We start from the raw sequence: 144,179 nt of genomic DNA, 5'->3' as shown, positions 1-144,179 counted from the left end.
CCGGAAGTGGCGCTGTAGCTCAAGTGGTAGAGCGCTCGCCTTGAGCTGAAGAGCTGAGGGACAGCGCCCAGGCCCAGAGTTCAAGCCCCACGACCGACAAAAAAAAAAAAAAAAAAAAAAATAAGGTGAGTCCTTACGACAATATACATAACACACAGGCATTTGTTTAACAAGCAAATGCTTTTTACCTACTGTGTGTGTCCATACACACTAACAGATCCTGCTCTCATTGAGCCAACAGACTAGTGAGACATCCTGAACACAACCAGTTGCGTTCAAAGTATGTTTGATGAGGAAAATGACAAAGTTGGGGACTTGGTGCAGGCTCTCTGGAAGAGAGGCTGGAGTCATGGCTGAGAGCAGAAGTGACACTGGGGAAGCCTTGGGCATCTCCATCATGGACAGGAATGTATTCACTTGAAGATGTTGAGATCCTGAGCTCTAGGCAGGAACACTTCACATGGATCTCTCCCCTCCCCCACCTCTCTCTCTCTCTCTCTCTCTCTCTCTCTCTCTCACACACACACACACACACACACACACACACACACAGGCATGCACCCACCTCCCTTTCTCCCACACCTCCAGGCAACAAGGCTAAGAAGCCAGAAGAAACACCTAGAGGCCAAATTCTAGCTCTCTGGCTGAGGATTCCCTGTCCCCTCACTTGACTCATCATTTCTAACTTCTTTCTAACCTGTTAGGCACTAAACCCTTAGCTTCTCTCCTTTCAGTCCTCATTTGCCAGCTCTGGCAGGTGTTACTATGCTTATTTCACAGAGAGATTTCAAATTATACCCTGGTCAGTACAAGTTGTCATGTCCAAAACGAGCTTTACAACGTCGGTGCGGAGGGGGGGGGTTAAGGGGGGGGTAAGGAGAAGGATTGGGATTGGGGGGGAGGGGAGAGGCTGGGAAGGGATGTGAAGGGTAAACCAAAGGAGGAGGCTGCAATGCTTGGTAAGAAATGTACGCATTATCCTGCCCATGTAATTGTAACCCCTCTGTACAGTATGTTCACAAATAAAATAAAATTAGATCAAATTATACCCTGGTCATCTCCCAGGAAGTGGCAAACTCAGTCCTGGCTCAAGGCTCTCCAAGGACACTGTCTTTGCCACTGACAGCAATGTCACTGCGGGCCATGGCCCAGGTCATGGAATACACCCCTCCTTCTTTCCCCAGTTGATTGTTGTCCCACTTCCTTCAACACCCATTTAGGGGAGATGGAGACAGACAGAAGGCCAGCAGAGATCTTTGAGGCTTGGAGAGAGACAGTCCAGCACAGCATCCTTCCCAAAGCCAGCTCTTTGCTCTCAGTGAGTCAAGTCCCTGCTTCCCTAAGGGTGGCTCACAAACCTTCCTACCTTCCACAGGTGTTCATCTTCTCTGACAGACTACCAGTTTCTCAAGGACGAGAACCTGCCCTCTATTTCTTTCATGTACCCCAACACACAGAGATCACAGCCTTTCCCCTTGATCCAAACTGACTGATTGCATTCCTCTTGCCTTTCTGAACAAGTGACATGACATCAGTCAACAGGATCAAATTTGTGGGTGTTAACAGCTCTGATCATGAAAGAAGCCTTTTCCCAGCTTAGTCTTCACTAAGACGAAGCCGAATTCAAATGTATGATGTTGCTAACAGCTCTCACTCTGTACCCAGACCTGAACACCAGCCAACCCTTGAAAGTTTGCCTCTAAATTTTGTAAGTGTAATGCTAAGTGAGAAAAGGCAAGCTAAAGACTGGCCGGGTGCCAGTGGCTCACACCTATAATACCAGCTATTCAGGAGACTGAGATCTGGGGATCACAGTTCAAGACCAGATCAGGCAGACAAATCTATGAGCTCTTATCTACAATTGACTAGCAAAAAGCTGGAAGTGGAGGTAACGTGTCACTCTTGAGCAAAAAGGTTAAAGGACAACCTTAACTGTTCTGTGGCCCTGAAGTAAAAGAATATGGACTAAAACTGCTGTTCATGTAAAACTTTTAAATATACTTATGGCAGATTGCTACTTTCCATCTCATATATTCTCTTACAATATGACTTGAACATTAAAAGACAAGTTCTAGCTTCCTGTCCCTTGAAATCGGGTGGATTTTGGTAGAAGGGATGAGATGTGACTAGGCCATGAAAATGAGATGTTCCAGTTGTTCCCTTGGGACACTTAATCTTGGGGCCCAGCCACCATGAAATAAGGAAGCTCAAGAACCCACTGGGAGGCCCACATGAAGAGGACTAGAGAGTCCCAAGCCAGTTCCTGACCCACAGCCAGCACCAGCTCACTAGCCATGAGAATTAGCAACCTTAAAGTGGATTCCCCCAGGTCTCAGTGCAGCCAACACCACCACCACAAGGCCAGCCATGTGGAGCACAAATGAACGGCCTGCTAAGGACTCTCAAATTGCAGACTTCTGAGCAAAGCTAATGACTGGTATTGTTTTGAGCCACTCATTTGAGGCGGTTTGTTATCAAGTACTTATATCAAACTACTTATATCAAAGCCAATTATATCTGGCTTATGAACTACAAATAGTCAAATCAAGGTGGGGTGTGTGTGTGTGTGTGTGTGTGTGTGTGTGTGTGTGTGTGTGTGTGTGTGTGTGTGTGTGTGTGTGTGTGTGTGTGTGTGTGTGTGTGTGTGTGTGTGTGTGTGTGTGTGTGTGTGTGTGTGCGCGCTGGTCCTAGGGCTTGAACTCAGGGCCTGGGCGCTGTCCCTGAGCTTTTCTGCTCAAGGCTAGCACTCTACCACTTGAGTCACAACTCCACATTCAGCTTTTAGGTAGTTTATTGGAGATAAGATAAGAATCTTATGTGCTTTTTCTGCCAAGGCTGGGTTCAAACTAAAATCCTAAGATCTCAGCCTCCTGAGTAGCCAGGATTATAGGCAAGATCCATTGGAAACTGGCCTTCTCTTTTTCTCTTTATTCTAAGGCTCACTCCAATGCTCCCACCACCTCTGAGACCCTACCTCCTTCCAGCAACCCTGATGATATTCTCTGGATGAATTCTGATGAATTCTCTGGAATTGTTACTCAGTCTCTTTTTCCAAGGCTCCTGCCCTTGCCCAAAGCCTTGTGCTACCTGGCCTTTCTCCACTCCTCTAGGACTCTGTTCCCAGCTATCCTTTAACCTCTCCTATCTGCTCAATCTTCTTCTATCCACAGATAAGCTCAAGTTTATTCCATTCATAATGAAAATATACACACAGGATCGCCAGCTACCCTCAATATCTCTTCCTGTAGACATAAACCCTTCACTGCTCCCTGTTGCCATACTCAGGGTCCACTACTGACCTGTGGCTCTGCCATCTGACAGTCTGTCTCTGGCCCTCATCAGCCAATAAGACAGTGCTTTCTGGGGTCCTCAGTGGTCTCTGGAGTGTCAAGGACACTTTCTGACTTGGCCTACTGGGCCATACAGGCACTTGACAAGGGTCGCACCTCTTCTGGCCTCTCCTGTCTCCTGCTGTTGCTCCCCTTCCTCCAGCTCAGCCTCCTTCTTGCTGTCCTTTTATTGCCAGCCCTGCTGCCTGTTAGCCCTCAGGACTCCACGCCTTCTCTCCCTTCCCTCTTCCCACAACTCCCCAGTCGGGCAGACTCATCTTCTCCCTGAGCATCTGTCCCACACCTGCAGATGCTTCCTAGTTAATTTCCATACAGACACTGCAAAGGTTTTATCCTCCAACATGTCTGGGTTGGAAGCAATCCCCACTGCAGAAGGGATTAGCTCCCAAGGACTCTGCCTTCACGAGTGGACTGACGTGGCTGCCGTGGGGTTGGGTCAGCCATGGTGGGCGTGGGTTGTTCACCCCCTTGGGCTCTCTTGCACTCACCCCTCCTCCCATCTTCCACCACAGGAAACTGCAGCGCAAAGGCCCTCACCAGATGCTAGCCCCACAACTGTGCGCCAAATTAATTTCCATCCATTATAAATAACCCAGTCTCAGGTATTCTGTTATAGGAGCAGAAGCCGTCTGAAACAGCTGTCCCAGAGGCCCCTGGCCCTCACCACACCCAGACTATACTCCTTCTCATTACTCAGACTTACCCCCTCCTCCTCTTCCCTCTCTCACTGACTGTGTCTGGCTCAGAGGCTTCCTGCTCCCCAGCCTCCCACTCATAATTGGTTACCAAGTTTGGTGTGTGGTTCTTCCTAATTATCTCTCAAATGCAGACTCCATCCCCCCAGGGGTCCAGGCCCTCATCATTTCTCACCTAGATTCCACAATTATCTCCTGACTGTTTCCCCACTGTCTGCAGCACTGCCTTCTCCTCCACCTCCCAACCAGGAGTGGCATCGCAGCTGGAGAAACTTCTAAAATGCACATCTGGTCAGATCACAGCCCTGCTTCATAACCTGGATCCCCTAGCCCAACATTTGAGGTATAGCCTCCAATGGCTTCCCTTTCCTGATCTAGACCAGCCCAGCTCCTCCCAGAGGAGCCACGCACACCCACGCTCTGTAGACGCAATGCTGCATCATGCCATTTATCCCTGGAGTTTCCCAGGTCTCAAGTAACCGCCAGTCCCCCGCAGGTCATCACACCAGCTGCCTCCTCCCGAGCCCAGCAGCTCTGGCTCTGCCCCTCAGCTTCCTCTCACTGTGTAGAATTAACTTTCCCCAGCACGCCCACTTTGAGAGCAGGGGCCATGGCTATTTGACTCTGCATTCCAGGCCCCAGCACCTGGCCTGCACTGGGTTTGGGTTCCACACATGGAGTGGCTAATACACTTCCTCAAACCAAACCTGGATGTGCAGAGGATCCATATTCATCCAGGCCATTATGTAATTGCCCGTCGGAGCAGGCATGTCCATGAGACTCATTTCTAGTGAACTAGCAAAAAGTCAGAAGTGACTCAGGTGGTAGGGCACCAGCCTTAAGCAAAAAAAAAAAAAAAAAAAGCTAAGAAACAGCACCCAGACCCTGGGTGCAAGCCCTATGACTAGCTACAAAGACAGAAAATAGCTATCAGAGTTGAAGCCTCAGCCTTACTCAGACACAGGTATCTAGCAGCAGTCCTGAGAGTGCACGAGGGCTGGCCGTGTAGCAGAGGGGAGCCCAGGTCCCAGCTTGCCTGAGCCTGGGGATAATGCCCACACCCCCTACTGCCTGCTTTGGGCACTGCACTAAGCTGGAAGATGTCCTTAACAAAAAACAGTGGTCTCACTGCCACTCCTGGTACCTGAGACCCAGGGGCTGCCTGCCTCCAGCAGGGGGAACCGAAGTCCTTGCTCACCTAGCCTCCATCTCAGGGAACTGCTAGACCCTGATCATTCAGCCTGCCTTCCATCCACACACCCCTCTCTCCTGTTGCAGCCAAGACCACCTTCCACACACCACACCACTCAACCCTGCTCTAAGACAGCCCAGGGATCCCCCCTCAGCCCCATGTAAGGGGAGACTGAGTGGAGAGGTAAGGAAGGAGTCCCCAGAGTGAAGGCCTGGGAAGTGGCAGTGTGGAACATCCCCAAGACCCGCTGGTGTCTCGTCTTATTTAACTGGAGAATCCCCAGGGTCGGGTCCTTAACTCCTCCAGCCACGGCCAGCAGACAGCGAGCACTCAGGAAATGCTAAATGGAATCTCTAAGAGGCTCCCACAGAAAGCCCTTCATTCCCATGGCTGAGAAAAGGCTTTAAACCAAGCTCTAGATCTGCAGCCAGGAGGGGCAGAGGCTTGGGTTAGGCCCGGGCTTGAACGGGAGGAGGAGACGCACAGGAAGGGGATGCCTCCAGGGTACTGGGTGAAACCGAGTGTGGCTAAGAGTATGGGACACCAAAGGGATGTCCAAGTACATTCACAGCAGCACAATTCATAATAGTGTCAGTGTCACAGAATGGACAGATAGAGTATGGTACACTGACTTCCATGAGAATAATTAATACGACTACAAGAAATGGCGAGGTGTAGGCTGGAAATGTGGCTTAGCAGTAGGGTGCTTGCCTAGCATGCATGAAGCCCTGGCTTCAGTTCCTCAGTACCACATAAACAGAAAAGGCCGAAAGTGGCGCTGTGGCTCAAGCGGTAGAGTGCTAGCCTTCGCGCAGAGAGGCTTAAGGACAGTGCCCAGGCCCTGAGTTCAAGCTCCAGGACCAGCAGAAAAAAAAAAGAAAGAAAGAAATGGCAAGGTGAATGTTGCAAACACACTCCTCAGCTGGACAAGAAGTCAGACACAGAAGGGTATACATTGCATGACTCCGGTTCACAAACAGGCAAAAGCAATGGCCAGAGCTATCTGCCTGGCTGGAGGGAGTTGAACCATTGTCCCTTCTTCACCCAAGATCACTCTCTCCTTGTGGGGTGCTGGCAATCACACTCTAGTTCCTGATCTGGCTGCAGGTGACACAAGTGTGTTCAGTTCGTGACCATCCATTCATCCATTGCTTAGGGTTTGTGTGCTTTTCTCTGTATATTTTGTCGACTTTTAAAAACCCATCCTCACTGTATATATTTAGGATGTACAACATGGTGGTTTGATAAACACTACGAACTAGTTACTCCAGTAAAACAAACTACTGTATTCATCACCCTCGACAGTTAGTGCCTTAGGTGTGCAGTGGGAACCCAAACTACCCTCCTCACAAAACATCAGTCTACAACAGGATGTCCTGAATGATAGTCGTCATGCTGGGCATTCAACATCTAGACTTACTCCTTTCCACACCACCATTTTGGAGCTGTGACCTATACCGCCCATTCCCTTCCTCCTTCATTCCTCATAACCACTGGCCTGCTGTCTGTTTCTAAGCCTTCAGCTTGTTTTCTGGGGGGATAGGGGGATGAGATCACAGAATTGTTCCCTCTGTATTTGGATCATCTCACTTAGCATAATGGCCTCCACACTTAACACAGTTGCAAATGGCAGTGTCCCCTTATTTTATAAGGCTGAATAATATCCCACTGCATATATAGATATGTATATGTATATCACATATATATCTATCACAGTTTCTAAATCAATTCACTAGTGAGCACTTAGGTTGATTCCACATCTTTATTATTGTAAATAGTGCTTCAATTTATATGGAAGAGTAGACATCTCTATTCATCAAAGATGGAATGTTGCCAGGCATTAGTGGCTCATGCTTGTAATCCTAGCTACTCAGGAGGTCTAGATCTAAGGATCACAGTTTGAAGCCAGTCTAGGCAGAAAAGTCTGTGAGTTTTTTTTCTTCAACTAACCACCAAAAAAAAAACAGCCAGAAGTCTTGAGCAAAAAAAAAAAAAAAAAAAAAAAAGCTAAGGGACAGTGCCCAGACCCTGAGTTCAAGCCCCAGAACCAGCAAACAAACAAAAGAAGACAATACAACTTTACCCACAGAAATGTGTGCCCTGCTCCATCTGCCTTTCTCCCTGACACTTCATCTCAGCTAGTGAGTGACTGCCTTTGGCCCCTCTGTTCCAACTTTGACTTCAAGTTTCTGCCATGTTGCTAAGGTTTACCTTCTGCCCCTAAGCCACAATGGCCTAAAAACTTCCCATCTTAATATGCTACGTCTAATTTATGCTCTGGCTCCTCTTTGGGAGTTTTAAATTTTTGTTTGCCTGTTTTTATGCAGGTTCTAGGGTTTTAATTCAAGGCCTGGGTTTTGTGTTCAAGGCTAGCACACTACCAGTTGAACCACAGCTCCACTTTTGGCTTTTTGCTGGTTAACTGGAGATAAGAGTCTCAAGGACTTTCCTGTCTGGGTTGGCTTTGAACTGTGATCCTCAGATCTCAGCTTCTTGAGTAGCTAGGATTGTAGGTATGAGATACCAATGCCCAGTGGCTTGTCTGTTTTTGTCCCCCAAATCCTCTCTCTGACACCTCTAAGACATGGTATTGGGTGAGGGAAGATGTGTTGCTCAGAAAAATCTGTGTAGGAATACTAACAGAGCCATGGGCTGTGGTGGATGGGGAAAGCCAGTGCTCACTAGAACAAGAGCTGCTAGGAAGGGAGAGGAGAGAGCCCAGAGCCACCCTACAAGAGGTGAGCCCCTCGGGACAGGTACAGAGCCTTTGTCAGAGTCAGGCTCTGGGAATTCAGTCCCATCTTGGCAAATCAGCCTGGTGAGGAACTGCTGCCTAAACAACGGTGCTTTTCCCAACGAAAAAGGAAAATAAATGAAAACAGAGTCATTTCCCATTCACCTGGCTAGCACTAAGCATTCTCTGGGGCAAAGTCTGTAGACAGATAATAGAACTCAACAGGGGACGGGCTGGAGAAACCAGATCAGCTCCTTTCACTCCAGGTTCCCATCCTAATGCCAGCCCTGCGCGCCTCACCTGAATTCCATTAGCAGGATAGAGAATCAATGGGGTTTAATGATTCAAGTCAAGCATCAGGGGCTTTCAATACACCCACACTTCCCTCCACATTCCTAAACTCTCCCTTGTTCTACAAACAGAAGGTCTGGGTCTCCCGGGGTCTCCGGTCAGTGCCACACTGGCTCCATGGCTCCCTTGAACACCCCCCAGCCCACTTCTTACCCAGTATTTCCCTGCATTTTTTTCATCTCAGCCCAGGAAGGGGCACTTGGGTGGGGGAGGGAAGAAAGTTTTGGGGGTTAGCATGCTCCCTGGAAAGCTGGGGTCTGGGTGAGAGGTTCACACTATTTCTCTTTGCTGTTCCGTTGCAAAATACACCGCATGTTTTATTTCGATCCATACTGAAGCATATTTCAGAGCAAATTTCCTATTGCCTGTCACAGCTCAGGGGAGAAATGAACGCACACTTCCCCGGCTCCATTAACTAGGGAAACAGGCTCACATTGCTAGCAGGCATGTTCCCTGCAAGCAAGATGAGGGATGAGGTCATCAGCAAATACCACATAGGGTCCTGGGCACACGGCCAGCAGGAGCAGAGAGATCCCACCTGCTCCCCTCCTGCGGGTGAGTGCAGGGGGCCGGGCTCACATCAGAGCGCATGGGCTCAGGACCCAGCGCTGCTGCCCTTGGTGCTTTGGTCCCCAGGTCCTCCCCAACTTCCTGCTTCATCCTGCCTTCTTCCTGTCACCCCACACTCCCATCCTAACCTTGGACAGACGGGAAGCTCTCAGACAAACATTGAGCCCTCAGCTGCCCTCCATTGGTGAGTTCCTGAGTTGGTGTCCTGACTCCCAGTGACTCCACTTACCTGGCAAACAATGTCTGTGTTAGGGCGGTGGCTCCCCACCCCAGGTCTCCCAAAGGGCAAAGACAAGTCATCTCCAAACTCATGCCCTACCCTCAGCTTGGTGTGGACAGAGAACTAACTCCGTCCTGACCAGTTCCATCTCCCATCATCCCCCTTCCAGATCCTTCCATCCTTCAAGCCATTCTCTGTGCCCTGAAAATACATCTCCTCCCACTCCTTTTCCTCTGCTCCTTTCCAGTGAGGAAGATACTCACGGGGCCTGTTCCTGCCCCCTCCCTGCCCCTCTGCCGCCCTCCAGCCCTTCCCAGAAAAGCCCACCTGGCACCACATACCTCAGTCTTCCTTCTCATGAATGCCTCTGCCAGACACAGTTCTCTTCTCCTGGTCCATCTGGTAGGCACCTGCTCCTTCTCTGAGCAGCAGTGTGTGTGTGTGTGTGTGTGTGTGTGTGTGTGTGTGTGTGTGTGTGTGTGTGTGTGTGTGTGTGTGTGTGTGTGTGTGTGTGTGCGTGTGCACACAGGCGCACGTGCACTGGCCCTGGGGCTTAAACTCAGAGCCTGAGCACTGTTCATTTGCTCAGGGCTGGCACCCTACCACTTGAGCCACAACTCCACTTCTGGCCTTTTGTTGGCCAACTAGAGATGAGTCTAATGGACTTTCCTGCTTGAAACTGCAATCCTCAGATCTCAGCCTCCTGAGTAGCTAGGATTGCAGGTGTGAGCCATCAGAGCCCAGCTTCGTGCATCTGTCTTGGTAAGTACTCTACACTGAAATCACCTGCTGGTGCTTGCCAGTGAGCTGACGGAAGGAGGAGCAAGTGCTGCTCCTCCTCCCTCACCGCTCCCTGCTGTGCACTTGATACAATGCTTGCTATAATTAGAAGATGGAGGACTCTCAAAGAGCCAGGGAGGACAGTGCTCAGGATCAATGTGCTCCCCTCTGAAGCTCCCTCAGTCCAGTCCTTGGTTTCCTTGCTCTTCCCTGTGGCAGGATTGTGGCCATCTCCTATCACTTCCCCTTCTCCATGTGAATTACTCCAAATCACACTCACTGTCCAGGGACAGAGAGGAGCCTTGTGCTCATGGCGCAGTCTCCTTCCCCCAGCGCCCAACACGGGCTGGGTGTGCACCTGTCTCTCTGATGAGCTTAGTGGCCGAGTGGCTGATAGACAGACAAGAGAGCTCTGTGGGAGAGGAGCTTTTGACCAGATGCACAGCCTTGTGTCTGGCTGGCTCTAAGAAGGATCTGAGCTCACACCTATAATCCTAGCTACTCAGGTGGCTGAAATCTGAGGATTGCAGTTTGAAGCCAGCCCAGGCAGAAAAGTTCATGAGACTCTTATCTGCAATTAATTATCAAAAAGCCAGAAATGGAGCTGTGGCTCAAGTGGTAGAGCGTTGAACACAAAAGCTCAGAGACAGTGCCCAGGCCATGTGTTCAAACCCCAGGAGAGGCACCAAAAAAGAAAGAAAGAAAGAAAAAAAGAACGGGTCTGGGCAGATATGTGTAGTTTGGCATGGACTGTCCTCCAGAGTCTGGTGACACAGCCTGGTTCTTAGATGATGGCCCTATCAGGAAGTGGCATGGAGCGTTAGGCAGTGAGTCCTCGTTGGATGAAGGAAATCGCTGGGAATGCACCCTAACAAGGTATGTCAGGACCCCAGCCCCTTCCTCTGCCACGTGCTCCCACCATGACGACGCTGCCTCACTAAGCAGCCATGGATGGAAATGTCTGAAACTGTGAGCAAAACAAACCTTTCCTCCTTAGGAGTTGATCGCTTCAGGTATTTTGCCACAGCAACAGAAAGCTAACACACAAGCCATTTTTTTCCCTTTCTTGAGACATAAAAAGCCACCTTGACTAACCTGTGTCTTCCTGCCTGTACCTAACTGAACTACCACTGAAATGAGTAAGAAATAATTCAGAGGATGGGCTGAGGGCAGCGCTGGTCTCGGATGGCAGCATGGGCCCGGTGGACCCTGCAGCCTACCTCAGCCAGAGCGCCTCCGGATGAAAAGCCTGAACCCATCAGACCCCCATTGGGCCAAAGCCTGGTTTTCTGACCACAGCCGGTCCTCAGGCAGAACCCGAATAAGCATTCACACACCATCCTGCAATGTGAATGTGACTCAAAGTCTTAGCTTCCCCATCTATCCAATGGGCTGATAGGATGTCAGAGCTCCCTTACAAGTGGAAGGCTAGAAGCAGAGGATGTGGGGAAAGTTCCCTATGGTTTTACACACTGCTCAGCAAGGAGAACCCATCACTGAAGGCCCAGTCTGCCCCCGTGGGCAGGCGCAGTCCAGAGCGTGGCACGGGTTGGGCTGTCCGTGGCCAGCAGGTCCTTCTTGTTTGTCCCGCCGGCTGTCCTGATTCAGCACTCTGGACAGGGCCTGGGTATGGGATGGAGGAATGTGTCAAGTTGGAGATGAGAGATAGCTACAGAGGGATTTGGCTCTAAACCCAAAATCCTGAATTGCATTTTCCTCTCCGTTAAGCTAGCATTACTCATCTGTCTCCCACACCCGCCACGTTACATGAGACCATGGAGGGAGAGATCTGTGGCTCAAGAAACAAAATGAAAGAATATATTCGACTGCAGCAGAAGAGCCTCCTACTAGACACCAAGGAGGACTTCCTGACAGTGGAAGGAACTTGAGAAGCTCAGAAACTAGTTGGACGAGGAGTGGAAGAATCGGGCCTTCCTGGTGCCTTTCAGAACTGGTGAGAGTCGGCTGGGTGACAGTGTTCGTCCCTCCAGGAGGGCTGTCCGCAGGTGGTGCCCTCGTCCACCCCCAGCCTTGGTGGAGTACTGCAGAGGGGAGAGAGCCTGGACTCACAGGTTCTCCCTGTGGCCTGGAGCTCAGGCGAGCAGCCGCCCAGGCCACGCCCAGCTGGGGTCATCCCTCTCCTCCCTGATCCCCACCAGGGAGCCAGTCCCCCCCCCCCCCCCCGTGGGATCCAGCCAGGTCCCCTTGCCAACAAGGCTGGCTCTAATCTCTTGCTGCCCCACGATCAGCAGGAACAAGTGTGCTGGCACACTAGGAGTCTAGCTTTCACCCCCAGGCACACCCAGGTGCAAGGTGCACGCATTCCTGCTCCCCAACACATGTGCACACACGTGCCCATTTCCCCCTCACCCCATCCCCCACCCCAGGCCCACCAACCCTCCCAAGCACAAGTCTGCTATAGCTGTAATTCTATCCTGGGATCCCAGTGACATCATCTCCATGGAGGAGGAGAGATGGGGGGGGAGGAGAGGGAGGAGACGAGACGAAGGGACTGTCCTCACACACACCACACACAGAGGGTAGAGGGACACCGCGGGAGGAGCTCAATTCAATGCCAAGGCTCACTAGCTGTGTGGCCTCTCCGGGAACCCCTTCCTCGAGTGCATAGGCTGATCCACAGGGTCTCACATGCCCAAGGGGCAGTTCAGCCTCCTCTGAGACTTGGGGGAAAGTGCCACCCCCTGTTACCAGCAGCTCCTGCTGGCCGTTCCTCAGCTCCTCAATCCTCTGGACGTTGAGCAGTATACACACACCCCGGAAAGTAGGCAAGTCCAGTGCCCAGAAGCCTGGGACTGGAGCCTGTGCCCTTCCCACTCCCGTGCACACTGAGAAAGCTGCCACACACGCCCAGCCCCGCTCACATCTAGAGACATGCCCCCCTCCACCTCGTGGTCCTGAGAGTCAGGGAAATCCAAGAGCCCGTGCCTGCCAGGAGGGCAGTGTGAAACATCTGATTACACAGACCCGCCACGGTCCCTGCTGAATATTTCATACAGGAGCAACCTCCATTAGTCACTATCAATTATTCATCCCTGCCAGGGACAGAGCCAGGACGCGGGAGGAGGGTAGCAGGAGCTGGGACCCAGCTCCACTCTGCCCCACAGCAACCCACCGGGGTCCTCCCACGGGCCCACCACTGGAAAGGACACACAGAACCACACAGCTATAGCCCTGATGAACAGATGGCCAGCCAGGCACAGGCCAGGAGGAGACTGGGACACAGAGCCTCATGACAAGGATTTCCAAGAAAGGAGAAAGACACAAGTGTGACAAGCATCAGCCTTGGTGATAGATTGACACAGCAGAGGGACCAGCACAGGAGTAGCTAGAATATTCTTGCCCCTCTGCTCCCTAGAGAAGAAGATATGTCCAACCAAAAAAGGTCCAGGGTTGTGTGGTCCTTCAGAAAGAAGCCTCTGGGGCGATTAACCACCATAAAGCCAGAAGTGGAGCTGTGGCTCAAGTGGTAGGGTCCTAGCCTTGAGCACAGAGGCTCAAGAACAGAGCCCAGGCCCTGATCAAGCCCCCGAATTAACAAAAAGAAAAAGAAAGAAAGCACAATGAAACCTGTTGAGACGGTTTAGAGAAGTCAGGGAGTGGGAGGGGGACTCGAGAGGGGCGGATTGACATACAGGGTTTGCAGGCATGGAGGCACCACAGGGAAATCCCCCTTGTAAAACTAACATGTGCTCATAACAAAATAGAAACTAGAAAAGCAAAAGACAAGTTCGTGCTCTGTCAGAATGTCTCCGCAAGAAGACTGTCACCATCTCCTGGTAGTTTGTGCTTCTCGGGTCTGGTAGAGGATCAGCTCTCCCATGCACGCACTAACCAGGCCTGGCCCTGCTTCACTGCTGAGACTGGGCATGCTCAGGGCTGCATGGCTGTAGATGCGTTGAGAAATCAATCCTCTTCATGACCCCAAACCTTGGGCCCACTGTAGTGAGACTGTGGATCCTGGCTTGATCCTCTCAGATGGGCCTTGCCCCCTTGAATGACGTCCAGAGCTGGACGTGAGCAGTGGGTCACCCTGGCTTAAGTAGTCTGTTCTCCTTTTCAAGGACACTGTACCCTCGCTGTCCACTGTAGCCATGCTGCCAGGCGTGGGTCTGCCTCCGCCTCTCAGCCCCCACTCTGCCCCCAACACTTTGGAATGAGGTTGGCAATGCGCTACCTGGTGCTGTGGGTGACTGGGGGAAACCCTGATGGCCCCTACGGCTTCCCCTCCCCCACACACATCGGGCCCTTTGGAGGTGGCCTTACTGTCAGCTCCTTGTAGGACATCTTTTCCTTAGGAGGGGCAGAGGGGCAGCCTGAATCCGTGCCAGGAGCTGCAGAATGAGACACACCAGACTATTTTCAGGCCTGGCAGAGGAAGATGAGGGGCGAGGTGCAGCAATAGCAGGTGTATTCACATCTCTGAGGGGAGCTCCAGGGCAGGAGTGGCGAAAGGGAAGGTGAGAGGGGCCCTGAGAGAGGCTGGGATTTCTTTCTGAGGGGCTGCCTTGCTCAGGCTAACAAGAACAGGGGGCTTAGACACTCAGCCTGGTGAGTTGTGGATGGAGGAGGGGATGAGAAAGTCCTAGAGGATGGAAGAGAACCCCCCACCATGGCATCCTGGGAGCAGAGTGAATCAAGAGCCCAGAAACCTGCAGCCCTGCTCCAGGTGCACGAAAGCTACCTATCTGGCGCTTGATCCTCTCCATCCCCCACCTCCAAGGCCTAGAGCTCGGTAGCACTGCCCGTCTCTGCCCAGCCCAGCCCTCACATCTGGCCCCATGCTACCATGTCAGCCGCCGCCGCCTCCTCTTCCTCCTCCTCCTCCTCCCCCTCCTCCTCCTCCTCCTCTTCTTCCTCCTCCTCCCCCTCCTCCTCCTCCCCCTCCTCCTCCTCCCCCTCCTCCTCCTCCTCCTCCTCCTCTTCCTCCTCCTCCTCCTCTTCCTCCTCTTCCTCCTCCTCTTCCTTCTCTTCCTCCTCTTCCCCCTTCTCTTCCTCCTCTTCCTCCTCCTCCTCCTTCTCCTCTTCCTCCTCCTCCTTCTCCCTTCCTCCTCTTCCCCCTTCTCTTCCTCCTCTTCCTCCTCCTCCTTCTCTTCCTCCTCTTCCTCCTTCTCTTCCTCCTCTTCCTCCTCCTCCTCCTTCTCCTCTTCCTCCTCCTCCTTCTCCCTTCCTCCTCTTCCCCCTTCTCTTCCTCCTCTTCCTCCTCCTCCTTCTCTTCCTCCTCTTCCTCCTTCTCTTCCTCCCCCTCCTCCTCCTCCTCCTTCTCTTCCTCCTCTTCCTCCTCTTCCTCCTCCTCCTCTTCCTCCTGCTCCTCTTCCTCCTCCTCCTCCTTCTCCTCCTCCTCCTCTTCCTCCTCCTCCTCCTCCTCCTCTTCCTCATCCTCCTCCTACTCCTCTTCCTCATCCTCCTCCTACTCCACTTCCTCTTCCTCTTCTTCCTCCTCCTCCTCCTTCTCCTCCTCCTCCTCTTCCTCCTCCTCCTCCTACTTCTCCTCCTCCTCTTCCTCCTCCTCCTCTTTCTCCTCCTCCTCCTTTTTCTCCTCCTCCTCCTCCTCTTTCTCCTCCTCTTCCTCCATCTCCTCCTCCTCCTCCTCCTCTTCCTCCTCCTCCTCTTCCTCCTCCTCCTCTTCCTCCTCCTCCTCTTCCTCCTCCTCTTCCTCCTCCTCCTCCTCCATCTCCTCCTCCTCCTCCTCCTCCTCCTCCTCCTCCTCCTCCTCCTCCTCCTCCTCTTCCTCCTCCTCCCTCCACAGCAGGTGGCCCCTCTGCATTCAGCTCTTGCCAGGCCAGCAAGGTGGGAAGGGCCCCTCTCTGCCAGCATTAAGCCCCGGGTTCTCCCTTCTAATGCCCATGCCTCCCCCTCCCCTCAGGGTGCCCACTCAGAGCCCATCTCATTTAAAGCTCACCACACAACTCACCCCCTCACACAAACCAAAGCTAGGTTTTGTCTAGTGATAAAGTAGGTGACAAAGTATCTAGTGTATTTTCACAGGGGAAATGCCCTGCTCCAAAAACAGGAAAGAAGCACATCACTGGCTTTGGGGAAACACGGGCCTGAGGTCCTGTCATGTCTAGATCACCTCCAAAATTGGAAGTAAGGACTTGTCTTTGTGTGAGAAGGGTGGAGCCAAACCTCCCACCTGCAGCATAGCAGAGGCACTGGGCAAAAACTGATGACACAACTGAAGGGCCATTTCTAAGAGCGCCATCAGGGAGGTGGCAAAATGGCAAGGAAGGGCAGAGTGCGGCCACACACCACCTGTCGGCTGGATGATCTCTGTCCATGGTGCTGAACCTCCAGGACCCAGCTACTTCAAAGAAAGGCACAGCACCCACCCCTCACTTCCACATGGCCCTGAACAGGGGCATGCATGGCCATGTGGCCCTGAGATACTGAGACCCAGGCCCTGCGTAGCCAAAGGGGACACTTTCTTCAAAGGAAGCCACTAAGAGGGAAGACCAAGAGAAGTTTAGAGAATATGTATGTGACAGGATGTGAGCTGGAGGTTTGGTATTAGGATGGTTCAAGCTCTCACCTCCAAAGTCCAGGATCTAACTGAGGCCCTTCTGTGGGTACTTGGTGTCAAGTTGGAAAGATCACCAAAAGAAATTTTTAAATGAAAACTGAAAATGTACCATCCACCCTCCTCTGTTGGAGGCAAGTGAACCTCAGATGAGATTTTTTTTTGGGGGGGTCCTGTTGTGGGGCCTGAACTCTGGGCCTGGGCGCTGTCCCTCAGCTCTTCAGCTCAAGGCTAGCCCTCTACCACTTGAGCCACAGCGCCACTTCCGGCTTTTTTCTTTTTGCTTTTGTGGTGCTGAAGAATCGAACCCAGGGCCTCATGCATGCAAGGCAAGCGCTCTACCACTGAGCCACCTTCCCAGCCTACAGATGAGACTTTTATGCCTCTTCTCCCATCAACCCCGAGAGTGCCCTGGAAACAGCTGGAATGACAGCAGAGTTGTGTTAGAAAGGTGAAGATGCTGAGTCTGTCCTGAGCCCCAGACGAGTTGCAGCTGAATAAATTCAGGAGTTCTATTCTTCAGCCAGCCTGGGCTCTGCACTCTCCCAACTGGGGCATGTTTGTCCAGCCCATGCAGAGGAGTGGAGGATGTGGTGTGCTGAATTTAGATGGACACCCTGCCCACAGGGGTAGGGGACCCCTGCATGTCTTGTTGTGGACTTATTCTCACAGCTGAAGTCTCCTGATGCCTAATGCACATGCTCACCGCACACCAGCCTGACCCCAGAGATGACATCATGACACAGACACAAAGCCCTGTTAGGGCCAGAATCTTCCTCTCCCCTCTCTCCTGTCTCCCTTTCCCCTTTGCACTCCTCCTCCCCATTTTTCCCCTCTTCCTCTTCTCTCCCTTCCCCCATATTCTCCAGTCGCTGGATACCAGCACAGACATTCAATGCTCCCTCCTATAAACTCTTGTGTGGGAGAAATCTAAGGTCAGTTTACCCTCCCCCAGTGCAGACACCCTTCCACCTGCTTCACCTTGATACAGTGTCTAGGTTTCTGTGTGTCAATTCCTCGACATCTACCTGGTAACCTTCATGCTATAGGCTGACCCCATTGCCTTTCAGACAAGATGAATTTCTTTTTTTGGATGAAGGGTCTCACTATATAGTCCAAGCTTGAATTCCTGATGCTCCTGCCTTACCCTCTCCAGGGCTGAGATTATACATGTACCACCCTAAACAGCTATTATGATTTACTCTTAAAGATTCACAGAGCACTGATCAATGGAAATAGGGATCCTTCATCACAAAAAAAGACACGCACAGTCCACGGCGCCACCTGCACACGCACAAAGGCCTGGAACCACAAGTAACAATAATAGTCCAAGCCTGGCACCAGTGGCTAGATTACATCCCAGTTAATGAGGAGGCTGAGGTCTGAGGATCATGGTTCGAAGCCAGTCCAGGCAGGAAAGATCCATGAGACTTTTATCACCAATCAATTACCAAAAAGCCAGATGTAGAGGTGTGGTTCAAGTGGTAAAGCCTTAGCCTTGAGCAAAAATTGCTCAGGGACAAGTACCCAAGCACTAAATCCAAGCCCCAGGACAAGTACACACTCACACACACACACACACACACACACACACACACACACACACACACACACACACACACACACACACACACACACAGGACCCTCAGGAGAGCATCTGCTCCTCCCTGGTGCAGAGATGTAACAGACCCTGGGGCAGAAGCCTGCATATGTCTCCCAAAGAGCCCAGCGGCTACTTTGTTTCTGGGTCTAAAACATGAAGCCCACTGTTACAGTGTCACCCCAAACCTAGCCTCCCTAGGCCCCATGTTGCCAGCAACTAATACACATCTCCAAAGCCATATTTATATTCCAGCAGAACAAGGGAGCAAAGGAGTAACCAGACTCGCTTTGATTGAGTGGGCCACGTGTCACCGCGAGATGTGAACTTGACATGGTTTATGCTCAAAAGGCTCATTTCCAGGAGGACCTGACATCTTCCTCTCACAGGCCCAGACTGCACTGACATCAGCAGCAACGCCAGGAGAGATTCATGGCCTGGTGTGAGGAAGGGACCTTGTGGGGTCATTCGTCACCCTGTCTCCATGCAATCGTCTCCCTCAGAAAACCTTTCCCTGCTTTTCTGGAACGTCTCTATAGATATGACACCCACCCTCACACCCTTTGATACCTGCCAGATGTCTGAGTGCTATGAGAAAGTACTGCCTCATATCTAACCTCAACTCGGCTTGCTTTCAGTCATTGCTCTAGTGCCCCCCCCATCCGAGTTGCTCTGGGGAGCACTTGCCCTGGCCACTCCCTGTGCTGTCAAAGGACGAGGAGCCTTGCTCTGCTCTCTCCTCCCTCTCCCCTGCTCCCTGGGTGTGTGTGGTCGGGGACACTGTTCCAGAACCCTTTCTCAGGCCCTGGGAACCCTTTGATGTTTATCTGGAGCTCTGAAAAGCTCTGTCAGGGGTTTTCCAGCCAGGCCTCTTCATCTTACAGAGGAAGGAACAGACCCAAAGACAAGCGACAACTCAAGGTCACCTGGGGAACTGGCAGCCGAGCCAGAAATCCCAGCTCTCCCTCCAACCCATGTCCTGTTGCCAAGCTTGGAACTCCTCTCTCTCTCTCTCTCTCTCTCTCTCTCTCTCTCTCTCTCTCTCTCTCTCTCTCTCTCTCTCTCTCTCTCTCTCTCCTCTCTTCTCCTCTCCTCTCCCCCCTCTCTCCCTCTCTCTCTCTTTCCCTCTCTCCCTCTCCCCCCCCTCTCTCTCACACACACACCAGGCGAGAGTTTTACCTGTGTGTTGTCTTATGTGTGGTGTGTCTCAGGTCACACACCCTGGCTGTCAGGAAGAGGACTGGGTCCCACACGAAGCCTTGGGGATGCCAGTGTCGCCCCCTCCTCCTGATAAGGGAGAGGAGTGGGTGCCCCTCACTCTTAGTTCCAGCTGCAATTCTAGCTCTGCCCTGAATTATTGTCTCTAGAGAACTTTGGGTAAAAGAATCAGAGCAGGGCTGGGCAGGTAGCTCAGTGGTAGAGCGCTTGCCTTGCATGCCTGAGGCCTGGGTTCGACTCCTCAGCACCACATAAGCAAAAAGAAAAAAGCAGGAAGTGGCGCTGTGGCTCAAGTGGTAGAGCGCTAGCTTTGAGCTGAAGAGCTGAGGGACTGCGCCCAGGCCCAGAGTTCAGGCCCCACAACCGGACCCCCCCAAAAAAGAAAAGAATCAGAGCACTATGGATGGAGCAGAGGTTGGATGAGTCCTGGACATTGGAGACAGAATTCAGAGGCTATGCACATTCTCATATGCGTTCTGCCCATCTTCTCCACCTGACCGCCACGCTCTCATGATGGGACACTGGCCAGGGCTGCCCTCCAGAGGCCCCACTCACTCACTGATTCATTCACTCATTCACTGATTCACTCATTGCCCTACTCCTTCACTCACTCCTTTCAACACTCGGTGCAAGCTCCAGTGCTGATGAGGACACACAGATGGCCCCTGTCCTCCGAGGACAGCGTGGCCTCAGCCACTGCGGGCTCACTCAGGAGCTGAAATCTTAGGATAGAGGTTTGAAACCTGTCTGGACAGAAAAGTCTGCAAAACTCTATCTCCAGTGACCCAGCAAAAAAGCTTGGCTGGAGGTGCGGCTCGGTGATAGAGTGCCAGCCATGTACGGAGAGAGTCTAGACATTGAGCCAAGCTCTGGTGAAAGAAAGAAGAGAGGGGGAAAAGAGAGAAAGAGACAGAGACAGACAGAGACAAAGAGGGAGAAAGGGAAGGAGGGGAGAGGAAGAGAGAAATGGAGGGAAGAAAAGGAAGGAAGGAGGGAGAGAAGAAAAGAAGGAAGGAGGGAGGGAAGAAAGGAAGGAAGGAGGGAGGGAGGGAAGGAAGGTAGGAGGGAGGGAGGGAGGAAAGGAAGGAAGGAAGGAAGAAGGGAAGGAGGAAGAAGGGAGGGAGGAATGGAAGGACGGAGGGAGGGAGGGAGAGAGGGAGGGAGAGAGGGAGGGAGGGAAGGAAACACTAGAGCCCAGGCTTGGTTCCCAAATGCAGTCTTTCACCTCCCCCTCCAGCCCCCCGCTTCTGAGACCACAGCTCAGATCAATTCTGCATCCAGAAAATGCAGCTAAGCAAGCGTCACTGAAAGACTCAGGTCCCGATGGCTGGGAGGTGGGGGGAGGGGTTGTCGGGACAACAATGATATGTGGGGAATCACAAGTCCAAAGTCTATCACACAACTGTCACATACACAAACCCAAGCTGGACCCCAGCCTAGGACCCCATGGGAGCTGTGCTGAGCAGAGGTGGAGTGGACAAGGACAGAGGCCTGTATCATCATAAGAGGCTCCTGGCCACTGAAGAGAAGGCTTCAGGCCCAACTCATCCTGCCTATGCACCCCGTGTGTGTGTGTGTGTGTGTGTGTGTGTGTGTGTGTGTGTGTGTGTGTGTGTGTGTATGTGTGTGTGTGTGTGTGTGAAGTTGTGAATCTTTTCCACTCTGAGCCAAACACTCCCACATCCACATGCCATGGAAACCCAAACAAGCAGGAAATGCTTTCTGAGAGCCAAGCATGGCTACGGTGGTTCGCTGGTCATTTGGACCATGGTGAGCACTATACAATGTGTACTCTACCTATGCCAAGTCCTATGCAGCTTGATACATATGGTTTTTATTTCTCAATTATACCTGACACAGATGGAAACTTTCTGGACATGGTAACACATACCTATCACCTCAGTGTTTGGGAAGAGGCAAGAGGATCCTGAGTCAAACACACAATGCATCAAACAGAGAAGTTTATCAGTTCACTTATTTTGTGCCAGTATTGGGGCTTGAACTCAAGAGCTCACTCATGTTCTTAATTAGCTTTTTTGCTCAAGGCTGGTTCTCCACCACTTGATACACAATTCCACTTACTGCTTTTGGAGGGTTAAGTAGAAATGAGAGCCTCACAGACTTTCCTGCCTGGGCTGGTTTCAATCCTCAATCCTCAGTCCTCTGCTCTCAGCCTCTGAGTGGCCAGGCCTCCCGGTGTGAGCCACTGGAGCCTGGCACCAGATCTCACTTTACGCCTGGGTTGACCTGGACTGCCATTCTCCTATTTGTACTTCCCTGTGCTGCTGTACCCAGCCATTGGTTGAGATTGAGTGGTGAATTTTATGCCCCAACTGGCCTTGAACCTCAATCTTCTGCTCTGCCACCCAAGTAGCCAAGATTATAGGCATTAGCCACCATACCCAATTTAGGAGGCTCAAAGGCAGACATCCACATAGACATAGCCCTTAATTTTTCATCCAGCTCTTGGCATTTCTCACTGCTAGGTACACTGACCCTTATATTCTCTGGGTAGGATAGGAAGGGTATACAGGAAGAGGAAATGAGCACTTAGTTATGCAGAAGACTAGACACAAGGAAGAACTTCCTCAGCATACTGAGTGACCAGCATTAAGGACTGATTTTGCTTCTATGCAGCTTTAGGCCTCCCATAAGACAGGCTGAAGGAAGTGTGTGTCCCCCATTTGTGAAGGCTTCCTCCTGAGAGGGGCTGGCATTCTCATGTTTCCTCAGCACCCACAGAGCTGTGTCCCCAACAGAACCAGTCCCCAAACTGGGCCAACACGACCAGCGCCAGAGGGGGTCCGGTGGCCCCCCGCAGGGGGGTGGTCTGCCCAATCTCCCCGCCCCGCAGTGTGTAGCTGAGCGGGAGAGTGGGGGGTGAACTCGCTTCTGAATGTCATTCTGCCACCTGCTAGCAGGATGACCTTGAGCTGGCAGCATGACCTTGAGGACATCTACTTTGTCTGCCTGCATCCCTCTATTTCCCTCCACCAGAGGGGGTGACATATCATGTGCTTTAAAACTGCACTGGAGTAATGGCTGTTCCATGCTGTAAATTTCCTAACCACCACTGAATTGGACACTTTGAGTAGGTGATCTTACCACCTATAAATCCACCTCGCTAGAGCTCAGGAGAAGTCAGAAGAAGTGAGGAGAAAGTCAGGGGAGCAGTTGCGTCCCAGCCTAGGTTCTGTGGGCTGAGCCTTCTCACCACACCCACATCGCCTGGGTGCTTTGTCTCCATCTCTGTTAAGCTCGCTGCTTAACAGGGACTCTCTGAGAGATCATCTTCTCCATCTGGGGTTTGCTCTTCTTTATTGTTTGTTTGATTGGTTGCTTGGTTTGTAGGGACTGAGGTTTGAACTCAGGACCTCTTGCTTTCCAGGCAAATGTTCTATGCCTGGCACCATGCAGCCAGCCTTCAAGCTGTTATTTTATTTTATTTTTTCAGATAGAGACACCTGTTATTGGTCCAGGCCAGAAGTGATTCTCTTATCTTTGCCTCCTAAATAGCTCAGATTACAGGTGTGAGCCCTACACCCACACTTTGGCTTTGTCTAGAAAAAACAAAGGCTTGAACAACAAAGTTTTTAAATTTTTCGAAAACTTCAAACTTTATTCTTCCAATAGAAGATTAAGTAAACCCCAATATTTAGAATTTCAATTTGCTAGACAGATAAAATCAACTCTGATGAAAGCAGAGTTGCTTACCCACTAGCAGATTAAAGTTGGGGTGGCTAAGAGAGTATTCCCTTGGATACCCTTCCCTCCCAGCCCCACGAAAAGCCTAGTGTGATGGCTTATGCCTGTAATCTTAGCTACTCAGGAGGCTGAGGATGAGAGGATCACAACTGGAGGCGAGCCAGCCAGCCAGGGCATATATTGGAGAGACTGCATCTCAGACACTAAAATGCTGAGCACAACAGTACATCCCTACCGACCTGGATACATGAGAAGCGTGCATAAGCGGATCACAGTCCAGGCTAGCCCAAGCAAAAAACAAAACCTTATTTGAAAAATAATTAAAACTAAAGGGACTACAGGTGTGGCTCAAGTAGTAGAGCACCCGTTTAGTGAGTACAAGGCCCTGAGTACAAACCCGAGTCCTGTGAAGAAAAAAATAGCATTTCTGGAAAGAGCCTCAGGCTCAGAGGCCACGTGAAGCCAGTGGGTGAGGCACCACGGCACGTTTGGCCCTGGCTCCCATCCCTGAGACCAGGCTCTACCCAGACTGCCCAGCATGCAGCCAGGTGACCGTGGGCATGCGCAACACAGAGAATGCCCGCAGGTTCTGCCCTGGGGTACACAAATGCTGGGGTTCTGAGACAACACTGCCCCCAGAACAGTCTTAGTATGCTCCCAGGTGAGCTGGATCTCAGCCAGGATGGTGGATCTCAAATCTCCTGCCCTGATAGCTGGTTATTCAGGAAACTTCCAGACGCATGTGCTTACTATGTAGATTATAGTTACCATATTTACCATATTAGAAAATGAAGCTGAAAAAAGCCAAATTATTAGTTTAAAATTGATTCATTATATATTAACATAGTTCAATATTTCAAAGGAACCATGTGCCCCAAGAAGATAGAGAAAACTAGCAGGCGCATTTGCAGTGAGAAATAAGGCTGGCCATGCACCCATGGCTCACACCTGTAATCCTGGCTAGACAGGAGACTGAGATCTGAGGATCACCATTCAAGCCAGCTCAGGCAACAACAACAACAACAAAGTCTATGAAATTCTTATCTCCAATTAACTACCAAAAAAGCTGGAAGTAGAGCTGTGACTCAAGTGGTAGAGCACTAGCCTTGAGTGAAAAAAGCTCAGGGACAGCACCTAAGCCCTGAGTTCAAGTCCCAGAACCATTACCAAAAAGAAATAAAGGAAAAAGAAAAGAATTTTTTTTTTTTTTTTTGTCGGTCGTGGGGCTTGAACTCTGGGCCTGGGCGCTGTCCCTCAGCTCTTCAGCTCAAGGCGAGCGCTCTACCACTTGAGCCACAGAGCCACTTCCAGTTTTCTGGTGGTTTATTGGAGATAGGAGTCTCATGGTCTTTCTTGCCCGGGCTGGCTTTGAACAGCGATCCTCAGATCTCAGCCTCCTGAGTAGCTAGGATTACAGGCGTGAGCCACCAGCGCCCGGCTAAGAAAAGAAATTTTTTAAAAGCCCTTATTTCCTTTTCTGTCGTTACTGGTCATGGTGGTGGTGGTCATGGGGCTTGAACTTGGGGCCTGGCTCTGTCACTGAGCAATTTTTCTCAAGGCTAGCACTTTACCACTTTAAGCCACAGCGCCACTTCTGGTTTTCTGGTGGTTGGTTGGAGATAAGAGTCTCATGGACTTTTCTGCCCAGGCTGGATTCAAGCTGCAATCCTCAGATCTCAGCCTCCTGCATAGCTAGGATTACAGGCATGCGCCATCAGCACCCAGGTTTTATTTCTTTCATCTTATCTTTGCAAATCTCCCTGGGGTCTGGCTTACTAGACAGGAGCTACAGCCGCAGATGGCAGCTTCCATGTTCAGTCTGTAACAGTAAGTTACTCCATGTGAAGAAATATAATTGGAAAAATAAAGAATATTTAATAAAAAAACTTCTCAGATCACTGAATATTCTTCGATATGACAACCTGTGTTCGTTTATTTTCTTTCTTTTTTCTATTACCATGGCTTGCACATGGGGCCTCATGCTTGCTCGGCCTATTTCTTCATGGTTAGTGCTCTATCACTTGACTCATGCCTCCAATCCAGCATTTTGCAGGGTTACTGGAGACTGAGTCTCTTATACTTTCCTGCCTAGGCTGGCTTTGAACTACAGTCCTCCAGGTCTCAGCCTTCTGAATAGCTAGAATTGCAGGTGTGAGTCACTGGTACCCAGCTACATTTCTTAAAGACTAACAACAGTATTGAATCTGGAATGCTGAGCTTGGAATGAATCTTTAAGTCTGAGCATGATTTTATAATATCACACATTTATCATTTTGAAAACATTGCTTTGCTCAGTTGTGCAGATCTTTCATAAATATTGACAAATTTCACGAATATTAACAAGTCTGCATCCATTCATATTCCCACTGATAGGATCAGAAAATAAAAATTCTAAGTTTTGCTTACAAACTTAGATGTTACCATTGGCAACAAATAATAGTTGTTTGTCTTTTCTCCAGGTGACAGCTGAGTTGGTTCATTCATTCTGGCAGCAAGCTCTGCCCGACATCCAAGTCCTACTAACAGTGCTCGGTCAGCCGTCCTCTCAGGTGGACACGGCTTTGCATGGGAATGTGGTCAGTTCAGCTGGTAACTCAGAGAGGTGCAAGAGGCCTGTGCTGCTGGTGTTTAGATAACTTTTAGTTTTGACAGATGCCATTTTAGAATACAACAGAAGCGCTTTGTGTGTGCTTCTGGCTTCATCCAAGTAAACATTAAAGGCATGTGTCCTCCATAATCGTCTGTTTTTGTTTAGCTGAGACAGCTTGGCCTGGAGCTCACTTTGAATCTCTGTAGCCTCAGTCAGCCTCGAACTCATGATCCTCCTGCCTCCACCTGCCAGGTGCTGGGATTCCGGGAGTGCACCACTATGCTCAGCATATAGTGGGTGTGGGGGTGGGGGGGTGTTCATGCCAATACTGGGGCTTGAACTCAGGGCCTCTCACTCTTGCTTAGTTTCTTAATTTTTTTACACTCACAGCTAGCACTCTACCACTTGAGTCACAGCTCCATGTCCAGCTTTTGGTAGTTAGTTGGAGATAAGAGTTTCACAGATTTCCCCGCTCTGACTGGCTTTGAACCAGGATCCTCAGCTTCCTGCATAGCTAGGATTACAGATGTGAGCCTCCAGCATCCAGCTCAAAGATACTCTTTTTTGGGGGGGGGCTGAACTCTGGGCCTGGGCGCTGTCCCTCAACTCTTCAGCTCAAGGCTAGCGCTCTACCACTTGAGCCACAGCGCCACTTCTGGCTTTTTTTCTTTTTGCTTATGTGGTGCTGAGGGATTGAACCCAGGGCCTCAGGCATGCAAGACAAGTGCTCTACCACTGAGCCATCTCCGCAGCCCTCAAAGATACTCCTTAAAAAGTTGGCATATTGCCAGGCGCTGGTGGCTCACGCCTGTAATCCTAGCTACTCAGGAGGCTGAGATCTGAGGATCGTGGTTCAAAGCCAGCCCGGGCAGGAGAGACCTTGAGACTCCTATCTCCAATAAGCCACCAGAAAACCGGAAGTGGCACTGTAGCTCAAGTGGTAGAGTGTTCGCCTTGAGCTGAAGAGCTGAGGGACAGTAGCCAGGCCCAGAGTTCAAGCCCCACGACCGACAAAAAAAAAAAAAAAAAAGTTGGCATATCACATGCAGAAGACTAAAAGTGGACCCTAGCCTATCACCATGCACCAACATCAACTCAAAATGGATTAAAGACCTTAACATTAAACCTGAATCTCTGAAACTACTGCAGGACAGAGTAGGAGAGATACTTGAACTTATAGGCACAAGAAGGAACTTCCTGAACAGAGTCCCAGGGTCACAACAAATTAGAGAGAGACTCGACAAATGGGACTACCTTAAAATAAAAAGCTTCTGCACAACTAAAGCTATAGCAACCAAGCTAGAAAGACAACCAACTAATTGGGAAAAAATATTTACCAGCAATATATCAGACAAGGGGTTAATATCCAGTATATACAGGGAACTCAAGAAACTAATCCCTCCCAAACCTAACAAACCAATTACTAAATGGGCAAGGGAACTAAAGAGAGACTTCTCAGATGAAGAGATAAAAATGGCAAAAAAAAAAAAAAACACATGAGGAAATGTTCACCATCCCTGGTTGTTAAGGAAATGCAAATAAAGACAACCCTGAGATACCACCTTACCCCAGTCAGAATGTCCCACATCCACAAATCAGCCAATGACAAATTGCTGGAGGGGATGCGGAGAAAGAGGAACCCTATTACACTGCTGGTGGGAATGTACACTTACACAACCACTTTGGAAAGCAGTCTGGAGGGTCCTCAGAAAGCTAAAGATTGACCTCCCTTATGACCCAGTCATACCACTTCTAGGCATCTATCCTGGACAACAGGAACCAGTATACAAGGACACGTGCACCTCCATGTTTATTGCAGCACTGTTCACAATAGCCAGGATATGGAAACAACCCAGATGTCCCACCACAGATGAATGGATCCAAAAATTGTGGTATCTATACACAATGGAATATTATGCAGCCATTAGAAATAACAAAATAATGGCATTTTCAGGGAAATGGATGGAGCTAGAAGAAATCATGTTGAGCGAGGTAAGCCAAGAGCAAAGAGACAAATGGTACATGGTCTTCCTAATAAGTAGATGTTAAGTCCAAAATGTTAGGTGATACAACAAAATTAATAGGACTTAAGAAACAAAGGACTTCCACTCATCTGGTCCAATCACTACTAAACAACCCCGTGCTGCTGATCACATGTATGGTATATATGTGTACACTGGAGGGGAACCAAGAAGACGACACAGAACTAGAGGGAATCAGGGAAAAACATGTAACAGCGGGACCCATCAGCTGCACTGGACATTGACCAAAATGAACTAAGCAACTTAATGGCAGCGATGGAAGGGAGGGAACAAGTGGGAAAGAGGGAACAGCTGATGCTATGCAAAACAAAAGAAATGTACATACCACCCAATGTGGAAGAAATAACTGTATCGCAAAGCTCATAGAACTCATAAATGTTATAGACCGTGATAGACAATTTGCTCCAGGAAAGATAGAATGTGTTTGACTTTAACTGAGCATCATTATCCCACAATACTGTGAAATTTGGGGAATTATGTAACCACTTAATCACAATAAAAAATTTGAAAAACAAAATAAAATAAATTAGAAAACAAAAAAAAAGTTGGCATATCGGGTTTGGCAGGTGTGACCGGGGAAGGGTACAATGACAGTTCAGTGCCACGGGCTCGGCTTGCACTGAGGGACCAGCACTCTCATCCAGATCAGCCAAGTGTAGAAATGGCAATGACCACTCTGTTATGAAATCAGTTTTGACCTTAGGGTCCCACTGAAAAGGTCTTGGGGGCTCCCAGGGTCCAGTGAACATACCATACAAACTGCTATTAAAAGACATCTCTAATCTTCATGGAGGCTCCCGTTTCCTGCCGGTTACAGGTCTGTCTTCAGAGGAGGACCCAATGCTCAGAAAGTTTAAGTCACTTGCTCCCTAACACACAGAAAGTGGTGGCCTTGGTTTATACCCAGGCCACCTGACTCCCAGCTTCACACGCCCCTCAAGACTTGCCACTGTGTGGTGCAGACCCTGTGACAGGTATCTCTCCCCTTCCCCACTGCCTTACCTCCTGGGGCCTCTGGGGGTCACTGTCTTCACCAGAAGGCCTGGGGCCACCTGCCCACCTCGCACTGATAAGGGGCCTCCAGCACCAGGAGACCAGATGGGGAGGGGGCCTCCCAGTCTCCCTAAAGTCAGATCGGTTCCCAGCACCAAAGAGCTAATGGGATTTCTCCGCTGTGCTTCCCCCTTGTCTCCTGCAATGCCAGGATTGATTTGGATCCAGGGTCCGCTCATTAGTCTTATTAATGCAATGCTTTGTCCTCCTCTGGGAGACTCAAACGGGGAGAGAGGACTACCCCCTCCCCTGCCACCAATTAACTCCTTCAGAGCCAGTGGCAGGCTGTCCTTGAGCTCCTTGGGATTTACCTCTAACTTTTCTTGGCTCCCAACAGAAATGCTAGCTTTCTGTCCCAGATCTGCTTCCCTGAAGGGCCAGAACACATAACCATAGGTTCTCATTTTTTTAATGTGTGTGTGTGTGTGTGTGCGCGCACACACACACATACGTGCATGTGTGCATGCATGCATGCATGTGTGTGTTGGTACTGGGACTTGAACTCAGGGCCTGGGCGCTGTCCTTGAGCCTTTTCATTCAAGACTGACCCCCTACCAATTGAGCCACACCTCTACTTCCAGCTTTTGTTTTTCTGGTTAACTGAAGATAAGCGTCCCATGGATTTGTCTGCCCTGGCTGGCTTTGAGTCTCAATCCTCAGGTCTCAGCCTCTCAAGTAGATAGGATTACAGTTGTGAGCTGCCAGCATCCAGAATTTTTTTTTTTAAACTGGTCTATGTGCTTCAGATTCACCTTGAACTCAAGATCTTCCTGTTTCTAGGATTCTCGGTAGGTGCACCATTCCTGGCTTACCAACACATTCTTTTTTTTCTTTTTTCTTTTCTTTTTTTTTTTTTTTTTTTTTTTTTGTTGGCTCTGGGGCCTGAACTCTGGGCCTGGGTGCTGTCCCTCAGCTCTTCAGCTCAAGGCTAGTGCTCTATCACTTGAGCCACAGCACCACTTCCGGCTTTTTCTGCTTATGTGGTGCTGAGGAATTGAACCCAGGGCCTCATGCATGCAAGGTAAGCGCTCTACCACTGAGCTACCTTCCCAGCCCCACCAATACATTCTTGTTTCCCTCCCTGCCTCCATCCCTTCTAGCATCGTCTCAGCCCTTATCACCGGACTGTGACTTTTGCCCACTGTGGTTGGCTCCCTGAGGGGCCCATGGTTGGCCGTGGGCCCCCAGGAGGATAGAGGGAGGCAGGTGCTGGTGGCTCACGCCTGTAATCTTAGCTACCCAGGAGGCTGAAGATCATGGTTCAAAGCCAGCCCAGGCATAACAGTCCATGAGAATCTTATCTCCAATTAATCACCAGAAAACCAGAAATGGAGCTATGGCTCAAAGTGGTAGAGCACTAGCCTTGAGCAGAAAAGTTCAGAGACAGCTTCCAGGCCCTGAGTTCAAGCCCCATGACTGACACACACAAAAAGGAGGATGGAAGGAAAGAGCAGTGTGCTGGTGGCCACGTGTAGTGGCTTATAGCTATAATCCTAGGCTCTTAGGAAGTGGGGATTGGGAGAGTCAAGGCCTCATCTCAACTAATAAGCTGGATGTAGTAGCATGTACCTGTCTTCCTAATAGGAAGACTGAGACCTAGGCCAGCCAGGGTAAAAGCTTGAGACCCTATCTAAAAAAAAAATAAAGCAAAAGAAAAGATGGCTCAAATGGTAGAGTGCCTGTCTAGCAAGCATGAAGCCCTGCATTCAAGCCTCATGTCACCCACCTCAAAAGCTCTCTCCATCTCTAGGAAGCTAAGGTGTGTCCGGAGGAGGTCAGACCACAATCAGAAAGGACAGCCTCATGCCTGTAAGCCTAGCTACTCAGGAGGCTAACACTTGAGGACTGCATTTCAAAGCCAGCACAGGCAGGAAAGGCCAGTGAGATTCTTATCTCCAATTAACCAACACACACACACACACACACACACACACACACACACACACACACACACACAGCCAAAAGTGGAGCTGTGGCTCAAGTGATAAGAACACTAGCCTTGAGCAAAAAGCTCAAGGACAATGCCAAGGCCCTAAGTTCAAGCCCTAGATTGGCACCCCCCCCCCAAAAAAAAGAACATGCATAAAAGCTCTTTCCCCAGTCACCCTTCAAAGTACAGGAAATACAGGCCCAAGACATCCGGCCCCTCACTCCAGACTAGAGTGGATGATGAAGAAAAGACACAGCTCCGCCCATCCAGTCCTCAGTGGCAGGGATGCTCTAGGGAGCCTTCCGTGCCCAGGCCTCGCTGCCTGGGAGCCTGCATCTGCTCTGACCAGGGACAGACTGGCCCCATCCCTGGACTCTGACTTCACCCGTGTCCCTCATGGGCTTGATCTTGTACTGCCCCATCCTGCCTCCATTTACTTCAGAAGAAATCAGACTTGGATTGGGAGTGAGATGGGAGAAGGAAAAGATGGGAGAGAAAGGAACAGAGGAAGGGGAGAGATGAGGCACAGAAAGGTATGCATTCTCTCACACTTACACACTCACAAGAGCGTGCACACACACACACACCTGCACATTCATACATGCACTACAGTGGGTTATAACCCTTGTCTCTGTCGCAGGCAGCCTTTCTTCCCACAGCCTCTCTCTCTTGACCATCACTCCCACTCTCTTAATCTCTGACAAGCAATTTTGCTGAGGAAGGGGTAGAAGGCCTGGGGTAAAGAGAGGTAAATAACTGATAGGCCCATTCCCACAATCTGATCACTACATACTCTCTCTCTCCATACACACATACACACACACACACCACGTCCATACACACATACACACACACACCACGTCCATACACACACACACACACACACACACACACACACACACACACACCACGTCAGCCCATAAATATATGCAGCTGTTCTCTTTCAATTTTTTTTTTTGTGCCAGCCCTGGGGATTAAACTCAGGGCCTGGGTGCTGTCCTTGAGCGTTTGTACTCAAGACTCTAGCCCTTAAGTCACAACTCCACTTCTGGCTTTTTAGTGGTTAATTGGACATAGGAGTCTCATGGATTCTCCTGCCTGGGCTGGCAATCCTCAGATCTCAGCCTCCTGAGTCACCAGCACCCAGATTCCATTCCAATTTTAAAATATATAAGGCCCATAGCTTGGCATGATGACACATGCCTGTAATCCCAGCACTCAGGAGGCCAAAGGAGCAGGATCTCACATGCAAACCAGCCTTGACTACATAGTAAGACCCTGTCTCAACATACACAGACACACACACACACACACACACACACACACACACACACACACACAGAGAGAAGAGAAGAGGAAGAGGAGGCAGCACAGGGTGAGTATGGCCTCACTGCAGCTTCAGATCATTCCTCAGACTGGGTGTGGAAGGGGTTAAGCTTGTCTCCCTCATCTGGGGCTGGAACCCCTCATTTCACTCTGTTCCTTCCTTCATTCCTGCGCTGCCATCTCCCCAGTGCCGAGCTCAAAGCTATAACCACTTACCCTGGATATTAAGATGCGTGCAGCAGTAATGGGTACGTTCCACCACTAATTGCAATATTCCCTAATTGCTAAATCCTACAGCCACCACATCAGCCCAATTATGGGAAGCCCTGCTGGCTCTCCATGGCCCGGGACTCCCTGCCCACACGGGGGCACCTGTCTTCATCCCTGCCCACGGAGAGCACTGTCCTGTGAATGCTGCACAGGAGACTCCCACACTCCGCCCAGACCATCCGCAGAGGCCCTCGGGCGCTCAGCCTCTGCACAGTGCAAAGGGAAGAAAGCAAGCAGCCCCACGGACGACAGAAAGCAGGTCCTGGATGGCTCGGGGAAACGCTGGGAGCCCGGCCACCTCACACTGGCCGTAACAAATGTTTCCTTGAGCCCTGAGGATCCCCAGGGGAGGACACCCCCATGCCCTGCCCTAGGGGGACCCCCACATGTTTGAGGAACCAGGGTGATTTTTGAGCCCCCTCCCACAGCCCTGTGCCTTTCAGTGAGCATGTCTTGGCCATCTGAATGGAAAGCAGAGGAAAAAGAGAAGGGCAGGGGAGTCAGGAAGGGCCAGGCCACTGCCCGTGGCTCTGGCTGTCCCTCAGGGTGAGGGCCAGCTTTGGGGCTGAGCTCTCTGTGGATCAGACTTCTCTGGCTGGATGGTAGAGAAGCAGAGCCTACGAACTCCCATTCTCCCTGCCTTCGCACTCTCTGGTCCCTCACATGTACATGCATACACGCATGTGCACACACACACACAGTTACAAACTCAGCACACACACACACACACACACACACACACACACACACACACACACACACACACACACACACACACACATTCTGCGATGGGGCTGTCCAGGAATCATTTCATCACCTACTTGGGAACTTACACACATATTCTGGGCACTGATGGTGTCCATTACAGATAAGGCTGTTAACAGCAGGGGGGGGGGAGGGCTCAGATGCCCAGATACGCCTCGTTTCTCTAGTCTTCTCACCGTACCCCCCACTCCTCCTTCAGGGCTGATGCCCCTGAAGAAGATGATGCCAGAAACCTTATGGAAAAGCCTGAGGAAACCTGATACCCCAGAGGGGAGCTCAACCAATTTCTCCAAGGAATCCGTACCTGATATACTTAAAAAAAAATCTGCTGCTTGATTTTAATTACCCAGTCTCCTTTCCATGCTCAAAGCATTAGTGACCTCGTCCTCAAGAGTACCCCAGAACCCCCAATTAGATTCTCTATGTCTATGACACGGACAAAGCTGGGGGAGGAATAGGGAGAGAGGGGAGGGGAGGAAAAGTTCACATACACACACACATACACACACACACACACACACACATACACACACACATACACATACACACACACACACACACACACACACACACACACACACGTGCATCTGATCTGGAGATCTGGAACATGTCCTGTCCCTCCTCTGGTCTTCCCTCTGTTTTTTCTTTCAGTGCTGTGCTTTGAACTCCAAGTCTCATGCGCACTGGGCAGCATGCTACCACCTGAGCCATACTTCTGGCCCTTTTTGCCTTGGTTCTTTTGGGGCTAGGTCTTTCATTTATACCCAGACTCGGGGAGACTGTGGATTTTCTATCTCATATTTATGCTTCCCACGTAGCTGGGGTGGCAGGCGTGAACCTAGCTAGCTATGGGTCGGGATGAGGTCTCTCTAGCTTTTTGCCCAGGCTAACCTCAAACTGTGATTTTTTTCCCCTCCCTCACTCTCTACTTCCAAGTAGCTGGGATGGCAGGCATTACCCACCATGTGGCCTTGGCTTTATTGTAAAGATGGGGCCAGGACTGGTTGCTCTGAGGTCCCGTGGGTACAGAGGGCTGTGGCGGCTGAGGTGAGTGTCTCATGGAGGGTCGAGGGGTCTAGCTGCTGCCTGCATCATAACCTACCCTGGCTGCGCCTTCCTAGGCCTCCCTCCCTCCCTCCTTCCCTCCTTCTCCCTCCCTCCCTCCCTCCCTCCCTCTCTCCCTCTTCCCTTCCTCCCTTCCTCCCTCCTTTCCTTCCTTCCTTCCTTCCTTCCTTCCTTCTCTCCTTCCCTCCTTCTCTCATTCTTGGCTCTGACCTCCCCAGATCTGGGGGCTGCATGGAGGATCAAATGTCCTGGGGTTCCAAGCTCCATTTTAATGGGGTCTGCAATCCACATCCTACTTTCCTAAGTATAAGGTCAGGAAGGGCTCCAGCTTCCAGACACCAGATTCGGGTGGGAAGGACTCTGCCCTCCCTAGGAAATCAGCCAGAGAGGAAACTTCAACCGCAGCAGCTCTGGCTCACCCTGGATTTTGGGGAGCGCACCTCAGTGTTTAACCTTAGGACCTGCCTCTAAGGCAGGTAATCGGGTGCCTTTGCAGTCCCCACTGGAGAGACTGCTCAGGTCTGTCTGGGCCAGGATCCAGACTTCCCCCATCACTCTGGCTACTTCTTTGAACTGTCTGTTCTTGGGCTGAAGATGAAAGATTGCTGGGACAAAGCCTTCCCAGAAATTAAGCCTTGGCAGGAAATGGCTCATTAGGCATCAAGAAGCACCTGAAAGTTGGAGGAATGAAACACTGAAATGGTGGCCACCAGTGGTTAGGAAAGCTCCTTCCTTTGGATTTTTAAGACTCACAGAGGCGGAACACATTCCTTCCAGCTGGAGCCCCAGCAGGAGCTCTGCCTGCGGGCAGGCAGGGTGTGCGAGGGGCCCGCAGACAGCACAAAGATGGAGCTTCCGCCGCTAAGTCAGGCACCAGTATGACTTTACAGAAATCCATTCACTCAGTGAATGTCACCGACCAGAATTATAGCTCCACTCTACATAGGGGAAGACCAAGAATCAAGAGTCTGATTAAGTTGCCAAAAGTCATACCAAGTGGTAGAACCAGGAGGAACTCAACCTCTTAGGACAAGTGTGTGTGTGTGTGTGTGTGTGTGTGTGTGTGTGTGTGTGTGTGTGTGTGTGTGTGTGTGTGTGTTTGTGTGTGTGTGTACGGTATTTCTCCCAGTGGAACAATGGAATTATGTCACTGGCCTAGCATCTGAGCAACCAGGACCAGTCAGCTGCGTGCCTGTATACAAGGTTCTTCACAAGGAGAATTTAGAGTTGCACCTTTACAGTGAGCTGTGGGCTATTTTAATGAGCACATTAGTAGTTGTTAGTATATTACCTTATGAGGTAAGAATTGTTGCTTCTTTTTGATAGAAGAAACTCTTCAGGTCTGGTCAGGGCAGGAACCCAACCAGATTTGTTCTTCCCAGAATCTCTATCACCTCGTGTGGCTTTGGCACAGAGTACACTGTCAAAATGGTTGAATAATAGTTGAACCAGGCACTGGTGGCTCACACCTGTTATCCTAGCTACTCAGGAGGCTGAGATCTAAGGATTGCAGTTTGAAGGCAGCCCAGGCAGGAAAGTCGGGGAGACTCTTTTCACAATTACACACACACGTGCACACACACACACACACACACTTGCACAGATGCCAAAAATGGAACTGAGCTATGGCTTACGTGGTAGAGCAATAACTAACCTTGAGCAAAAAGCTAAGGTACAGCACGCAGGCCCTGACTTCAAAGCCCAGCACAGGCACTCATACAAAAAGGAGATGAATAATTATGAAGGTGAGAGAGGGCAAGATGGTGTGTGATGGCAGGACCTCATTCATACACATGCATAAAAACAGAACGACGAGACCCATTACAAGGGGAGTAAGAAACAGAGGGGATGAGAATACATTATATGCATATTAGGAAACATCACAATGAAGCCCTTTTGTACAATTAGTATACGTATTCTAATAAAAATGGGAAGAAAGCATAATTGGGGAAGCCAACAGTCAGTCAAAGTGGTTAAGCAAGGAACCCTGGCCCCTTGGGCAGGTAAATGCAGATCATCAGAGGCTGCGTTTGTGGGGTTCTCCTCAGCATCCACAGAGCCTACAACAGTGGTACCCAGGAAGTGCTTGATAATAATTAATAGTAATTAATAGTGTCATTCTTGGTAATTAGCAGCCCTGGGATTAGAACCCATGCTTGGCTGCCCTGGGCCTTTATGACTTGCTGTTTCTTGTCCTGACCCCTGGCTGTGCAAAGGCCCTGCCCTTCCTGTCCCTAAAGAGGATCCTCCAGACCCTGGGCCATCTGTGGTGTCTGGCTCAAGACAAGCAAAACTGGCTCTGGCCAGAGCCTGCCCAGATCAAATCCCAGACAGCAAATCCCAGAGCCACGTGAGGCTCGGCTTTCCACCATCCATGAAGAGGGAGATCTCGGTGCAGGGAAGGGAATGTCTCACTATCCTCCCACCGGCCTTCCTCATGCCCCCACTGCCAGCCCACCTGCTGCCTCTCCCGTCCACCCTCCCCAAAAAGGTTGCATGGGCTTTGCAAGGAAGAAAAAGGAGACCCAGGTAGGAGAGGACACGAATCAAGCAGAGGCCACTCAAGGTCAGGCATGCCCAGGTCTAGGGGGAAGGACTGGGAAGGTCTGATGGGGAAAAGGCTCCTCCAGACAGCTCAGAGCCCTCCCACCCCAGCTCTGCAGTCCAGGGCAGCCCTGACCTCACCTGCTGAAGCTGCCTGAGGGTGAAGGCCCAGCTGCCCTGTGGCTGGGAGGCCCAGGCACCGCTCTAGCTCTGGAAAGGGCCTGTGGCCCTGCTGATCTTGAACAAGTGCATGCTTTGCCCAGGGATGAGAGCAACGCCAGTCACAGACGCCTGTGCAGGCAAGAACCACATCCGCAACGGCCAGCACCTTTCTCTCACGCTAATGCCTGGTTATCAGGCTCCAAACGCTAAAAGAAATGTGTTTGCATAACCCCCACCTCAGAAAAATGGTTTAAAGGACCCCAGTCTGTTTGTGGATGGCTGGACAGAGCTGTCTCACCACAGAGCAGTCTGGTCTCTGGCTCCTCCTGGGGAGAGACAACCAGGTCTGCAATTGGACTGCTTACCGCTGCCTCCCCTCCCACCCTCCACCCAATGCCCCTGGCTCCCCTGTAGGCCAGGTGCAGAGGGGACAGCCTAAGGGGTCCCCAGAGAACTGTCAGGCTCCTGGGGAATCCTAGAAGAGGCCAGGAGCTGAGCAGGACAGACGAGACCACACTACACAAGGAGAAGTCTGGAGTTCATGGGACCCAGGCCGTGGCTCAGGGGCACAGTGACAGAGGCCAGCACCTTGGCCCCTGGGATGACTCACGCGGGGCTCTGACACAGCTGCAGCTGCAGCTGCGGGGCTGCTGGCCACTGTTTACCAACCGGGAGGCTGGGCACGTCCTGCTGCATCAGAGCCTCCTGCGCCCCCCCAACCCTGCCCCCGTGGCTCAGCCTTCGGGGCATCAGGCATGGCTCTGTTTTCCAGCACCTCTCATGACCAGCAGTCTGGACTTAGACGAAACAGAGGCGATGCTAAACTGGGGGAGATGGTTGTCAGGATCAAGGGTCACCCTGCTTCTCATTGTCACCCCCTCCCCCCCCAAAGAAGAGCTGGGGTTACCAAGATCTAGAGGGGCTGGACTGCACGCAGGAGGCCCGCAGCAGGGGAGCTGGAGGGCCCCCACATCAGACCCCAGCCACCTCCCTGGGGCCCCCACATGCTAGGGATTTCCTCCTCTTCACAGTGCACCCCATTCCCACCCGGGCCTCCCACCCCAGCCGGCCGCTGCCCTCTCCGCGCTGCAGTGGCTCCCCTGCCCTTGGGCTGGCTGCCTCCTCTCCTCTCCCTCCACAGGGAAGGGGAGAGACCCCCCACGCGGTGTGTGGGGGTCCGGGCACCTGTGGTGGAAGGAAGGGATGGAAAACCTGCGCGGCCCCTACCCCGCCCCAGAGTTGGGTAGGAAAGCGGAATGGAAGAGTCCAGAGACTTCCAGGGGACGGGGTGGGGGGTGGGGGTGTAGGGCTGAGGAGGGACGAGGCGTCCTCGCTTGTGCTGAGTCATGAGATTTGGAGGGAGGCGAGGGGCGGCCCACCCCCGTCCCCATCGCGGGGACCCCCCCCCCCCGTCCAGGCAGTCCCTGAGGTCTGCGCCCCACCCTCTCCCCTGGGAGGGGTCTGGGAATCCCAGCGCCGAAGGACCCTCCCCTCTGCTCCCACGACGGCGGCCCTGGGGTCCCCCAGCTTGGACGGGAAGGGGGACGAGACGCGAGAGGAGGGGCCCGGGAACCAGAAAGCGGGGCGCGGGGCAGGGGCGCCGGGCCGCAGCGGCCTCTGCGCCGAGCCCTCCGCGGAGACGGGGAGGGGGCGCCCGCCCGAGGCCCCCGAAAGAACCTTCCTCGGCGCGCGGCAAACTCCGCCCGAGGAACCCCGCGCCCCAAACTTCCCGGACCCCACGCGCGTCTCGAGCCCGAGGCCCCGCGGACCCGGGCCGGGAAGGAGAAACTTTGGAGGGGGCGATGCGTGCGCCCGCCCGGGCGGGGGTGCGGACTCACCCGGAGCGAGCCGGCGCGGCGGGCGGGAGAGCCGGGGTCCCGGGAGACGGGGCGCCGCGCTGCAGGGGTGCGGCACCGGCCACGGATCCGGGGGCGCGGAGTCCCCGCTCCGCCCCGGCCCCAACTCGGCTCCGAAGTGCGGTGCCGCAAGACTTGCTGAGCTTAGCAGTCTGCGGCGCGGCGGAGGGAGGGGAGGAGGGAGGGGAGGAGGGAGGGGAGCGAGTGGGAGGGACGGGAGGAGGGTGGGGAGGAGGGAGACGACGGGGAGGGGAGAGGGAGAGGGAGGGGGAGGAGGAGGGGAGCAGGGCAGGGGGGAGGGGCGGGGGGGAGGGGCAGGGCAGGGGGGAGGGACGGGCTGATGGATGGGCGGGCGCCGGGCGCTGCAGTGAGGGGCGGAGACCGCGCGCGGAGGGCGGGGGCCGCCCGGGACGAAGCCCGCAGAGGCGCGGGCGGGGACGGGGCGGCCGGCGGGGCCCCGCAGCCCCCCAAGGTCACCGCGGAGGCGGCCCGGGCAGGCGGGGGGGGGCGGGAGGGGCCGTCCTCCCCACCGGGCCCGCCCGCCCCTCTCCAGCCGGCGTCTCCCCCGCCGCTGCCGCAGCCGGGGAGGCGCCGTTGGGCCCGGAGCCCCGCGGTGGCGCTGGGCGCGCTCCCCCGCCGCGGTGCGGCTGGGGGTCCGGGGTGGGGGCCTCTGGGGGGAGATACTGCGCCCGGGCCTGTGGAATGGGATGCCTTAGGGTAGTTTGCTGGGTGTGCAGACGTCAGTTTTAGGGTGGGGTGGTGGTCGGTTTGCAGATGTGGGGACAGTCCCTAGCCTGGGGGGGGGGCAGAGCCACGCACAGCAGTTGCGGGGTGAAGAGGATGGGGAGGGGGGTCTGGGCCAGGCCGGCGGGGCGCCCCCTCCGCCCCCGGGTACCGGGCACCGAACTCTCATCCCAAGACGGAAGCCTCCTGCCTCTCCCAGCAGGGGAAAGTGGAGAAAGGAAGAAGATAAAGCGAGCGGCTGCAAAACACGAGTGGGATCCCAGGGCAGAGGGGGAGGGGGGTCTGGGGGGAGGGAGAGAGGCCTGGGGAGAGGGAGGGGGGCTTTCAGATCCCTTTGCCAGTGAAACCAGCAGACTGAAGACCATCCTCAGCGGGCTTGCTTCGCAGCAAGGGCAGTGGCTTCCATGAAAGTGGCCATGAACCCTCTGTGTATGCACATGTGCACACACACACACAAGTGTACACACACGTGTGCCTGGGGTTTGAACTCAGGGCCTGGGCACTGTGCCTGAGCTTTTGGCACAAGACTAGCATTTTGCCTGGAGAGCTCCACTACTGGCTTTTTTATGGTTAAGAGTCTTGTAGGCTGGCTTTGAACCTCAATCTTCAGATTTCAGTCTCCTGAGAAGCTGGGGTTACAGGTGTGAGCCACCAGCGCCCAATCCCCTTGGGGGTCTTAAAGTATACTGAATTACAATCTCCCCCCCCAACCTCCAACCCCAGTTCTCCCTCCCGCCCCACACCTCCCCAGCAGCGACCACAGAGGAGCCAGACACCTAGCTAGGAGGAGGTGGGAGTCAAGTTTGATAGTCACCCCACTGCCCCACACCCCCAAAGGGGCCACCCAGCCCCACCCTCAGCCCAAGAGGTGTTTGAGGACTTGGTGTCTCACCCAAGGGGCAGATCTCCACCCTCCGCTCCTTCCCTCCACATGCAGACAGCTGGACCTACAGGACACAGTGAAGTCCTGTAGGAACGGCCTGGCCCAATGGCCTCCACCGCGCCTGCAGGAGCCCGCCCGGCCAGCTGCCCACCGGCAATCTCAGCCTGTGTCAGTGTGACACAGTGCGCTTCTCAGCGCATCCGGGAACCTAAGGTTAGAAGACCTCCCAGACTGTCAGGACAGTCAACGCTGCCATCAATTTGGTTAAATGAGAAATGTGGTGTCTGAGTTGTAAACCTAATCAGGAGTTCAGCATCCCTCTTGCTTATTGTCCCAGCCTTCAGGACCTGAAATAGACATCCACCTCTCCACTCAGCCTAGTCTGTGTGTGCGCACGCATGCACATGCCCACACCCATGTACACCAGTGTTGGGGCTTGAACTCAGGGCCTGGGCTATATCCCTGAGCCTTGGCTACACTTTCAGCTTTTTTGGGGTGGTTAATTGGAGATGAATCTCACAGACTTTCCTACCCAGGCTGGCTTTGAATCTCAGTCCTCAGATCTCAGCCTCCTGAGTAATAAGGATTATCGGTGTGATCCACCAACATCTGGCTGGTTAGCCAGTCTTGGAAGGTGAGTGCCTTGCTGCTCATAGCCCATCCCATGAAATGCCATGCGTGGCTAGGGACCCTCAGGGTGCCCTCTGCCTCCCTGTAAGATTACTTGGAATCCAGGAAGCCTGCTTCACACTGGGATCCAGGGAGAGTCTCTCAATCCCACAATGACTTAGCCCTCATCACCACTTTCTTCTGGCGGCTGCCCTCTGGGTTTTCCTAGGTAGGGGAGAGAAGACAGCACGGAACCTCAGGGCTTTCCCCTCTGCATAGCTCGCCCTGAGGATCCAAGAGCCCTGTGCCGCTCTCCTGTGGGCTACATAAAGCAAGCTTCCTTGCTCACACACACACACACTTGGACCGCTTTCCCCTCCATGCTGCTTTTCAAAGCCCAAAGAAGTTGGCTCCCCCAGCCCCCCATGCAGGCCAGGCCAGCTCAAGTTTCCTGCCTTCTCTCCTTACCTTCAGGAACACAAACACTTAACAAGAAAACTGCAGCCCGGCCCTCCCGCACCTGCACACACCCGGCTTCCTCTTGTGCAGTGGTTTGCGTTGTTCCTGACAAATCAGCTCCAGCGAGGTGTCCTCTGAAACACACCTGCCTGGCCCCCTACAATGGCCGTCTACAGCTGACACGCAAATCCTAATTGTGCTGATGTTCTCCTTCTGATCTGACATTTTTTTTTTAGACATTCCAAGTTTAGATGTATTTTATGTTTTCTTTAATACATTCATCTGATAAACTCACCAGATGCAGGAGGGCAGTCATGGAAAAGATTATGTTTAACATTATGCAATCCACATGGAAGCTTAAGTTTTATTAGTTATTTATTCTTGGTCGGTTGTGAGGCTTGAACTCAGGGCCTGGGTGCTGTCCCTGAATTTTTTTTTTTTGCTAGTGCTCTACCACTTTGAGCTACAGCACCACTTCTGGTTTTCTGGTGGCTAATTGGAGATAAGAGTCTCACAGACTTTTTTTCCTGCCCGGTCTGGCTTTGAATCACGATCCTCAGATCTTAGCCTCCTGAGTAGCTAGAATTATAAGCATGAGCCACAAGCATCGGCTTTATTTTTTCTTTAGATTTTAATTTAAAAATAAAAATTCTGGTCTCCTAACAGGTGGTAAGGGCTCTTCCAGGAGGCTGATTAAGTAGACTATAATTATTTATTTTCTGTAATGAATAAACAAGGAAATCAACAACACCAAGCTCAAATAAAACTTAAATGCAACCAGATGGGGAGTCTTAAGGTGTTCAGAGCTAAGCCAGGTGCTGGTGGCTCATACTATAATCCTAGCTGTACTGGAGGCAGACTGAGGATTAAGGCTTGAAACCAGCCAAGGTAAGAAAGGCCACGAGATTCTTATCTCCATCTAGCCTCCAAAAAGCTAGAAATGGAGCTGTGGCTCAAGTGGTAGAGTACCAGCCTTGACCAAAAAAGGTAAAGTACAGGAGCCAGGCCCAAAGCTTAAACCCCAGGGCCAGCACACATAACATGGGCACGCGGGCACGCGGGCACATGGGCACACCCCCACATGCACACACACAGCCTTCAGAACTATGTCTTGCACATAAAAGAGAATTCACTAAGTACAAATAATAGTGAAAATGTTCATCCAATCCCAGGAAATAGAGATTATCACAAGGTTTTGGCATTCCATATTTTTCAGCCCCCGACAGCTTGTATCATAGTAAAAATGATTTGTTTCCCTTCTCAGAGTCAAGAGAAATATTGTAGAATGCCAGAGCACACCCCTTCCTCCATGAAGCGCTGTCTCCGACCCTGAGGCCCCCAGTGTATCCACGCCATGATGATTCCACCCCATGTCAAACATGCCTCCTTATCAGGTGCTGGTGGCTCATGCCTGTAATCCTAGTTACTCAGGAAACTGAGATCTGAGACTTGAGGCTCAATGCCAGCCTGTGCAAACAAATCCATGAGAGTCTAATCTCCAATTAACCAGCAAAAAGCCAGAAGTGGAGCTGTGGCTCAAGCAGGAGAGCACTAGCTTTGAACAAAAAAAGCTCAGGAATGGCGTCCAGGCCTGAGTTCAATCCCCAACACACACACACACACACACACACACACACACACACACACACACACACACACACACACACACACACACACACACACACACACACACACACACACACACACACCGCCTCCTTGCCCAGACTCTCTTCTTAGCACTCATGAAGGAAGAGGAAGAGATACCACACACAGGGAGATGCGCATCTTCTGGAACATGAAGAACAGCAGCTCAGGACTCGCCATCGTGGATGGATGTCTTTCGTTTGCAGAGGGAAACGTGGGCTTTGAAGCTACCCATGGCAGAGAGGTGAAAAGCCAATCAGCTGAGACGTGGTATAATTAACCCTGGCTTTTTAATAGCAGAGTGTCCATCAACCCTCTCCTCACAGAGCTGCCCTTGGGATGAGTCTCAGAGAAGGCAGCACCAGAAGCCACAGCAGTCAGTCCTGGGGTCCCCCAACCCAGTGGTCGATCCTGAGGTCTCCCAAGCCCAGGCACCACCCTTCGGTGCTCCTTGGGAGCACACATGGGGTGAGTCTCTGGTCACATTCATCTGCGTGCCCATTGTCGGTGAGACACAGCTCCCCTCCCAGGATATTGTCTGACAGGGCCCTTGCAAGGGCTGCCGCCATGAAGGGACTCATGCACCCCTTACATTCCCAGCCTCCGGGGCCCAGAAGAGAGAGAGAGAAGCCACTGTGGGACCTCACCTTGTCTGATGGTTTTGTAGGGCTGTAACAAAAGGTAGCTATGGCCGTGTGCTGGTGGTCACACCTGTCATCCTGGCTACTCAGGAGGCTGAGATCTGAGGATCATGCTTCAAAACTAGCCCAGGCAGGCAAGTTCATGAGACTCTTATCTCCAATGAACCACCAACAAACCAGAAGTGGCACTGTGGCTCAAAGTAGTAGAGTGTTAGCCTTGAGCAAAAAAACTCAGAGACAGCGCCCAGGCACTGAGTTCAAACCCCATGATTGACCGAAATAAATAAATTACACACACACACACACACACGTCCATGATTATTCCACTCAGGGAGGGGCTGCAGTGAAAAGACGGAGAAGCAAAGGCAAGATCACACCAGAGTCTGTCAGCGAGAGGTCTGGACTGCTTCCAGAAGCCAGTGGAAAACCTTGAAGGAATTAAGTGCAGAAGAGACTTGATTAACTTCATGTTTTAGAAAAGCCACTCAGATCATACAAAATAATATTGAGGGGCTGGGAAGGTGGCTCAGTGGTAGAGTGCTTGCCTTGCATGCATGAGGCCCTGGGTTTGATTCCTCAGCACCACATGAACAAAAAGAAAAAACCCAGAAGTGATGTTGTGGCTCAAATGGTAGAGCACTAGCCTTGAGCTGAAGAGCTGAGGGAGAGTGCCCAGGCCCAGGGTTCAGGCCCCACGACCGGACCCAAAAGAAAAGAAAAAAAGAAATGGAGGGACAAAGGGTGAAGAGAGGCAGCAGTGGCATTCACTAGACACTCTGTTGAAAATGAACTATACAACGTGTGGATGGGGATGGAAGGGAAAAGCTAGAAGAGAACGAGGGAAGGGCTGGCATTGTCCAAAAGGAAATGTGCTGTTTATCTGACTTATGAACCTGTACCTCTTTGTATATCACCTTTACAATAACGATTAGGAAAAAATAAAAAGCTGGGAGGGCCAGGAAGGTCTGTCCCCCGCTGGCCTCTCAAAGAGACCATACTGCAGGCCTCGCCAGGGTGGGCCGGGCCCGGGGCTCCATCGCCAGAAGTAGAGGGAAGACAAAAAGCAGCAGCAGGCATGTGGCAGAGTGATCCCTGGTTTGAATTCCAGAGCCAGACGACCTTGCTTTGAATCTCATTGGCTGAGCCCTGGCTCAGGCTGGTTGAGCCCCTGAGATCATCAGCACATGCTCAGGAGGTACTGTGGGCCTCACTGGTGGTCACGGTCCCATCATGTCTCAGAGAAGTCAAGTGACTTTCTCAAAGAAACCCAGCAAGTCTAGAGCCAGGGATGGATGGCTGCCTTCCCTTCCTCCTACTGATGGCCTGGCTGGTGGGAGGTTTGAATAGGACTGAACTAGATTCACTCTAACACACACACACACACACACACACACACACACACACACACACAGAGGCAGATGCCAGTGGCTCATACTATAATCCAGAGGCTATATAATCTTATACCCAGGAGACAGATCTGAAGATCATGGTTCAAGGCCAGAGCAGGCAGAAAAGTTTACTAGACTCCCTCTCCCAAATAACCAGCAAAAAACTCTTGAGTTCAAACCCAGTACCATTTCAAAAAATTCTCAGTTCTCTAAACTAAGGTTGGAAATAAAGCTATTGGGGGGGGGGGGGGTAGAGGGAGACCAACATGGGCATCAGCAGCTACAACTTTCCATTATCGTTGGGGAGGAGGAGGACAAATCTCAGATGCTAGCCTCAAGCATAATCAGGGGCATTCCATCAGACTCGGGGCTTCGTTCTCTCTGGGTGTATGTCTTGCTTGTTCTAGCCATTTCCACAGGTTCTGAGCACCAGCTCCTAGGGCCACTTCTCTGGTTCTTATCTACCCTCAGATGCAGAGTTTACCCTCAGTCTCCATATTCAAAGGTTCTACAGAACCAAGACCTGCCCCTAGGCAGCTTACTGCAGCCAGTGGCTCTGACAGACTGTAGGTAATGTCTACAGAGGACGCACCCAGAGTACAGGGGAAGGGGAAAGAGGCCAACATGCCCCTAGGGATGGTGCACACCAGTCTGTCTTTATAAGTGTGCCAGGCCCCCGTTCTCTGCAAGGCCACACAGTCTGGCAATGACCTAGTTCAAGTAGCAATTCAATTCACCCTTCCTTCCAGTTCCCTCATAGCTATGCTTGCCCGGTGGAGCAGGAAGCAGGCGAGATCTATTTGCATAGTCCCTCCTACGCTACATCTTGTTCTCCCAGGATACAGGGTCTGTGCTCTGAAGGTCTGTGGAGCGATAAATCTGGGGCACGATGAGAACAGGAGACAGACGTGCCCCATGTGCTGGGGGCAAAAGCAGGACCACCAGTAGTTTAGGAATTGGCTTCTATCAGCCAATAGAGAATCAAGTCCTGAGCTTTTGTTTTAAGCTTACACCCCAATATCCTCCCAAATGGACGTTTCAGGATGAACTGGCATCTGGTTTAGGGCAAAGGAATCGAGAACTAAGGAGGCAAGGATTGAATCCTGGCTCTCTGCTGCCCTCTTCTGTTACTTACTAGAAGTACCCAGGCCAGAATAACCACTCCTCTGGCTTATCCCACCCTGTCTACCCCATCCCATGATTCCAGTGCATGAGATTATAATTAGAAGGGGAAAAAGACACACACACACACACACTCTCTCTCCCGATGATTGTGATTGCCACTAATACAGACTTGGAAACACATCCCTGAGCAAACACATTCCTGAGCAAAAAGTAGGAGCCTTGGGCATAGCCTTCTTTATTGGTGAAGGCAGGGACCGGGATGGAGAGATGGGTAGGCTCACGGACCTCAGGGATAACAGCCTTGATTTGAATTTATTTAAAACTCTAAACCAAAAAAGGTGGCTCATGCTGAAATCCTACTTAGGGGGTTGGGATCTGAGGATTACAATTCCAAGCCAGCCAGGGCACACAGATATTCAACACTCCTATCTTCAATCAACCACAGAAGTCAGAAGTGGAAGTATGGCTCCAGTGGTAAAGCAACAGACTGGGGCAAAACTTGAGAAAGAATGGGAAGCTCCGAGTTCAAGCCCCAATACTGGGACATGCACCCCATCCTTGCCCACAAGGAAGTGTTATTTTGTTCTGGGGAGAATACTGTGCATAAAGTACTAAACTAATTGTCTGGGCACAGGGGAAAGACAAAGGAGAGGCAGTAAGGGGACGTGGGCTCGAGCCCTGGCTCTGCTATTGGCTTAATGCCTTACACAACAGCTACCCAGAACCCAGTTCCAGCCGCTCATACTCCAGGATTCTCAGAGCACAGTCTGCAGGCAGAGAATCCTGACAGTCGGCTTCTCTGAGATCTAGCCATCTGGACCCACAGGAAGCCTTCCTAATTTCTGTCCTCAGCCCTTCTCGAAGCACTGAGGGAATTAACCAACCTCTAAGTTAACTTATTCCCATAGTCAACTCGTAATTTATGATGGCTGCAACAAGTGGACCTCTGTCTTTTCTACATATTTTCCTTTGAACTTGCAAATAAATCCATTTAAAGACTGAATTAAGAGAAGACTAGGACTGGGAATGTGGCTTAGTAGTAGAGTGGTTGCCTAGCATGCATGAAGTCCTAGATTCCATTCCTCAGTACCACATACACAGGAAACGCCGGAAGTGGTGCTGTGGCTCAAGTGGTAGAGTGTTAGCCTTATGCAAAAGCAGCTCAGGGACAGTGCCCAGACCCTGAATTCAAGCCACAGAACTGGGGGGGGGGGGGTGGGGAGAGGAGGAGAAGGAAGACTATGTGTAAACACCCAAGGGCTTTCTCTTCTAGCAAGGGCTAGCCGCTTTAAATCTTTATTATTTTTTTTTTTTTTGAAGATTGCCTACAATCAACCTGTGGCCCTCGTTCTGGCCAACTTCAACAGGATGGTTGAACCTACATGAATTTATCGAAGGATCCATAGGCACTTTCTGGAAAGTGAATGGTGCCACCTGGTGTCCATGGCTGAAATGGCAGCCAGAGTTCCTTAAGTCGGAGGCGCGATGAATGAGTGCATGAGCAGCCCGCTGAGCCCAGGACTTGCAAGTCTACAAGGCCTTATTCCTTCTCCAACTCCTCTTCAGCTTTGCCTTCAGGACATTACGCTCCTTTGACTTTACAGTGAGCTCACTTTTGCTCTTTGAAGTTTCTGTGAGTGCAGTGGAGAGTTGGAGGCCCAAACAAACTACAGACCTCACATCCACCGTGACCTCTGCTAGTCCAGAAGCTTATGCCAGCCCCTGCTTCCGCTTGCTAAGCTGGTACGGAGAGGTCTGACAGGCACCACCACGGAACACAGAACAGCACTGGCCACGCACTCTGCCGCAGTCAGGAAGAGGGAGCCATTGCTGAAGCATCTTCCCCACCGAGGAGTGGCCATCAACCCCAAGATTTCAAGGGTTCTCTAAGAAGTAAAAACATCTATAGCCAGGGCCAAACAACTGACTGGTAACTGAAGGTTAAATCCCTGGCCACATTCACCCACCTTGCAGGCTGGAATCAAAGAGAAGGGGTGTGTGTGTCAAAGAGAAGTGTGTGTGTGTGTGTGTGTTTGTGTGTGTGTGTGTGTGTGTGTGTGTGTGTGTGTGTGTGTGTGTGTGTGTGTGTGTGGCAACAAAGGTGAAGCAGGTACCCCAACCTCAGGGCCAACGCTGTTAATTGTGAAGCCTGTAGAAACCCTGCAAGAGCAGTAGCTCAGAATGAGGCTGATGCCCCGCTCACTCCTAAGCTCACCTCTCCTAGGACCAGCAAGTTATACCCTAGCTTTTTTTAGTTGCCATATTTGAAGTAGTTATTCGCTTCTTACATACCAAAGGTCGTACACAGTAGATGCTCACTCAGCACCAGAACACAATTCCAGCTGTGCCACAACTGGCTGAGGATCAGGACACTGCCAGCTTTGCTTTTTTTTGGTGGTACTAAGGTTTGAACTCAGGGCTCTGAGCTTGCTAGGCAGGAACTCTTACCTCTTGAGCCATGTTCCCAGCCCATGGCTCATCTCCTGGGAGTTAGAAGGCCTACCAGGCTAGACCACATGACCTGAAGCAGTAGACACTCTCATAGCCACCCCCACATGCCTTAAGATGTGCTCGCAAGCTCCAGGGCTGTGCAGGTGGAACTCCTGTGTGCAGGACATGCCCTGGCCCTCCACCAGAGCGAGGACTACACAGGCCTAGAGGCCAAAGCCAAGTGCTTCTGCCAAATCACCCATCCCAGTCGTGCAAAAGGATGATTTGACCAAACCACGGTCGGTAGAAAAGCACCAGCCAGGGCAGGCAGGAGGAACACTACGTGAAATGGCTCCTCAACTTGCCAAGCAGTCCAATGTTTGCTCTATTTTAAATAGAGTAAATAACATTTCCTCAGAAAGGTCATTTTAAAAGTTCTGTTCTCATCGAAGGGAAAGTAGAAAGAAGAGCCCTGGCCTTTACTCACCTGAGCCAGATCACGTGATCCCAGCCTTCCATCCCTCCATGACAAGGCAGCAGGTTTGGCCTGAACATTCTACTCAAACCCACCAGCTCACAGCCCCTCACCCTGTGTAATTAGCCCAAAACCCCTCCAGGGAGATGGATGCTGTCGTTGACTGCTTCAGAATGTCCCGTTGACACTGATGAACATGTAAAAGCATGTTTCTATGCAAGTGATTTTTAAACCATTTTTTGGTGCCAGTCCTGGGGCTTGGATGCTGTCCCTGAGATTTTTTTTCTCTCTCTCAAGGCCAGCACTCTACCACTTGAGCCACCCCTCCAATTCTAGCTTTTTGGTGGATAACGAACTAAGAGTCGCTCAGTCTTTCCTGTCCAGGCTGCCTTCCAACTGTGATCCTCAGATCTCAGCCTCTTACTGAGCAGCTAAGATTACAGGTGTGAACCACCAGGGCCCGGCTTGTTCACGTAAATTTGGAAGCAGTGAATTCTTTATGCCCTAAAGGTGGCTGGATTTACAACAGTGTTACAGAGTTATTACTGAGGCAAGTTTTCAGTCTCATCACACATGAAACCTCAGAGCAGAAAGCCAGGAAGACCTTGTGCAGAGCACTGGGCAAGGGCTGCGGTAGAGTCGTGCCCTATTCTGGAGCTCTGCAGCCAGTGGCTGAGGGCAGGGCCCTGCCCCTCAGGCCAGTTCGTAGGCCAACAGCAGCATCTTCACTGCTTTCCCCAGCTTTTCTTCTGACAATGTTTCCTCCAATTCAATGTTTCTGCAGTGCTGCAGCAAGAAATGTGCCTTTCTTCACCTGGCACTGCCAGAGTGGAATCCAGGACTTCATGGTGCTAGGCCAGTGCTGTACACCATTGAGCCCCATCCTCAGCCCAGGACTAGGGGAAAATTCGTTTAATAGAGGCTGGCATCTAGCCCAGACTAGCTATTGTCAGTCCGTTACTGGTTGACCAGATCTGGCTTGGTGCTTGGCAAGGTAATGTCCAATTTCTACCCCATGTCATGTGTTGTCCACAGCACCAGTGCTCCATTCCAGTCTGCTATATGGTCAGAGAGCTAGGTAGGATTAAGCCCAGGAAAACACCCACAGACACTAAAGATCAGTCAAGGCCAAGCCAGAAGCAAGTCTTAATAGACTGCCAAATACCCATCAGAACTATTGAGGGGCGGGGGGGGCGGGAAGGAAGGGGAGCATGTATGAGAGAAACCACTACAAAAGGAGCACCTTGCCTTCAGTATCATGAAGAGAAGCTAAGATCTAGCCCTGTCCAGATCTACTTATAAAGTAACTAATGCCCAACAGATCATATTGTATCCCTTTTGTTCATTCATTCATTCATTCATTCATTCATTCATAGAGATGGAAGTGTCACTGTGTATCTCAGGGCGGTCTTGAATTTGTCTTGCCCCAGCCTCCCCAGTGCTGAGACTGCAGACATACACGAAGGCTGGCTTTAGCTGATGGAAAATAAAAGTACTGGGGACCGAACAAAGTTTTCACGCATACTAGGCAAGCATCCTACACTTGGGCTATTAGGTACCAGCCATTTTGCTTTTGAGACAGGCTCACTGCCTTTTTACCTGGGCTGGACTCAAACTCGAGACCCACCTGCCTTAAGGCTCTCAGAGGTGTTGGGATTATAGGAGTATGCCACCACACCCAGATCACATTGCTATTTATGGTGGGTATAATGGCAAACTAGATGCATCTCGGCCAATTCTTCCAGTGTAGATCCAAAGCCTCAAGATCTCTGGTCTTGTTTTTTTTTTTTGTTTTTTTGTTTTTTTAAGCTCTTTGTGGCAGAAAAATCCAGGGCAAGTTATGTTTGTAACATCCTCCACCACAAGTGGCACTTCTGCTTGAGGTTAACCTTGAAATGGAAACAGTTCCAATTTCCAGGATGCTACATCGATGCTGCAAACAAGTCAACCTTCTTCACAGCTAGTGGAAATTGCAAAATTTTTCTCCCACCGAGTGACTATGTACAGGCAAGGCCCTTACGTCTACATATGAAACCCTAATCTGATCTGGAAGGAAATGCAATGAACAGTCCTCAGAGAGGACTAGCTGCTAGCTAGTTGCAGCTAGCTGCAGGACCACTGAAGTAGAAACCCAGGTGGGCTTCTGTATGGCTCATCTTCTCCCACACTTCAAGGGTCTGTGTAGGGCACAGCCCTGCTTCACAGCTCACACCATGAGAGGCCATTTTTGGTCAACTACACTGGTCTGCAGTCATGTTGACTAAAGGCCTAAGATGGAGAGCAAATGGTACCTGTGCACTTGACAGCGCACAAGGGTAGGGTGAACTAGAAGTGAACGCCCAGGCTTTGTCATTCACCAGCAGTGTAATTCTGGGCAACTAACTCTCAACTTCAGCATCAACCCATGTACAAAGCTTTGTCCACGCTGCTACAGCCAAGGACTAGGCACAACCCATGCAGGGAGGAGGAAAGCTGGGGTAGAGGATGAAACTCCTCTAGACAGGTGAGACCCCCATCACAGGCCAAGGCTTTGTTTGTTTTATGGCCTAGGGGTTGAAAGCTAGTGCCTGGACATGCACTCTGGTGAGCTGCACACAGCCCCACGGGGCCCTTTAAAGCTTATGGACTGTGAGGCTTTTCTCAGTGGATGGCGAAGACAGGGACAGAGGCGCACTACTCCGTTCCTGGGGGTGGGGCTCAGAATCTGGGGTTTTTAAAGGCTTCATTGTGCACTGAAGATTGCTCTTTCCATCTGGCCCTGGAAACTCCATTGGCCAGGGCAAAACACCACAACTACTGCAGGTGAGCAGGACTCCTCCCTGTGGAACCTGCATGATCTCAAGGGCATGGAAGGAGCTGTAGAGTGCATCTCTGCCACACCACTTAACTGCTTCCTACTTTTGTTCTGCCACTGTCTGGTTTACAGATGTAGAATGGAGGGAAAATAAACAAGAGTATGACTAGGAGTAGGAAAAAGGAAGCAAGAGTCTTCAATCACCAAGACGTTTTCTGTACTGCAGAACTGAGCTATTTCAGAAGAGGAGGAGGCATCCCTCGGCAGCTCCACTGCTGTCCCCGAGCAGTGTGAGCAGCAGGATGACGGAGCTGGAGAGGCAGGGCTAGCAGGGGGTCAGACCAGACACACAACCCCACGAAGAAGAAGAAGAAGAAAATCCTTCATACACCAAGTTTCCTGTCATTTCAAATGTAATGAAGGAATCCCGTTCACAGGAGGACTGACTGCAGGACTGGAAAACAGAGCACGGTTTTAAAAGCAGGTTCTCGTTTTTTGAGCTCACAACCCTTCATCAGCGCACTGGGAGGCCTGTGGCCCACCTGGAAGGGCAGGCGCCGGCCCCTCACCGTGTCTGCAGCCTTCCTGCGCCGAAGCGGCAGAGAGAGACCAGGGCGGGGCAGCTGTGGTTTCTGGCTCTAAATAACCAACATGTAGTGTTATATTAGGACCAAGGATTTATTCCACAATATAAACGCAACATTTGATACAAGCTACCAAAAAAGTAGGAGAGGAAGAAATGGGCAGGGCAAAAGCCAAAATACAGCCGTGGCGATGACTTACAGCTCAGTCCATCCTCTTTTACGTCACAGTGCATCAGTGACACCAGAAACTAGACATCTGCCTTCTGTCCATGAGCCCAGGCTAAAGCACCAACACACTGTTCGGGAGTTTGTTTTGTTTTTGTTTTAATTCCAGCCACTGAAACCAACATAGAAGTTATTGCTCAGATAAATAAACCTAAGTCTACCAGAGAAAAGAAAAGTGGATAAAGAAACAAACAAAACCCCCAAAAGTGAACAACTTAAAATCCCCGATGTAGTAACAGAGTAAATGAGAAAGATTCCTCCAACGAGGGGTTACTGGAATTTCTGGGGCCCCTCTGGCGAGTTGGACTCGTAGGCCGGTAAATCCCACAGGAGGCACCTCGTCAGCGCTGTACAGAAGGTGCTGGCTCCGATCGATGCCTTCCCAACGGACAAGACAGACCCTTCCGAAACATCCGCGTCACCCAACACCACAAACAGCTCTCAAGGAAAAAATACAAAAAGTGTCAAAAATTTTTTAGTTGTTTTTTTTTTCTTTTTTTCAAAGAGTTCTGGAAAAATGATCCCGTAGGAATAGAAATAGCACCGTGTACAGGCTGGCCTAGCACCAGTCCTGTAGCTTTGCTGAGATTTGAGGAGATCTTCCTGGTTGGAGTCCTGAATTACACTGGGGGGCATTTGTTTTGTTTTTACTTTCGGCTTGGGGCGTCCTTCCCAGTGCAGCGCACACAGACGTAGTCTTCCTTCTCTGCCATCTCTGGAGAAACACCAACACAGACCTGATGAAACCACTGATTGCAGCTGCCATCACACTGGACCCAGTCCACCTGGTTACAAAGAGCAGGGAGATGGGGGGTTCAGAGGAAAAATGCCATTCACACGTGGGCAGGGCAGCCTCAAGAAATTCAGGCCGTTTGCCACTAACAGCCACGGGCCCACCACTGGGACCTCGGGCACTGCAGCTAAGCCACAGGAGCGTGGCTGGCCCACCAGCCAAAGCAACCGAGTCAAAGTCATTCTTCAAGTCGCGACTGCTTTGGGCTGAGAGCTGCAGTCAGTGGCAGTACGCATAAACTTAGGCACTGCCTCTGCATCCCTCCCACCTTCATAGCGCCGGGACGGTGAAAGCTGGAGGAGCGAGAGAAGGAAAAAGGGAAGAACGAGAGTTTCTTCAAGAGAAGGGATGAGACCCAGGAACGGTGGTTAAGAGCAGAGATCAGTGGGGGAGGCGGAGCAGTCCGCTCAGATCGGCTCAAAGCAGACAAGCAGGAGAGAAAGACCCAGTGAGGCGAGGTCTAGCTTACAGGGAGTCAGTTAGGGGGAGCATGTCCTCTACGGCCCAAACCTCACTGACCTCGTCTCCTTCTGGCTGCAGGCAGCTCACCGCGGGGCAGATGGCATCTTCGTCCTCAGAGTCCTCCTGCTCAGAATAGGATGTGTCTGAGGCCAGGGAATGAGTTTCAGTAGAACGGACTAATTCATAGCTACGCTCTCTCTCTAATTTGAAATTGTTCATGTCCTTGGGGTGGCTCAGTTTGATTTTCTTCTTTTTGGGGGTCCGCGTTTTTTTCACTCGCTCCCAGGGCTCACTGGAGAGATCTTCTCTTTCCAGGCGTCTCTTCAGTTTTCTCTCGAGACTGGCAGTTCCCTCACGTTTCCCTCGGCAGCAGTCGTTCTGGGGGGAGAAGACGAACAAACTCCACTGCAGCCTACTTTTTGCCTCCTGCTACACTGGCAACGCTAAAGAGAATGAGAAATGGCCCACCGCGCCAACGCACCTGCGCCCAGGTCCTACCGCTAAGTTTACTCTCTTGAGATTAACCTGCCAGAGCGTGAAACATGCTCACAGATCTTCTCACCAAATCCATCAGTAAATGCACAGCTTCTCTTTCTTTCTTTTCTTTCTTTCTCTCTCTCTCTTTTTTTTTTTTTTTTGCCAGTCCTGGGGCTTGAACTCAGAGCCTGGGCACTGTCCTTGAGTTTCTATTGCTCAAATCTAGCCCTCTACTACTTGAGCCACAACATCACATCTGGCTTTTTCTGTTTTTATGTGGTACTGAGGAATGGAACTCAGTCAGGGCTTCCATGCATGCTAGGCCAGTGCTCTACCACTGAGCCACCTTCCTAGCCCCTAAATGCACAGTTTCTACCCTAAGTGTTTATGTCCCTCTGTGACCTACAGGGTCCTGAGGAGCTACACAATGGTGCTCCTTATGTACTACAGCCACAGCTCGATAGGAGAAAGCATGCTGCTGAACAGTTAGTTATCTCCTGCACGACACCATTTGGAATTGCAATGGAAAACATTGTAAATGCTACATTGCCTTTCATGAGCATCTTCTCTGACATGGCTTCATCCTTCCTAGACTTTCTATCCTATTCTATATTCTCACAGCCGTTCAAGGGGGTGAGTGGGTTGGATCACTAAAATGAGGCGGGTCCAGTACCCTTAGCTGTGCTAAGGACTTTACACAGCACTTATCAATAAGGCCAGCTTCAAGACAGGCATTCTCAACCTTCATTCACACTGGCTGTCCTCTTCTTAGGTTTAGAAGAATAACATGCATTTATTTGCATATGGAATATGTTTGATTTTTGACATTTTTTAAAAAAGGTCCTTTCAGATAAAGTTACATTTTCTTTTTTCTTTTTTTTTGTCCGGTCGTGGGGCCTGAACTCTGGGGCCTGGGCGCTGTCCCTCAGCTCTTCAACTCAAGGCTAACGCTCTACCACTTGAGCCACAGTGCCACTTCCGGCTTTTTTCTTTTTTCTTATGTGGTGCTGAGGAATCGAACCCAGGACCTCAGGTATGCAAGGCAAGCGCTCTACCACTGAGCCACCTTCCTAGTCCCTAAAGTTACATTTTCTTTTCTTTCTTTTTGGTATACGAAGGTTTTAATTTAGGGCTGCTTTTACTTAGTTTTAAACTGGCGCTGCTAATTGAGCCACACCTCCAACCCAGCCCTGTTTCTGCTGGTTATTTCTGAGATATGATCTCACCAACTCTTCTACCTGTGCTGGCCTCAAAGTTCAATCCTTCTGCTCTGAGCCTTCCAAGTGTTAGAACCATAGGCATGAGCCACCAGCAAGCACCCAGCTATTACATTTTCACCTATGCAGTACTTCTCTTAATAATCTTACATCTAATCTTACATCTCAATACTATTCCATGGGAATAAGGTTACCTGACTAACTAAAAAGCAAATAAAAATTCATGTAACTTAGAACTCAAATCCAGGCTGTGAATGAATCCTGCTGAAGTGATATCCAGTTTGCATCTTTCCTGGATCAAGGACACCAAGCCATCTTCTACACCAAACCACTGGGATGGAGAAACACCACATGGCCCAGCCACAGGCTCCGCCTCCCCTCACTCACCTTCTCATTGCTGGGTCTAACAGGTGAGCTGTGGTCAGCTTGCTGAGCAGGGCTTGGCTTTGCAAGTAAAGTCTGGTAAAGTTCCTGAATTTCAGGAAGGGATACCTGGAGCAGCTGGGCTTCCATCAACAGCTCATTCACTTCTGGACTGATGCCTGTGGAAGACCAGACCCATCAAAGTGATGACCGCAAAGCATGCTTCACACATGCACATCAGTGTGGGAAATGCCGGGGCACACACACAAGGAATGCCCCCTCCCCTACTTCCTCTTGCTCTTTCTTAAACTGCATGCAGTCCAAGTTAGGTTCATTCAATGTGCCTAGAGACACAATACAACTCACACACATACCCCAAACTACAATTCCTAGGACCCCTGTTTACTGGGTATGTATTCATTCCACCAGAATGTCTCCCTGCTTATTATGGGTGCAGGAGATAGTGCCTGCTGCCATGACAACTTTTACTTGAATGCACAGAACAAGGCTGGCGCTCAGGGCAGGAGTTCTGACCACATGACTCGGCCCACGCTGAAAAGGAATGGCGGAGCAGCAAGCACCTCGAAGCTTCAGGCAAAACTCATGGAGTGTCATTTATTGGTAAGAAAAAAGGAGGTAGGCTTCAAACGTGCCAAGATCCTCTACAAGACTATCGCCTTGTTTTGTGTGTTTTTAGTAGTACTGGCGGTTGAACTCAGGACCTGGTACTTGGCTAGGCAGATGCTCTACCATAATTAAGCCATGCCCCTGGCCCTTTCTATCTATCTTCATTTTTAAAATAGGGTCTCAAGTGTATGCCCAGGCAGGCCTAGCCACTGTCTACCTATTTATGCTTGCTACATAGACAGGTGTGCACCACTCAAAAACTGAATTGAAACAACAAAGCTAGGCATCAGTGACTCACACCTGTAATCCCAGCTACTCAGGAGGCTGAGATCCAAAGATTCGGGTTCACAGCCAGCCCAGGCAGAAAAGTCCCAATATTCTCATCTCCAATTAACCACCAACAAGCCAGACGTGGACTTGTGGCTCAAGTGGTACAACATTAGTCTTGAGAAAAAAAAAAACAAACTCACTGACTGTGCTCAGGCCCTGAGTTCAAGACCCAGGACTGGCATCAAAAACAAGAAAGAAGAAAGAATTGAAACAAGGGAGCCCATGACTTAGTATCACACGTAGACGTCATAGACGAGTCCTTTCATCCCTGAACACAAGGGACAAGGGTCTTCTCTTTTCTTGTGCATTTGCCAACCTTCAAATAGGAACTTATCATTTCCCTGAGTAGCAAATGCACACTGACCCATGTCCTGCATTTACGGATAAAGTACTTTGGTACCCGGATCATTTATGACAGAGACAACTTATTATTATTGGGCCTGCAAGACCGCAGTATTGATAAAATACAAACCGTGGAGGGGGACACAACTCTGTCCAGTGGAGAAGGGAGAGTGTAAATATGAGGTTCTGTTGTCCCAATCTTCAGGCAAGGAAAAGGACGTTGTGCCAGGAGGTTGAGAAACCTAATGGGAAAAAAACATTTTTTTTTTCTAACAAAGCTTTTTTTTTTTTTTTTTTTTTTAAAAGGATTGAACAGGCTCCTACCAGCCCACAGGCTCCTACCAGCCCACAGGCTCCTACCAGCCCACAGGCTCCTACCAGCCCACCAAAAGTAACAAGCAACTAGGAAAAACACTTGCTATCCCCAATGGAAGTCCGTCCCCTGGCATCTGAGAACTGGCCAAATTAACACCAGGCTTTTAATCTTCCCAGCTTTACTTGGATTGACTTCAGAGAAGCAAAGACTACTAGGAAATAAGCCATTTTTTCTTTGTGTACTAACAGATCATAACCTTTTTATCCTTATTAAAGGTTATAATGAGAACCCAGGCAGTACCCCTTTGAGTAAACCAAACAAGAAGCTACAATAAACTGTTTTGTAGAATGGGAACTTCTTTGTACAACTACTTAAATAAAAAAAATCTTTAAGAAAAAAGAAATCATACAAACAACTCCCTCCCATTTTCTTAGTGTTTTATTAAAGGAATCAGAGGAACACTTCTCTGACTCTGAATCAGCTAACAATTATATCCTTTCCCTTTACTCATAAAAGTTAATACCCTGGGCAAAGACAATAAGACTTGCTGTGGGCTGCCCAAACAGCCACAACTCATCTATGCAGCAAATAGTTAATCGATCTTCTGTTATGTATCACAGCAAAGCATTTTATTTCCAGAAGCCTGGCAAGAAATACGACAGAGGCCACTGTTCGGTCCTTTAATCTGATGAAGATGTAATTCCAGTGTCTGTGTTCATATGGCACAGGAGCTGTGACTAACTCCTCTCCCTCTCCTCTTCTATATAGTGCTGTTTTGAACAAAGGGCAGAACACATGCTAGGCAAGTGCTTCCCACTGGAGTAAATCTCCAGCCTAAAATTTTGAGGAGTTGTCTTTTCTTTTGAGATGGGCTCTTCTCTATTGACCAGCCTAGGCTCAAGTGACCAATGCCTCCCTTGTAGCTGGGATTATAGATATGTGTATGCCCAGCTTATTAAAAACTAAAACTAATTAATTAGCTGGGTCCCAGTGGCTCACACCACAATCCTAGCTACTCAGGAGGCTTAGATCTGAGAAATGCAGTTTGAAGCCAGCCTGGGCAGGAAAGTCCATGAGACTCTTACCTCTAATTAGCTACCAAAAAAAAAAAAAAATGCTGGAAGCAGAGCTGAGGTAGAGTGCTAGCCCTGAGCAGAAAAGCTCAGGGGCAGCGCCCAGGTCCTGAGTTCAAAGTTCAAACCCCAGAACTGGAAAACAAACAACTGAATATCAACCTAAAAAGATTGAATATACCATCCTCATTGTGCTTTCTTCACATTCTTTCCCTACAGTCATGGATAAAAAAACAGAAATTGCCTACTGTCCCAGGAGAAGAACCACAGAAACCCAAACCTTTTGCTCTGAAGAAACACAGGACTCCAACACTCCCAAAGATTAATCTTCAAAGGCTAAGAACACTGAAGGCAGGAAGCTGTGTCCCTCCAGTGACTTACATGAGGGAAAAAGAAGTTCAGACAAGTGGAACTTGAAAATATAGCCAGGCACTGGTGGCCCACACCTGTCATCCTAGCTACTCAGGAGGCTGAGATCTGAGGATCACAGTTCAAAGCCAAGCCGGGCAGGAAAGTCCGTGAGACTCTTATCTCCAATAAACCACTAAAAAACCAGAAGTGGTGCTGTGGCCCAAGTGGTAGAGCACTAGCCTGGAGCTGAAGAGCTGAGGGACTGCGCCCAGGCCAAGTTAAAGCCTCACAACTGACCAAAAAAAGAAAGAAAATACATCTATAGGTTAACACAAATATAAACAAGAAAGTGACTTGTCCGTATCAGAAGGCGAGCATGCACTCCATAGCGACAGAACCCAAGAGCAGAGGAAGCCATCAGCCATGACGGCCCTGCGCGGCCTGCAGGTGGGAAGTGAGGCAGGCGATGGTGATGGCAGCTGTACCACCAAGGGAAGAGCCACCCCAGACAGCTACAGGGTCAGGAGAAAGGCTCAGAGCTGTGCAGGCGCCAAGGACCCGCGAAGTCCAGGCTCACCTTGTTGGTCTCTGATCCCTGTCCTGCGGAGGCCTGCCATCTGCTGTACAACAGTCCTGAGCCCACACGGTCCGGCACAAATCTGAGATTCCCTGACGAAAGCAGCTGCTGGGCTCTGCGCTGCCAGTTCACGGTTCTTTCGATCATGTACCGAAGTGCATCTCCCTCGGGGAGGCGGACTCGGATGCGCTGCAGGGAGGCCAGCAGGGGCAGGATTTTCTCTAACGGGGGCTTCTCCGACCGCCGACAATGGGGACAAAGCCAGATGCGGGGGCTTTGCAGGGTGCTGGGCGCGGCCACACAACTTGTGTGGAAAGCATCCCGGCAGAGTTCACATTGGATCATCGGAGTGGCCGGGGCCTTCTGACACACACACACTTTCACCTCCACGTCTTGGGCAGGCGAGAGCAGCTTCCCTTCGTTGGCAAGCCTGAGCGACTGCAGAGCCTCCATTTCCTTCAGGCGAGCCTCCCCGAGCGCTGCCATCTGGAAGGGAGGTGACTTGTCAACAACGTGCCACAGACATCTCAGCCACCCCCAGACTCCGTGCCAGCTTCAAAGTAGGGGCTGCGCTCAGCTGGCTCCAGCTCACACTAACCAAGGCTGGATCTCCACATGCACACACCAGGGCTGACAACCTCGCGCGCCTGCACCGCGAGGCCAGCAGAACTCGCTGGGCCTGGCACAGTAACCGTGTGAGGGCCTGCTCAGCCTACAGCACGGCACTGCACGCAGCCATCTCCTAGCTAGGGAATCTGCAGGCATTTGGTTCTTTGCTTTTGGCCCTCCACTTGTTTTCAGTTCCACTAGTGTCTGCATTCTTGTAGAAAGTACTTAAGATAGAAAGTCTCCTAGAGGAGGCACTACACATGTAGCCCACCTCTCTAGGTGCTCTGCACCACTACAGGCCTTCCTTTCCACACTACAGGTAGTGAGATGGATGGTTGTGAAACCACTTTACCAGGTAGTCACACTCATATATTCTCTCCCCCACCCCCTCTCACACACACACACACACACACACACACACACACACACACACACACACACACACACACACACACACAGTGAGACCATTAGTACAAAGGCAAAGAAGCAAGTCCTCTGCTGTATGGCCCTCCAGTGCAGAGCCGCAATGTACTCATGTGTAAAGCATTTATTCCTTTTTTATTGAAGAGAGGCGAGTCCCAGGAAAGCACTGAGCTCAACCTGTATGAATAACTTAAAAGCACCCACAGATACCCATAAACAGAATCGTGTATAGTCATAATCTGGAGTGTTACTGAACATATTTCTCTAAACACCATTTGCAAGCAGTACATAAACAGAATTATGACATATGCAGACTAAGCACCTACTACACGTACAAGGCATGCAGTAAATAAGCAGGCCAACATTTCTTTCTTATTCGTTATGTGCCAAGAAGGAAAAGCACTCAAGAGGTGGCAGACTCAAACAGCCCTCCACCCTGAACTTAATGCTCAGTGTAATTCCATGGACAGCCAACAAAAAGCTGGACAATGAAGCCTTCCTGACACACCACTGAGAGAGAACAAATCCACGGGAGGAAACGTTTTTCAGAACTGTTCTCTCCAAAAACAAACATTACAGGTTTGTAGAACTTATTTTCCTTTTCCAAATGATCAAAACATTCATTTGCCATAGTTTGATCACATCTGCCACCTTTAGACCCAACTTCACCCTGTGTGAAGGCCAGAATGAATTCTCCATTATCTGTTTTTTGGATTGGGGGAGGAAAATGTATTAATAAGGGATTTGGGGACAACCTGAAAGATCTACAAGTAAATCAGTTACAAATGTTTGGTACAGTAAAATAAAATTTACTTATTTTTAATAGATGAATGCATTCTTCAGTAATATATGGATTATTGATAACAAGGTACCTCTTCCCAGAGCTCAGAAATAGAAAATAAACCTTAGAGGGTTCTACCATAATCAAAATCAAGTTCTTAAACCAAATGCCCATATACTAAGTGGGCATTGACTAGAAACTATGAAAGGTACCATATGGGCAAGGTTTCAGACAGACATACATGTGTATTTTAAGGGAGAGGAACTATAACTCTCAATTCATCTTTTAAAAATGAATCATAGATATAATAATAAACTAAAGTAGCTACATTAAAAATCCCAGAATGAAGCCAGGTACTGGTAGCTCACACCTGTAATCCTAGCTACTAAGGAGGCTGAGATCTGAGGATTTTAGTTCAAAGCCAGCCGGGACAGGAAAATCTATGAGGCTCTTACCTCCAATTAGCCACCAAAAAGCCAGCCGTGGAGCTGTGACTCAAGTGACACAGAGCTAGTCTTGAGCACAAAAGCTCAGGAGCAGTACGCAGGCTCTGAGTTCAAGCCCCAGGATGGGCACAAAAAAAAAAAATTAAAAATCTGAAATCCCAGAGTGGTGTACATTTCTGTTAGAGATATACAAGTGTACTCCAAAAGGTACAAGATAAAGTTATGAGTACATGTATGAATGAAAGTGAATCCATGTCATCACAAGAGGGCAGGCAGTGGCAAAAGAACACATGGGGGAAAGGTACCCCAGCCTAAGAATGAAACCATTCACCTTAGTTCTACCCACAGGCACGTGGACCAGGCATACAACCACCACCATCTACTACACTGTGTCCAGGCTGGCTGTGCAAGTGCATTCCATGATGCTCGTGTGGTGACACAACACTCAGGGATACATGTCCTAGCTTCATCCTGTCATTATGCACCACAGACTGTATTCTTACTCTACAACAGGCAATGCTGTGTCATTAGAAACATTCAAAACCCCACGTCAAAACAAAAGAAAATCACACAACTATTGCTGTTTCTATCTTCCCTGACACTGTGCTCAATAAGGCCTCATTTCTTGAACATGATGCATTCAACCAACTGTGTTACCACTCACAAGAATCCACTCCCACATCTATTCAAGGTCTCACAATCCAACCTCCTGCTGAAACTCCAAGCGCTGGGATTAGAGCTGTGTGCCACCACATCCAGGACTAAGGGTATATCATTCATTCATTTCAATTTCTCAATGCTGGAGACTGAACCCAGGGCCTTGGGAACGCAGTGCAAGTGTTCTACCACTGAGCTCTACCCACTAGTCCTGGCATCTCTCATTTAAATCTATTACACTTTAAAAAATCATTCTATTTTCCTTTCCAATATTCCTAATAAAGCCAAAGGATTTGAAATTCTTCCCCAACAAAAGAGAAGTGAGAAGAAAAACTTCCTACTACGCACAGCTGAAGCAGTCTCTTTGCTTTCCATTAAAGCTCTCTCCAGGTCACTCAGACTCTCTAATTTGGTGCTTTTCTTCTTCCCATTTGGCAAGGGCTCTTTCAACTTTCTCTGCTTCCTTTTCAATCCCAAAAGGCCAATATCACAACGAGGACACAGCACCTAACGTGGGGCAAAGTACAACCATTAGTAAAGTCAATTTCAGATAAAACAACAAAAGTCTAAGGGCATGACAGGTATGTGCCTGAACAACTTTTTCTCTGAAACTTGTGGCCCTGAGGCTGCAAGAAGACTAGGAAGGAGGGAAGAAGGAAAAGAGGAAGAATGGAAAGCAGGCAAGCAGGCAGGCCTGCCTGTTCTCAGTGATAAAAATGCTTAAGAACTAGCTTCATTTATAGAAAATACAAAAAATGCAGCTAGAGTTGAGCTTAGTAGTCCATGTCTGTAATCCCTGACAGGTAGGAGGTGCAAGTAGAAGGATGATAGTCTGAAGGTAGTGAGACAGCAATGTTAAACAGTACTTGGAAAACCTAAAGCAAAAAGGGCTCAAACTGTGGCTCAGGGGATGATGGTGTAGCAAGTACACAAGGCCCGACGACTTCAAAACCACCCCCTCCACCCCAAAAAAGGTACAACTAAAGCATTTTATGAAACGTGGACGGGAGCATGTATCAATCAGGCTAAAGCCAGGTATAGTGAAACAAGGCTAAGCATTAATCAATTTCACCGAAGTTCAACTTCACCTAATAGGAAAAAATATATTCTTTCAATAGTGCATGTATCCTAAAATACATCCAGAAAACATTTAAAGGTTGCTGTACCAACTCACATAGCACAGACTCAACAAGATGCCACCTGCCTGAGATGACCTATGTGTTTTTCCAAACTTGAAGATCTAAGTTTTTGAAGAAGAACGGGTGGCAAACTTACCTCTAAGAGAGAATATGGAGAATTCTCAGTCAAGAATGTATTCGCGGCACATTCTTTCCAAACGTGGACTTCAGCTACCAATAATTCTAGCCTTGGCAGAGAATTCAAATGTACTGGGATTGCTCGGCCTCTTGCAACAAGTTCCACGAGTGTGTCTAACACTGGCACCCGTCCTCCAGCCTGGTAAATTAGAAAAAATTAAACCATTTAGGAAAAAAAATTCAGTGAGCAATGGACCAATTCAGATTGCAACACTGTTCCCCTTACAGCGAGCGAACCTAGCCCTCACAGGGGGCACACGGGTCCTTTGTTAAATCCACTCACCTCACTTGTCTATAATGCCAGCACCCAGAAGAAGCTACGGCAGGAGGCCCAAAAGTTCCAGGATACCTGGAGCTACGTATCAAGCCGCCATTTAAAAAAAAATTTTTTTTTTACTTCCACACATTCACCAATAATATAAGTCATTCAGGAAACTGAACTGAGAAGGCCCAGCCACCCAAAAAGCTTTAAAACCATTCCCGGGTTCTTTCTGACTCTGTAGGTCAGGGGATGGGTCCATAAATGTGCAACTTTTAAAATTTCCTAGGTGATGCTACTACTAGTTGTGCTGCAGGATTTGAGAATAAAGGCCAATGGAAATGAGAATAAAGGCACTATATGTTACAGGGGAAAAAAATTCCCCAGTGTTGCTCTAACACAATGGACAAACAGCAGCACTAAGGGGAGGGGGGGGGGTCATCCAGAACCGTCTCCGGGTTTGATGCGGTACCAAGTAAACAATACTGCCCAACTCTAGATCTGTTTCATCCAACATATTCAACCTGAATCCACTACTAACTACTGAATTCATATTTAACTATTGACTCTAATAGGCTTTGAAACTAACTCCAATGAGAAACACTAACCAGACAATTCCAAAAGGTAGAATAACAATTTTAGACAATAGAAGGAGGAAGAGAAGAGGGTACAGTTTAAAAGAAACTTAAAGGAGATATACTAATTTGGTGTAACATGTGGTAGTGGATTAGAAAAACAACTTGGGGTGGCTCAAAGGGGACGTTGGGCCTATCATCCTATTACTTACTTAGGTGGCTGAGATCTAAGGATCCTGGTTCAAAGCTAGCCCCAGACAGAAAAGTCTGTGAAACTTTTATCTCCAATTAACCATGAAACAAAAAGCCAGAACTAGAACCATGACTCAAATGGTGTCAGTCTTGAGTGAAAAGGCTAAGGGACAATGTACCAACCCTGAGTCAAGCCCCAGTATCTGTATCTAAATAATGCTACAAGTGAATTTAATTCTCTTTTTAAACTTACACGCAAGTCACTTAGTATAACATCAGACAAAATGTCACAAATATTGCATGACAAAGCACACTCAATATAAAATTTTCTGAGCTTCATTTTCTGAACAGTTGGGAGGTTACTTTTAAGTTACTACTTAATGAAAAGTCTGGGCCTGCTACAAGGCCTAGTTTAGCCATGTTATCATACACAGAGTTACTGTGTCTACTACTCTTGATTGACCTCCAACTTGATCTGCCAACAAATAACAGAGTTTTAAAAAGTTTATCTTACAGTGGCTCACGCCTGTAATCCTAGCTACTCAGGAGGCTGAGATCTGAGGATCATGGTTCAAAGCCAGCCTGGGCAGAAAAGTCTGTGAGACTTTTATCTCTAATTAACTAGCAAAAAGCTGGAAGAGGAGCTGTGTCTCAAGTGGTAGAGTGCTAGCCTTGAGCTGAAGAGCTGAGGGGCAGCGTTCAGGCCCAGAGTTCAAGCCCCGTGACCAACAACAACAAAAGTATACCTTCTCTCACAACTTCAGTTTTGGCTATTTTCCTTCAATGTGCAAGCAAGAAGAAATCCCCATTCGCCTGAAAGGGACGGTTCAATGATCTATGCTTTTAAAGATCTGGGCAGCTCATCAGAATATAGCTTCCAAATGCCTCCAAAAGGCTGAAAAGAATTCACAACTCCAAAAACACTAGATGTGTATGGTGAGAAGAGAACCGCCCTAACACCCTTACAACTTTCCAAAGCCTGACGCACACACCCAGGGAACACACCCAGAGCTCACACCCAGCATCTTTAAAACCAACCTGCAGCGCCTCTGCGTCCTGCAGCCAGTCCCGGGCTCTCTGCACTGAATCCTTCAGGACTGCCCCATTGGGGAGGTAGGCAGGGATCTCCTCAATCTCCTTTACTGCTGTGGCAAGGCTGCTCAGTGAGTGCCGGGGTCTAAGGAAACCAAACACAAAGCTTTTCAGCATTTGACAGCTCATTTTCTCAATGATTAGACAAAGAAATAAACTTATGATGAGACAGGTACTAGTGGCTCACCCCTGCAAATCCTAGCTACTCTCAGGAGGCTAAAATCTGAGAATTATGGTTCAAAGCCAGCCTGGGCAGGATGTCCATGAGACTCCAATTCACCAGAAAACTCCAAGTAGAGATGAGGCTCAAAGTGGTAGAGCTCTATCTAGCCTTGAGTAAAAGAGCTCAGGGTCAGTGCCCAGGCCCCAAGTTCAAGCCCCACGACTGACCAAAAATAAAAAAAAACAAAAAATAAATTCAGTATAGCAAGTGAGCCTTTTTACATAGGAAATTAAGTAATTTCATGACTGAGATTTAAAAGCAAAAAAAAAAAAAAAAAGTGATTCAAGGAAATTTAAGTTCTACTTGTGCCTGACTTTATCATGGTATTACACAAACTAAAAGGTAACTATTTCTTCCATGTTAACATGCTCAAAGCACAGAATCAGAATTTTTCTACCCTCTTTGTTCAATGACCATTATTTTAGGATTACAAATGAATGACAGGGGCTGGGAAGGTGGCTCAGTGGTAGAGTGCTTGCCTCTCATGCATGAGGCCCAGGGTTTGATTCTTCAGCACCACATAAGCAGAAAAGGCTGGAAGTGGTGCAGCTCAAGTGGTATAGAGCACTAGCCTTGAGCTGAATGAAGAGTTCAGAGACAGCGCCCAGGCCTAGTCTTCAAGCCCCACAACCGACCAAAAACAAACAAAATGAATAAACTAGAATTAAATTTTATGATGTATGTTGTCAACCAGATCAATAAGATCTGTCACAGCCAGGTACCCCTAGCCCACATCTATAATCCTAGCTACTCAAGAGGCTAGATCTAAGAGTTTCACTGACAAATCTGTGAAACTCATCTCCAATTAACCAGCAAAACTCATGTGGTTCAAACTTGAACGAAAACACAGCAAAAGCATGAGTCCTTATGTGTTTAAATCAGTAAGTTTGTGTTTTCTCACCTAAATTAGGTCAAACTACAAAAAAGATATAAAAAATAAAATAGAATATGATAAAATATAAATATAATAAAATATAGTAAGATATAAAAACTAACATTAAGTACTGGCATCACTACAGCTGCTTTAACGTCCCTGGGCTCCAAGTCTCTTCTGGCAGCTGTCAGGGCCCCCCTTTGTCACCCCCATTCAGCAGGAAGTAGCCAGAACAGAGCTGAACACTCCCGACAGCAGTCAGGGAAACTTCAAAGGGAGGAAATGAAGGAAAACATCGGACAACTGCTCCAGGCCAGGTTGCCCCCTCCATCCCAATCTGGTAGCCACTACCCAGGGGATGATCTGGCTTGTTTGAAACAAACCAATCACCATCTCACAAACTGCCAAGAGGGAGGGAGGAAAAGAGGGGGAGAGGCAGACAATATCCAAACAGTCCCTGATCATGCAGTGGATAATCAGTGAACAGTTTCTGGGTCCCACTGGGTTCCCACTGCTCACTCTCCTGAGTAGCCTTTATTTTCTCTTTACTAAATAAACTCTCAAGTGGGAGGGCCCTGAGTTCAAGCCCCAGTACAAGCACAAAAATTAATAAATACAGCCGGGCGCCAGTAGCTCACTCCTGTAATCCTAGCTACTCAGGAGGCTGAGATCTGAGGATTGTGGTTCAAAGACAGCCCGGGCAGGAAAGTCTTTGAGACTCTTATCTCCAATAAACCACTAGAAAAATGGAAGTGGTGCTGTGGCTCAAGCGGTAAGGCACTCGCCTTGAGCTGAAGAGCTGAGGGACAGCACCCAAGCCCAGAGTTCAAGCCCCACAACCAACAAAAAAAAATAATAAATACATTACTGTCCGAGTGAGTAAATTAGGGAGAGACTCTACCTCAGATGGCCAGCCTGTGTCCTATTCATTTCTCAAATATAGTCTACTGATTTTCTAAGCAACAGTACAAATGTATGGGTCATTCTCCACTGAAAATTAATCTGCCTGGTCTCCATTTTACAGAATAATGCATGTAAGTTCAACTATTTCTCTTTAAGATTCACTGGCTCTTAAGGTGTCTTTATTTTTTTAGTCAGTCATGGAGCTTGAACTCAGGACCTGGGACTGTCTCTGAGCTTTTTTGCGCAGGCTAATGCTCTACTACTTTGAGCCATGGCGCCACTTCTGGTTTTCTGTGGTTAATTGGAGATTAGTGTCTCACAAACTTTCCTGCCCAGGCTGGTTTTGAATCAATCCTCAGATCTCCTTTGTAGCTAGGGTTACAGGCATGAGCCACTGGTATTTGGCTAAGAGGAAGGTTTAAAAAGATGCACCGGTTTGTAATCTTCTCTCATTTCATATCTCATCTCCAGAAAAACCATGTCTACTTAATTCCTCTTATAATTAGTAAAACAAGAAAAAAGTAATATATTTGGAGGGAGGGGAAGCAGGGTACCCTGGGGCTTTAACTTGGGGGGTCTGGGAGCGATCCTTGAGCTTTTTTGCTAAAAGCTAGTGATCTACCACTTGATCTTCAGCTCTACTTCTGAGTTTTTGGTGGTCTACTGGAAATAAGAGTCTCATGGACTTTTCTGCTCAGGCTGGCTTCTAAGTGGGATCCTCAGATCTCAGGTTCCTGAGTAGCTAGGTTTAAGCCACTGACAAAAATATTCTTTACCAAAGTCCCAAAGCAAGACCATGTAGCTCAGATCTTTTATCTATTCTAAATGCATGATTACAGCAAAATGAACACTTGCCAAATGCCAATGCAACCTTCCCCAAGGGAAAAATGCAAGCGAGCTTTTCTACCTGGCCTTGAGAAGACTCTTGGCTTTGTCGTCCCAGTGCTCTGACACAGTTAGCAGCTCTTGCAGCCGGGCCATAGCTTTTTCCACTGCTGAATAGGGGGCCAGCCCAACCCCCAGGTCTATGAGACGTCTCATATCATCCAAAGTAAGGGAGCTGGGGTCTAGGCAAGCTTGCTGCACCTCTTCTAGCCATCGAGCCTGTTCCAGACGGACACGCATCTCAGCAAGCTGGGGAAGTTCAACATCAAACTCAAAGCTGACGTCCAGCAAGTCCTGCAGCTCGGCAGCACTGGGCATTTCCTCCAAGAGCAGCTTCTGACTGTGCTGTTGGAAATCTTCTACACGGTTCAACAGATCCTAACAGAAAATAAAGGAGCAAAACCAAAAGACAACTTAGTAAGATCAATAATAGGCTTCTTTCTTTCAGACTTAGAATCTTAATTTCATATTCCATGTAATCCTCAACCATCCATTTGATTTTACACATCATATGGTTGAGGCAATACTTGATGTCATCTGATAAAAACAACCATACATTGGACAGCAACTGCAAATACGAGCTAATCCCTTTCATAGGAAAATTTCCAACTTTGTCAGCTTATTTTTTCCACACATTCAATGTGTTATGTAAAATACTTTGCAAACAAATACACAAACTATCTACTGAAGACCACTAAGTAATGTCAACCAAGTTGATTTACACCCTTCTGCTCACCTTTAGCAACGGTGTCTGACTGAGAACACATGGAAGAGCATACAACTGAGTCACAAACTGTCGGAGTTCATTCACTGTCAGCTGATTGGGGGATTTTCCTCCACCAGATCGGTATCTACAAAGACAATGGCCAAGGAAGTTGAATGAGGACATGTATGTTCATCACCCACAGATTCCCACACCACAGGTGGGAATTCTCTAAAGCCAGTCACAACAGGTTCAACAGCCACAGAGCCAAACACAAGGAAGTCACAGCACCCACCTCGTTTGCCTTTTGCCATTAAGCAACTGCTGGGCAACAGAAGCACACTTCTCTGCATCCTGTGTAACTAAGCGAAGGTGACGCAATAGGTCGTTGTCTGGAAATTTCTTCATTTCTGACTCTTCAATTAAAGCCTTGAAGCTGACCAGGCCTAACAAGAAAGGAAAAAAGTCACCTTTCTATTCATCATCCTTTCTATTATTACTGTTATGGAACAGAGAGGGGGAGTATGCATGTCAGCCTTGATCCATAAATGTAATTAAAAATTATAGCACGTTTCAGGCCTTCAATACATTTGTTCACCTGGTTCCTGTTTTGTTTTTTGTTGTTGTTGTTGTTGTTTTGGAGAAGTGTCTGGGCAAGAAATTCTTATGTGTCTAGCGTTGGTATTCGATATGGAAATTTTAAGATTTGATGAGTTAACGTACACACACAGGCACACCACCAATATGTGAAAGCACAGTGTGCAGAGGCTGTTACTGTGGCCTGACCCAATTTGTTCTCCTTTATTTCATTCTGTAGTTGTCAAGTAACTCAAGTTAAGGAAGATATTGCTCCCTTTCCTACATCAAAGAGAAAGTTACCTGTTCTTCTACAGAAAGAAAAGAGAAAACATTCTGGAAAAAACCTGGTTAGGTGGTGATTTTCAGTGGTATGACCCTGCCCAGCCAGTATTGGGGCCCAGGTCTATAATCCTAGCTACTCAAGCTGAGATTGGAAGGAAACCAGACCAGAAAAGTCTGTAAGATATCATCTCCAAAAATAACCAGTAAAAAAAAAGCAGGGTTGGAGACATGGCTCAAGTGTTAGGAGTACTCAGCTGACCAAGGAAGCTGAGTAACCATGAGGTCCTGAATTCAAATCCTAGCACCATCAAAAAGGAAAATGTAACTACAAGTTCCAGGGACCTTAACTATGATTAGAACTAAGAAGTGTTAAGCCAACATTTCAAAGATGCCAAATAAATATCCTGTCATCCTGCCTTTTACAAGATCAGTTTTTAAAAATGAAATACATATAGGCTCTTCTGTTTTCTAACAGTAAGGTTTTTGTTAAATAGACCATCTTGCAAAATTTTTGCATTAAGATTTCCACTTTGATGTATGGACGCTCTTTGCTATAAAACCTCTGCCAATGACCTCAAGACACTGACAGAGTAGCTGGACAGTAATGAAGCCATGCTGTAAGAACAACCTGTTCTGTTATAATGTAAAACTCAGTCCCAACTTGCTGCTTAGACAGAAACTTTCTAGACCACATACTTTTCTTCTTGTTGATCTTGGCCTCCAAAGCTTCATTCACATTCAAGGCCCATTCATTGTAAGATTCTGCTCGAAGTTTCAATGCATTCATCATGGGGTAGAGATCGTCCAGAGTGTATCTGTACCTGAAAAACAACAACTCTTGACACATCTGGCTCTGGAAAAGGTATGTGTTATACTTGACATCTCTGAGCTCTTAGTAAGGATTTAGTGCTGTTGATAAGGGGGAAAAACATTCTTTGCACTTACCTCAGTTTATATTTATAAGGAGGACAGGAACATAATTCTTTTACATGATGCAAGCAAACAAGTAAGCCAGGTTTGCAAGAACAGGAGATAGCAGACATGAAGCAAGTCGTTTTGCATTTTATACACTGTCGCTCATCATCTGGCAGTAGCTCAAAGTCCATTCTTTCAGAATCAATTACTCCCTAGAATAAAGTGTTCTTTAGAGACTTTCAAAAACAGTATAATCTACCAACCCTCAAGACACATACAAAATAGGTGAGTATTTTACAATCTAATAACACAGAAAAAAAGCACCTTACAAAAACATAGATGCATTATTTACAATGTATAGAATACAAACTATTAAACAAGGGACTAGAAAATACAGTTATATTTAATTTACCTATGGACAACTCCTTTTCAAAAAGAGATTAGGTTTAGCTATTCTGATCTAAATATGGAAATGTTTTAAACTAAGACTGAATACCATGAGATTTGCTGTTTATCCTACTCCAGGTTGGCCCTGTCCATATTTGGGCCATAAATAAGCACTATCTACTGCTGAAGAATGAATGTCGCACAGGGTTTCAGAGAGCCACAAGGGGAAATCTGTGGAAAATATAAAAACATGCCCCATGTGCTGGCGCATGCCCAGAACCTCAGCCTTTGGAAGGCTGAGGCAAGATGATGTAGCCACCATGAGCTACATAGGGAATTCAAAGCCAACGTGGGGTACACAGTAAGTAGGATAAATGACCATGCAGGAATTATCCACTGAATGGTTTCCTAACTCTTGTACTTGAGCTCTCTGAAAGAGAATCATTATCTACTTAATAGGGTAGAAAATTTGAGCAACAGGAGAAACAAATCATAAGAAAGCATTTCCTAAATAAAAGACTGTCAAGGAAAATGAAGTCTTAAGCCAATGAACTTCAACTGGCTTCTAGAGGCTTTTCCAGGACATATTTTTTCATTTTAAGGCAAACTTTTACTATCTATTCTCTTTAGCCGCAATTAGACCTAAATCCAACTTTCAGAATGGCAGTGCTGGTCAAGTCAGTGTATGAACCACAACTACAACAAGCTCTTTTTTTTTTGTTGTTATTATATTCCTCTTCTTCTTTTTTCTTTTTTTTTGTCGATTATGGGGCTTTAACTCTGGGCCTGGGCACTATCCCTCAGCTCTTTAGCTCAAGGCAAGCACTCTACCACTTGAGCCACAACACCACTTCTGGTTTTATGGTGGTTTATTGGAGATAAGAGTCTCATGAACTTTTCCTGCCTGGGCCAGCTTTGAACCATGATCCTCAGATCTCAGCCTCCTGAGTAGCTAAGATTATAGGCATGAGCCATCAGTGCCCGGCTATATTCCTCTTCTAACCATAATAATGAATGGATTTTAATGATAATGAATGGATTCTTCATTTTAATCTAGAAGTGATGATTAAAAAAGACTTTGTAGCTGGGCACAGCTCATACATGAAATTATAGCTACTTAGGAGGTTGAGATCCAAGGACCAAGATTCAAGGACACCCCAAGCAGGAAATTCCATGAGACTTTTATCTCCAATTAAGCATCCCAAAAAAGCTAGAAGTAGACCTTGAGCAGCAAAACAGTTTAGGGACAGTGCCCAGGCCCTGAATTCAAGCCCTAGAACCAGTGCGCATGCGTGCACGCACACACACACACACACACACACACACACACACACACACACGCACACACGCAATACTTCAACAAGTTAAGCCCAATAACATACAAGAAGCCACACACACACACACACACACACACACACACACTCACACACACACACACTCACACACACACACACACACACACACACACACACACACACACACACACACACACACACACACACACGAGACTTCAACAAGTTAAGCCCAATAACATACAAGAAGCCTTACCAATTTCCGGACAGTTTCCCGTAAAGCTTTCTCATCCTCAATCATAATGGCCATGTCCTTCTGAACGGTGGAGGCCACGACAACATCAAGCACATCGGCCTTAGAAGCCATCTTGCATATCATCTCATCGTGAGAGAACACACAGTAGCGGTGGAGCAAGCGGTAGTGCTCCACACACTGCCGGCCCAATGGTAGCTGCGCCAACACAAAAAGACATGAAGCTCATCTTTCTTCTATTTCCCTAGTATTATCAAGTCTTGCAACCTGGATCAAAACACCTATCACTTCCACCCTAACACCAGGTTCCTGCAAGGTCTTAGGTCGTACTTATCTTTGTATCTTGATGATCCAAAGATATTAGGTACTTGAATTGAAAAATGGCCTGGAAATAAAATGTATTAACAATGAATGTGCACCATGATATGAAACTAGAAGTATAAATTCACACATTTCCTGAAACAGATGTACTCAATCAACAGGTTTAGCCTGTTTCAGGGAACATACAACAGCAAAATCTGTATGATTGAAAATAGGTATAGATACATCCTAGTTCTATTAGTCAAAAAGGTACTGGAATTAAGTTAGAAATTAGCTTTAATACCACACATACTTGCTCTACACAGTTCTCTTTAGATCAATGAGAAGTATTAATCCAAATAAAATGTCGATTTCATAACTACTGGAAACCAAATGTGCCAGTAATGGCTGTGTTGTGAATAATGCTGGTACAAACTTTTACACTGCAATAGTTTGGTACCAGTCCAAAAGAAAGTTTCAGCCAAGCTGGGCACCAGTAGCTCACACCTGGGCTGAGATCTGAGGATTGTGGTTCAAAGCCAGCCCGGGCAGGAGAGACCGTGAAACTCCTATCTCCAATAAACCACCAGAAAACCGGAAGTGGCACTGTAGCTCAAGTGGTAGAGCACTCGCCTTGAGCTGAAGAGCTGAGGGACAGTGCCCAGGCCCAGAGTTCAAGCCCCATGACCGACAAAAAAAGAAGGCCAGAACATAAAACAACTTTTTTATCACAAAAATCTTGCCACAAGACAGGTTACTCCAGAACAAAAAGATGCATTATACCCATGAATCTGGGATCTGCTTAGGTATAAAAAAAAAAAAAAATCTAAAAAAAAAAAAAAAAAAAAGGTTGGGAATGTGGCTTAGAGGTAGAGTGCTTGCCTAGTATGCATGAAGCCATGGGTTTGATTCCTCAGTACCACATTTTAAAAAGCCAAAAGTGAGCCAGGCGCCAGTGGCCCATGCCTGTAATCCTAGCTACTCAGGAGGCTGAGATCTCAGGATCGAGGTTCAAAGCCAGCACAGGCAGAAAAGACTGTTGAGACTCCTATCTCCAAGAAATCACCAGAAAACCAGAAGTGGGTACAGTGGTTCAAGTGGTAGAGTGCTAGCCTTGAGCTGAAGAGCTCTGGGACAGTGTTCAGGCCCCAGAGTTCCAACAACAACAAAAAAGCCGTAAGTGGCACTGTGGCTCAGGTGGTAGAGTGCTAGCCTTGAGGAAAAGAAGCTCAGGGACAGTGCCCAGGCCTTGAATTCAAGCCCCTGGACTGGCAAAAAATAAATAAATAAAAATAAAAATAAATCTGACCACCAAAACAATAAAAAGAAAGGCTGATTCACACAGTAGTGTGGCATAAGTGCTTTCTGTTGCTGTGGTGTGGCCAGTGAACAGCAATGGGTTCAAACAGGTCTACAAAGGACCGTTTTTAAAGCATTCTACATTATTTCCACAGGAAAATGGTAAATTTTAAAATGCCCACCAACTAGCAATTACATACCCAATCAACAGTGCAGAAGTTAACAGCCTCAGCAAAATTAAAGCCTTGGTTAAAACCACTGTGGTAGGCTCTTGGAAATGTAATCACAAACTCCCCAGCACACTGATTGGTTCGATAAACCTAAAGAGAAAGAGATTGGAGATTTGAGATTCTTATTAAAATTCTCCCCAAATACTAAATACTAAACCATGAAGTTCTACCCATTAAAAATGATTTAGCTAGGTGCTGGTGGCACAAGCCTATAATCTTAACTACTCAGGAAATTGAGACTTGAGGATAGTTCAAAGCCAGCCCTGATAGGGAAGCCTTTGAGACTCATCTCCAATTAACCACCAAAAAAAGCTGGAAGTGGAGCTGTGGCTCAAGTGGTAGATTGCTAGCCTTGAGCAAAAGAAGCTCAAGGATAGCGCCTGGGCCCTGAGTTCAAGCCCCAGGCTTGGCATGCATGTGTACATGTACGCGCACATGTGCACACACTCACACTCACACACATGTGGGTGTGATCAATTAAAAATTTACTGCAGTAGGATATCACCTACTTCTGGCCACAAGATGGAGCAGTATCTGAATAGAAAATAAAGCTAAAAAATGAGCCTTATATCTGGGCATGTTTAGGATTATGATACAGCGTTCTAAATACAGCTACAATCAAAAATGTCCTAATGCCGGGCACTGGTGGCTCACGCCTATAATCCTAGCTACTCAGGAGGCTGAGATCTGAGGATCATGGTTCAAAGCCGGCCCAGGCAGGAAAAGTCCATGAGACTTTTATCTCCAATAAACTACCAGAAAACTAGAAGTGGCACTGTGGGTCAAGCAGTAGAGCACTCGAGCTGAAGAGCTGAGGGACAGTGCTCAAGCCCTGAGTTCAAGCCCCTCGACTGACCCCCCCCCAAAAAATGTCATTTATCTATCCCAAAATAAGACCACCTATCAAGTTAAGAAATCCTATTAGCTAAAAAAAAAAAAAAAAAAATACAGAGCTCCCAGATTTGAACCTCCAATTTACTCCCCACTAACTCCTTTTTTCAACCAACCTGACCCCAAAGAACATTTTACTACTCCAGGCACATGAAGTGGTACACTGAACTTATTTTTTTTTTTTTGGGGGGGGGGTCCAGTTGTGGGGCCTGAACTCTGGGCCTGGGCGCCTTAGCTCTTCAGCTCAAGGCTAGCGCTCTACCACTTGAGCCACAGAGACACTTGCGGCTTTTTTCTTTTTTGCTTATGTGGTCCTGAGGAATCGAACCCAGGGCCTCCTGCATGCAAGGCAAGCGCTCTACGACTGAGCCACCTTCCCAGCCCCGACTGAACTTATTTATGTAAGTGGCTCGTGCCTGTAATCCTAGCTACTCAGGAGGTTGAGATCTAAGGATCACAGTTCAAAGCCAGCCTTGGGCAGGAACATCCATGAGACTCTTACTTCCAATAAACCACTAGAAAACCAGAAGTGGTGCTGTGGCTCAACTGGTAGAATGCTCGCCTTGAGCTAAAGAGTGCAGCGACAGCGCCCAGGCACAGAGTTCAAGCCCCAGGGCCAACACAAATAAATAAATAAATGTCCTTTTAAATCTTTATAGTTCTGTATCAGTGGCTTATAAAATGCAGTCAACAGTATCAGTATCAAATGTAGTCAACAGTATATAGAACCACGGTATCAATACCAACTAGGAACTTGGCAGAAAAGTAACTCAAGTCTCCCCAGCATACTCACTAGTAAGAAGAAGGACCAAGTTCTGTTTCACAGGGCTTCTCACTTATGAGCCCTTTCTTTCTGACTTCTCTACAGTTAATAAGATTAACCTCCTAGTTAAAAATGCAGTTAAACCATACCATACTTCCATCATGTGTATAAATGTGGTATCTTTCCTCTAAATAATGAATCTGTAAAAGGAGGAATTCATTCACTTTACAATCTCAGAATCTAGGCCACCCATGGTTCCTTAAATTTTAGAGAACCAGAGCCAGGCTTGAATAGAAGCTACTCTTGACATACTGCAGACCAATCAGCATGAGAAGAGAAACCACTAATGAAGAAAATACTAAAGAAATGCTGAAATTTTGGTAGTTACTGTTTTCTTGTTTGTTTGGTTTTTTGTTGGTTGTGGAGCCTGAACTCTGGAACTGGGCGCTGTCCCTCAGCTCTTCAGCTCAAGCAAGACTAGCACTCTGCCCCTTGAGCCACAGCGCCACTTCCGGCTTTTACTGTTTATGTGATGTGGTGCTAAGGAATCAAACCAGGGCCTCACAATATGAGGCAAGCACTCTACCACTGAGCCACCTTCCCAGCTCCGGTAGTTATTATTTTCTTTTGTGCTTTTTTTCCTCTTCCTTTTTTGGTTTGTTGAGACAAGGTCTCATTATATTGTGCAGAATAGTTTCAATCTCATGATCCTCCTGTCTTAGCCTCTCAAATACTAGGGATGACAAGCCTATACTAATTTTGTTTTACGGTTGTTTTTGCTGTTTACTTTCAGTGCTGGGGACTGAACTTAGGGCATGTGCCTACTAGATGTTAGGCAAGCATATGATCACTGAGTTACCCTGTCCCTTGATCATTGTTTGTTAAGCTATGGTCTGTTTATAATTTATAATTCCTAAAAAAATTCCTCAAGGATTATGTATGTCCCCCACTGACCAGCCTGAAAATCCAAAAGCATAAAAAGTTTGGGTCTTTGGCTGGGAAGGTGGCTCAGTAGTAGAACGCTTGCCTTGCATGCGTGAGGCCCTGGGTTTGATAAATAGGAAAAAAAAAAAAAAAAAAGCCAGAAGTGGCACTGTGGCTCAAGTGGTATAGTGCTAGCCTTGAGTTGAAGAGCAGAGGGACAGCACCCAGACCCAGAATTCAAGCCCCACAATTGACTTTTAAAAAAAGTTTGTGTCTTAACAAGATAAAGAGTTTTACTTTAATACTGGTAAGTCTACAATCTCTTTTTATTTAGCTAACTAGGATTGACTGTGCAAATACATGCATTTCAATCTGACTTCCCAGAACATGTTCAGCATTTTCTAAAAACAAAAGAGCTTTTGCCTGTCTCTTCACACAACAGCAACAACCTCAACAGAAAAGAGCACCAACAGCACCGTGCAGTCTTCCTCAAGGACCCTGAAATCTAAGGACAAAACTTCAAACTGTCACTTAAAATAAGCTTAATTAGGAGCACAAATGTAAAATAACTAAGTTCTAACCAAGCATGTCATTTTGGCTCATTATACAAAATCAAGATCATGTTGATCAAATACAATTTTAAAAAGGACAAGGCACAAAAGATCCTGACACCAACACTGACTGTAGCAGAATCTAGCCATCTTTTCAGAAAACCTATTTAAACTGGTAGGCAATTGTTTTTAAAAGCTTTAATTTTTTTTTTTTGTCGGTCGTGGGGCTTGAACTCTGGGCCTGGGCATTGTCCCTCAGCTCTTCAACTCAAGGCGAGCGCTCTACCACTTGAGCTACAGCGCCACTTCCCAAAAGCTTTAATTTTGTTGACAAACAATATAGCCCAGAAAGCACCAGCAATGAGTGCACAAGCTGTGAAGATACTGCAACTACTGAAATGAACACTTGTTATTTGCAAAGCAAGTCTGGTTCAATAATCTAGGTGTTTGTTGTAATTCCTTTTTATGGTGTCTGAGGATCTAGGCCCAAAGGTTAAGGACAGAATGGTAGAAAGCTGAACTGAGCAGTGCTGTTAGTTACACCGTAGAAAACAGAGCCAAACCAAAAGAGAAGGGGTGAACTAGGTCTGAGTGGCAGAGAATTGACCCAAAACCTACAGGCACTTCGTGAGTCATCAGTGTGTTGGGGTTCATGATGGTCACCAGTTGATGGAGGAGATCTGGCTGGGAGACAAAGAGCTCTGGAGCTAGCTTCTTCATTACATTTTCCAGCTGTTCCGCAGCATACCCTGGGACTCCATACCAGGTTTTTGGTTCACCCCTGAAAAACAGATTTATAAAAATAAATCAGTCTGGAGGGGTGACATTGTCCAAAAAGAAATATAATCTTGCTGGGTGCCAGTGGCTCCTGCCTGTGATCCTATCTACTCAGGAGGCTGAGATCTGAAGATCATGGCTCAAAGCCAGCCCGTGCAGAAAAAGCCGTGAGACTCTTATCTCCAACAAACCACTCAGAAACCGGGAAGTGGCGCTGTGGCTCAAGTGGTAGAGCACTAGCCTTGAACTGAAGAGCTGAGGGACAGCGCCCAGGCCCAGAGTTCAAGCCATGACCAACAAAAAAAAATAAAAATAAAATAACAAATATGCAATACCACACCAAGGAAACAGCTAACCTGTTGAAAGCTTTCAGACTTTGCTCTGTAGGGCTAAGGAACAAATGTTCAAAGCAAAGTATCACTAGAAACATGAGCGGAACCTATGGAATGCACTTCCTCCCTTGAAGCAAGAAGTCTAAGCATGAACCTTTCCACCTAAGCTTCTCCTCACTCCCATTTTCACTTGATCCCTGAAGTTTCTAAGAACACAAAGTGCTGTGTTTATCACAGATCTGAGGCTACCACAAATCTCTACAGCAACTGATGAGGGCTTTTCAACCCCTGTCTTCCTGTGTGTTGCCCTTACTGACAAGCAGGGTAATCAGGATTCCCACAAAGCCCTGAATTCTTTCAAACACCTCATTGTCAACACATTAATCTCTAACTTCCCTGTGAGGTATGGAAACTTCCATCCTTTCTTTACAGCTGGGAACAGTTGCCTGGACAAGGAGAGCTAATGCTGCATCTAAAGAAGGTCCAGTCCGGGGCTGGGAAGGTAGCTCAGTGGTAGAGCGCTTGCCTTTCATGCTTGAGGCCCTGGGTTCCATTCCTCAGCACCACATAAGCAGAAAAAAAAAGCGGGAAGTGGAGCTGTGGCTCAAGTGGTAGAGCGCTAGCCTTGAGCTGAAGAACTGAGGGACAGTGCCCAGGCCCAGAGTTCAGGCCCCATGACAGGACCCAAAAACAAAACAAAACAAAAAAGAAGGTCCAGTCCTACTTCCCTGTGGTACCATCATCAAATTTCTTATGTGGGGATTTCAGTGAGCTACAGATGGTCAAATATTTATGTGTTACAAGCAAGACAATAAGAGGTAGAAAAAAAAAGGAGCTATGAAGAAGTGGCTTTGGTTGAAAAGTTTCATTAGGAAATCTCAACATCTGCACTCACATCTGCCACACACAAATGAAGGGCACTTCACTATGTCATGATGGCAAAACCCAGCCAATAAAAAGGAAGATAGCATTCCAGGGACCTGGAAGACACCAAGTACCGCTCCCCACAGCACCTAAGTCCCTAAGCCACCGCTACCACCATGGTGAAAGCAAAGTTCAGGCTTTCGACCATTTCCGTGAACAAAGACTTCTTTATTTGAGCTAAAAATGTCACCATGAACCCAGAAACATGCTACACTTGTAAAATAGTGTGTGTGCAATTTTAAACCTTCTGGAAAGTGTTAGCATCTACGGATTTAAGTTGACAGGATGCCTGGCCAGCAGCTGTGAAAACAAAAGGGAGAAGGTGGGAAGAAGATAACCCCTAGTTCTGTTCATAGCTCTATGAGCAACTTCTCACCAGTGCAGGTAGTTGATTGAATAGCTCCAGTGGTCTTCAATGTGCCAACAGAAGGAAGAAAAGCACATTCCCACATACAACCAAGGGAGTTTCATGCCACATATATCAGCAGTAATGTGGGCAAGGACAGACTGCTCCATCACAGGCATGTTGTTCAAATTCCAGCCACTATCAAGATATTCCTAAAAGCAAGAGGACACAAGACGACAGGGTTCAACTACATTGTGCTGACATCTTAGAGCTCTGTTTGTAAGAGCTGTCTCTAAACAGATTCCATGTAAAGAAAAGGATCCATAAGGGGAAGCCGGGGGACCCCTATGCCTATGTCAGGATGACCATGATCTCATTTTGTCTGGTTTGGGCTCCATGTAAATGAACTTGTACCATGCATATTTTCATAGCTACCTCTTTTGTGGGATACACAGGAATATAAACTATGTGGCTACTTATATGAAGTAGGAAATTAGGCAACCCAATGTATGCCTGAAAATCTGTGACTATGTCCTGCAGAGACAATGGTTGTCTGGAAAGAGGGAGAGTATAAAGACTGGGCAGGGAGCTTCTGGAGTTCTTGTCCAAGTGCTGGTTCAGAGGTTGAGTTGGTAAAAAAAAAAACAAAACAAAAACTATCAAACAGTACACATCTGATGATGTACTTTTTCGGTGTATATATATCTTTTTAAACTTTAATCTGACCTCCTACCAAGACAGGAATAAAAATCTTCCTAGGGGCATGCTAGTATGGAAAACAATAGACTCATAAACAAAAACTTCAAAGCCAGCCAGGTGCTTCTGGCTCACATCTGTAATTATATAGTTACTCAGGAGACAAAGATCTAAGGATCACAGTTTGAAGCCAGCCCAGGCAGGAAAGCCTGTGAGACTTTTACCTCTGACTAACTAGGAAAAAAGTTAAAAGTAGAGCTGTTGCTCAAGTGGTAGAGTACTGCTAAAAAGACCAAGCTGAGTGTCCGTGGCTCATGTCTCTAATGGTAGCTACTTGGGAGGCTAACAGCCAAAAGTGGAGCTGTGGCTCAAATGATAGAGTGCTAGCCTTAATTAAAAGAAGCTCGGGGACAGAGCCAGGTCCTGAGTTCAATCCCTAAGACTAGCACGCAGATGCGCGCGCGCGCGTGCACACACACACACACAAATTTTTTTAACAAATATAAAATAAAAATTTTTAAATCAAAGCTAAGTGCGCTCTCTTTCAGATTTTGTCGAGGGAAATGGGATTATGAACTCTGAAGACACAGTGGGTAAGTGACTCCCCAGTCACCAGTGCACTAGCACAATGATAGGAATCTGGAGGAACTCCAATTTTTCTGGAAATCATTAAAAACCTAGTAAGGAAGGATTAATTACTCAAAGGAATCACAAATCACTTCAAGCTGACCAAACACAATTTCAGTAAATAACTCAGTCTCCAGGCACTATAGTAATCCAGCAATGCTCCTTGAGATCAAGAACAGGCCCAATGATTGGCTTCAAATGAAGAGCTTCACTTCAAGCGCCACAGGCCTACCTCTTCCTCAGGAGAAGTTTTGACTTTCCCATCTCGGACAGGAAAGCCACTGCCAAACTCCTTTGAAGCAATATCAGCTCCATATTCCACTGTGACATCCTCTTCGATGGTGCTTACCAACCGCCAAAACTCTTTTTCAACCAGTTCTGTGGGAACCATCTGGAACATAAGAAAAAGGGATAAAGTTGAGTTCTTATTCACAAGCTGTTTGGTGACTAGGTAAGTGACAGGAATCACTGAGGACAAATTTGGCTCCATTACTGATTCCAAGCAATACAAGCAACAATTCTATTTTCCTTTTTCATTTTGCTGCCAATCCTGGGGCTTGAACTCATGGCCCGGGTACTATCCCTGAGCTTCTTTTTGCTTAAGGCTAGAGCTTTACCACTTGAGCCACAGCTCCACTTCCTGCTTTTTCTGAGTAGTTTACTGGAGATAAGAGTCTCACAGACTTTCTTGCCTGGGCTGACTGATCCTCAGATGTCAACCTCCTGAGTACCTAGGATTGCAGATGAACCACCAGTGACTGGCAACAATTCTATTTTCTAAAAGGAATTTGACAAGAAGCATATGGATTCTATTAGTGTTTAACCTAAAAGACTGAAGATATATTGTAAATTATCGATTGTTTTCATAAGATATTTTAACAAATAGCACCTACCCTCAAATGAAAAAAAAAAGCATATCAATTAAGAATTCAGGTTTTAGGACTGGGAAATAGGTCAACTGGTAGAGCACAAGTACAAGACCTTGAGTTCAGTTGAAAGTACCACCAAGAAAAAAGAAAATTTTTTAAACTTCATGTTTCTGGGGCTGGGAAGGTGGCTCAGTGGTAGAGCGCTTGCCTTGCATGCACGAGGCCCTGGGTTCAATTCCTCAGCACCACATAAGCAGAAAGAAAAAAGCTGGAAGTGGCGCTGTGGCTCAAGTGGTAGAGCACTAGCCTTGAGCTGAAGAACTGAGGGACAGCGCCCAGGCCCAGAGTTCAGGCCCCACGATCGGACCCAAAAAAAAAAAAAAAAAAACTTCATGTTTCTGATGGGCTACAATGGACATTGATGAAAATGAACTAAGCAACTCAAGGGCAGCGATGGAAGGGAGGGAATGAGAGAGAAAGAGGGAACAGCTTATACTCAGCAAAAGGAAAGAAATGTACATATCTCCCGGTTTGGAAGAAATAGCTGTAGTGTCAAAGAGTCTATAGCTTTATAGACCATGATAATGACAATGTGCCTTGTGAAGGTTTGTGTTTGTGTTTGTGACTTTAAGTATCACTATTCTACAATACTTTGAAATTTATGTAATCTCTTAACCTCAATTAAAAAATTATTTTTAAAAAATTCATGTTTCAGCCGGGCACTGGTGGCTCACGCCTGTAATCCTAGCTACTCAGGAGGCTGAGATCTGAGGGTCGAGGTTCAAAGCCAGCCCGGGGAAGGAGAGACCGTGAGACTCCTATCTCCATTAAACCACCAGCAAACCGGAAGTGGCGCTGTGGCTCAAGTGGTAGAGCGCTCGCCTTGAGCTGAAGAGCTGAGGGATAGCGCCCAGGCCCAGAGTTCAAGCCCCACGACCGACAAAAAAAAAAAAAAAAAATTCATGTTTCTCACCAAGTATGGTGGTTCATACCTGTAATCCAGCATTTAGGAGGAAAAAGGTAGAAGGATGAGTTCCAGTCCAACCTAAACTACATATGAAGACCTTCAAAGAAAAAAACAACCCAACAAAAAACAAGCTCACCTGGGCACCAGTGGCTCTCGCCTGTCATCCTAGCTACTCAGGAGGCTGATATCTGAGGATCACAGTTCAAAGCCAACCCTGGCAGGAAAGTCTGTGAGACTCTTATCGCCAATAAACCACTCAGAAAACTGGAAGTGGCGCTGTAGCTCAAGTGACAGTGCCAGCCTTGAGTGCAAAAGCTAAGCAAGAGCACCAAAATCTCCAGCAAGCACTAAAAATGTCAAAAGCAGAGCTATGGTTCAAGTGGTAGAGCTCTAGCTTTGAGCAACAAAGTTCAGGACGGGGCTTAAGCCCTGAGTGCAAGTCCTAGTGTCAGCACACATGTGCATACGCGTGTACACACACATATTAACTATTAGTATTAATAGTCTATTATATATAATGGCTATCGAGAGTAAAGCTTCAATCTATCTTCAAGTATTTCTCAAAAGCCATCAAAATCCTCAATCAATGCAGAACATATGTGTATGTGTACATACATGAACTGGCATGTTGAAGTAATCAGATTTGAATGCATCTGCCATTTCTCCAAAAGTCCGAAGAGTATAGTCCCTGGCTGCTTGCTCAAAGCCAAATGCTTCTTGTGGCTTACTGCATTCCTGCAAATGAAAAGGAAAACTTGTGTTCTAGGTGACACCCCAAAATGACAAGAAATTAAATTTGGTCAATTTTCAAATAGGTAGATAAAAACAAATTCTCAATTTATTTATTTTTACATCTATGTGAAGCCTATGTTAGGAAGATTAAACTGTATAAAGAATAAGGGTGTGCTAATAAGTTAAATAATTATATTTCTTACTGAGCAAATAAAATTTTCATTTTAGCAATCACAACTTGCAGTGATTTAAATATTTATGAAGACCCAGACTAAAACTCTAACTTTTGTTAGGATCAAACACAGAAAATGTCCTTCAAGAGCTAAATCAACACACGGAAGATCAAAATAAAGGTAAAACACTTGAAGGAAACAAATGTCTCTCAGACCAACAATATTTTATTATAAACTAAGTATAATCAAAAAACCCCAGAACATTAAAGGATTCACAGGCAGAACAGTGATAAATGGATTTGACATCTCAGATATGTTGGTCCCATTGAGCCTATCAAGGAATTACACATCTGGTTTATCTAACATCCATGCTCCTTTGCCTGGCCCAGGCCTAACATCTTCTCCTTCATGTTATATCTTGATTTCATGGGGGAAAAGAACTAAAATCTTGATATCCAATTTACAAAATAAATCTCATGATTGCATTTTAACTGTAACACAAAGTAATAGTCCAATTGACTGCTTCATAGTAAAAACTAATCTTCATAAAGATGAAAATTTTTAGATTTTATTTAAAAAAATCAGTAATCACAGTAGTATAGGAAAATAGTTAATATAAAGTAGATTACCAAAATCGTGTATGTAATTCCATTTGTTTGAAATAGAAAAATTCTTGGGAAATATACACCAAGACACAAACAGGGGTTATCTAGAAATGTGTTTTATGACTCACCATTTGTAAGTTCTTACAGAAAGGATGGAATGCTTCTCACAATTGTATTACTTTTATAAAGTCTTAACTATTTACAAACATTTGCAAACCGTCCTCTTCATCAGCTGCCTGCATAGACTTCACAACTAAGACCTCTTCTCCATTCAGGTTCGGCACAGTTTTGTTCACACACAGGCTTTGTTACCACCCATGGCCAAACTGCAAACATAAAATACTGCAAATGCAATTTCCTAATGCTACCTCTGCCATTCACCCTTACCTGAGCCAAACACTTAGGACACCTCCAGTCTCCCTTAGGAACGTCGTGGAGCGGTGGGACCAAGCAAAAGGTGTGGTAGCTGTCATCGCAGCCGTCACACAGGAGAAGCCGGTCCTCGTCATTGCCACTGCCACACAGGAGGCAGACATACAGGTCCACCTGCAACAACCAAACAAGGCGGGGAAAGAACATGAGTTGTTCATTGATTTGAGCAATTCTAGGGACAGAAATGTAACTGAGACATCATCCAGTCTTGCCATCCTGCTTCAAATACAACCTCTCTATAAGGGATGTATTCCTTTTGCTTCATTAGGATTTTTTGTAGTGATTAAGGATCAAAGCCACAGTCTGCATGTTAGGCCAGCACCCTACTACTGGGCTCACAGATATTTTAAGTTAAAGTGTGTCATTTGGGCACTAATGGTCATGCCTATAATCCTACCTACTCAGGAGGCTGAGATCAGAGAATTGAGGTTCAAAGCCAGTAGGGCAGCAAACCTAAATTATCTAATTTATCCAATTAACCAGGAAAAAAAGCCAGAAGTACAGGCATGGCTCATGTTGTAGAGTGCTAGCCTTGAGCTGAAGAGCTGAGGGACAGCACCCAGGCCCAGAGTTCAGGCCCCACGACTGGACCCCCCTCCACCCCCAAAATAAAGCTGGGTACCAGTGGCTCATGCCTGCAATCCTAGCTACTCAGGAGCTGAGATCTGAGGATCACAGCTCAAAGCCAGCCCCAGGCAGGAAAGTCCCTGAGACTCTTATCTCCAATAAACCGCTAGAAAACTGGCTCAAGGAGTAGATAGCTCGCCTTGAGCTGAAGAGCACAGGGACAGCGCCCAAGCCCAGAGTTCAAACCCCACAACTGACCAAAATAATAAATAATAAATAATAATAATAATAATAATAATAATAATAATAATAATAATGATGATGATGATGATAATGATAATATAGAGAAATGAACAAGAAAGAAAGGATGAAGGAAGGAGGGCATGTCTGTAAAGCCAGCTTCTCAGGAGGCTGAGGCAACAGGATTGAAGTTGGCCAGTGCAACCTATCAACATGCTTCAAAAAAGAAAGAAACAAAAGAGGAAAATAAACGGGAGAAAAGGAGATGTTGACTCACAGCATTGGTGGTTTTTTTAGATCGACTCTTCGGCTTTTCCTTCTCACTCTCTAACATATACTCTTTCTTTTCAATGGGTTCTTGCTTGATGTTGCTTTTCATTTCTTTGTCTGCAAGGAACAATGCAAAGTCACCTTGTGTCCCATGCTTCCTCTGCTCCCGCCTCACCCTCCTCACCTCCTCCACCTCGGCCTCCCAAAGCACACTGTACACAGAAGTACACAAAACACTTCCTGTCTGCTCTCCATTTTGCAGCAATAGCAGCCAGTGTAACTACATTCAAGGCCACACTTCCAACCCCTGAAATCAATGTTCTCTTAATCATGAATCCACCAACTTGACCTCTTCCATATTATATATTATATCTCCTTGCCGTCTAAGATAATTATTTGCCTGTGGTCAATCTCCTAGTCTCCAATATCCTTAGTCCCAGTAACTGAAAAATTTGACTAAAAACTAAGTTATTATTGAACTATCATATGGTAGGCATTATCCTAAACGCATTCTATAAATTCAATTCTTCAAAACAAATCATTTCAAAGATAAGAAAATTGCTACTAAAACAAGGTATTATCTCACCAGGCTCATGATTGTTCATGTCTATAATCCTAGCTACTCAGGAGCTGAGCACTGAAGATCACAGTTCAAAGCCAGCTGGGCAGAAAAACCAATGAATAACCAAAACACCAGAAGTGGAGCTATGACTCAAGCTCCTTAAGCACAAAGCTCAAGGACAGCACCTAGCACTGAGTTTGAAGCCCTAGGGCTGACAGAGGCATGCACATGTGTGTGCATAGAGTTCAAGCTCCAGTATCCTCTCCCTCTTTCCCCATCCCTCACTCACTCTCTCTCTCTCTCTCTCTCTCTCTCTCTCTCTCTCTCTCTCTCTCTCTCTCACACACACACACACACACTCACTCACACACACACACACACACACACACACACACACACACACACACAGAGAGACACTATCTCTAAGGTCATAGAACTGTTCAGTGGTTAGGCCTAGATTCATATTCATGTTGTTTTTACCACACTATACTACCTTTCTACTAACTCACTGATCCCTCCCCTCCCTAAGAAGAGCCAATCATAGAAATTTTGTCCTTTGTTTTATACCCTGTGAGTATACAGGCCAGCAAGGATTTCTACAATTCACTTACAGAGGACGTCTGGCTGCCTTGCCTGAAATGACAGTCAAAATCACCAATGCTTTTTGCAAATTGTGGGGGGGGGGGGGGAGAGAAAGAAAGGAGAGAGGGGAAAGGGGAAGGAGAGAGGAGGAGAGAGGGGGAGGAGAGGAGAGAAAAGGAAAAGGGGATGGGGGAAAGGAGAGGGGATTGAGGAGAGAGTGAGTGGGGGAGAGAGAGAGGGAACTACAACTTAAAACTCTAGGTATCAAGCTCTTGCTTGGCTTTTTCACTAACAGCTGGTGTTCTACTATTTCAGCCATACCTCCACTTCTGGATTCTTGTTGGCTAATTGGAAATTAGAGTCTGGAGGTTTTGTCTGCCTGCACCGGCCCTGAATCACAGATCACAGCCTTTTGAGTAGCTAGGACTATCAGCATGAGATACTGGCACCCAACTAAATTTCAAGGCAGCAACTAGCAGCATTAAATCTTAGCCACTAGCAACATTCCTAATGTGCATGTGCTTCTCTGTCTCTTACTAGGCAGGTAATTATGAGACTAAAGACAGAGATATATTGTCTCTTACTAGGCAGGTAACTATGAGAATAAAAGCAGAGATATAGAGACCTCATTTCTCAAAGTCCAACAAAGTACTAGTACGTGACAACTGCTCTAGTGTGTATTTAATTAACAAATATTTTCACTTCTTTATATCTATCTTCTTCACAGATAAACTTCTTACCACTTTCATACTTTGGAGTTGAACAACCCATTCGGCGTCTCAGATTATGAGTCCTGGATTCTGTTGTCTCTTCTGGTTCTATTTTAATATTCATGGCCTAAAACATTAAAAAAAATGTTGTATATACAAATATATAGAAAGAAATCTTTAAAAGTCCAATTCGAATCTCAAAATGATGACACCTTTATAAAATTTAGCTATCAAATCAGGGAATTCAAAACATGCTTCTTTCTCCCTTGAAGAGATATCATCTTTAGAGCTACTCACTTAAGGTATGGAATCTTGGAAGCTAGAACAACACTCTCTACTATAATAGATTAAAAAATGGAAGGAAAAAAATACTAGAAATAAATTATGAAGTGTTACTACTCAAATGGAGAGCAACTCTCATCTTCCTCCCAGAAGCATCTCAATTCTACATATTTGTGTAAGGTCTGCACAGGGACACCTCCCTACATCTTGGCTAAGTTTCCGCCCAGTATCTGTTACCTAGGTAACTGGCAGACCTGGAAGCGGTCTACTTCCCCTCCTGCTAGGTCATATCCAGGGCCACCTCTGGTCACCTGCCTCCCATCTGACCTTAGGAGGGTCCCAGACCCTGAGGTCACATCCTGAACCAGTGTGGCCTCACCTTTCCCCCACCTGGCCAAACCTCTTCCTGTCCCTGACCTAGATAAGTCCTGGCCCAGGAGTGGGTCACCCCCTCCTTCCTTTTTCAGCCATGCCTCTCCACCAAGCACGGCGGGGGCAGCAGCTCAGTAAATAAACTTCTTTTCCTGCCTGAATAGCATGTGGTGTTCTCTTCATCGGCTACCTAATGAAACCTAGCTATTTAACATACCTTACAGTCTCATTACATTTTCACTAAGCCAAACCCCCAAGCAGTTATGTAAATGTTACAATTTCATTAGCTTCTAAGATTTTGCTGACTGCATTCAAGTCTTTCTTTTGTCCCTCAGCTCTTCAGTTCAAGGTTAGCACTCTACCACTTAAGCCACAGTGCCACTTCTGGCTTTTTCTGTTTAATGTGGTGCTGAGGAATTGAACCCAGGGCTTCAGGCATGCAAGGCAAGCACTCTACCACTGAGCCACCTTCCCAGCCCCTCAACTCATTCTTAAGACTGAGCTTTAAACATGATTATCAGCCTCAAATAACCATATTTCCCTATTCTAAGTAGTTTTCCTCATTCCGAAAAATAAAGTAATTTTCTATGGCCAACTTAGTTCCCCCTACTTATTTCTTCTGCAAACAGAATGGCTGATAGGAATCTCTGCCAATGATTATTAAAGATCCAGACACCCACTTGAAAGCACGATTGCTGCAATGAGGCTTCTCAGCTCTAAATCCTATCACTGACCTCCATGTATGAACCAGTAAGTGAGGGAATATTCCCCTTTGCTCATGGGAGACCTCCAAGCACAATAAAAACACCTTCCAGCATAGGAACTTGGCAGTTTTTCAGTCCTGATTTTCTTTCTGGTCACTTTTATTTCATCTTATTTAATACCACCTCATGATTCTCAATTCTTCTCTCAAGATTTACTTATTTCACCAATTCCATGAACCTTTCCAGTAAATCTAAGAAAAATGGTTTTCATTATATCAACTTCTAACCTTTCTGATTAAAAAAAAAGTACCAGGCAATCCAAATAGAAACACAGGGCAGCACTTAATGCTTCCTGAGGTTCTGACTAGTAACAGCTCAGCTGCTACCTGCCCAGGCAAGACAAAAATCAGAGAGCTCTTCAATTCCTTTGCCTTTGTGGGTGCAAACCCCTTCCCCCCCCCATGTAAAAGCATCCCTTTGTGAGATTAGCAAGGCTCACAATTACAAAAAGCACACAGGTAAGAGAAAGCAGTGCTAGACAATGCCGCAGCTCCCCAGTTGGCTGGAATCAGTCTCACCTCTGCTCTCATGCGTTTTGCTCGTCGGGCGGGAGGACAGGTTTCCGAGGGCTGCACAGACTGCCTCTGGGGAATATCATGGGGCTTGTATTCCTTGTCCTTGGTGTCTGTGCTCAAATTGGGCTTCTGCAGACACTGGAATAAAACACAATTGTACAGATGAGTTTTCTTTCTTAAGAAATGAATCTCAGAAGTCGGTACAGAGGCTCAGGCCTATAATCTCAGCTACTGAAGAGAAGTGCACCCTAGACTGGTGTAAACATGTAAAGAGAAGGGAAAACAAAACAGAAGAAAGAATGGTAGGTGAGTTTCAAAGTGTAACCTCCTGAGATATGTTACATCATGTATACCTGGCATTAAACATAGCAATTAACAAGCTTTGGCTGAGCAACAGGTAGCACTGTGCTTGCCTAGCACACACGGGCCTTGTTTCCCCAAGTCTCCATGGCTCCACCATCTACAGTTGGTTCTGAAAGGGCTTTAGAGACCTAGGGTAAGAGACCAACTCAGCAGCATTTTACAATATAAATGAAGAGCTTGTTTTGTTCTCCATCACAACTACACATGCCTGAGTGATATCATATGCAAACTCTACTCTTAACCTTTACTTGAGAAATTCGAACAGAGAGGTGATCTATAGGATCACACCTTAATTACACCATCCCAGAGGTTCCTTAACTTTACAAAATAGACTGACACAAGGCTGCAGCCCGGGGTCCCTCTGCAGTACACCAGGGCTCATGTCCTTCCAGTTTCTCAGTGTTACCGAGTCTCTGTCTACTTGGCCTTTAGGCAACAAGTCCTTCAGTATTGACCAGCATTCTGTATTTTTTAACTGTATGTTTCCTACTCTCCTTTACCCTAAAAACTAACTTCAAAAGTCAGATGTGGGTAGAGGCTTGGCATATAGCTCAGTAGTACAGTATGTCTTCTGATCTGTAGCCAGATATGCTGTTATTTCAGGAGGTAAAAGGTCCTGGGTGGTTCTACCCCCAGCACCACAAGTAAGTAGAGGTGGGGAATACAACCTGAAGTTCCAACATCTGAAGACATCAAACAAGGTCTGGCTATAAAATGGCAGTGCCACAGTCATTGAAAACTATGTCTTCAGACTTTCAATGACAACAATTTTTTGTAGTTAAATTGGGGTGGGGATCAGGGACACCACACTTGTTTTGTTTTGTTTTGTTTTGGGGGGGGGGGGTTTGGTCTGGTCGTGGGGCCTGAACTCTGGGCCTGGGCACTGTCCCTCAGCTTTTCAGCTCAAGGCTAGCGCTCTACCACTTGAGCCACAGCACCACTTCTGGCTTTTTTCTTTTTGCTTATGTGGTGCTGAGGAATCGAACCCAGGGCCTCAGGCATGCAAGGCAAGCGCTCTACCACTGAGCCACCTTCCCAGCCCCACACTGTTCTTGAGGAGTACACTGACAGCTCATTATGGGTGCGCTAAATAGCTTTGAGAGAAATGGCAGGTTACTAGGATTAGGGGGATTTTGTTGTCACCGTTATTTTCTCTAGTGAATCTGCCCCAGTGTCTACAATATACCTGACATATAGTAGGGTCCTTCAACAAATATTTATCTGTGTTTTAGACACAATGTTTGCAAAGGGTATAAAATTAGCATACGTATGGAGTGGGGAGAAGTTTCACAGTTACATTTCCGCACATGTATACAATGTATCCCCCCATCAAGCCCTCTCTTCTCAACCCTACACCCCTCCTTCTTAAAACAATCTTCAACAGGTTTCATTGTTATACTTTCACACATAGAGATTAAACCACTATGATCATATGTATCCTACTCCCTGCTCATTAGCTCCCAGGGCTCCAAAGAGTACAACTCCTCCTAATAACTCCCGAAAAGAGCCTGTTTACTTTCTTGATATTTTTCTTAAGTATGTTTTAATTGTACCAAGACTTGGAATGTGGCTTAGTGGCTGAATGCTTGTTTAGCATGTATGAGGCCCTGGGTTCAATTCCTCAGTACTACATAAACAATAAAGCTGGCTCAAGTGGTAGGGTGCTAACCTTGAGCAAAAGAAGCTCAGGGACAGTGCCTAGGCCCTGAATTCAAGCCCCAGGACTGGAAAAAAAATTAAAATTGAAATTTAAAATTTAAAAAAACAAATAGAAAACTTGTGGGGTGGGAATGTAGTTCAGTGGTAAAACACCTAATTATTAGTCCAAGTGCAAGGGTCTAGGTTTGATTCCAGCACTGCAAAACACACACACACACACACACACACACACACACACACACACACACACACACACACACACACACACACACACACACACTCTCTCTCTTTCTGAATAGCACATTTTTCTCAGCTATCATCTGATCATACAATCATCTGATCATACAAAATAAGTAATACTTATCAACATGAACTCCAGGAAATGATTCAAAAGGTGTTTGTTCTTTGCTGTTTTTTTTTTTCTTTCCTTTTTGTTCTGTAGTTCATTTGTGTCTTTGGGAGTGTAAAAAGAGAGGCACTGAAATGGAGGGACAAAAGATGAATAAATGCAGCAATGGTACTCACCCTCAAACTGTCTCCAGACAGGAATAAGTTGTAGGGGTTAAGGATTCGCTCATAATGTCCTCTGATGTGTGAGCCCACAGCTTTGCCAGGAGCAAACCCCATCTTGGTGGCAATTTTGGTCCACTTTCTATCCTTGCAAACAACTGCAAATCCACCTTCTTCTGCAACTAACTGTGAAAATAACAAAAAGGAATGTTTAGAAACACATAAAGGAAACCATTTCTAACACTTCACACTTAAGTATTAAGTATTACTCCAAGATCAAACTATTCCCAGATGTGGTTATCTTAAGAAAAACAAAAAACACATAAGCTATTAATGTGACGTTGGAAACTTTAACATTGCTTTCATCTTTTTATTGTTATTATGTACAGAGTAGCTAGTTACTTAAGTAATGAGTGCATTTCTTTTTGCATAAAGCCATCCCTTACCTTGCCCTCTCCCAGTTTTGCCCTACTAAAAGCACTTTTGACAGCATGCTCTGTAAGCACTTTGTCCTTGACAAGGCTACCTCTCAATTCCCCAAAGCAGTCACCTTAGTAAAACCAGGTTAACAACTAAGTCTCTACTACCTTAATCCTACCCTATGACTCTAAAGATTTCCATAAACAAAGGAGTGGAAAGTTTGATGCTATGTTTGCTGAAAATAATGAAATCTTAAGAATCAGGAAAAACCTCAGACTTCTCAGCTTTATCAACTTAAAAAAAAAATCTGTTTTCTTTTTCTTTATCTGACCTAAAATGGAAGGAATGCTTCACAGAGTTACTGTGAAGTTTTAAAATGATTTTAAAACAAACAAACAAACAGGTGACAGAGCTGGGTGCCAGTGGCTCACACCTGTAATCCAAGTTATTCGGAAGACTGAGATCTGAAGATTGAAGTTCAAAGCCAGCCCAGGCAGGAAAAGTCCATGAGATTTGTGTGTGTAATTTATTTTATTTTATTGGGAGGGTGATGTGCAGAGGGGTTACAGTTACATACATAAGGTAATGAGTACATTTCATGTCAAACCCATTCTAAATTCATTACTGTGAGTTGTTTTTTGTTTTTTGTTTTTTTGTTTTGTGTCAGTCGTAGGGCTTGAACTCTGGGTCTGGGCGCTGTCACTCAGCTCTTCAGCGCTCTACTGCTTGAGCAACAGCACCACTTCCAGTTTTCTAGTGGTTTATTGGAGATAAAAGTCTCACGGACTTTCCTGCTAGGGCTGGCTTTGAACCACGATCCTCAGATCTCAGTCTCCTGAGTAGCTAGGATTACAGGCGTGAGCCACCGGCTCCCAGCTTACTGTGAGATTTTTATCTCCAATTAACCAGCAACTCAATTTGTAGAGTCCTAGACTTGAGCACAAAAGCTCAGGACAATGCCCAAGGCCCCAGTTCAAACCCCAGGACTAGTCCAAAACAAACAAAAAACAGATGGCAGGAAAAATATTCTGTAAGGTCTCCAGATGATAGGGAGAACCTCATCTGCATTGCTCAACACAACTGGAAAATCTCACTTTATGTATTTCAGACAGCAAGCATTAAGACAAAAAAGAGCAAATGTGCTGTCAGAACAGTATTCATTGAGTACAATGGTCATTAGTCTTTTACCTTATTTAGCTGGAACAGGTCCAAGATCTTCCTCTCTACATGCGGAATTTTCAGAGTGCTCCCCTGTAACTCCCAGTACTTTGCAATCTGGTCCAGGAAATTCAACTTTACACGAGTTTGAGCCTAAATGACAAAGAACTACATTTTAACCAACAACTTTTTCTTTTTCTTCTCTTCTGTGACAGAGTCTAGGTTGGTCTTGCTCTGCCAGACTCAATCCTCCCACTCAGCCTCCCAAGTAGCTGAGACTACAGGAATATGCAGCTGAATGTGGCATGCACCCAGCTCCTGCCTGTACCCTCCCTCAAGTAGAGATCATTCTTAGAATATTTAAATACAAAGCCACTTTCTAAATAAAATGGAGGAAATAGTCAAAAGTATATAAGTAATCATATATTAACAAATATATTCATGTACCAGGCAGAGTTAAATGCTCAGCAAGCCTTATAATAACATTTAGAACTGCATAACTTTGTGGTACTGCTTAAGACTATGACAAAAAGCTTCTGTGTATTATGTTAAGTCTCCTTGAAGCTGGATGGTTGAAAGATCCTTCACAGTAGAAATTTTCTTATTTCCTCAGACAAATTTAAAAACGGACTTGCAATGGTATGCCTACATATTATTAACAAGCCTTGACTATTCTCAATGGGCCATTTTTCCTTCCTATCCTGATAAAATATTAAGTAGGTTGTTTGAAGAATTTTGTCTTGCACACTAGACCAAAAGATCAATGTTTAGATCAATATTCAGATGTTCACAATCATATGCAAGAACTCTAGTATATATCTGCTATTTTCAAGTTAACTTGAAATTTAAACATAAACTATAAAGTACCTAAAAATATAAATATTAAATGTGATCATTAATGTGTCTACAGAATTCCATTTGTACTATTTCACTGAAAAATATTTGATTCAAATGGGCACTTGTGGTTCACTCACACCTGTAATCCTAACTGCTCAGAAGGCTGAGACTCTTATCTCCAAATAACCAGCAGAAAACCAGAAGTGGCGCTGTGGCTCAAAGTGGTAGAGCACTAGGCTTGAGCGAAGAAGCTCAGGAACAGTACCTAGGCCCTGAGTTCAAGCCATACAACCAACAACAACAAAAAAATCCTTTGGTTCAGTGTAGAAACACACAATTATTAAACGCACATTATTAAAATCTGATCAGATTTGTAAATAGTGTTATCCTGACTCTATGTTATCAATACCCCCAAGTTTTTTTTATCTACCCTACATTTTAAGCTTTCTGTGTGGGACTCCTGTATTCTTCATTCTTCCTTGGGAAACTAAATGTTTTGTTTTGGTTTTTTGGTCGGCCGTGGGGCTTGAACTCTGGGCCTGGGCGCTGTCCCTCAGCTCTTCAGCTCAAGGCGAGCACTCTACCACTTGAGCTACAGCGCCACTTCCAGTTTTCTGGTGGTTTATTGGAGATAGGAGTCTCACGGTCTCTCCTGCCTGGGCTGGCTTTGAACTGCGATCCTCAGATCTCAGCCTCCTGAGTAGCTAGGATTACAGGCGTGAGCCACCAGCGCCCGGCACTAAATGTATTATTAAAATCTAAGTTATGTACTTAAAGAATATGAAGGCTGACAATTTATTGTATGATTTTCCAAGTAGAATCTCTGCAAAACCTACATTCTAGTTATTAATATCTAAATGTAGAATGATTTAGATACACCAACTAACAGGCCAAAAAACAGAGTTTTTAATAAATGTGTTCTCCAATGGTTTTACTACCACTGTTTCATCATGGTTAGTTATCAGCCCTGTTTTCTCACTAAAATCAGATCGGTGCCAGGCGCTGGTGGTTCATGCCTGTAATTCTAGCTACTCAGGAGGCTGAGATCTGAGGATCATGGTTCAAAGCCAGCCAAGGCAGGAAAGTTTGTGAGATTCTTATCGCCAAAAAACCACCTGGAAACCGAAAGTGGCACTGTGGCTCAAGTGGTAGAGCGCTCGCCTTGAGCTGAAGAGCTCATGGACAGTGTTCAGGCCCAGAGTTCAAGCCCCACAACTGACAAAAAAAAAAAAATCAGATTGGTGATAAAGTGTCTCCCAAGAGAAAGCTTCTAGAACACGGACAACAGAACCCCAGCAAGGGCATTACCTCCAATTCATTCAGCCTCTGGATACGTGGAGTAAAGTGAAGTTTATCAACATCACATGCAAATGGTGGTTGCCAGTCCTAGAAGAGACCAAGAGCTCTTATTAGGAGAATTTATATTGACACTCAGAATTATTACAGTTAAGTTTATGTACACCTATCTCTTAACCAGTCAAAATAATTTAAAACAGGTAGCTTATCAATCTGTGTCCACCACATCAGTAAGCAGAAAAGGTACCATTCCCTTCCCTAATGAATGCTAGCTATATCCATACACACCACTCCCTTCCCTGGCCCAGCAATGTCACTGGGCCTAATCCGCTGCTGAAAAGTCAAAAAGTTGATGGGGCCAGGAGCTGGTGGCTCACACCTGTAATACTAGGTAATCAGGAGGTTGAGATCTAAGAATTACAGTTGAAAGCTCACCCAAGCTAGAAGTGGAAGTGTGGCTAAAGTGGTAGAAAGCCAGCCTAGAGTGAAAAAGCCAGGAAGAATTCAAAATCCTAATCTCAAATACATTTTTAGAATCACTCTATTCTCTAGAGAATCCCATTATAGTGGGATAAGGGAATGATCATGAGGGATCATGATGTCATGAGGGAATGATCAATTAAGCAAAAAAATATGTATAAATTGTTACCTAAGTAGAGAGGAAACTTGAAACAACTGCTCAGGGATCAGAGTGCCTGACCTACAAGTACAAGACCCTAGATCAAACACCAGTACTACATATGTAACTACCCACAACATGGGCATACTTGAAGGTATAAAATTTCACAAGTTTCAATTGGGGTATGAAATACTCTGGAAATGGACAGTGGCTATGGTTGCTATGTTTGAACAGCAATGTGAACACACTCAGAGCCTCTCTGCTTTGGACACTTAAAATGCTTATAATGGTAAATTTTACATCATGTGTGGGGTTTTTTGGGTTTTTGTTTTTGTTTTTGGCCAGTTCTGGGGCTTGAACTTGGGGCCTTGGCAGTGTCACTGAGCTGCTTTTGCTCAAGGCTAGCACTCTGCCACTTGAGCCACAGTACCACTTCTGGCTTTTTGTGTTGATGTGGTACTGAGGAATTGAACCCAGGGCTTCATGCATGCTAGGCAAGCACTCTGCCACTAAGCCACATTCCCAACTCTATTACGTGTATCTTAATATCTGACACAATTGAAAAAAAGAAAAAGCAAACACTTTAGTATGATCACTACTTGATGACATGGGAAGATTACAGGAGATTTTTGTTTACACATACATTTTAAATAAAATCTAATATATATTATTTAGTAAATAATGTTACAGAATATGAGAATGAGAAGTCATTTAATACCTAGAAATTATTCTAGCCAAGTCAGTTGTTCACACCTGCAATTCTAACTACTCAGAAGGCTGAGTTCTGAAGATCCTGATTCAAAGACTGGGCAAGAAAGTCCATAGACCCTAATCCCCAATTAAGCACAAAAAGAGCCCAAGTGCCACACTAGTAGTGGCTCATGCCTGTAATCCTAGCTACTCTAGAAATCTTAGGATCATGGTTAGAAGCCAGCCTAGGCAAAAAAGTCCCCAGGAGATTCTTATCTCTGATAAACCACCAGAAAACCAGAAGTGGTGATGTGGCTCAACTGGTAGAGCTCTGGCCTTGAGCAAAAAAGCTTAGGGACGGTACCCAGGCCCTGAATCAAGACCCATCACTCACAAAAAAAGAGAGAAAAAAAAAAAGCTTAAGGACAGTGCCCAGACCCTGAGTTCAAGATCCAGGATTGGCATTGGGGGGTGGGGGGAATGCAGAGAGAGAAGAGAACTATTCTTTAACAAAATTGAGCTAGCACCAATAAAATGCATGCACACAATTAACTGTAGCATTATTAAGGAAGATATGACTGTTACATTGTAGTGGAACATGTGCTTAGAATGCCTGAAGACCTGGGTTCAAGGCAGTGAGGGGCTGTGGCTCAAGTGGTAGAGCATAAGGTCCAAGTTCAATCTCCAGCATCAACAGCACCAACGGCTCACACTTGTAATCCTATCTATAAGAGGCTAGGCTCTGAAGCAAAAAGTTAGGCTAGAAGCATGGCTTAAGTGGTGGTACAGTGCCATAAGCAAGAAATCCAGGTGAGAGCATGAGGCTCTGGCTTAAAGCCACAGAACACAGTCAAAGGAACAGGAGCAGGAACACTTGCTCAAGGTCCTAGAGTCAATCACCAGTCAACAGAAAAAAAGCTGAGTTACAAAGCAGACTGCAAATTAGTACAAAACTACTCACTATACCAAAATAAATGAAAGAAAAATAAGTGACCGTACTAGTTACAGCAATCAAAGGTAGTTCTGAAGTGTTCAGTGAACTTAGCTAAATTTAGCTAATCTTTAAATGGCAGTTAATGACATGCTAGATATCATTAGTTAAATATCCTCCAAAATAGGACACCTGGGATCTAAAGGCAGGAGGATTGCCAGCTCTAAGCCACTGACTCAAGACCCTGACAAACCAAAAACTCCATCATAGGGATGGGATGTTTGGCAATATTAGTACCAGGGTTTGCTTGCTTAGCTGGGGCTCTGACACTTGAGCAATTCCTTGAGTCAGTCCTATTTTTTTTTTGCTGTGCTGCTGTTGTTGTTGTTTGCTGGTCCTGGAGCTTGTACTCAGGGCACTGTCCTTGCACCTTTCTGTGCTCAAAGCTAGCGCCCTACCACTTGAGCCACAGCACCACTTTTGGCTTTTTTTTTCTGTTTATGTGGTACTGAGGAATCAAACCCAGGGCTTCATATGTGCTATGCAAGCGTTCTACAGCTAAGCCAGATTCCCAGCCCATTGCTGGTTTTTTTTGAGGTTGGGTTTCCCAAACTTTTCTGCCCTCACTGGCCCTGGACCAAGATCCTTTCACTTTTAGCCAAGATCTAGAGTAGGTTATCCTTTTAAGTTTGACTTTTTTTGTCTTTAGATCAATAAAGGTAAAGTAAAATGTTTACTTATTTGGAACACAATGTAGTACAAAGAAACTACATCACTTTTTAACAATCTATAGCAGGTTAACAAGAACTTTATAATAATGAGAGCTTTGTTTGCTCATACTTTTAACAAAGGTGTTCAGAAATGAACTGATGTGAGCCAGGTCCTGGTAGCTTCAATTCTGTAACTCTAGCTATTCAGGAGCTGAGATCTGGAAGGTTTTGATTCAAGACCAACCAAGACAGAAAAGCTCACAATTGTAACTTGAAGGTAGGAATGAGAGGGAAGAATAGGGGGAACAAAAGAAGGAGTGACACTAATCAAGATGCATTGTATTCACAATCTGACTTATAAAATTGTAACCTCTTTGTACAACTAGTTAATAATTGGAAAAATAATTAGGGGATGGGAAGGTGGCTCAGTGATAGAGTACTTGCCTTGCATGCATGAGGCCCTGGGTTCGATTCCTCTGTACCACATAAACAGAAAAAGCTGGAAGTGACACTGTGGCTGAAGTATAGAGATGAAGAACTGAGGGACAGTGTCCAGGCCCAGAGTTCAGCCCCCATAACCAACGAGAGAAAGAAAGAAAGAAGAAAGAAAGAAAGAAAGAAAGAAAGAAAGAAAGAAAGAAAGAAAGAAAGAAAGAAAGAAAGAAAGAAAGAAAGAAAGAGAGAGAGAGAGAGAGAGAGAGAGAGAGAGGGAGGGAGGGAGGGAGGGAGGGAGGGAGGGAGGGAAAAGAATAATTAGACTTAAAATTAAAAAGAGAAAAGTCCGTAAGCCTGAAGAGCAGGATTGGAGGCATGAAAAACGGAGAGCACCAGCCTAACAAATCCAAGGCCTTAAGTTCAAACCCAATACAAACATGCATACCATTTGAGTGCTTACTACCTTACAGAATAAAAAAGTCCCTGGCGAAGTCCAGCCTCATTGTGTCCCTGAGGGGTTTTGTTTTTTATGCACGTGAGTTTCTTTGGCTCAAGGTTAGCACTCTACCACTTGAGCCACAGCTCCACTGGCTTTTTACAGGTGTGAGCCACTGGTGCCCAGCCTAGTCCTGAGTTTTAATGCTCAGAGGGACAAAGCCATTAAGATGATGAACCACACTGGGCACTGGTGGCTCACACCTGTAATCCTAGCTACCTACAAAGGAGGCAGAGATCTGAGGAATCAAACCCAACCAGCTAGGGCAGGAAAGTTGGTGACAATCTATCTCCAAATAACCACCAAAAGGCCAGAAGTAGAGCTGTGGCTCAAGTGGTAGAGCACTAACTTGAACACAAGCTCAGAGTCAGCACCCAGACCCAATTGGGGTTGGCGGGGGGGGGGGGGGGGGGCAAGTAGAACTATATCATTGCCAGGTATGGCAGCACAGACATGTTAATTCCAGCATTCAGGAGAGGATCACAAGTTTGAGGCCAGCTAGGGCTACATTGTGATACCCTATCCAAAAAAAAACAAAGAATTATTTTAGTTTCCTTAGCACTCAAAAAGGTACTTCTTGGGAAGGCAATTAAGTAGAAAGTTGAAGCTGCATGTCCTCAGAGAGATTGAGAACCATCAGGTCAATGTTCACCTCAATCCCAGCACTAACCTGGCAACAATTACATAAAAGCATGTTTAAATGAAACTGTTTAAAAAATAAAATTACAGCTGGCACCAGTGGCTCACGCCTATAAAACTAGCTACTCAGGAGGCTGAGGTCTGAGGGTTGTGATTCAAAGCCAGCCCAGGCAAGGAAAGTCCATGACACTCCTATCTCCAATTAACCACTAGAAAACCAGAAGTGGCGCTGTGGCTCAAGTGATAGAGCGCTCCCCTTGAGCTGAAGAGCAGAGGGACAGCACCCAGGCCCAGAGTTAAAGCCCCACAACCGACAAAAGATAAAAATAAAAATAAATAATAAAATAAAATAAAACTGGGGCCTAGAATGTGGCTCAGTGGTAGAGTGCTTTCATAGCATGCATGAAGCCCTGGGTTCCATTGCTCAGTACCACATAAACAGAAAAAGCCAGAAATGGTGCTGTGGCTCAAGTAGTAAAGAAGCTCAGCAACAGTGCCCAGGCCCTGAGTTCAACCCCCAGGATTGGCTAAAAAAAGGGGGGCGGCTGGGGAGCTGGCTCAGTGGTAGAGTGCTTGCCTCACATACATGAGGCCCTTGGTTCGATTCCTCAGCACCACATAAGCAGGGGAAAAAAAAGCCGGAAGTGGCGCTGTGGCTCAAATTGTAGAGTGCTAGCCTTGAGCTGATGAGCTGAAGAGCTGAGGGACAAGCGCACAGGTCCAGAGTTAAAGCCCCACAACTGACAAAAAATAAATAAGTAGATAAACAAATAAAATTTTAAAAATAAATAAAATTAATCAGTGTGGAATAACATTCAAATGATGCTTAAGATTTTTTCAGTGCCATGAAAACTCCCTCTGTAGGTGACCTACTATATTAGCATCTATATATCAAACATATTAGAATAATCTTTTAATCTTTCTAATTATACAGAAGCTGCCATCATTTTGAGATCTGATCATTAGCAAATGAGTATACTCTTTTACAGAAAGAAGCTATACAAGTTGGTTCTCTGACTCCCTGCAAACAAACCAATTAACAATCTTTGTCAAAAGTACATTCATGTTAGTTTACAATGAACATTAACTAAGGACCAAAGCATTTTTCTAATTGCATATGTTCTGGGAAAGCCAGTCATCAGAATAAATGTACTCACAGGATTTCAACCCAATGTTATCAAAGATAAGAGCTTGTAATTATCAAAATGAACTCAAAAAACTCAATGCAAAGTTTTAAGGAGCCAAACCCCCCTCCAAAAAAATCTATCTTGGTAATATTAGCCAAATTAACAATCCTTTCAGTTGAGAATGACAAGATTTGCAACCTTACTAACAATGTGAAACACACATACACACAAAATCTAAAGGATCAAGTCAGTAGCTCTGTGTCAGTAATAAGCCCATAAAACACTTGCAAAAATATAAGCCGTAGAACCTGGAACACTGTAGCCACTACAAATTCCTTACCAAAAAAAAAACCAGCAAAGTTCCTACTGATGAAACCAAGACCAACTACAGACCTTTGGGGGAAAAAAAAACACATTCAACATCTTCCAAACAGAACAAAAGCATATTAGAGGACACTAACTCCCACCCACCCCACCCACTCCTGCTTCTTCCTTCCTTCAGGGCAATCTTGGCACCAACCAGCTTTAATTAGCCACCCATTTGTATTCAGCTGCTTAAAACTTCCCATCTTTGGTAAATCTCTAAACACACAGAATATTTGGAAGACTTTCTTCTGTGACTTTGGAACCACTTCTATCATTTAAATCAGAGACTCTAAAACTATGTACAATCAAATGTGTGTGGCCATGCACTGCTGGCTCACAACTATCTTAGATACTCAGGATGCTGAGATCTAGGATCATGCAGTTCACGGGCAGACATGTCCATGAGACTACAATTAACTAAGCAAAAAAGCCTGGCTGAGGGGCTGGAAAGGTGACTCAGTGGTAGAGTGCTTGCCTTGCATGCATGAGGCCCTGGGTTCGATTCCTCAGCATGACATAGCAGAAAAAGCTGTAAGTGGTGTTGTGGTAAAGCACTAGCCTTGAGCTGAAGAGCCTAGGGACAGTGCCCTGGCCCAGAGTTCAGGCCCCAGAACCAACCAAAAAAAAGCTGGTTGAAGGCATGGTTCAAGTGGCAGAGCACCATCTGTGAGCAAAAACAAAAACTAAGTAAGAGCTTGAGGAACTGATTTCAAGCCTTGGTACATTCACAAAAAAAAAAAAAGAATAAAAGAACCTCGTGACAAAAAAAGAGAATAATAATAACAAAATAACCTCGTGTCAGTTCTGGCTTTTTCTGTTTACATGGTACTGAGAAATAACGAGTCCAGGGCTTCATTCATGCAAGGCAACTCTACCACTAAACCACATTCCCAGCCCTGGAAATGGTTTTATTTTATTTTAATTATTTGTCAGTTGTGGGGCTTCAACTCTGGATTTGGGCACTGTCCCTCAATTCTTCAACTCAAGGCTAGCACTCTACCACTTGAGCCACAGCACCACTTCCAACTTTTTCTGTTTATGTGGTGCTAAGGAATCGAACCCAGGGCCTCATGCATGTGAGGCAAACACTATCACTGAGCCACCTTCCCAGCCCTTAACATCTATCTGAAAAGACAAATGCTAGATTTTCATCTCTTCTGCAATCACTTGTAAGAATAGTTTTGCTTCAAAGTATATGAAGATACTCTAGAAGCTGAAACAGGAGGATCTCAAGTCTGGGCTACATAGAAAGATATAAGAAGGAAGTCTGGCCTCATGCAGACATTTAGAAGTTTCCTAGATTCCACCAAAGGTCCTTGGTGAACACCTTGGAAATAAGTGCAAATTGGACACCAACCCTACAGAATACCCACCGTCCAGCCTCCCCCTCCAATGAACTTTCCTTTCAGATTGCAGAAGCAACCCTTTCCAGCCCAATAATTTTTAGCCTTTTAGCCCAATAATTTTTTAACCCATTATGACCTCAAATGCATGATTTTCTTGCCTCTGCTTCCTGAGTACTGGGATTACAGAAGTGTGCCAAATTGCTCATCAAATTATCAGTTTTAAAGAACTTGCTTCAGCCGGGCGCTGGTGGCTCACGCCTGTAGTCCTAGCTACTCAGGAGGCTGAGATCTGAGGATCGCGGTTCAAAGCCAGCCCGGGCAGGAGAGACCGTGAGACTCCTATCTCCAATAAAACCACCAGAAAACCGGAAGTGGCGCTGTAGCTCAAGTGGTAGAGCGCTCGCCTTGAGCTGAAGAGCTAAGGGACAACGCCCAGGCTCAGAGTTCAAGCCCCACGACAAAAAAAAAAAAAAAAGAACTTGCTTCAAAGAATATGACTTTTTAAATATTAAGTATTTGAAAACAAAGTACTGTTCCTATGCTCATCTACTAGTAAAATTTTAAATGATAATTAAATGACACAGTATTTCTTTTTTATCTTTTGGGTATCTTTTGTCATTTTATCCAGTATTGGGGTTTGAACCCAGGGCTTCACAGTTGCAGCAGGAAGAGTACTTGCCTAACACATGCAAGATCAATACATAAAAACAAACATGCAAGACACATACATATGTATGTGTATTTGTGTAAACACATGCATGTATGCATACATACATACATAAACTGATAATGACCTACATTTATAATTTCTCTAAACACTTTGAATTTGTTATTGTCACCTGGATGTGGTAGCCAGTAACCAAACCTACTGAGTAAGTGAAGATCAGGCTTACTACAGGCCTGGGCAAACTACAACAAAAAAAGTTGGGTGAGATACAAAAAAAAGGATTATGGAACCAGGTGCCATTGGCTCACATTTGTAACCTAGCTACTCAGGAGATCTCAGGATCTTGACTGAAAGCCAAGAAAGTCCCTAAGACTCTTATCTCCAATTAACCACCAGAAAACTGGAAGTGGAGCAGTGGCACAACATGGTAGAGCATTAGCCTTGAGCAAAAATGCCGAAGGACAGCACCCAGCCCCTGAGTTAAAGCCCCAGAAGTGACAGGAGAAAAAGAAAAGGAAAGAAAAGAGGGAGCAGAAAAGAGGGAAGGGAAGATTATGTCCAAGCTGGTGGTTGAGGGGAAGGATGCTACACAGGGCCAAGCACGGTGGGGCAAGCCTCTGTTTGCAGTTACGCCCGAGATAGAAGGATCAGATTGGAGGCCAAACCAAGAAAAACTTAAGACTTTATCTCATAAAATAACAAAAGCTAAGTGGACTGAGGACATGGCTCCAGGGGGAAAGTGCTTGCCTGTTAAGTACTAGGCCCTGAGTTCAATCCATAGTAAAAACCAGGGGAAAAAAGATCTGTTGTCAAAACTAAAAGAAGGATGACACAGTTCAAAAAGAATTGTACTCATTACCTCACTTACCTTAAAACTTAGAATAAAATTGTATTTTAAAAAATTATAGTCTGGGGCTGAGAAGGTGGCTCAGTGGTAGAGCGCTTGCCTTGCATGCATGAGGCCCTGGGTTCCATTCCTCAGCACTACATAAGCAAAAAGAAAAAAGCTGGAAGTGGCACTGTGGCTCAAGTGGTAGAGCGCTAGCCTTGAGCTGAAGAGCTGAGGGACAACACCCAGGCCCAGAGTTCAGGCCCCATGACTGGACCCCCCCCCAAAAAAAAAATTATAGTATTTCCGAGCTGGGCACCAATGGCTCACCCCTGTAATCCTTGTTACTCAGGAGGCTGAGATCTGAGAAAAACAGTTTGAAACCAGCTCAGACAGGAAAGTTGGTGAGACTCTTATCTCCAAGAAATTACCAACAATGCCAGAAGTGGAGCTGTGGCTTAAGTGGTAGAGTGCTAGCCTTGAGCTCAGGGACAGTGCCCAGGCCTCAACTTCAAGCACCAGGACCAGAAAAGAAAAGAGAAAAAAAAAAAAAAGATGAGCACTGGTGGCTCAAGCCTATAAGATCCTAGCTACTCAGGAAGGTGAGATCTGAGGATCGTGGTTCAAAGCCAGCCCAGGAAGGAAAGTCCATGACACTCTCATCTCCAGTAAACCACCAGAAAACCAGAAGTGGCACTGTAGCTCAAGTGGTAGAGCATGAGCCCTGAGCTGAAGAGCTGAGGGACAGCGCCCAGGCCCAGAGTTCAGGCCCCAGAGCCAATAAAAAAAAAGAAAAAGAAAAAGAAAAAAAAAATTCACCAAGAAATGGCAGATGAAAAAGTTCATCCAAATGGGTGATAACATGGTGTGGGTTTAACCATGAAATAGATCACTGAGAAATGACATGTAAGTCATGGATGAGACCAGGAACTTCCAGAACCTTCTCCCTGTGGTGACAAGCAGCACACTATCCTCTGGTATGCTACACTGAGATGTCTTGCTATCACAGAGCTACAATGTAATGTCACAGCTGTGTAATAAGTTGCTTTGATTTCTTTTTTTTTTTTTTTTGGGGGGGGGGGTCCGGTTGTGGGGCCTGAACTCTGGGCCTGGGCGCTGTCCCTCAGCTCTTCAGCTCAAGGCTAGCGCTCTACCACTTGAGCCACAGCACCACTTTCGGCTTTTTTCTTTTTGCTTATGTGGTGCTGAGGAATCGAACCCAGGGCCTCATGCATGCAAGGCAAGTGCTCTACCACTGAGCCACCTTCCCAGCCCCATGCTTTGATTTCTTATAGCTAGAATTGTAATAAGGAAAAAAAAAACCAAACAGGTATGGCAGAGAATTCAAGTTTCCAATGTGAAGAACAGAAAGATTCCAAAAATGATTTGTTTCTAAGGGAAAAGGGTTTAGAAAACAGGCTGGACTCTGCCCTCTTAACCTTCCCTAAGCAACACCCAAAACTACCTAAGCACCAGGGGCAGGGAAAGTTAAACATCACACACCCTAACGTTAAGACCTCATTAGACTATAAATGCAACTCCTACCTTTGGTCCTTTACCAACTGGACACTTTTAGATATTCAAAGTCAGGGTCAGGAAAGAAACAAAAATAAAATCAGTCTGCTACTAGCATGGCAAGCCAGACCTGTAATGCCAGCAAGAGGAGGATTACAAGTTTGAGGCCAGCCCAGCTACAGAATGAGAAGGCACTAAAAACAGTGAAAAATCTTTGCTCTGCTTTTAGCTTGAGGTATTTGCAGTTGTGTATTGTCAAAAAAAAAAGGCAAACAATAAGGCCATTTATTTCACTGGACACAAATACTAAATCTTTAACACTTCTACAATGTAGTTACACCAGCTATAAGCTAACATTAGAAGTGTTAATAATTTAGGGCTGGGAAGATGGCTCAGTGGTAGAGCGCTTGCCTTGCATGCATGAGGTCCTGGGTTCAATTCCCCAGCACCACATAAGAAAAAAAAAAAGCCGGAAGTGGTGCTGTGGCTCAAGTGGTAGAGCTGAAGAGCTGAGGGACAGTGCCCAGGCCCAGAGTTCAGGCCCCACGACCGGACCCAAAAAAAAAAAAAAAAAAAAAAAAGTGTTAATAATTTTAGCTAGAAAGAGTCTGATCCCTAATAGCTGTCTTTAGTTTAAAAAAAAAAAAAAAAAAAAGAGCTGCATGTGAACCTGAACTAGAATTGGCTAGGAAATTGCTCAGCTGACCCCACTCATTATTTAGCCCTTACACAAGAAATATTTGCCAATCTATTCTATTCCATATTATAATGCTGACCAAAATGGAGTGTCAGTGCCCTTTCAATAATCACTAATGCGATGATATAAAGTGGTGGGGCTTTGGAGGGTTGCTGATAATGAGAAAAGAACCCTCATTAATGAGATTACCAAATTTATTAAAGGACTAGAAGGAATTAACCTAGGTCCTTTTAACCCATCCACCAAAGCAGGTCATAGCATTCAAGGTACCTTTATCCTAGAAGCAAAGACCCTATATATTAGCACAGCCTGAATCTTGGGACTTGCCAGTCTCCAGAACTGTAGAAAACAAACTTCTATGACTTACGAATTATCTCGTTTGTGTCAAGCATTTTGTTATAAAGCAGCATGAACATGTTGAGATACTAACCAAGCTACAAGTCCTTTTGTTTTCTTTTCCTTTTTTTCTTTTTTTGATATAGGGTCCTGTTAGACAGCCAATCTTTAGCCTCAAACTTTATCCTCTTGCTTCAACCTCCCAAGTGTTAGCATTACAGGTGTGCCCCACAGTGCCTGACTAGATTTTCTGATTTGTTTTTAATCTGTTTGAAAGAGGAAAGGATAATACACAAGTATAACAGGCTACCTGTTATTACAAAAATTTGATCTAAAAGGTAACTCAATTTAGCCTAAAATAAGGATATTGCAGTCACATATTCTAGCCCTCATTTTAATGGCTGCTTGGTATCAATGAACCATACTCTATAAAACAGCAATTATCTGTATTTCTAGGTTTAGACCAACATGGTGGCACACACGTGAAATCCCAAAATTCAGAGGCAGGAGGATCTCAAGGCCAGCCTGGGCTACCAAGGAGATCTTGTAGATGAAAAAGAGAAGCAGGGCCAGGCGCTGGTGGCTCAAGCCTGTAATCCTAGCTGAGGAAGCTGAGATCTGAGGATCAGTTCAAAGCCAGCCCAGGCTGGAAAGTCCGTGAGACTCTTATCTCCAATAAACCATCAGAAAACCAGAAGTGGCGCTTTGGCTTAAGCATATAGCGCTCACCTTGAGCTGAAGAGGACAGGGACAGTGCCCAAAGCCCAGAGTTCAAGCACTACGACCGACCAAAAAAAAAAAAAAATTAATAATAATAATAACAATGTTCTACCAACCACCTAATTTATTTACAATCATGTCATTACTGTAGTTATATAAGATGATGTAAATAATCCCATTAAGAGTACTAACTTGCTGAGCGAGGGTGGCTCATGCCTATAATCCTAGCTACTCAGGAGGCTGACATCTGAGGATCACAGTTCAAAGCCAGCCCAGGCAGGAAAGTCCTTGAGACTTTATCTCCAATAAACCACTAGAAAACCGGAAGTGGCGTTGTGGCTCAAGTGGTAGAGCGCTAGCCTTGAGCTGAAGAGCACAGGGACAGCACCCAGGCCAAATTCAAGCCCCACAACCAACCAAAAAAAAAAAAAAAAGAGTACTAACTCAATGCCCCAGCACTGATGGCTCACACCTGTAATCCTAGCTACTCAGGAGGCTGAGATCTGAGGATCGCGGTTCAAAGCCAGCCTGGGCAGGAAAGTCCATGAAACTCATCTCCAATAAACCACCAGAAAACTGGAAGAGGCGCTGTGGCTCAAGTGGTAGAATGCTCGCCTTGAGCTGAAGAGCTGAGGGACAGTGCCCAGGCCCAGAGTTCAAGCCCCACGACCTACCAAAAAAAAAAAAAAAAAAGAGCACTAACTCAGTCCAGGTACTGCTGGTTTATACCTGTAATCCTAGCTACTCAGGAGACCGAGATCAGAGCCCCTGCAGACAAATCTAGAGACTCTTACCTACAGTTAACCACCTTCAAAAGCCAGAAGTGGAGCTGTGGCTCACGTGATTGAGACCAGCCTTGATCAAAAAGCTAAGGAAGGGGCTGGGAAGGTGGCTCAGTGGTAGAGTGATTGCCTTGCCCTGGGTTCAATCCTCAGCACCACATCAGCAGAAAAAGCCAGAAGTGGTGCTGTGGCTCAAGAGGTAGAGCACTAGCCTTTAGCTGAAGAGCTCACCTGGAGTTCAAACTCCAGTAACCCCCACGCACGCACATACATACATACATACATACATACATACATACATACATACATACATTCGCATGCATGCACGCACGCACGCAGGCACGCACTGACTGGGGAACTTATGCTACCTGGGCTCAATTCCTAATTCCATCACTTAGTAAGCAGAGATCTTAGACAAGTTGCCTACCTCTTCTGGCCTAATACCTAAAGGCTGGCAGTATCCCCCTTTCTATGCTGATAAAGGGAATTCAGCTCTAGGAACCATCATGACCCTCTCCCGAAGAAGAGCACAGGTTAACATGTGAATAGGAAAACACTTTCCACAAGTCCGGTGCCAGGTACTCCTTCCACAAAATTTCTATTCTCTTACTGAAGTTTTCATTTGCTAGCTAGCTATCATCCCCCAAACAGATTTTAGAATCCACAAATCAAATTCTAATAATTTTAAACCCTGTTCAAAAGAAAAAAGAAAAAAAAACTTGAGCAACAATCCATCATATCAGTCAAAGATATATTTCACAAATGAGAGCTAGAAGAGATTTAAGATTAACAGTGAAAAAAGTTACAGAGAAACTCAAGAGAAATGATATGTCATCAAGTATCATTTTTAACAACCTCAAACCTACAACCCTCACAAATCCCTAATGCCAACCTCCCACGGAAAAATCTGGAAGCTGTTCTCAATTGTTCAAAAGTCACCCTAGTATTCGAAGAGAACCTCTCTGAGGAAAGACTCAAACACCTGCAATTTTATACAATGGAGGATGTACTCAAACATTCTGTCTACACACATCTCATTTTCCCCTCAAGGCTTCCCAACAAATAAATAAGTGCCACAGTACAAATCCTGCACAGTGCCTACCTTCTTCTCCATCTCTTTTCCAAGTTAAAGCCTGGACAACATGTTGCCATCTGGTTTAAATATCACCAGATAAGCTGGTGTCACCACATAGAAAATTGAGAGGAGGGGCTGGGAAGGTGGCTCAGTGGTAGAGCGCTTGCCTTGCAATGCATGAGGCCCTGGGTTCGATTCCCCAGCACCACATAAGCAAAAAGAAAAAAGCCAGAAGTGGCACTGTGGCTCAAGTGGTAGAGCACTAGCCTTGAGCTGAAGAGCTGAGGGACAGCGCCCAGGCCCAGAGTTCAGGCCCCACAACCAGACCCCCAAAAAAAAAAAATTGAGAGGATCTTGTCTTAAGGACCCTGCCTACCTACCAGTAGATTTGATAGGGATTTGTTCTTTGTTTCTGGAGTTAGGTGTAGGTGATTAGAGTAAAATGATTATGTTTCAGTATCTGTAGCCGGTGGCACAACAGCAGTGCCTTGCAGAAATATGTGCTTAATATAAAGCTTCACCAAGGGCTCTAAACACATTAGGCTTATGCAACAGATCTCTCTATATTCTAGCTTGGCCAAGCTGGCTATAAGCTGGACGCTGGTGGCTCACACCTGTAATCCTAGCTACTCAGGAGACTGAGATCTGAGGATTGAAGTTCAAAGCCAGCCCAGGCAGGAAAGTCTGTACGACTCTCATCTCCAATAAACCACCAGAAAACCAGAAGTGGTGCTGTGGTTCAAGTGGTAGAGTGCTTGCCTTGAGCTGAAGAGCTGAAGAACAGCACCCAGGCCCTAAGTTCAAGACCCACAACTGAGACAGACAGACAGACAGACAGACAGACAGACACACACACACACACACACACACACACACACACACACACACACACACACACACACACACACACACACGAAGAAGAAGAAGAAGAAGAAGAAGAAGAAGAAGAAGAAGAAGAAAATGTAGTCTGGCTCTAGCAAGAGGTGTTTCTTTGAAAGATTAAAGTAAACATTTTTCTGCCACTTGTATTTTTCTCCCAACTCTAAGTGGGACCGCTGAAGAAATATTAGACACAGTCTACCAGTTCTTACATGGGCATCAGCTGGGACTGCTGAGATTGTGTGCTACCTGTACACAGCCTCATTATATTCCCATGACTTATCTGCACCAGTCACTCCATCCTAGGTGGGATGGTGCCAAACTCAAACACAAACTCCTGCCTGCATATGCTCCCTACACATATGTGCCCACAAAGTTTCTGGCACATTCTGTAATCACTATACCTTAAATAAAAAAGATCTCTTTTTTTTTTTTTTTTTTTTTGCCGGTCATGGGGCCTGAACTCTGGGTCTGAGCGCTGTCCCTCAGCTCTTCAGCTCAAGGCTAGCGCTCTACCACTGGAGCCACAGCGCCACTTCTGGCTTTTTCTGTTTATGTGGTGCTGAGGAATCGAACCCAGGGCCTCATGCTTGCAAGGCATGCACTCTACCGCTGAGCTACCTTCCCAGCCCCATAAAAGGATCCATGTAAAGAAAAATATTTGTAGCCGGGTGCTGGTGGCTCACGCCTGTAATCCTAACTCCTCAGGAGGCTGAGATCTGAGGATCGCGGTTCAAAGCCAGCCCGGGCAGGAGAGACCGTGAGACTCCTATCTCCAATAAACCACCAGAAAACCGGAAGTGGCGCTGTAGCTCAAGTGGTAGAGTGCTCGCCTTGAGCTGAAGAGCTGAGGAACAGCGCCCAGGCCCAGAGTTCAAGCCCCACGACCGACAAAAAAAAAAAAGAGGGGGGAGGCTGGGAAGGGATGTGAACGGTAAACAAAGGAGGAGGCTGCAATGCTTGGTAAGAAATGTACGCATTATCCTGCCCATGTAATTGTAACTCCTCTGTACAGTATGTTCACAAATAAAATTAAATTTAATTTAAAAAAAAGAATAAAGAAAAATATTTGTATTTTTTTATTGTCAGGGTGATTTACAGAGGGGTTACAGTTACATAAGGTAATAAGTACGTTTCCTGTCAAACCTGATACTCCTTCCCCCATTTTTCTCCTTTCCCTCCCCCCATCTTTGTATTGTTTTGTAAAGTTATTTTATATACATGTATTATATAAACATTATACATGACATAAATATATATAAATATAAATGTACAAAATCCAGGCTGGTCTTAAACTCTCGATCCCCCTGCTTCAATCTTCCTAGTGCTGAGATTATAGGCATGTATCACCATACCCAAATACCCAACTATATGGTAGTTTTAGTACTAAGCTTTAAGTGGCACTTAAAACAAGGAAATAGGGGATATATATACTCGACACCAAGCTCTGTCTCACTAAAAATATCAGTTCCCAGATTCTGTGTAGCAATGGGCAAATAAAGCTTTGGGATTTAAGATCCCTGCAATCCATCACTTAATTAATGTAGACAGCAGCCCTGGGTCAGTGTCAGATCCCCTTAGAGTGGATGAGAAGACATGCACTGGTAAATCGACTTTGTCCAAGGTCAGGATGGAATTAGATTCAAAATTCTACCTGCCTGTTTTTTAAAAATCTACAAATAGCTGGCGCTGGTGGTTCATGCTTGTAATCCTAGCTACACAGAGATCTGAGACTGTGGTTCTAAGCTAAGACAGAAGAGTTGGTGAAACTCTTATCTCCAACTGACCACCAAAAAGCCAGAAGTGGAGTGGTGGTCCAAGTAGTAGGGCACTAGCCTTGAGCACAAAGGGTGGAGGACAGCAACCATCTTGAGTTCGAATTCCAGTACACACACAGAGACAGACAGACAGACACACACACACAAACACACACACACACAAATATCCCTTCCTGTTTGTATATATGTGTTTGTGTGTTGGTCTTGGGACTTGAATTCTGGGCCTAGGCCCTATCCCTGGGCTCCTTTTGCTCAAGGCTAACTCTACCAGTTGAGCCACAGCTTTTTCTGTGATAAATTAGAGATGAGAGTCTCACAAGCTGGGTACTGGCAGCTACTGTCTGTAATCCTAGCCACTCAGGAGGCTGAGATCTGACAATCATGGTTCCAAGCCAGCCCCAGCAGGAAAGTTTGTGAGACTCTTGTCTCCAGTAAGTTACCAAAAATGTGGAGCTGTGTCTTAAGTGGTAGAGGACTAGCCTTGAGCAGAAAAGCTCAGGGACAATACCAAGGCCCTGAGTTCAAACCCCATGACAGACAAAAAAATAAAAAGTCTCATGAACTTTCCTGTCCAGGCCGACTTCTATCCCAGCCTCCTGAATAGCTAGGATTATAGAGCCACTGGTACCCAGCTTGTCTTTTTTTTTTTTTTAACATAAGAAAGGAACTGGCTTTTAATGAGTAATAATGTAAAAACAAGTCCAAGTCCTCTAAATAATTAATTTTCATCCATACAAAGTAGTTCTTACAGGCTGGGAAGGTGGCTCAATGGTAGAGTGCTTGCCTTGCATGCCTGAGGCCCTCGGTTCAATTCCTCAGCACCACATAAGCAAAAAGGAAATTCCTCAGCACCACATAAGCAAAAAGGAAAAAGCTGGCAGTGGCGCTGTGGCTCAAGTGGTAGAGCGCTACCTTGAGCTGAAGAGCTGAGGGACAGTGCCCATGCTCAGAGTTCAGGCTCCACAACCGGACCCAAAAACAAAAACAAAGTAGTTCTTACATTTTACAAAAAAATGGAATAAAGTTGTAAATGGTTATTTGTTATATAATCTTCTGCCTGGTGACAATATCTACCTAAGAAATAAAATTATTCTATGGGAAGAAGCCCTTAGATTTTAGGAAATTAGTGGTAGAAAATGTTTTAAATGACAACATTTATTTATTTATTTTGGGGAAGGGGGTCCCATTTAGCCCATGCTGGCCTGAGCTCTGCCTCAGTCTCCCCAGGGCACCACCACACCTTAATTTTAAAGTTTCCCATTTTCTAATTTCTTGAGGATTTGTCTGAGCCATACCTCCAGCTCCAAGCTATCCATTTAATTTTTTACTCAAGCTGTCACTGAGCTTGCTCACCCACGGCAAGCTCTCTTACTACTTGAGCCATGCTTCCAGTCTGACATTTTATAGGTTATTGTGAAGACAGTGTATCTTGGGCTTTTCTGCCCAGGCCAGCTTTGAACCATGATCCTCCAGGTCTCAGCCTCCGGAGTAGCTAGGGCTTACAAGTATGAGGCATCAGCACTAATTGTAAAGAAAACATTGGATCCCATAGGCATTAGCTGAAATTGTGCTGAGGTAGCTGCTGCTGCACCACTGCTGCAGGTTCACTGCCATGCCACGTGGAAAGTAAACCCAACACCACCCAACAGCTCACTCGCTTCTTCTATGTCACTTTCCTAAAACCCCCTTTCCATAAAGGGACTCTATTCTGTTCCTGATTACTCCTGACTCCCAACACTGTCAGGTGAAATACCCACTCAACTTTCCTAACAGGAAAGTTGAGATAAAGTCTGATCCATACAAACATTTGCAGGGGGTAGAGAATATCCTCCTCCATCTATTACTCATGCCTCCATGAGCTAGGAATTGGCCTGAAATGGATCAATTTTTTTCCAGATTCTAAAACTGGACACAAAGCTCTAAGCCACGAGCTAAAACTGGGAAATACAACCTGCACACTAATGGGGCAAACTGACCATCACTCACTAAAGGCTAGAAAAGCTTACTTTGATTTGCCCAATGTCACCCCACAACTGGAAAAGGTTTTATATTTCTGCTTCTATATTCAGAAAAATAACCAAAGGGACTATTTTCTATTCTTTTGCATATGCCTGAAGTGTTCTACAATTTAAAAAAATGTAATTTCTACCCTAGTCCTGATGTCTCTGGCAGAACAATTTTGCCTTTATATCCAGAAAGAAAGCATAATTTTTAAAGAATTGTTAAAAAGGAAGGCAGTGGGTAAAGGAATCTGGCAATGGTGCTTCAGGAGAAATGGTCTCTAGAAGCTTCAGCTGGGCAGAGTGCAGACACTTCTAGGGCCAGCTACTCCTAAAACTATGGCAGAGACTCACTTGAACCCAGGAACCCAAGGCCAGCCTGTGCATCCCAGACCCATCTAGGAGGAGGAGTGAAACCTCTGTATGTGTATACGGGTGGGGGATGTATGTAAGTCAAATTCCATAGGTTTGTTCCAAACATCTTAGAATTATGGGACTGAAATGCTTCACTGTCCCAGAGACAGCTTTTCTTCATTAGTCTACTCTGGTTCATAAACATGATTTTAAAAACAAAAAAGGTCATCTTATTTTTCTCTTTAAAATCCCACACAAGGACACAGCAGTCAATAAATACTTAAGAAGTCTTAATTAGGTTCAATAATTCTCATGTTTTTCACAACTCAAGATTTTTTAGAACAGTTTTAGTTCCTCAAACTAAGAATGTCATTAATTTTCCAAGGCCTCTATTATTCCACCCACCCACTCCGTTTTCTTCAAGGAACCCTAGCCTAATAGAGATTTCAGGAAGTACAGCCCTCCACTTCCCCAGTATTTGCTCCACTTCATCTTTGTATCTGTGATTGGCAACAATCTTCTGCAGCTTGAGCAGGCAGAAGATAACCAGAGTGTCCATGAAATACATGTTTCTCCTCTTAAAAACCTGACCAGGACTGTGGCACAATCCAGGCAAAAGAACTGCACAGGTCCTCCCCCGACCCCCTTAGGCGCTTTCAAAGGCCAGGCAGGCCCAGCACTTTCATTTTGATATCCGGCTTCCCTGATCCTCGTCCACAGCCAGCCATACCTGGACCAGTTAAGACAGTAACAAAAGGATCCCATGTCTGCAGAAATCAGTTTATTATGTTTTTAATTACATAGTTTACAATATTTTTAACCTTTCAAAGAGAAAATTCTCTTACTGGCAGACTTCCTGCCTGCCTACATTCAAGTACTGTAATCATCTTGGACTTTGTTATTATTATCCCCCAAATTAAATAAATAATCTTATCACTAACCTATCAATGAGAAATACTCTATTACCTAGACTAGTAGATCATAAAGAATATTAAATACCTAAGAGACAAAGAATGAAATTAAGAGCTCATAGTTATTATGTTTTGTCCATTTCCAAATAAAAAAGAGTTCAAACCCGGCTTTAATAGAGAATTCTCGTTAACACTTTTCAAAGGCAAGCTCTCTACTCATTTTGTTCTTTAAAAGGTTAGACTGCATGTTTAAAACCATATCCTATAATCATTTTTCCAAGGAGGGGAATAAACATTGGCTAAAGCTGACTCATGGATTTACAATTTCACTTCCAATCCTTTTTTTTTTTCTTTTGCTGGTACTGAGGCTTGAACTTAGCCTGAGCTCTGTCCCTGAGCCTCTGGGTGCCCAAGGCTAGTGCTCTACCACTTGAGCCACAGAGCCACTTCCAGCTTTTGCTGTTTATGTGTTGCTGAGAAATCAAACCCAGGGCTTCATGAATGTTAGGCAAGCACTCTACCACTAAGCCACATTCCCAGCCCCTCCCCCGCAATCCACTTTCAAATTCTATTAGAGCTGATTAGTTCTTCCCTCTTATGCCACATCTGACTAACCACTAGAAAATCAAATGTAGGTAACTACCCATCCTACAACAAGTACCCATCCAAAGCCTATGACAAATGACCTAGAATTGAAAGATTTAATCCAAAATTTCATCCCGGAAGTTAGAGCTAAAACACACTGGGATTCTAGATACTCACATACAGTGAGACCAAAAGAGAATAGTCTTAGGAGAGAATCCAAAGATGTAATGCCTAAACACCTCTTCATATTTATATAAAATAATATATATACTGAAACAAATAAAAAATATTGAAAGACTAATTTTTTTCTGATTCTGTATTCTTTACCTTATATACAGTGTATTCACACGCATACCTGTGGGAGGGTGGGAGGAGGGCTCAGAGGAAAAAGGGTGAAAACGTGCAGTGGAGTGCACGGATCATTGATGAAAGTGAACTACCCAACTTGTGGATGGAGATGGGACACTGTAGGAAAGGAAATGTGCTCATTACCTGACACATGTAAATGTAACCCCTCTGTAGATCACCTCAATCATAATAAATTCTAAAAAAAATAACAATAATCCAAGTTTTTCTCCTGGGCTGTATGCTCCTAGTAAATTTATCTTTTAAAGCAGTGAAACAGGTTGGGCATGGTGACACATGCCTGTAATCCTGGCACTGAGGAGGCTGAAGCAGGAGGATTATGAGTTCCAGGCCAGCCTAGATGACATAGCCATACTATTTTTTTAAAAAGTGGTTACAAGAGTACTCTTTTAGAGGGGATGAAAATGTTCTAAAATTTATGGTGATAATCATTGTATGACTGTGTGAAAGTACTGAAAACTCTGAATGTATACTATAAATTGATGAATTGTATAGTATCACTTTTTTTTTTGGGGGGGGGGTCCGGTCGTAGGGCCTGAACTCTGGGCCTGGGCGCTGTCCCTCAGCTCTTCAGCTCAAGGCTAGCACTCTACCACTTGAGCCACAGCGCCACTTCCGGCTTTTTTCTTTTTGCTTATGTGGTGCTGAGGAATCGAACCCAGGGTTCTCAGGCATGCAAGGCAAGCGCTCTACCACTGAGCCACCTTCCCAGCCCTGTATAGTATCACTTTTATTTCAAGAAAGCTATTAGTTGTGCCAGTCATGGGCTTGAACTCAATGTCTGGGTGCTGTCCCCAAGCTTTTTTGCCATAGCATTAAAAAAAAAAGTCATGGCTTTTTGGTGATTAATTGGAGTTAAGGATCTCACAGACCTTCTTGCTCAGGCTCCCTTTTTGGGATCCTCAAATCTCAGCCTCCTGAGATGCTAGAATTATGGACATGAGCACCAGCACCAGCTAAGCCAGCCTGGGCACCAAAAAGCCTAAGGTGGAGCTGTGGCTCAAGTGATGAGTGCTAATCTTGAGCAAAAGAAAAAGCTCAGGACAGCACCCAGTCCTTGAGTTCAAGCCCCAACACCCACCCAAAACAAAAAAATTATAAACTGGATGTTTCTTTGTTGTTTTGGGTTTTTTTGTTGTTGTTGTTGTTTTTTGGTCAGTGTTGGAGCTTGAACTCTGGGCCTGGGCACTGTCCCTCAGCTCTTCAGCTCAAGGCTAGCGCTCTACCAGTTGAGCCACAGTGCCACTTCCGGTTTTCTGGTGGTTTACTGGAGATAAGAGTCTCATGGACTTTCCTGCCTGGGCTGGTTTTGAATCGCAATCCTCAGATCTCAGCCTTCTGAGTAGCTAGGATTACAGGCGTGAACCACCAGCGCCCTGCTAATTCACATGTTTCTAATGATAAACCTCCATATGCTAAAAATTTCAAATGACCAAAGAATAATGACACATGGAGCAAGATGTTATGACACTAACAATATTGAAAGACCACCACAGACAATGCCAAGGGAGAGAATGACAGGCTGAATGACAGGCAGAGAAATGAGATCCACATCATCAATTCTCCACCGTAAACAGAAAAGAGTTTACGTTCCTCCCTTGTCCCTAAGGATAAACCCAAACCAATAAGCTACTCAAAGATGCTGATTGTATTAAACAAAGCCTTTTACACTTGGGTTGTAAGGATGAAGGGATCAAGATGGGTGACCACCAGAAGTTTAGGCAGAAAAAAAAAGTGACATCTGTGGTTTGATTTAAATCTTTCACTTTTGAATAGTGACAAAGAAATCTGTGGAAACTGCCTACCTGCAGCCAAATGGTAAGATTATGAAAGCAGGAAAGTTATTAAAGCCTATGTATGTGCATATACATGTGTGCATTTATGTATACAATGAAGATACATATTCATTCCTATCAAACACAAAACGAAAGTTACTGAGCAATGTTTTTCTTTTTGGCCTTGTAGTTACAGCCCTAAAATTTCCCAATGCTACAAAGTAATAAGGAAAATGCTATTTGTCCTTCAACAGTAAGATGTCAAGGAGGAAATTAAAGGTAACAATACAAGAAACCAGATGAGCTAAATTTACAAAAGTCTCAGCTCAGAAAACTGCTTTCTTATCCTATATGCTTCATGTGATTTGAAACAAAGGTTTATTACTCTTTAACCTTGGGATTAAGTGGTTTTCTTAACTCCTTACTTACTTTCCTATATTTTCGCAAATTTCTGTGAACCCTTTCTATATCATTTGCACAGTCATGTAAACATCCTGGGTTTTCCCAGGCAGCCTCACAGCTATAAACTGAAGCTAAAGATACAAAGGTAAGAACAAAAGAAAGCAGAAATGTTTTATAATTCTCCCCCTTACCCATGAACAAGTAAAAATACCATAAGCCCAATTCCCCTTTCAATACAGCTACTGGTGTTCCAAAAACTCAATGAACAAAAATCATCTAGAAACAGGCATATTAAGCTATTCCACCATGGAAAATACCTCACACCTCTTAAAAGGGTGTATTTGTTGCTATATATTTCAACTTTATGAAACCACTTGTTCACAGATTTCCTAAAAAGAAACAGTTTCTAAAACAAAGACTGTTTACATCTTCTAAGGAGCCTTTGTTCCAAGGCCCCTCTCTTCAAGAGCTACAACTTCTGGAAAGATTTCCCTTTTTGTGGCTCTATCAACAGCAAATACTCCCCAACTCTTTCCATTTGGCACAGGACTTTGTTAAACAAAGGAGGAAGCCAGCCCCCTCCACACAAAGGAGGTCTCCAAAACACGGCCAGGTTCTATCTGTAGACTGTTAGCTCCTCTTGCCCCCTTCCTGGGGCTGTAGTATGGAGTATTCTCAATACAAAATGGTGGCCATCATGTCTGTCTGACAGAGTGGGAAAAGGCAACACAACCGGGCATCTTGCGAACCCCCATTAACCTGCTAGCCCAGATGAGGAAATGTGTAGCCAAACCGAACAGGAGCCCGCTATCTCTTAGGGAAAAGAAGGCTCTCTAAAGGGCAGGGAAAGCCAAATAAGGGGTTTACCCCAGCTCTTGTACACACCACAATGCCGACATGGAGGACAACTCCCAGGAACCCAACTACTCCTCACGTTTTGGTCACTGAGAACTTCCTCCAGTACCTAATTTCTTCACCGAATCCCATTAATGCAAACGTGCCTTATGCCCGGCCATCCTTCCTAGCGTGTGATCAGAGAAAGCTGCGGCTGGGAAAGGAGACCTGGATGTTCTTCAAGAATCCCAGCCCTGGCTGGGCAGCCCGCGCTAACTTCTGCAGGCCTCTCCCCTCCAAAGCCCGTCCCTCCAAGAACAGGGGTCCACCTAGTCCCCCCCCCCCCGCCCCAGCAATGGGCCTATTTTCCAGCATATGCCCCCTCCTTCCCCACGCCACTGGCCGACCACTTATTTCCTCAGGCAGCATCTCCGCCCTCAAACTTGTCCACAAACACTCGAGAAGGGCGTCTTTAATACTGTGGAGTAGGGGCTGGGGCGGGCTGATTCAGGGCTTTCCTTCCAAACAGCGTTCCCAGGGCGGAATGATCGAGAGACACACAACCCCTGCAACTCAACACGTCATTACAAAGAGCAAGTTTAAGGCCGCGGGGCGGGGGGGGGGGGGGGTCTCCCACTCGGGAGGGGGAGGGGAGCGGCAGTTAAACGTCCTCCCAACCCCAACCGTCCTGCAGGCCAACTCGGACTCAGCCCGGCCCCTCATAGGTGGGCAGAGCCCAGGGGCGTCCAGCGCCTCGGGGCCGGGCCTGGGGGGGCGGGGGAGGGGGCAGGGCACGAGTCCGCCCGCGGACCCCCCCCCGACCCCCCCCAGCGAACGTTGGGGCCGTTGCAAACCGTTTCACCGACGCCCACCCCTCCCTCCCAGTCCCCAGCCCCCGCCCCGAGCGCTCCGGCCGCGGCGAGGGCTCTGGGGGTGACCGCGGCGCAGCCCCGGGAGGTTGGGGGGGATGGGGACCAGGGGAAAAACGGGGTGACATCTTAGCAGCACGGTGGCTCCGGGTCCCCAGGAGCCCAGTCGGGCCTCCTGAGGGAGCCGCCTGGCCCCAAGTCGCGATGGGCGCGTGGGCCCGCGCGCAGAGACCTCGGGGCCCGCCGTCCCCAAAGTGGCCCCCCAAATCTTGGCGACCCCCCTTCCTGGCCCCCAGCAATCACATCCGCTCCAGGCCGGACCCGCGGCTCCTCCCCGCCCCCGGGCAGCGCCCGCAGCCCCTTCCCCGGCCCCGGCCCAGGGGGACCCCTGCGGGCCGGGGGAACCAAGGGGTGGGGGGCGCCCCGGTCTGGAGGGTGGGGCGCCCAGGTGAGGGCCGCTCCGGGCCGACGCCGCCACCACACAAAGGACCAGGGGCTCCCGCCGCCATATTGAAAACTTTCCTCCTCGCACGACAACTCGCAAGTCCCCCACCCCCACCCGTCACACACCCCCGCACCCCGGGGGCGGCGGCGGGGCCGGCCCGGAGCCCCGCGGGCCCGCCGCCCTCCGCGCCCGCGCCCCCGCCGGCTCGGGAGGAGACCCCGCGCCCAGCGGGCCTGCCCCAGCCACCCAGGGCCGAGCCGAACCCCAACCCGGGCCGGGCCGGGCCGCGGGGTGCCGCCGGGGCGCCCGCCCCCCACGCTCCTCAGGCCCACCCCGAGCAGCCCCCCCTTCCTGCCGGCCGCGGCCCCGTCTCCGGCGCCCCCCGACAGCCCCCAAACTTGGAGGCCGCGGGGCGACAGCCCCCCGCGCCGGCCTCGGGGCGCCGCGCGTCCCCCCCCATCGCACCCCGCGAGCAACCGGGGCGCTGTGGTGACTCACCGGCGGCGGCCGCACCTTGCAGATCCCGGTCTGCTCGGCGATGGGCCGGATCTTGTGGATGAAGGCGAAGGGGTCCGCGAACTCCTCCCAGCTGGGCTCGAAGACCGGACACTCGGGGGGCGGCAGGAACTCGCCCAGCGGGCCGGGGCCCCCGAGGGGCAGCGCCGGGCGCGGGCCCGGGGCCGGCGCGGTGGTCGGCTCCATCTCCACGGGGCGGGCGGGGGCGGCGAGCGAGCCCCGAGCTCCGAGCTCCGTCCCGGACCCCGGCAAACGCGCGACGCGGCGGGCCACCAGTCCGACTCGAACCAGCAACGGCAGCACCTGGGGCTTTTTCTGCCTTCCGACGACGACGTCTCTTCACTGCCCCCACGCTGTGCGCCTCCGCCGCCACGGCGAGGAAAAAGAGTCCCACCCCACCCCCACCCCCGATCCCCGCCCTCCAGTCGGGAGGGGCTCGGCCTTCGGCGGGAGGATGGAGTGATCCCGACGTTTATTGACCCCGGTAGGGTGGGAGCTCCGGTCTTCCAGAAGTTAATAAGTCTGGTAAAGGATTATACCCATAAGGCAATCAATTTAATCCTGTCAGTACGCGAGGCCCGGGTAGTAGTATGCTCTTAGTAAAATCCGGGAGAAGCAGAGGAGGATTACCCGGTAGACGCGGTAGTGACAACACTTTGGAAGCACTTGCTTGCCTCTGTGGGGTACTAAGTGCTTTGCGAGATAGGTCTACACAACCACCTCGTGAAAGCGCTGCCCAAATCCACGCAACCACTAAGTGATGGAGACCAGTTTGGGTGCTGCAAGAGAAGAGTCCTCTGCCACGCGACAAGGATGGACTAGAGAAGAGCGGAAGACTTGAGATGATGAGGCCTAAATACAAGCCATAGTGCTGATGATCCGGAGGGAAGAACGCAAATGTAGGAAATACCATGAGGAAAGGACCCACCGGGAAGGAACTAGGAGATACTAGGACTGAGGTGTCTGGCACACCTATGTGAGTTGAAGTTGCCCCATTGGCAATGCTGGAACAGAAGTCATCCTACTGGTGGCTCACACTTGTAATCCTAGTTACTCAGGAGGCTGAGATTTGAAGACCACAGTTCAAAGCCTGGCTGGGCAGAAAAACCCAAGAGATTCAAACTTCAATTAACTAGCAAAAACTCAGAAGTAGAGACCTGGCTCAAATGGTAGCACGCCAGCCTTGAGCAAAAAAGCCAAGTGAGAAGGCTAGGCCCAGAGGTTAAGCCCTAAACACACACACACACACACACACACACACACACACACACACACACACACACAGTCATCCTGGAGAAGAAGATAATGTACTGTTTTTACTTCTATTTGAGGTGTCTCTGGTACATACAGCGGGAGATCCTCAAGGCATTGAAAAGTATAAATATGAAGAGATATCAGAACTGAAAATAGAAATCAAGCAGTTATTAGAATCTGAGTGATACCCACTATTTTTGCAGTGGTATTGTATATAAGGCATGCCTCAAGTGTTTTGTGTCTAGGTACATCTTCAACATTGAAAAGACCTCTTTGATTCTGAAAGCAGCCAAACTCATGGAAAGATTGTCAGTCTCTGTAAGGAGGGTCAATGGCCACTTTAGCCTGGCTTTCAGATCCACCTAGAGGAAGAAAGTCTCGCATTCTTAAGGACTCAACAATTGAAAGAGAAAAGAGGGAGAAGGGGAGGGGGAAAGAGGGAGGGAAAGAAGGAAAACATCTCTTCAATACACTTCCCAGAGGTACTTGGCCTCCAAAGATTTGACAATGATCCTTGGAGAAGATAGGCCTTTTCCAAAGCTCTCCAGGGCTTTGGGACCTGGACAAGCCTTTTCCTGCTTCCCACTGCAACAGAGCTGTCAGTCTATTTTATATATATATATAATCGATGGAGATACAGTAAGTCATAATATGGTGGTAAAATCTAGGTAGCTGGTATAGAATAATTTGTTGTAAAAAACTTAATTTTGCTTAATTGAACATATTTCCCTACTATAGACAATGTGGAGGAGAGAAATTTCTGTCACTCTTGGACCTGGGCATTGTTAAGTTTGAGTCCTGCTTGATTCTCTTGGGAGAGCATTTTGCCCTTGCAGTTGGCATCTTACAAGCCAGACAGATACCACTTTGAGTAGAATCCTAGACATTTATGAATTATGATTTATTTAACTGAAAGGCACAAGAGGAGCAAACCTCTGAAAAAAAATCTCAGTTCTCAGGTATATCTGCTAGGAAGCCTTCTGGCTTCTGAAGTCTCCCAGTCGTCTCCTCCATTTCGGGTAGTGACTGTAGGGGACCAGACACTGTGGCCCCCAGGCCAGTCAGCAGCTGCAGGGCCCAACGTGACGTCGGGAAGGCTGGGCCCCGAGGCTCGCGGGGAGGCCGCTGCTCCCCCGCCCTCGGAAGACGTTTTCCTGCCCTTTATGATGTGTGTTTACATGGGCGGAGGGATCCTTCCCAGCTGACAGCCACACGGCACCGGCCCTTCTTTTTTTAAAGAGCCTGGCCACGGGCGGCGATTGGCCGCGTTAGTCTGGGGGCGGGGCCAGGGGCGGGGCCGGGGGCGGAGCCCGGGCCGCATTGTCTGGTCCGGGGCTCGGCCGGGCGCCCCGGAGGCCGGGCCTGGGTTACCCTGGCCAGAGGTGCCGCGGCTCGGGTCCTGGGGGTCCCGGAGCGAGGCCTGTGCGGCGCCATGGCCAGGATCCCTGGGGAAAAGCGTGCCGCAGTCGCGGCGGCCCGAACGGAACCCTGCCCCGCTCCGAGTGCCACGTCTCCAGGAACCCCCTCCTTACTCTTGGACAACACTCCGCCCCCGCCCGGGCCTCCGTCCCCCAAACTACCCCCACTTATGCGGCTCTTGGCCCAGTAAACACACTTGTACAGGGTCCCTTCAAGTCCCCACTCAGCCCCAGCACCTCACGTCCTCAGCCTGCCAGCCCCCACCTTTTGACCTGCACCCCCAAATCTGCAGCCTTGCCCGAAATCCGCCCGCGCCAGGCGGAGGCGCTCCCCGCGCCCGCCCGGGCCCCGCGCTGGGAGGACCACTCGTGGGGTCTACCGAGGGCCGCGGCCTTCCCCTCGCACCCGGCGCCTCCACGCACAGCCGGGGCATTGAGCTGCGGGGCCAGGGGGCGGGCAGCCCGGCCCCCCCTCCCCAGCCGCCCGGGAGGGGGCGGCGGCCGGAGCCGCACGTAGCGCACGTGTAGGTCCCGCTCCCCACCCCCTCCGCGCCGCGCCCCGGAGACTGCGCGGGTCCCCGGGGTGGCGCGATCGCCTCCCCGGGCCTGGGCGCCTTCCCCGGCTGCGTCCTTTCCCCGGAGCACGGGCTCAGCCTCTCATCTGCCATTAGTGCCTGCGTCTCAACTAGCCACCTCTGACCATCAAAACCCACCCAAACACACCGGATTTGGGCCCCGGTTTATTTCGTAACGACATCAGGTTTATGGCCCTTTCTTAGTATGCTCAGCCCCGTGTTTGTCGTTTCCACCCATCCTCCTCCTCCCAGCACCCGTTCTCGACGGTAAGCCACCCGAGGGAAGGCGTAGACCAGCCCCAGCTCCAGGCACGTGGTTGGACGTTCCACAAGTATTTGTGGAGAGGGAAGGGTGCTGGCCCTGGGTGGCTCCCTCGGCTGAGGATGGAGGCTGGGCCTGGACAAGGAATTTGCTTGCCCGCAAGAATCCTGAAGGAATCGGAGGTAGGTGCTGGGAGTCCACAGAAAGGACCTAGATAGGGCTGGGAAGGTGGCTCAGTGGTAGAGCGCTTGCCTTGCATGCCTGAGGCCCTGGGTTCGATTCCTCAGCACCACATAAGCAAAAAGAAAAACGCTGGGAGTGGTACTGTGGCTCAAGCTCAAGTGGTAGAGCGCTAACCTTGAGCTGAAGAGCTGAGGGACAGTGCTCAGGCCCAGAGTTCAGGCCCCACGACCGGGCCAAAAAAAAAAAAAAAAAGGACCTAGATAAATCCGGTAACACCTCCCCATCCCCGCAGGGCTTGATTTCCCGGATTCAGCGACCACTCCTTTGCGCTCATCTCATCCTTACCATGTATTTGTGCCTTATGCCCTATCCCCAGCTGGGGGCTGCAGCTCAAGCCGAAAGGGTGACCTTTCTGTCTTTGGGAAGCTAGATCTGGTTCTTGGGAAGGCATTTGGTAACTACTTTTTTCCCATCTCTTTTTGTCTGGTCCTGGCTGTTACACACACACACACACACACACATACAGGGAGAGAGAGAGAGAGAGAGAGAGAGAGAGAGAGAGAGAGAGAGAGAGAGAGAGGAGCTGGGAATGGAACTCAGGACCTCCTGCAGCATTCTACCTGAGCTACTACACCCCCAGCTTCTTCTCTAGTCCTTGAATCCCTTCTCTACTGACTCAACCTTAAGTGCACTGACAGTTCTCAGCTTCGGCTTAGCTGGGTGTGGGACCCAAAGGACTAGATAGACCCTTGTGTGGGTCAGTCACTGGCAGGTGGGACGGTCGTTCCCACGGTGCCACAGCCGTTTCTGCCCATAGGGATTGGGAGGAGCAGAGTAACCCACACCAGGCTCCAGGGCATCTTTCTTCCCAGTCCGGTTGGGCCACTTTACAGGCCCAGGACTCCCAGGAGCAGTCTTGAGTGTGCTATAGAGAGAGGTTGAGAGGGAAGCCACCCTTCCCTGCTCATCTTGACACTGCCACCAGGACCCCTAACTCCAATCTCTGGGCCCAGGAGCCCCTCTGTCAGCATATTGCATGGCCTTCAATAGCTAGAATATTTGGAAAGGTTTTAACAGGATGAAACATGAGTGGAACAGCATTTGAGAACTTCCTAGAGCACCACATCTACCATTTACAATTCTGTGTCTATGCCATCGCTGGAGGCGACCTGCTACCTACTCAGAAAGATCCAGGTTTGAAGCCAGCCCTGGCAGGAAAGTCCATGAGACACTTTATCTACAACTAACCACCAGAAAACAAGAAGTGGCTTTATGGCTCAAAGTGGTAGAGCCCCAGGAGCTCAGGGAGAGCACCTAGGCCGAGTTCAAGCCCCACAACCAAAAAATAAAATAAATCTGCATTTAACCAAATCACTGTGTCCAGCACCCCATTTAGCATACTAAATGTTCAGTGCTATTTCTCCTGTTCCTCTTCCTTGGTAGGAGGGAGAGACAAGAGGACCATGGGAAAGGCTGTTCAAACATGACTAACACAGGACAACTAGCCAGGAGTGATTCATAGTCTACTAGACACATCATCCCTATGAATATACCTGAGGTGGTATTTTTCAGATGGAGAAACTAACACCCCCAGGTTTATCAGCTAAAAACCACACAGGTAATAATAGCAGAGCCAGGACTAGAATGACAGTTCTTCTGCTGCCTTTCATCTTCCTCAAATACTAGTTTGACTTTTTTTTTCTGGTCGGTTGTGGGGCCTGAACTCTGGGCCTGGGCGCTGTCCCTCAGCTCTTCAGCTCAAGGTTAGCATTCTATCACTTGAGCCACAGCACCACTTCCACTTTTTCTGCTTATGTGTGCTGAGGAATCAAACCAGGGCCTTGTATGCAGGGCAAGCACTCTACCACTGAGCCACCTTCCCAGCCCTAGTCTGACTTCTTACAGCTCAGAAATAGAGACTTCACTGCCAAGCTACTACCAGCTGTTCCTTTACCCTTTACTTGCCAACATCCATCCACTGTCTCCCCTTTAGACCTAGAGGCTTCAAACTTTGTGCGTGCACACACACACACACACACACACACACACACGACATTGCTTACCTTCTACAATGATGTATCTATATGCTAGTTGAACCCATTAAGTTGATTTTGTAACCCCTAGAGGACTGTGTCCCTGAATTTTGAAAGATGAATGTTTCAAGATTGGTTTGTTCATTTTTCTCCTGCTGCTTAGGCAGCTTTCATAAAAATATACATAAGGACTGGGGCTGGGGCTCAACTTATAGAGTGCTTGTCCAGCAAGCTCAAGGTCCTGAGTTCAAACCCCAGTACTTCCAGAGGTGGGGGAGAGGAGTATTCATAGATAGGAAAAAATAAAGTGAAGATGCTAGAAGACACTCATCTAACAAACCATAGAGTCCTGGGTGGGAGGAAATCTCCATAAGCCTTGATTTTGAACTTCTCATTTCCAGAATCATGAGAACCAATCATGGACCAATTTCTTAACGTTTTTCTCTTCCCCAGACAATAAAGGATATATCTATACATGTATGTGTAGGATAGAGACACACAGACACACATACATACTCTTATCAGTTCCATTTCTCTAAAGAACCCCGAGTTTTCCCATCTAATCTTGAATTCCAGCCATTATTCTAACCTCTATGTTCCCTCTAGCCCCCCAGAACATTGTCTACATGATATACTATATCATGTATAAAAATAATTGCCACCAGGCACTGGTGGCTCACAGCTGTAATCCTAGCTTACTCAGGAGGCGGAGATCTGGAGGATCTTGATTTGAAGCCAGACCAGGCAGAAAAGCCCATGAGACTCTATCCCTCAAATAATCAGCAAAGTTTATAACCAGCAGGAAGTGTGGCAGATTGCCAGACAAATACTCCAGCTAAGCAAGCATGAGGTCTGAGTTCAAACCCTAAGACCAGAAAATAATTGTATCTCGGCTCTTGTTTGTTTCACTGTTTATTATTTGACTTGCTAGCATTCTACTTATTTGTTCTTCCTCTGCCAACAGTCCCTTAAATCCAACGGCCATTTTCTGTCTCATCTTTTTAGTAATTTGTGCCAAACTTATGCCAATCATAAAACCAGAATCTAATATAGAGTCTTCAAGTTTTCTGAGTCATGACTTAGAGGAGGTTTAAAAACTCAAATGTAGCCAGGCACAGTGACTCATGCCTGTAATTCTAGCTAGTCAGGAGGCTGAGATCTGAGGACTATGGTTGGAAGCCAACCCAGACAGGAAAGTCCGTAAGACTCTTTCCCCCTTCCCCTCCCCCGCCCCCAGTTGTGGGGCTTGAACTCTGGGCCTGGACGCTGTCCCTCAGCTCTTCAGCTCAAGGCAAGCACTCTACCTACCACTTGAGTCACAGTGCCACTTCCAGTTTTCTGGTGGTTAATTGGAGATAAGAGTCTCACAGACTTTCCTACCTGCACTGGCTTTGAACTGAGATCCTCAGATCTCAGCCTCTTTAGTAGCTAGGATTACAGGTGTGAGCCACTGATGCCCCACTTCCAAAAGACTTTTTTTTTTTTGTCGGTCATGGGGCCTGAACTCTGGGTCTGGGCGCTGTCCCTCAGCTCTTCAGCTCAAGGCTAGCACTCTACCACTGGAGCCATAGCACCACTTCCAGCTTTTTCTGTTTATGTGGTGCTGAGGAATCGAACCCAGGGCCTCATGCTTGCAAGGCATGCACTCTACCGTTGAGCTACCTTCCCAGCCCCTCCAAGAGACTTTTATCTTCAATTAACCACTAGAAAGCTGGACGTGGAGCTGTGGCTCAAAGTGGTAGAGCACTAGCCTTGAGCACAAAAGCTCAGGGACAGTGCCCAGGCCCTGAGTCAAGCCTCAAGACTGACAAAACAAAAAACAAAAAAATCTTCAAATGTAGCTGGTAGTTCCTGCCTATAATCCCAGCTACTTGGGAAGCTGGGATCTGAGGATCACAGTTCAAAGCCAGCCTGGCAGACAAGAGAATAGTAGAGTTGTGTATCAAATGGTAGAACATCAGCCTTAAGTGAATATGCCAAAGGAGAGCACCCAGGTCTTTAGTTCAAGCCTCAGTACCAGCACAAAAACAAAAACCTCAAATGCAAACAGGGAAAGGTGGTGCAATCCTGTAACCCTCCTGCACTTGGAGGCTGAGACAATAGGATAATGAGTTTGAGAATAGCCTGTTACATGAGGAGATCCTGTCTCAAACAGAACAGCAATGGTGAGAACACCTCAAATGCCTACAGGGGCCAGACAGGTAAATAAGTGAAGTCAGGCAGATTGAGTCAGTGCAAAGGAGATGAGCCTCCAGCCAAGGCAGCTATCACTGCTTGGACCAGGGTGGCAGCCAGTTCCAATCTTTCAGAAGCCTATTATTTAGACTGCTATATAAAACCTCCCAGGCTGAGAGGTTGGCTCAGTGGTAGAGTGCTTGCCTCGCATGCATGAAGCCCTGGGTTCGATTCCTCAGCACCACATTAGCAGGAAAAAAGCCAGAAGTGGCACTGTGGCTCAAGTGGTAGAGCGCTAGCCTTGTGCTGAAGAGGGAGAGCACTCAGGCCCAGAGTTCAGCCCCCAGAAAGAAAGAAAGAAAGCCTCCCAATTTGTTAAATTTCAGTCTTAAGTCATGCTGTGTGCATGTGTGTGGTACTGAGAATCTAGGGCCACACCACTGGAGCTAGGTCCCACACCTCAGTCATATTTTTCAAACACAGTGTGTAGGCCAATCAAAGATGGCTGTGGCCAGACTGTGTGCTGTGTGCTTCCCTCCCCCCCCCCCCCACCCCAGCTCCTGCAGGAGAAGCAGTGGATAATGAGCATGTGGCTCCTCAGAGGGACATGGTTGCCAAGGGAGCATCAGCTGTCTTCTCACTCTGGGAGCAGGGCTGGAGCAGAGGTCATGCCTCCCCTCTCTGCCCTGTGGGCCCAGCTCCTGCTGCCAGGTGGAGGAACCCAGGCCCAGAACACACAGTGCTAACAAGCCTCTGTTGGTGAGGAACCTGGGGATATGACAGGCCTTCTAAATGTTTTCTCCTCTCCCTGTGTTTTTGTTTTATGTTTGCCTCCTCCAAATCCCTCAGAGATGTGAGAAAGGTTCTTAGAGTATTGAGCAAGACTCTAAAAGCACAATCTGTGAGAGAGGGAGGGAGGTAAGAATCACAGACCTCTCAAACATGGAGATAAAGAAGGCAGTGCTGGTCACCACGGCTGAAGGAGATGACTCTTCATGTTGGTATTTTAATTTTTTTTGGGGGGGGGCCTGAACTCTGGGCCTGTGCGCTGTCCCTCAGCTCTTCAGCTCAAGGCTAGCGCTCTACCACTTGAGCCACAGTGCCACTTCCGGCTTTTTTCTTTTTGCTTATGTGGTGCTGAGGAATCAAACCCAGGGCCTCAGGCATGCAAGGCAAGCGCTCTACCTCTGAGCCACCTTCCCAGCCCCGGCTCTTCATGTTGGAAAACTAACACTGAGTTGTTTGCACGGTGCCAGGCATTTTTGTGCAGAATGCTTATAGTTCTCATGAAGACTCTAGTGAGTAGCTGTCATTGTTATATCTTTGCCTGATAGATGAGGAACTGAGGTTCAGAGAGGCTGAGTCATCAGGCCAAGGTCACATGAACAGGAGGTTTAGCAGAACCAGATTCTGCCCCAGGCTGTCTGCTTCCACAATACAAGGTTTTTAAGCGTCCCACGAACTCACCCCTTCCCTGAGTCCTGTCCAGGCTTCCTGACACTGCTGGGCCCCAGCCCCTAGCACTGCATTTGCTGAGGAAACTGATGATTTCTTAATTCTTTTACAGCATCCCCAGTAATCAGTGGGTAAATAAATACTTGTTAGGCATACTTCTCTTGAGTCAGATGTGATGTTAAGTGCCTTAGGTTAGCACTGAGTAACAAAATCTCCACCCTCAGGGTCTTGTATTCAAGCCCAGTGGCTAGAGTATGACAATAAACACATAAATCAACCATAATAAATAATATACAATAAAAAATAAATGCATTGGGGAAGAGAAAAGGTTGAATGCAGTGGTGTGTCTGTCATCCTAACATAGTCGGGAACTTAAATAGGAGGATTGAGGTCCAGGCTGGATGGGTAGGGTGAGACCCTATTTTTTTTTGGGGGGGGGGGTCCGGTCGTGGGGCCTGAACTCTGGGCTTGGGCACTGTCCCTTAGCTCTTCAGCTCAAGGCTAGCGCTCTACCACTTGAGCCACAGCACCACTTCCGGCTTTTTTCTTATATGGTGCTGAGGAATCGAACCCAGGGCCTCAGGCTTGCAAGGCAAGCGCTCTACCACTGAGCCACCTTCCCAGCCCCAAGGGGGGCTCTACTGCTTGAGTTATGCCTTCAGCCTGATAAGGTACATAATAAATTAAGCCAGGGGTCGGTGGCTCACACCTATAATTGTAGCTATTCAGGAGACTGAGATCTGAGGATCGCAGTTTGATCCCTGCCCAGGAAGGAAAGTGCATGAGACTCTTATCTCCAATTAACCACCAAAAAGCTGGAAAAGGCGCTCTGGTTCAAAGTGGTAGTGAACTACCCTTGAGCACAAAAGCTCAGGGAGCTGGGAAGGTGGCTCAGTGGTAGAGTGCTTGCCTCCAATGCATGAAGCCCTGGGTTCAATTCCTCAGTACCACATAAGCAGAAAAAAAGCTGGAAGTGGTACTGTGGCTCAAGTGTAGAGCGCTAGCCTTGCGCTGAAGAGCTGAGGGACAGCTGCCAGGCCCAGAGTTCAGGGCCCATGGCCAAAAAGAAAAAAAAAGTTCAGGGAAAGTGATAGGCCCTAAATTCAAGCCCCAGGACTGGTGCATGCATGCACACACGCATACACACACACACACACACACACATACACACGCACGCACGCACACACGCACACACACACGCACACAAAGATGAAGACTCTGAATGAAGGAAAGAGTTTGGTATGTCCAAAGACACTCTCCCTGAGCAAAACAGGGCTCCCAAGGCTGGAAGACATCAGGGAAGAGTCAAGCAGACAGAGCCCTCCAGAGCCCTCCATGTGATTGGCCCCCTGAAGGCCATGGTCAGGAGTCTGGGTTTCATCTTACTTTCAGTGATTGGGAAGCTGTTGGAGAATGGTAGACAAGGAAGAGAAATCACTTGGTTTGGAATTTTCAAAGGTCTTTCTGATTCCCATGTGGAGAACAGATGCTGGAGAACAAGGGTGGAGACGAGTCACCAACCAGAAGGTGCCTGCAGACCAGGCAGATGCATTGAATATGGATGTGAGGAAAGAGCAGAGGACAGAGCAGAAGATGGGTCCAGCCTTGGGCCACCCATGCACACTGACAAGTGGCGGAGGAGATGAGCCAGGGAAGGAGGCTGCAAAGGAACGGTCAGCGTGCTAAGACAGGTATCAGGGAAGAAAAGGGTTGCCCAGGGAGGCAACAGTCAACCCGTCCAATCTGCAGAGATGCAGAGTTGGATACAGTGAGAGAGAACATGAAAAGAAGATGAGTTAGTAAAACATTTTCAAGAACTTATGCTGTGCAGGGGCTGGGGATGTGGCTTGGTGGTAGAGTGCTTGCCTGGCATGCATGAAGCCCTGGATTCAATTCCTCAGTACCACATAGACAGAAAAAGCCAGAAGTGGTGCTGTGGCTCAAGTGGTAGAGTGTTAACCTTGAGCAAAAGATGCCAGTGCTGGGCTGGGAAGGTGGCTCAGTGGTAGAACGCTTGCCTTGCATGCATGAGGCCCTGGGTTCGATTCCTTAGCACCACATAAGCAAAAAAGAAAAAAAACTGGAAGTGGCACTGTGGCTCAAGTGGTAGAGTGTTAGCCTTGAGCTGAAGAGCTGAGGGACAGTGTCCAGGCCCAGAGTTCAGGCCCCATGACTGGACCAAAAAAAAAAGATGCCAGTGCCTAGGCCCTTAATTCAAGCCCCAGGACTGGCAAAAAAGAACAGGGAGGGAGGGAGGGAGGGAGGGAGGGATGGGTGAGGGAGGGAGGGAGGGGGGAGGGAGGGAGGGAGGGAGGGAGAAAGGATCTTATGCTGTACAGAATTGCAGAGGGGAGGGATACCCTAATTCATGGGAGAATTCTGCTCTTTGCCTTTTCCCACTGGTCCAGAATGCATCAGCTTTTCATAGCGATGGAACTGGTCCAGGAGAGAAGGAGAAGAGATGGAGCAGTAAAAGGAGGAACACAAGGGTAAAGGATGGGAAGCGAGAGGCAATGGGGGTGCAGCCGTGAGGATCAGTGCAGCCAAGAGGGAGGAGGGAATCAGGAAGCGAGACAGGGACGGCTTGGCAGTGCTGCCTGTCTCTCTCTGTTAAAATGAACGGCCCTGCTGCTGGTCTTTAGGGTAAATGATAATTACTAGCCCCTCAGTGTAAAGCATGCACTTTACCACATGAGTCCTACGTGGGCATTTCTCTGAGGCTAGAGGTGTGGGTGGCTGGGACACACAACGGTGACATCACAGAGGGAGCTGAGCTCAGGGAGAAGAAACTTTAGGCCCCTAGATTGCTGTGCCAGGTCCAGCAGACCTGGCCTCAACCTGTCCATCCTAGAGGGACCGACCCTCAACAGCCCAGCAATACACTCTCTTCTCTCCCCACCCTCTCCTCTTGAAGCCTGTCAGAGCAGGCCTGGGTGACACAGGAGGGACAGAAGAGGGACAAGTTGTGCCTGCAGTGTAGTGCAGACCTTGTGCAGCCTTTTCTTGTAGGTGTGCATTCCATGTGCTTGTGGTCTAGAGCTTTTTTTTACTTTCCCATAGAGATTTGCCCCTCCATTGCCTAAGTGACAAGAGGTCTTTGTTTAAAGAAGCCAGGCAAGAAAAATATAACCTCCAAGCCTTATTTCTACGTAAAACTCTTTTTCTAACTTATTTTTAAAAACAATAACAAACAAACCTATTCGGCCAGGGGAGAGAAGCATGAACAGTACGAAACTACCAATGTGGAAAGCCTTCCTGGAAATGGAGATTGCAGAGCAATCTTTCTGGCCCAGGGGCCAGAAAGCACTGGTTGCAACTTCTGAACATGTATAGAGAGAATGGAGGACAGGTGACACTAAAGCCGTGCCTCTCATCATCTAGGAGCAATCAGAGAATTCCTTTAACACTCTGGAGGCAGAGCCAGCATGAATGCCAATAACCCAGTACTCAGGAAAAGGATCGTTTTAGTCTAAATTAATAGATTCATACTCTAGTTAAAGGTCTGTGGATACTTTAGGGATTGGAATCAATTGAGTCTATCTTTCATCTAAAAAGCAAGAATCAGGCACAGGGTTCATGCTGTAACCCTTGTAAATTGTTCATGACTGTAACCCTTGCTACTCAAAAGGTAGAGATTAGAAGGATCAAGGTTCAAGGCAAGCCCAGGGACAAAGTTAATGAGATCCTCATCTAAACCACGATAGCTCATGCCTATAATCCCAGCCACACAAGAGGCAGAGGCAGGAGGATCTCATCTGAAGACTGCCAAGGCAAAAGTATGCGAAACACTATATGAAACACTAAAAGCAAAAAGACTGGGCATGTGGTTTAAGCTGTAGAGTGTCTGTCAAACAAGCATGAAGACTTGAGTTCAAACTCCAGTACAACAAAGGGAGAACAAAACAAGCAAGAAAGGCACCAATTTAGCATGGAACTCAGCATCACTTCAAACTCAGCTATTTTACTAGTTTGTCTTATGTTTAAAAAGTAGGCTAGGGTTGGGTGTCCGTACTCACACCTGTAATCCTAGCTACTTAGGAGGCTGAGGTCTGAGGATCAAAGTTCAAAGCCAGCCCAGCTGGGCAGGAAAGTCTGTGAGACTCTTACCTCCAATTAACCACCAGAATACCAGAAGTGATGCTGGGCTCAAGTGGTAGAGCACTCGCCTTGAGCTGAAGAGCTGAGGGACAGTGCTCAAGCCCAGAGTTCAAGCTCTATGATGGACCAAAAATAATAAGAAGAAAAATAATGATGCCAAGGGGGCGTGTACTCCAGCTACCACTTGAGCCACAGCTCCACTTCTGGCTTTTGGAGGGTTAATTGGAGATAAGAGGCTCATCGCAAGCCTTGAGCTGAAGAGCTGAGGGACAGTGTCTAGACCCAGAGGTCAGGCCCATGACCAACCAAAAAACAAGCTCAGGGAGAGCGCCCAGGCCCTGAGTTCAAGCTCCAGGACTTGCACAAGAAAAAAAAATAGAAATACAAGTGTGAAGCCAGACTCCGGTGGCTCACACCTGTCATCCTAGCTACTCAGGAGGCTGAGATCTGAGGATCACCGTTCAAAGCCAGCCTAGGCAGGAAAGTCTGTGAGACTCTTCTCTCCAATAAACCACCAGAAAACTGGAAGTGGTGTTGTGGCTCAAGTAGTAGAGCACTAGCCTTGAGCTGAAAACTGAGGGACAGTGTCCAGAACCAGAGTTCAAGCCCCATGACCAACCAAAAAAAAGAAAAAAAAGAAATACAATTGTGAGCCACTGGCTCCTGGCCAGGATCTCACTACATAGACCAGGCTGGCCTGGAACTAGTGATCCTCCTGCCTCAACACTGGAATTACTAGCTATAAAACAGAATCCCTACACAGAAAAAAGATACCTTCTTCAAAGGAGACCTTCGGGAACATGAGCCAGATAAAATGAAAAGGAACTGTAATAACAATAGTAATAGCTGGTATTGAGTACTTAAACAATAAACCTTGAAGTTTGAGGTTCAAAGACTCAGAGAGTCCCAGAGGGACTCAGCATCAACAAACTTAGTACACTAATTAAAATTAAAAACACAGAAACAGGCTGGGGATGTGGTTTAGAGGTAGAGTGCTTGCCTGGCATGCATGAAGACCTATGTTCAATTCCTCAGTCCCACATAAACAGAAAAAGCTGGAAGTGGCACTGTGGCTCAAGTACCTGGTAGAGTGCTAGCCTTGAGCAAAAAGCAGCTTGGAGACAGCATCCAGGCCTTGAATTAATCAAGCCCCTCCTCCCCTCTCCCCCCAGTTCATCAAGCTCCCAAGGCTGGCAAAAATCAATCAATCAATTAATTAAAATAATGAATGGATGAAACTTTGGAACACAGGGATCTCATGCCTATAATCCTAGCTACTCAAGAGGCTGAGATCTGAAGATCTGAGTCTTCTCTCCGATTAATTACCCAAAAGCTGGACATGGAGCTGGGACTCAAGTGGTCTTAAGCACAAAATCTCAGGGATAGCACCCAGGCCCTGGGTTCAAGTTCCAGGAATGGCACAAAACACATTTTAAAAATGCAGATACTTGGAAGGGTCGGGATTCACTGAGACTGATGTGGCCGCGGCCAGGACCAAGCTCAGCATAGTAAGGAAGTACACCCTCCTCCAAATGAGGAAGGTGCCACACCCCATCCCCACTCTGATCCTTCTTTGTTGTTACTTAGGGTTTTGCTTCTAGCCCCTCCAAGGGCTAGAATTGAAAGAGAGAGCCACTGTACCCTGCCCCGACACTAATCCTTCAACAGCCCTCCACACTGCACACTGAGGATGTTACTTGTCCTTAGCGTGTCTGATGTGGGAATCCCGGACTCGTGATGGGGTTGAAGGGGCGTCCGCTTTACATTGCCTCCTTGCACCAGGCCTCCCCTCTGGCTGAGCAGAAATATCTCCTGATAATGGTTCTTCTGGAAGCTCAAAAAAAAAAATGTTGTCCATATTTATTTTCTTCTCTCTTTTCTTCTTCCTTTTTTTTTTGTTGGTCGTAGGGGTTGACCTCTGGGCCTGGGCACTGTCCCTCAGCTCTTCAGCTCAAGGTTAGCATGCTACCACTTGAGCCATAGCACCACTTCTGGCTTTTTTCTGCTTATGTGGTGCTGAGGAATCGAACCCAGGGCCTCATGCATGTGAGGCAAGCACTCTACTACTGAGCCAACTTCCCAGCCCTCTCTTTTCTTTTTTAAGTGCCAGTCCTGGGGCTTGAACTAAGGGCCTGGGCACTGTCATCAGCATTTTTGCTCAGGGTTAATGCTCTATTTCTTGAGCCACAGATCCGCTTCTGGCTTTTTGCTAGTTACCTAGAGTTAAGAGTTTCATGGACCTTTTTGCCAACCCTAGCTTCAAAAAGCAATCCTCAGATCTCAGCTTTCTGAGTAGCTAGGATTCTAGGTTTAAGCCACTGGAACCTGCCTGTCATTTATCTTTTCAAGGCTGACTCTACCACTTGAGCAACCCCTCCACTTTTAGCTTTTTGCTGGTCAATTAGAGACAGGAATCTCATGGACATTCCTGCCCAGGATAGCTTTGATTTTTTTTTTTTTTTTTTGGTCCAGTCGTGGGGCCTGAACTCTGGGCCTGGGTGCTGTCACTCAGCTCTTCAGCTCAAGGCTAGCGCTCTACCACTTGAGCCACAGTGCCACTTCCGGCTTTTTTCTTTTTGCTTATGTGGTGCTGAGGAATCGAACCCAGGGCCTCAGGCATGCAAGGCAAGCGCTCTACCACTGAGCCACCTTCCCAGCCCTGCCCAGGATAGCTTTGAAACACAATCCTCAGATCTCAGCCTCCTGAGTAGCTAGGTTTATAGAAGTAAGCCACTGGTGCTCAGCTGTTGCCTATATTTCAAGCCTCTACAGCTCACAGAACTTAGCAGGGCAGTTGCTGCTGACCCAGACTCCATCTGATGGCTCCTCGGCTCAGAATGGCAGCCAGGGTGAGACCTCTCATTCAGGACACAGATCAGGCTCCCAACCTCTCTCTTTACTTCCTCTTCTTAGAAGACAGTATGTTTTGTGCTCCCAACCTTGTGGCCCACTTTCATTTGAAGGTGACCACCATGGAGCCCAACCGTGCTTCTGGAGTTCTCTAACACAGGCTTCCTGGCAAATCTTCCAGTGAGGCCTTTCTGCTCCTGGCCCATTTCCTCCTCTTATTCCATAAGAAGAAACCCTTGACAGGCTGGTCCTTTATTTCCATCCCCTGCTGGTCAAAAGAAAAAATATAATCTTCTTCTACCACAGGTTGTCCAGCCCCACTCTGATGATAAGGAGACCACAGTGGCCACAGGTGAAGGGCCCCATGGCGCCAGCGCCTCCCTGGAGGTGTTTTCACAGATGTGAAGACTTCCCATATCCATTTCTCCCAGGAGGCCCAGGCACTGATGGCTCATTCCGCTGGACATTCAGTGTTCACACAGGAAACCACTAGACAGTGCCTTTGAACCTTTCAATAAACCTTAAAAGTGTGTCAGTGATAACAAACTCCGACACGGATGTGAAGTTCACTGTAATAAGGGGACGGTGGAGGGCTATGACCTTGAGGGGTGGCCTCCAGGCTGTGTCGGCTGTGCCCTGCTAGGTTATGTGCTGCAAGGCCAGAAATGCACGGGAAGCCACGGGAGCTGAGCAAGGCTGGGGGTTTAGCACATCAAGCGCTTGAGGGCCTTGTGAACAGGCCTATCTACCTCTGGGAAGAAAATGTCAATAAGAGTTGGTGATATGTCAGAAAAATTAACCAATGTGAGGCCATTTCTTTCTACCCTGTGAGTGGAATAGGAAGCCAGATAGTGGTGGCTCACACCTGTCATCCTAGCTACTCAGGAGGCTGAGCTTTGAGGATCACAGTTCAAAGCTAGCCCTGGCAGGAAAGTCCATGAGACTCTTATCTCCCATTAACCACCAGAAAACCAGAAGTGGCGCTGTGGCTCAAGTGGTAGAGCACTCACCTTGAGCTGAAGAGCTGAGGGACAGCGCCCAGGCTCAGAGTGCAAGTCCCATGACTGACAAATAAATAAATAAATAAATAAGGGTAGAATAGGGGAGATATAAACGGTGAGAGGCAGAAAGCAAAAGGCTCCACCTTCCATTGGTACTACCAAGATGTTAGCCGAGTTCTTCCTTTTTCCACCTAGATGAGTACTTGTAACACTATTATTATTATTATTATTTTATGTGTGTGCACATGCGCGCACTCATGCATGCTGTACTGAGGTTAGAACTCAAGGTTTTTCTACTCAAGGCTGGTGCTCTACTACTTGAGCCAAAGCTACACTTCAGGCTTTTCCTGGTTAATTGGAAGTAAGAGTCTCACTAACTTTCTGCCTGGGCTGGCTTCAAACCAGATACTCAGATCTCAGCTTCTTGAGTAGCCAGGTCTAACATGATCTTTTGCTAGGACCTGATTTGGTTACAGTCAAACTCCACTCTCCTGGGTTGCTTGAATCAGCGCACACGTTGTGTGTATACATGCGTACGTGTATGTTCACACGAGGTGAGGTGCATTATTATAGTTAGAGGGAGGAAATCACAGGGGATCTTTATTTTTCAGTGCTAAGAATTAAACTCAGAGCCTCACACATGCCAGGCAAGTACTTTGCCATGAGCCATACCGTCACCGCATAACAGTCTAGAAGCCAAGAAAGAGACTTGCCAAGAAGCCAAGAAAGAGACTCGTCTTCTCTCTTCTTTTTTTGGACAGTCTTACTATGTGGCCCAGGCCAACCTCACACTGGTTCAGCCTCCCAATATTGAGATTATAGGCATGATGAAAGTACTCTATGTATGATAAATATCATATATATATGAGGGCTATGAGGATTGCTACAACCTAGATCCAGTCTGAGGCCACCGGTTCCTGCTCCATTACCCCACACAACCAGAGACTGAGCATCACAGAGAGACTCCAGAGAGACAGAGAGGTAGCTTCTAGGAAACCTTGCCAAAATTACTGCAGTGCCCAGCCCTTCCCCTGATCACAATCACTACCCATACATCCCCACCTCTGACAAGCCTTCCAGCCCAATGGACGTGAGATACTCCAGCACCCAGACCCTTTCCCACAGCCTGTCCTCAGACCTGCCTTTACAGGGATGTGGCTTTCTCTCATCCAGAGGAAAGGCAATCAACAAATTGATCCTGATCAATGTGAATAGCAGGGATCCTGGCAATGGGAAACAAAATGGGAGTGCAAGTCCTCTATCCTCCTGAACTGCCCTGCCCTCAGGTTGGCCAGCAGCTACCTTCCCTTCTGACCTCTTTTAGCAAAAGCAAGTACTTCACGTTCTTCTGGCATGTCTGTTGAGAAAGGCAATGGTCAGGTGGGGCAAGCTCCGGTAAGACTGGAGTGGCCTGGAATCATTCTCAGAGCCAGGAAAGCCATATGGCTCACAGGAGCCACAATGCCGACCTCAGTCCTCTCCCAATTCCTTTCTTTCTTTTTTTTTTTTTTTCTTTGTCAGTCGTGGGCCCTGAACTCTGGGCCTGGGCACTGTTTCTCAGCTCTTCAGCTCAAGGCTAGCCTCTACTACTTGAGCCACAGCACCACTTCTGGCTTTTTCTGCTTATGTGGTGCTGAGGATTCGAACCCAGGGCCTCAGGCATGCAAGGCAAGTGCTCTACCCCTGAGCCATCATCCCAGCCCACTCCTCTCCCAATTCCTAAGACACTGTAATAATGTTCCTTCCTCCATTATTCCCTTTCTTTGTTTTTCTTTCTTTTGCTTTCCTTTCTTGCCCTCCTTCCCATTTTTCCCTGTCCTCCCTCCTTTTGCTTTTTTGACTAGTACTATGGTTTGTTTTGTTTTGTTTTTGGTTGATCCTGGGGCATGAACTCTGGGTTTGGACTCTTCAGCTCAAGGTTAACAGTACCACCAGAGCCACAGTGCCTCTTCTGGTTTTTGAGTGGGTAATTGGAGATTAGAGTCTCATGGGGACTTTCCTTCCTCCCTCCCCCCAAGCTGGTTTTGAACCTCCATCCTCAGATCTCAGCTTCCTGAGTAGCTAGGATTACAGGTATGAGCTACCAGTGGCTGGCTGGTACTATGGTTTGAATTCAAGGTCTCACACTGTTGATTGGGTGCCCTACCACTTAAGCCACACTGCTTTTTGCAGATTATTTTGGAAATTGAGTCTTTTCCACTTCTCTGCCTAGATTGGGTTCAAATCATGATCCTCTGGGTCTTAGCCTTCTGAGTAATTAGGTTTACAGGCACGAGCCACTGGTATCTGACTTTCTGAGACAAGGTCTCACTTTTTAGCCCAGGCGCGCGCGTGCGCGTGCGCGAGCGTGCGTGCGTGCGTGCGTGCGTGCGTGCGTGCGTGCGTGCGTGCGTGCGTGCGTGCGTGCGTGTGTGTGTGTGTGTGTGTGTGTACTGGTCCTGGGACTTGAACTCAGGGCCTGGGTGCTGCCCCTGAGCTTTTTTACTCAAGGGTAGTGCTCTACAACTTGAGCCATAGTTCTACTTCTCATGGTTAATTGGAGATAACAGTCTTACGGACTTTCCTGCCAGGCTGGCTTCAAACTGAGATCTTTAGATCTCAGCCTCCTGAGTAGCTAGGATTACAGGTGTGAGCTACAGGGGCCTAGCACTTCCAGGTCTTTTATTCACCCAAACCACTGAGTTCCTACAGAATGCCAAGCATCTAGAAAGAGGTCTCCATGCTAATGTCATCTCCTCCATGAAACCCTGATAATCTGAGGAGTAAGGAGGCTCTTCTTTGGTTACTGAGGTGAAAGGGGAAGTACAAAGACTCTGGCACCCCTCAAACCCTGGTTTCATTTTTTTGGGGGGGGTCCGGTCATAGGCCTGAACTCTGGGCCTGGGCGCTGTCCTTCAGCTCTTCAGCTCAAGGCTAGTGCTCTACCACTTGAGCCACAGAGCTACTTCCAGCTTTTTTTTTCTGCTTATGTGGTGCTGAGGAATTGAACCTAGGGTCTCATGCATGCAAGGCAAGCGCTTTACCACTGAGCCACCTTCCCAGCCCTCAAACCCTGGTTTCAATCATGGCTCTGTTTACTAGAGCTGAAAGATCTTAAAATATCACTGAGGGGCTGGGAAGGTGGCTCAGTGGTAGAGTGCTTGCCTTGCATGCATGAGACCCTGGGTTTGATTCCTCAGTACCACATAAGCAGAAAAAGCTGGAAGTGGCCCTGTGGTGCAAGTGGTAGAGCGCTAGCCTTGAGCTGAAGAGCTGAGGGACAGCACCCAGGCCCAGAGTTCAGGCTTCATGATGGACAAAAATAAATAAACAAAACAAAATAAAATGTCACTGAATTTCTCTGAGTTTCTGCAGCTAGAAAACAAGGATTGTACCTGCCACCCTGGTAAGACATGTGAATGAAAGGAAACCGTACAGGAAGGGGAGATGGTAGACACTCAGAGGCCATTGCTCAAGTCCTGAGCCTTTTGTTCTTCAAGTGTGGCCCCCTGACCCCCAACCCCTACTTCCAGTAGAGGACAAGAGGCTTCAGCCCCCCCTCCAGGAGCCCCTAGGACTCCCTGCTGGTGCCTCCCCTGGGGATCTACAACAACTACATCCAGCTCTGGGCCTTGGGCTGTGCTGCTCACTGGATGTAAAGAACAAACCACAGACAGGCCCAGGCAGGTAAGGCATCTCTGCTGTTGCCAGCCCTGCCCCAGCAGTGTAGGGAGGGACAGGCTTTTCCCACCGGCAGGCCTCAGGTCATGACTCTCCCCTTTCTGGTTGGGCTACTTTTAGGAGGCCGGGGCATGCAAGGAGCAATACTGTCACCAAGAGGGCTAAGAGACAGGACGGAGAATGATGGGACCCCAGCCTGTACAGGCAAAGGGTGGCATCTACCTGGGGGAAGCAAGGGGTGGGGCAATGTGATCTGGATCTGCAAGGTCAACCCCTGGCCCTCCAGGACTCCAGATGTTCCTATCACTGTGGCAATGGAGGGAGGTTAATGTGGAAGGGAAAAATATCTCATTGGGGGCTGGTGGCTCACACCTGTAATCCTAGCTACTCAGGAGGCTCTGATCAGAGAATGGCATTTTGAAGCCAGCCCAGGCAAAACAAAGTCCATCAGACTCTTATCTCTATTAACCACCACAAAGCTGGAAGTGGAGCTGTGGCTCAAGTAACAGAGCACCAGCCTTGAGTGAAAAAATTAAGGGAGAGCACCCAGGCTCTGAGTTCAAGCCCAAGCACCAATACTAAATAAATAAATAAATACAATCCTTTGGTATTGGGGTTAAAATATTCTTTTTTTGGGTCGGCTGTGGGGCTTGAACTTTGGGCCTGGGCACTGTTCCTCAGCTCTTCAGCTCAAGGCTAGCTTTCTACCACTTGAGCCACAGCCCCACTTCCAGTTTTCTGGTGGTTTACTGGCAATAAAAAGTCTCTTGGGGGCTGGGAAGGTGGCTCAGTGGTAGAGCACTTGCCTTGCATGAGGCTCTGGATTCAATTCCTCAGCACCACAT

At 47.3% G+C, this 144,179-nt stretch overlaps 2 protein-coding genes across 2 annotated transcripts in view; both read right to left on the bottom strand.

Annotated features, from left to right (window-relative positions):
* Syt2 (synaptotagmin 2) overlaps positions 1-38,689 on the bottom strand; it is a 105,301-nt gene extending 66,612 nt beyond the window's left edge. Inside the window, exon 1 of the mRNA XM_070041814.1 lies at positions 38,539-38,689. The gene's annotated coding sequence lies outside the window, so the exon portion shown is untranslated. The remainder of the gene's footprint in view (positions 1-38,538) is intronic.
* A 13,950-nt stretch (positions 38,690-52,639) lies between these two features.
* On the bottom strand, positions 52,640-122,684 carry Kdm5b (lysine demethylase 5B). The gene is made up of 27 exons (XM_070041812.1): positions 122,353-122,684; positions 96,689-96,766; positions 94,574-94,696; positions 92,981-93,151; positions 90,437-90,571; positions 88,531-88,627; positions 86,654-86,763; positions 85,525-85,683; positions 84,243-84,362; positions 82,024-82,182; positions 80,499-80,680; positions 78,708-78,870; positions 74,931-75,050; positions 73,135-73,329; positions 71,230-71,411; positions 70,981-71,105; positions 69,719-69,869; positions 69,457-69,571; positions 68,743-69,098; positions 65,782-65,920; positions 63,677-63,856; positions 62,750-62,908; positions 59,486-59,971; positions 57,299-57,410; positions 55,894-56,048; positions 53,870-54,190; positions 52,640-53,342 (listed from the first exon to the last, which is right to left on the bottom strand). The coding sequence occupies exons 1-27, from the start codon at positions 122,554-122,556 to the stop codon at positions 53,205-53,207; spliced, it is 4,635 nt and encodes a 1,544-aa protein (XP_069897913.1). The 5' UTR covers positions 122,557-122,684; the 3' UTR covers positions 52,640-53,204.
* Between the last annotated feature and the right edge of the window lie 21,495 nt (positions 122,685-144,179).

Source organism: Dipodomys merriami, unplaced genomic scaffold, assembly GCF_024711535.1.
Source record: "Dipodomys merriami isolate MVZ:Mamm:240054 unplaced genomic scaffold, mDipMer1.0.p SCAF_31, whole genome shotgun sequence".
NCBI lineage: Eukaryota > Metazoa > Chordata > Mammalia > Rodentia > Heteromyidae > Dipodomys > Dipodomys merriami.
The sequence above is the reverse complement of the archived record's forward strand: the minus strand, read 5'-3'. Positions and strand labels throughout refer to the sequence as shown.

Coding starts and splice junctions, on each gene's coding strand:
- Kdm5b (XM_070041812.1), bottom strand. CDS start 122,556: ATGGAGCCGACCACCGCGCCGGCCCCGGGCCCGCGCCCGGCGCTGCCC. Junction 71,106..71,229: donor CCTTATAAATATAAACTGAG/GTAAGTGCAAAG, acceptor GTTGTTTTTCAG/GTACAGATACACTCTGGACG. Junction 65,921..68,742: donor AAGAGTCTTCTCAAGGCCAG/GTAGAAAAGCTC, acceptor TGGTTTCCTTAG/ACCCCGGCACTCACTGAGCA.